Below are 144,179 nucleotides of genomic sequence, written 5' to 3'. Positions count from 1 at the left end.
GGACACGAGGAAGCCCAAAAGCTTGCCCGTGGGGACTCCAAGCACACACTTCTCCGGGTTGAGCCGTAGGTCCACTTCGTTGAGGCTCGCAAAGGTCTCCTCCAAGTCCTGTATCAGGGTTTTTGCCTCCCGAGACTTCACCACAATGTCATAACGTAAGCCCCTGCATTCCTCCCGAGCTGCCGACCCATGGCGATGTGCATCGGCCGCTGAAAGGTCGCGCCTGCGTTGCGCAGCCCAAAGGGCATGCATGTGTAGTAGTACACCCCACACGGGGTTAGGAAGGCCGTTTTCTCCACGTCTTCTACCGCCATCTTGATTTGGTGATACCCAGAAAAGGCATCCAGGAAGCATAACAGGTCGCACTCGGCGGTGAAGTCGATGATCTGGTCGATACGAGGGAATGGATCCTGTGGGCAGGCCTTGTTGAGGTTGGTGAAGTCGACGCACATGCGTTCCTTTGCCCCCCTTCTTTGGCACGACAACTGGGTTAGCCAACCAATCTGGGTAGCGGACTTCACGAATGACCCATGCCGCCTCCGGCTTGCGGGTCTCTTGGACGATGAAAGCCTGCTTCTCAGTGGACTGCCGTCTTGCTTTATGCTTCACGGGGCGCACGTTGGGGCATACATTGACGTGATGCTCGATTATGCCCCTCGGAACCCATGCCAGCTGATCAAGTTCCCACGCGAACACATTCTTGTTCGCGCATAGGAACTTTACCAAGGCCTCCTCCTGCTCGGGCTCAAGGTTGGCGCCTTTGGTGTAGGTGGCATTAGTGGATCCATCCTCATCGACCAGTATCTGCTTGGTTTCCGCCTTGTCTTGGGTGAATAGCTGCTTCTTCTTAGTTGGTGCGGCTCTCTTAGGCTCAGGGACATCTGAGCCGGCGGGCTACGCCACCACTGCTGTCTTGAAAATGAGCTTGAGCGGCCGCAACACATCCCCGGTGTCTCCAGGTATGGTGAGGACGCCGCTGCTCCCGGGCATCTTCATGAGGTTGTACGCCGGGTGAGTTGCGGCCATGAATCGGGCTAGCGCCGGGTAGCCGAGGATGGCATTGTATGGGAGGCCGATGGGGGAAATGTCGAAGTCGATGAGCTCATTGCGGAAGTTGTTGTAGGTGCCGAAGGTCACTGGAAGACGGATCCGCCCCAGGGAGCCGGTGGAACCGCCTCCGACGCCCAAGAAGGGCCTGCTGGGTTGAAGCCGTTCTGGCGGTACGTGGAGGAGGCTAAAGGCTTCAACCGAGAGCACGCTGAGGCCAGCTCCGCCATCGATGAGGGTCCTGGTGACGGCCACCTGGCAGATGGTGGGGGTGCACAACATTAGGAGTGCTCCCGAGCAGGCTGAGTTGGACGGGTGATCATCCGAGCTGAAGGCCAGATCAACCTTAGGCACCGCCTAGCCCGGAGGGGCCCCACGCTGCGCGGAAGCAACGCTAATCTGATGGGCGAATGGCTTGATGTGGCGGCCTGAAGGTGGCGCCTTCGAACCACCTAGGAGAGCGGCGATGACTGGGGGCACTGGCACGGCGTACTGGGCGAGGAAAAGGCCACACAGCTCCCCCCAAGAAGCCACGGAGGCCGCGGGCTGGTGGAGCAGCCACATGCGCGGTGCACCGACGAGGGCCATGGGAAACCAGTTAGCCATGACCCTTTCTTCGCCCCCGGCCTCGAGGACGGCCTCCTCGTACGCCAGCAGGAAGACCAGCGGATCGGTCGTGCCGTTGTAGCGCGGCGGCATCTCCGGCTTGAACTTGTTTGGCCACCGCACCTACCGTAGGGCGGGGGCCAAGGCTCGAAGCCCCCTGGCCCCTACGCTGGTGCTGGTGACAAGAGCGGGCGGCGCGTTGCCCATCATGAGGGCGAGTCACGGTGTTGGCGGAGAGCGGGTTGGTGGAAGGGAAAGCTCCGGTGCAACCATACCTGGCGCGCCAAATGTCGGATTTCGGGTTCCGACAGACCCTCTAGGTTGGAACTCTGGGGTGCACGCGGAGATCGCACCTCCTACCTACCTGCGTCCCGTAACCTCGAGAGGATCTAAACTACACGAAGAACAACACAAGGGACACGAGGTTTATACTAGTTCGGGCCACCATTGTGGTGTAATACCCTACTCTAGTTTGTGGCATGGTGGATTGCCTTAGGGGCGGATGATGAACAATACAAGGTAGAACTGCCTCGCGAGGGGTGTTCTTGTGTTGGTGGTTCTGGCTAGGCTTCTACCGCTCGATCTCTCTGATCGATCTCCAGATGCCTGTACCCTGGGGGTGGCTAGTCCTATTTATAGGCGGAGGCCCTGGGCCTCTTCCGAAATATTGAGCGGGAAGGGCGCCAACAATTGGCCATTTTGAAGGGGAACATCTAGTACACTTATCCTGACTAAAGTTGGTCCTCGCCTGCCAAAGACTCTCGTGGTGACGCCGGCTTGGGCTCCACGATGACCTCCATCCTGCCACTCTGCTGGTCTTGGTCTTGTTGCACCGAAATGGTTGCCTTTGCTTGATACTCTTGCCTGTGCTTGCTCCCTTTGCACCAAAGAGGAAACAAGGACTCTGCGCAGGCCGGCGCCCGCCTGGCGTCCACCTGGATTTGGTCATCATGGCTTGCATCATGGGCACCTCGTGAGGTACCCCGCCTTGATCTCTCCGCCTCCTCGCGAGCCAGCCTGATGAGACCGTGCCTGAGGAAGCTTCATGTCGTCCGCCCTGCGAGGCTTGGCCCCTCGCGAGGGTCTTGAGCTCATGTTGATGAAGATGGGCCGTACTGGGCCACCCTTTGAGCCATGTTGCAGGCCGCAGGCAGGCAAGTCTGGGTACCCCCGTTCCCAGAACACCGACAGCGCGTCTGCATCAACTACCCAGGGCTCAATCGAGTCCCGTCTCCGGAGCACTTTTGGCCTTCGCACGTGGGGCGTTGCGAGGGTCCACCTCACAGCTACGTTCGCATGCCCTTCGGCCTGCCGAACCCGGCTGCTGCTCACCAGCGTCTGATGAGGAGCATTATGGAGGCTCAGGTGGCCAAACACCGCGCATTCCTGGAGGAGATGGAGATGGACCTTCCCGAGCCCCCCGGACTTCCAGAGCCTCCCGAGGCTCGGAGTTCTGAAGGCTCGTGAGGATTGGCTTCTTCGCCACACACCGTCAGCTACTCCAACACTCGCTCTGCAATGGTATCAGGTGACATCTCTCAAGTTTCATTTCAGCTGGGTGTGCCCTCTAGGCTGCATCAATCCCATGCCACGTGGGTCTGTCTCCGCGGCATATATCCATTTTGCTTATGTCTTTAGCCTACTTTGTTGGGGGCACCCCTCGGGCTACATCATCCCCAAGCCGCTTGGGCCTGACCCAGTGGCATGTGACTTTCCCTGCAACTATCTAAGTTGGATTGCCTTTCCATGCTTAACCTGCCTATGATTACCGTCTGCCGCCTACCACGGGCCTCTTCTCCCTCATGCAAATGGCTTGCACATTAAAAGGGGGGCGCCTGAGCATCGCGACTCAGGAGCTCTTACTGGCTCTCCAGCCCTCACCCCATGGCCTTGTCCATGGCATCGCAACCTGGCATACCAGCGGCGGCTGAGCTCGCTCAAGGGCCGGGACCTGAGGACGTAGAGCGTTTGCATTTAACCATCTTGCAGGAACGTACCACCGTCAAATGCCCAGATCTAGGCGCAACCTGCCTTGAGGTAGGGCCTTGTGAGTCCCGCGCTGGATCACAGGTGCCCAGATACACCTCCTCTAGCCCTACCGTGCCGGCCACGTGTTAGGGCGGGGCTGTACATGCCCCCGGGGGCTCCTCCCGGAGGGGAGTGTTGGAAATATGCCCTAGAGGCAATAATAAAAGAATTATTATTAATTTCCTTGTTCATGATAATTGTCTTTTATTCATGCTATAATTGTATTATCCGGAAATTGTAATACACGTGTGAATACATAGACGACAATACGTCCCTAGTAAGCCTCTAGTTGACTAGCTCATTGGTCAACAGATAGTCATGGTTTCCTGACTATGGACATTAGATGTCGTTGACAACGGGATCACATCATTAGGAGAATGATGTGATGGACAAGACCCAATCCTAAGCATAGCATAAGATCGTGTAGTTCGTTTTGCTAGAGCTTTTCCAATGTCAAGTATCTCTTCCTTAGACCATGAGATCGTGTAACTCCCGGATACCGTAGGAGTGCTTTGGGTGTACCAAACGTCACAACGTAACTGGGTGACTATAAAGGTGCACTGCAGGTATCTCCGAAAGTGTCTGTTGGGTTGACACGGATTGAGACTGGGATTTGTCACTCCGTGTTACGGAGAGGTATCACTGGGCCCACTCGGTAGTGCATCATCATAATGAGCTCAAAGTGACCAAGTGTCTGGTCACGGGATCATGCATTACGGTACGAGTAAAGTGACTTGCTGGTAACGAGACTGAACGAGGTATTGGGATACCGACGATCGAGTCTCGGGCAAGTAACATACCGTCTGACAAAGGGAATAGTATACGGGGTTGCTTGAACCCTTGACATCGTGGTTCATCCGATGAGATCATCGAGGAGTATGTGGGAGCCAACATGGGTATCCAGATCCCGCTGTTGGTTATTGACCGGAGAGCCATCTCGGTTATGTCTGCATGTCTCCCAAACCCGTAGGGTCTACACACTTAAGGTTCGGTGACGCTAGGGTTGTATGAATATGAGTATGCAGCAAACCGAATGTTGTTTGGAGTCCCGGATGAGATCCCGGACGTCACGAGGAGTTCCGGAATGGTCCGTAGGTAAAGAAAACTATATAGGAAGTGTTGTTTCGGCCATCGGGAAAGTTTCGGGGTCACCCGGTATTGTACCGGGACCACCGGAAGGGTCCCGCGGGTCCACCGGGTGGGGCCACCTATCCCGGAGGGCCCCGTGGGCTGAAGTGGGAGGGGAACCAGCCCCTATTGGGCTGGTGTGCCCCCCTTGGGCCCCCCTGCGCCTAGGGTTGGAAACCGTAGGTGGGGGGGGGCGCACCACTTGCCTTGGGGGGCACTCCACCCCCCTGGCCACTGCCCCCTTGGGAGATTGCATCTCCCAGGGCCTGCGCCCCCCTGGGGGCCTATATAAAGGAGGGCAGGGGGGAGGGCAGCCGCACCCAAGTCTTGGCGCCTCCCTCCACCTGCTACACCTCGTCCTCCTCCCGCAGCAGCTTGGCGAAGCCCTGCCGGAGTTCTGCTGCATCCACCACCACGCCGTCGTGCTGCTGGATCATCATCAACCTCTCCTTCCCCCTTGCTGGATCAAGATGGAGGAGACGTCACGCTGACCGTACGTGTGTTGAACGCGGAGGTGCCGTCCGTTCGGCGCTAGGATCTCCGGTGATAGGATCACGACGAGAACGACTACTTCAACCCCGTTCTTTTGAACGCTTATGCTCGCGATCTACAAAGTGGTATGTAGATGCATCTCTCCTTTCACTCGTTGCTTAGATGAACTCATAGATGGATCTTGGTGAAACCGTATGAAATTTTTTATTTTCTGCAACTTTCCCCAACAGTGGCATCATGAGCTAGGTCTATGCGTAGTTCTCTATTGCACGAGTAGAACACAAATTTGTTGTGGGCATAGATCTTGTCAACTTGCTTGCCGCTACTAGTATTTTCTTGCTTCAGCGATATTGTGGGATGAAGCGGCCCGGACCGACCTTACACGTACGCTTACGTGAGACAGGTTCCACCGACTGACATGCACTAGGTGCATAAGGTGGCTAGTAGGTGTCTGTCTCTCCTACTTTAGTTGGAGTGGATTAGATGAAAAGGGTCCTTATGAAGGGTAAATAGAAGTTGACAAAATCATGTTTTGGTTATTCGTAGGTAATAAAACGTTCTTGCTAGAACCCAATTGCATCCACGTAGAAGATGCAACAACAATTAGAGGACGTCTAACTTGTTTTTGCAGCAATTGTCATGTGATGTGATATGGCCAAAAGTTGTGATGAATGATGATTGATATATTGTGATGTATGAGATCATGTTCTTGTAATAGGAATCACGACTTGCATGTCGATGAGTATGACAACCGGCAGGAACCATCGGAGTTGTCTTTATTTTTTGTATGACCTGCGTGTCATTGAAGAACGTCATGTAAATTACTTTACTTTATTTCTAAACGCGTTAGCCATAGAAGTAGAAGTAGTCATTGGCATGACAACTTCATGAAGACACAATGATGGAGATCATGATGATGGAGATCATGGTGTCATGCCGGTGACGAAGATGATCATGGAGCCCCGAAGATGGAGATCGAAGGAGCTATATGATATTGGCCATATCATGTCACTACTATATAATTGCATGTGATGTTTATTATGTTTATGCATCTTGTTTACTTAGAATGGCGGTAGTAAATAAGATGATCCCTTATAATAATTTCAAGAAAGTGTTCCCCCTAACTATGCACCGTTGCTAAAGTTCGTCGTTTCGAAGCACCACGTGATGATCGGGTGTGATAGATCCTTACGTTCACATACAACGGGTGTAAGATAGATTTACACATGCAGAACACTTAGGGTTAACTTGACGAGCCTAGCATGTACAGACATGGCCTTGGAACACAGAGACCGAAAGGTCGAACACGAGTCGTATGGAAGATACGATCAACATGGAGATGTTCACCGATGATGACTAGTCCGTCTCACGTGATGATCAGACACGGCCTAGTCGACTCGGATCGTGTAACACTTAGATGACTAGAGGGATGTCTAATCTGAGTGGGAGTTCATTAATAATTTGATTAGATGAACTTAATTATCATGAACTTAGTCTAAAACTTTTGCAAAATATGTCTTGTAGATCAAATGGCCAACGCTCATGTCAACATGAACTTCAACGCGTTCCTAGAGAAAACCAAGCTGAAAGATGATGGCAGCAACTATTCGGACTGGGTCCGGAACCTGAGGATCATCCTCATAGCAGCCAAGAAAGATTATGTCCTAGATGCACCGCTAGGTGAAGCACCCATCCCAGAGAACCAAGACGTTATGAATACTTGGCAATCACGTGCTGATGATTACTCCCTCGTTCAGTGCGGCATGCTTTACAGCTTAGAGCCGGGGCTCCAAAAGCGTTTTGAGAAACACGGAGCATATGAGATGTTCGAGGAGCTGAAAATGGTTTTCCAAGCTCATGCCCGGGTCGAGAGATATGAAGTCTCCGACAAGTTCTATAGTTGTAAGATGGAGGAAAACAGTTTTGTCAGTGAGCACATACTCAAAATGTCTGGGTTGCACAACCGCCTGTCCCAGCTGGAGATCAACCTCCCGGACGAGGCGGTCATTGACAGAATCCTTCAGTCGCTCCCACCAAGCTACAAGAGCTTTGTGTTGAACTACAATATGCAGGGGATGGTGAAGACCATTCCTGAAGTATTTTCAGTGCTGAAGTCAGCAGAGGTTGAAATCAAGAAAGAACATCAAGTGTTGATGGTCAATAAGACCACTAAGTTCAAGAAGGGCAAGGGTATGAAGAACTTCAAGAAGGACGGCAAAGATGTTGCCACGCCCGGTAAGCCAGTTGCCGGGAAGAAGTCCAAGAATGGACCCAAGCCTGAGACTGAGTGCTTTTATTGCAAGGGGAAGGGTCACTGGAAGCGGAACTGCCCCAAATACTTAGCGGACAAGAAGGCCAGCAACACTAAAGGTATATTTGATATACATGTAATTGATGTGTACCTTACCAGTACTCGTAGTAACTCCTGGGTATTTGATACCGGTGTCGTTGCTCACATTTGTAACTCACAGCAGGAGCTGCGGAATAAGCGAAGACTACCGAAGGACAAGGTGACGATGCGCGTCGGGAATGGTTCCAAGGTCGATGTGATCACCGTCGGCACCCTACCTCTACATTTACCTACAGGATTAGTTTTAAACCTCAATAATTGTTATTTAGTGCCAAGTTTGAGCATGAACATTGTATCTAGATCTCGTTTGATACGAGATGGCTACTCATTTAAATCCGAGAATAATGGTTGTTCTATTTATATGAGAGATATGTTTTATGGACATGCCCCGATGGTCAATGGTTTATTCTTAATGAATCTCGAACGTAATATTACACATATTCATAGTGTGAATACCAAAAGATGTAAAGTTGATAACGATAGTCCCACATACTTATGGCACTGTCGCCTTGGTCACATTGGTGTCAAGCGCATGAAGAAGCTCCATGCTGATGGACTTTTAGAGTCTCTCGATTATGAATCATTTGACACGTGCGAACCATGCCTCATGGGTAAAATGACCAAGACTCCGTTCTCCGGAACAATGGAGCGAGCAACCAACTTATTGGAAATCATACATACCGATGTGTGCGGTCCAATGAGCGTTGAGGCTCGCGGAGGATATCGTTATGTTCTCACTCTCACTGACGACTTGAGTAGATATGGGTATGTCTACTTGATGAAACACAAGTCTGAGACCTTTGAAAAGTTCAAGGAATTTCAGAATGAGGTAGAGAATCAACGTGACTGAAAGATAAAGTTCCTACGATCAGATCGTGGAGGAGAATAGTTAAGTCACGAATTTGGTACACACTTAAGGAAATGTGGAATCGTTTCACAACTCACGCCGCCTGGAACACCTCAGCGTAACAGTGTGTCTGAACGTTGTAATCGCACTCTATTGGATATGGTGCGATCTATGATGTCTCTTACCGATTTACCACTATCATTTTGGGGATACGCTCTAGAGACAGCTACATTCACTTTAAATAGGGCACCGTCTAAATCCGTTGAGACGACACCGTATGAATTATGGTTTGGAAAGAAACCTAAGCTGTCGTTTCTAAAAGTTTGGGGATGCGATGCTTATGTCAAGAAATTACAACCTGAAAAGCTCGAACCCAAGTCGGAAAAATGCGTCTTCATAGGATACCCTAAGGAAACCATTGGATATACCTTCTACCTTAGATCCGAAGGCAAGATCCTTGTTGCCAAGAATGGATCCTTTCCGGAAAAAGAGTTTCTCTCGAAAGGAGTAAGTGGTAGGAAAGTAGAACTCGATGAAGTACTACCTCCTAAATAGGAAAGTAGTGCAGCTCAGGAAAACGTTCCTGTGGTGCCTACACCGACTGGAGAGGAAATTAATGATGATGATCAAGGTACTTCTGATGAAGTTGCTACTGAACTTCGTAGGTCCACAAGGACACATTCCACACCAGAGTGGTATGGCAACCCTGTCCTGGAAATCATGTTGTTAGACAACGGTGAACCTTCGAACTATGAAGAAGCGATGGCGGGCCCAGATTCCAACAAATGGCTAGAAGACATGCAATCCGAGATAGAATCCATGTATGAAAACAAAGTATGGACTTTGACTGACTTGCCCGATGATCGGCGAGCGATAGAAAACAAATGGATCTTTAAGAAGAAGACGGACGCGGATGGTAATGTCACCATCTATAAAGCTCGACTTGTCGCTAAGGGTTATCGGCAAGTTCAAGGGATTGACTACGATGAGACTTTCTCTCTCGTAGCGAAGCTTAAGTCCGTCCGAATCATGTTAGCAATTGCCGCATACTATGATTATGAGATGTGGCAGATGGACGTCAAAACGGCATTCCTTAACGGTTATCTTAAGGAAGAGCTGTATATGATGTATCCGGAAGGTTTTGTCGATCCTAAGAATGCTAACAAAGTATGCAAGCTCCAGCGATCCATTTATGGGCTGGTGCAAGCATCTCGGAGTTGGAACATTCGCTTTGATGAGATGATCAAAGCGTTTGGGTTTATGCAGACTTATGGAGAAGCATGCGTTTACAAGAAAGTGAGTGGGAGCTCTGTAGCATTTCTCATATTATATGTAGATGACATACTTTTGATGGGAAATGATATAGAATTCTTGGACAGCATTAAGGCCTACTTGAATAAGTGTTTTTCAATGAAGGACCTTGGAGAAGCTGCTTACATATTAGGCATCAAGATCTATAGGGATAGATCGAGACGCCTCATAGGTCTTTCACAAAGCACATACCTTGATAAGATTTTGAAGAAGTTCAAAATGGATCAGTCCAAGAAAGGGTTCTTGCCTGTACTGCAAGGTGTGAGATTGAGCTCGGCTCAATGCCCGACCATGGCAAAAGATAAAGAAGAGATGAGCGTCATCCCCTATGCCTCAGCCATAGGATCTATTATGTATGCCATGTTGTGTACCAGACCTGATGTAAACCTTGCCGTAAGTTTGGTAGGAAGGTACCAAAGTAATCCCGGCAAGGAACACTGGACAGCGGTCAAGAATATCCCGAAGTACCTGAAAAGGACAAAGGACATGTTTCTCGTTTATGGAGGTGACAAAGAGCTCGTCGTAAAGGGTTACGTCGACGCTAGCTTCGACAGAGATCTGGATGACTCTAAGTCACAAACCGGATACGTGTATATGTTGAATGGTGGAGCAGTAAACTGGTGCAGCTGCAAGCAGAGCGTCGTGGCGGGATCTACATGTGAAGCGGATTACATGGCAGCCTCGGAGGCAGCGCATGAAGCTATTTGGGTGAAGGCCAGTTCATCACCGACCTAGGAGTCATACCCAATGCGTCGGGGCCGATCAAACTTTTCTGTGACATCACTAGAGCTATTGCCCTTGCCAAGGAGCCCAGGTTTCACAAGAAGACCAGGCACATCAAGCATCGTTTCAACTCCATTCGTGAAAATGTTCAAGATGGAGACATAGATATTAGCAAAGTGCATACAGATCTGAATGTCACAGATCCATTGACTAAACCTCTCTCGCGAGCAAAACATGATCAACACCAGAACTCTATGGGTGTTCGATTCATCACAATGTAACTAGATCAATGACTCTAGTGCAAGTGGGAGACTGTTGGAAATATTCCCTAGAGGCAATAATAAAAGAATTATTATTATATTTCCTTGTTCATGATAATTGTCTTTTATTCATGCTATAATTGTATTATCCGGAAATCGTAATACACGTGTGAATACATAGACCACAATACGTCCCTAGTAAGCCTCTAGTTGACTAGCTCGTTGGTCAACAGATAGTCATGGTTTCCTGACTATGGACATTAGATGTCGTTGACAACGGGATCACATCATTAGGAGAATGATGTGATGGACAAGACCCAACCCTAAGCATAGCATAAGATCGTGTAGTTCGTTTTGCTAGAGCTTTTCCAGTGTCAAGTATCTCTTCCTTAGACCAGGAGATCCTGTAACTCCCGGATACCGTAGGAGTGCTTTGGGTGTACCAAACGTCACAACGTAACTGGGTGACTATAAAGGTGCACTACAGGTATCTCCGAAAGTGTCTGTTGGGTTGACACGGATTAAGACTGGGATTTGTCACTCTGTGTTACGGAGAGGTATCACTGGGCCCACTCGGTAGTGCATCTTCATAATGAGCTCAAAGTGACCAAGTGTCTGGTCAGGGATCATGCATTACGGTACGAGTAAAGTGACTTGCCGGTAACGAGACCGAACGAGGTATTGGGATACCGACGATCGAGTCTCGGGCAAGTAACATACCGTCTAACAAAGGGAATAGTATACGGGGTTGCTTGAACCCTCGACATCGTGGTTCATCCAATGAGATCATCGAGGAGTATGTGGGAGACAACATGGGTATCTATATCCCGTTGTTGGTTATTGACCGGAGAGTCGTCTCGGTCATGTCTGCATGTCTCCCGAACCCGTAGGGTCTACACACTAAAGGTTCGGTGACGCTAGGGTTGTATGAATATGAGTATGCAGCAAACTGAATGTTGTTCGGAGTCCCGGATGAGATCCGTACGTCACGAGGAGTTCCAGAATGGTCCGGAGGTAAAGAAAACTATATAGGAAGTGCTGTTTCGGCCATCGGGAAAGTTTCGGGGTCACCCTGTATTGTACCGGGACCACCGAAAGGGTCCCGGGGTTCCATCGGGTGGGGCCACCTATCTCGGAGGGCCCCGTGGGCTGAAGTGGGAGGGGAACCAGCCCCTAGTGGGCTGGTGCGCCCCCCCCTTGGCCCCCCCTACGCCTAGGGTTGGAAACCCTAGGGGGCGGACCACTTGCCTTGGGGGCACTCCACCCCCCTGGCCGCCGCCCCCTTGGGAGATTGCATCTCCCAGGGCCGGCGCCCCCCTGGGGGCCTATATAAAGGAGGGCAGGGGGGATGGCATCCGCACCCAAGTCTTGGCGCCTCCCTCCCCCTGCTACACCTCGTCCTCCTCCCGCAGCAGCTTGGCGAAGCCCTGCCGGAGTTCTGCTGCATCCACCACCACGCCATCGTGCTGCTAGATAATCATCAACCTCTCGTTCCCCCTTGCTGGATCAAGACGGAGGAGACGTCATGCTGACCGTACGTGTGTTGAACACGGAGGTGCCTTCCGTTCGGCGCTAGGATCTCCGGCGTTAGGATCACGACGAGAACGACTACTTCAACCCCGTTCTTTTGAACGCTTCCGCTCGCGATCTACAAAGTGGTATGTAGATGCATCTCTCCTTTCACTCGTTGCTTAGATGAACTCATAGATGGATCTTGGTGAAACCGTAGGAAAAAATTTATTTTCTGCAACGTTCCCCAACAGGGAGCCCCCCTCCCACGTACCAGTGGAAGCACCAAGCTCCCGCTGGCTTACAACACTACCGAGGAGCGGCTATGCCCGTAGACATATGGAAGCGCTATGCTCCGCGCTGGTGATAAACAACTGAGGGTAGCCCACGAGTGTATCAACCTGAGGGAGCCCAGAGCTTAGTGTCTGGCGTCATCGCAATGCCTCCCCTCGGGAACGCCGCACGAGGGGGCTGGGCACGGGGGCTGCGCCCGCGTCACGCCCGAGCACATGCCACCCAGCCATGTCCCTCGGACCTGGTCATCGCGCGCCCCTCCCTCAGCGGAGCCAAGGTACGAAGACTCGTTTGAGCATCAAGGGGGACTCCTGAGCATCGTGACTCAGGAGTCTAACTGGTCATGTAGCCCCTCACTCCTTAGTTTCGAAAGGCTAATGGCGGTCGACGTATGCGCGGGGCCGGGCCCTGCCGATGTAGAATGACAGATCCTCTCTTACACCCCCTCCCTATTTGCTGTTTGCGCGTCAAGAGGGACTCCTAAGCATTGTGACTCAGGAGCCTAACTTGCCACGTAGCCTCTCACTACTTAGTCCCATCCTGGTGATCCAGTTGGGGCTAACAACGGCTGAGGTATGCGCGGGGTCGGGCCCTGCTGACATAGAACACAAGCAAATAGGAAGGAAACCGCAAAATCTAGCAAATTCCGAAGCAAATATTACAGACCATAAATTGTTCTCACAATACCAGACACAAGTATAAACGCCTCCACGAGGCATGGTGCATGTTGCAGGAACCGAAGCAAGAAAGAAGCCGCGAGAAGATCACCCCTGGGCCGCGCCGCCGCTTGTGGTGGAGTCGCGCTTGTTAGCTCCACCACCCAAGGCCACGGAGCCAACAACGCCTCGCTTGGGTGCGGTGTTAAAGGTGCAGAACTTCACCAGCAAGGCCTCCGCTCGACCCTTCACGGCCTTGGCAGCAGCGGCGGAGCGCTTGGCGTCCACGGGCTCCAGCAGGTCGTCAAGGTTGGCATCAGGGTTGCGGAGGTAGACATGGCTGAGGATCCGCATCAGCGCCGCCGAGGAAAGGATGCGAGCCTCAACTTTGTCCATGGGGCCAATGCCGGTCACGACCTCCTCAAGCGCCTCGACAAGGAAGGGAACCAGCTTGGCGGGGCCTTCCGTGGCTCCGTCCTGTGGTTTCTCCAGGCCCTCTTCATAAAGCGTCTTCAGCACCGTGCGAGCCCTCTCCTCATAACGCGTGAAGGCCGCGCGGTCCTCGGCCAAAACCTTCGCCTTGGCATCCAGCTCAACCCTCTCCGTTTTCAGCGCCTGCTCCAGCATCTTCAGTCGGCCGCAGTCAGCTGAGTGTTCGGCGTCGGGGTCCTTGACGGCAGCCTCTTGAGCCTTCATCTCCTCCTCCTTCGCCTGTCGGTCGCGAACCTCCTTGGTGAGCTCATCATGCAGCCCTTGCAGCTCACCCTCCAGCGTCTTGCAGTGGCCCTTAACAGTTGAAGCATCCTTTAATGCTGCGACGTGAGCGGCTATGGCCTGGGAGGTGACTTGCTTCTCCTACTCGGAAGCTGTCACAGCCTGGCCCAGCGCCGCTCGGACAGAGGTGTCAGAGCGAACCCAGACGGAGACCAACTCCAGGCGCCCAGCCACCAGGCGGGGGTTGGCGCCCCGGAGATCCTCTCGCAGCCGACTCAGCTCGTCGGCAGCATGGTCCAAGGCGATGGAGGAGGCAGAGGAGACGAGAGCCGACGGAGTCGGAGGAGAAGATGGCAGCGTGATCATAGCTTGGGAGGCAGGGACCTCCTGAGCGTTGGCAACTTCGATGACATCATCAAGCACAGGCGCCTCCAAAGTCAGCGGGGTCATGGGGGCTGACTCCCCGCCGGAGCATCCCTGCTGGCCTCGCGAGGATGATCGGGCAGGGGAAGTGCGGGCTCCGCTGCCTCCCTTCCTCGCGAGTGAAGACGTGGCCACATCCGGTGAGCCCGTCCCAAGCGGGGTCGGCGCGTCTCCCTTCAGCCTCTTCGCCGCAGGTGGCAGTCTACCCAAATAAGAGATATCAGGCCTCGACGGCAAAAACAGGGGCAAAGCAGAGTTCGAGTACTTGCTGGTCGGCTGCCGCGGGGTCCCACAGACTCCGGCCAAGCTTGAAGCCCGAGAGCCTCTTGCGGGGCTCAGCCTCGGGAGGTCCAACAGTGGGGGAAGGCGCACCAGGAGGGCCGGAGCTGGCTCCGGGCGGCACCAGGGCCAGAGTAGACCCTCGGGAGATCAGCCCCGACCTGTCCTTCTTCGAGATCAAGGGGTCCTCTCCCCCCCCCCCCGCCTGTCGCCAGCCTCATTTTCATCCGACATGGAACGGAGGGCGCTGGACCTACGTCAGTGGGAAGTCTCCCCCGTCCCTTCGATGGTCGCCTCCGAGTCACGCTCCTCCTCCTCTTCTTCATCTTCCTCCTCTCCCGCGCCGGAATCATCGGAGGACAAGTTCACCGTCGCCGTCGCCGCCTGGCCCTCAGGGGCCTCCGCCGGCACCAAACCGACCCCGTCCAAGGTGGGCATGGTGTCCACCACCTGCTCCCAGTCATCACGAAGGAACAAGGGGACCGAAGCGCTCTTCAGGCTAGCCATGTCCTCTCCGACCAGGAAGCGGAGGGCTGCGGTCAGATCCTCATCAGCCAGGGCATCCGAGCTCAGGCAGAGGACAACGTCCGCATCCTCGAGCCTCCACAGTGGGCGTGAGTGCGCTTGAAGAGGGGCCACCCGGTGCGACAGGAACTCCCTTAAAACTACAAGAAATATGTTATCTTGTGACCTGCACTGTTGGTCACTGAAAGGTCATAGTTTTTCATTTGTGACCTTTTTGTGACCAAAAACAGAAGGTCAAAAGCTGAGGGTCGTAAACTGACTATAGCGACCTTCTCTGTGAGAAGGTCATGGATGTTTATGACCAAAATATTCCTACTATGGCATTTTGATCACTAGTAGCCTCCCCAGTCCACGTAGGCATCCAGCGTGGCAAGCTGATGTGGCACAAGATTCAGCCCGGTCCAATTCGGTTTTCTACATGGGCCTAGCCCAACAATTCGGCCCTTTAATGTATTTTTTTCTTGTTAATTTTCGGTAGCTACATGGGCCAGGCCCAACATTTAAGCCATTTTATTTTTGGGCCGTAGCCTTTTTAGTCCATTGATTTTTCTACTTTCAGCCATTATACATTGGGGTACCACTAGTAAGCTAGCCCCACATGTCATGCTTATCTCAAAATATGTCCCACATGTCAAATTTTTTGAAATTTGTCAAACAACCATTATAACTTGGACCCTCTTGTCAGGTTTCCATTTCACGGGTATTCAAATCACATACACAATCATTGTTTTGAGCAGACTAGAGAGCAAATGAAATTTGTCCAAAACAAGACTACATTAGTCTATTACAATTCAGTATACTACAACCCAGATATGCGTACAATTACAACACATAATATGCTCCTCTTTGTTGATATGATTCATAGCTTTGGCCTTGGATTCACACTTCACCCGTGCAAAGAATAAGAATGAAAAATATAAGAATAAGAATGTGTTCATGGAGTGATCCAATAACTTATAAGCAAGAATTGACATCAAATGCCATGTAGATAAATAGTATGACTAACACTAACCAGTATGTGTTCATGGAGTGACAAATGTTCTCACTAGCTAGGATTTTTTTGGTATATAGTATACTGACATGTGCAACTCTAACTAAATTGATCATGGAAATGAGAAGAACTGTAAGCATGTTTTTTTGGGTATATAGTATACTGACATGTTCATTCAGAATCTAGGCAACAACAGATACACACCAGCAGATAAACAGCAGATACACATTCAGAATCCAGTCAAATTTTAAGCAACAACAGAACAGATCTAACAAACTAGATCTAACAAACAGATCTAACAAACTAGATATCCAGACCATAATCAGCATGCATCAGGATTTATGGTTCTAGCAAAAAAGTGGCTGACTAACAAACTAGATATGCTTCTGCAGACTAACAAAATGGCAGCAAACATACTAATCAGATTGATTCGTTCAATTAGGCAGGCACGCAGATAGTCAATGTGGCTAATTTATACCTAGTGCATTTACACCAAATTAGGTCATTGAGCTGACTTGGAATTATGACTCTGGAACCTTCAGAGCACTGAACATGTTATTACCTACAACATCAATCAAAGAAGCAGAAGTAAGGAACTTAAGTCCATATTGCAAATCTGTCAACGGAAGGCCTATGAATCAGAGGTGCGCATATTTGACATGAATGGCAATAGATCTCCAACCACCAGGAGTGCAAAATAACTAGCAGGAGAAGGAAAGCAAGGTTGCCTATGCACAACAAAAGCACTTAAGTGAATGTAATATGTCCCCCCGCTCCTTTTTTTCAAGACCAAACCAGGAAGAGTGTTGTCGTTTCACTAAAATCACAGGTGAACACACAAAGAAACAAACATTTGTGCTTCCTCCGTTCCTAAATATAAGTCTTTTTAGAGACTCCAGTATGAACTACATACGAAGCAAAATGAGTAAATCTAACTTTAAAATATGTCTATTACATTCGTATGTACTAGTTTGTAGTGGAATTTTCAACGAATGGAGTAGAACACATGGACGCTGAGATCCCGTGATTAGCGAAGCAGCAAAAGACCATGGGACACCACCAAGCAACATGATGGAGAACACCCTCAAGCAAACCAGATCGGTATATGCATATATGTAACCTATGCACCGAGGGCTCCAAGAGGAGCGCGATAGACGCAAACAATGAGAAAATGTGTACAGAAGTGTTGAATAGCCGTCACCATAATTGTAGAAAATATGTACTATAAATATTAGGAAAACTTAAGAGTATTTCAAGGCACAGTAGTGCAGCCCTGGCATCGCCACTGCAGCCCTGAGTTGTGAGTATGTAGAACCCATTATTCAGAATCACCTTTCTCTGAAATTGGAGCATCATCAACACTGCTACTGCAGGTTTTTTGAGTTCCCAAACCCATCTTTGTTGACTCTATCTGAACAAATGGAGTCACACGAACATTAACCTTGAGATACAGGGGGTATAAATGACTCATGTTACATATTTGCTTGGCTGTCGGCTACAAATTAGATGAAGTTTCAGCTAGCAAAGAGGAACAGAGTAATGTGCTTGCGCAGTTGTGCTACCTTGAGGCCATCCTGGGAGTAGAGCCGCTCCTGCATGAGCAGGAGGATCTTGGGCACCAAGTTGCCCCTGTCGTTGTAGCCGCACTGCATCGACTCCGGCGACACCCCGAACACGCTGGCACTGCAGGCCGAAAAGCACACACATTTCAAATCCGAACTGAATCCTCATCCTCGTGCGGGAGCACGCGCGGCTCGGCAGGCAAGCAGTAATCTAGAAGAAGGGACAGAGTCTGGCCGGTTGGTTTGAGGAGAAGAAGAGGAGGAAGCTACCTGGCGCTGGGGGCTGGGCAGGGGATCTGGAGCTCGAACTCGACGGGGAGGCCAAGGAAGCCCGGGAGGCGGTCGAAGGTGACATGCGCGACGTGGTGGACGTCGGTGGGCCAACCGATGTCCATCCCATAGCCCCCCGCGCCGGCGGCTGGGTCGTCGGCGTCCGCCATCTGGCACGGCAACGCCACCGACTTGCGCAGCACCGTGAGCAGCAGCTCCAGCACCTGCCCCTGCCGCTCCTCCTGGTCCGCCTTCCACTCCCCCACGCCCCCGCTTCCCCCGCAGCCATCGCCGGGGCGGGAGATGAGCACCACCTCGCCCATCGCTGCCTCCTCCTCCTCCTAGCCTCCTCCTCCTCCTCCTCCTAGCACCACCTCGCCGGGATGGATCAAGTGCTCCTCGGCTTGCTTTGGAGAAGCGAAGGAGACTGGCGGTGGCTCCGCCAGCGTGTAGCCCGCTGCTCCCAGTCGACCTCGAGGTAGGAGAGGGATGGATCTCGCAGCTCTGGATCTGCGAGGAGGAGAGGGGGAGGCCCTGCGGCGAGCTATGGTGGGAGGATGTGGTCTGAAGCAGCGAGAAGGGGGCGGGGGCGATGACAGCGGCGTGAATGGATCTGAATCAGGGAAAGGGGAGAGAGGAGTGGATATGCATCAGGGGAGAGGGGAGAGGATCTGAGGGGGGGGAAGAAAGAAAGAAAGAAAGGAGGCGGGGGGGTGGATGGAAGATGCCAGCTAGGGTTTCGCCTCAGGTCGGGTAGGTGGGGGAGGCGAGGAGTGACGGCTGCCTTTGGATCTGGGAGGGTCCAACGGTGTTTCGTGCATGATCCGTGTGCTTTGTCCACGGACCAATCAGAAGCAATACAATATTATGACCAATTAAATTGGTCGTGATAAATTTAAAAATAAGATGTTAGATCATCTCAGCTATTTACTTGACCTGGACAATTCAAAAAAAAATGAAACAAATGAAAAACCTTCTCATCATGTCATCAAATGTGACCTAGTTTTTAGAATAAAAAAATAACAAAATAGTAATAAGGAACTTTTCATTTTCTTTGCACGAAAATTCATTTTCCATTTTCCGAGTGCCCAAAATGAGTTTTTTTGTGATGGACATACCAAATATTTATTGCAAAATTGTATCAAATCATTTTTCTAAAATACTAGACCATATTTAATGCACAAATAACCAAATGGTTGGGTGTCAAAATTTTTGATCCACCTCTCATGAGAAAGACAAATTCCCGCTGATTCAGCTGGAAGCGGGTCAAATTTGAACTGCAGCTGCCTCATAGTTTGCTCTTTATTTTTTCCAAAAATCATTTCTAGGTAAATAAGTATCTATTTAATCAGAGAAACACCAAAAAAATTCCAAGATTCAACCACTAGCTAGGAACGGTCAAGCCCGGCGTTTTGACCGCATTTTGAAACACGCATAAAAAAATCAAAAAAAATGAAAAAATTGGAAAACCTCCGCATTGTGTCATTATATGTGACCTAGTTTCCAGAAAAAATAATAAACTTGTAATACGGTAATTATTTTAAAAAAGTGTTCTCGGAAATGAGCTATCATGTGTGAAGATTCACGGCTTTCAAGTCAAATGATCAATCTTATGGCCACATTCACGGCATAGTTTGTTCAAATGACCTCATATCGTGCACAAGGGTGCATCTTGGAATGACAAACAATGTTCCCTAAGGAACTTTTCATTTTCTTTGGACAAAAAATTCATTTTCCATTTTTTCGAGTGTCCAAAATGAGTTTTTTTGTGAAGGACCTACCATATATTTGTTGAAAAATTGGACCTAATCAATTTTATAAAATACTAGGCCATATATAATGCACAATTGACAAAATGGTTGGGTGTCAAAAGTTTTGATCCACCTCTGGTGAAAAAGACAAATTCCCGTCGATTCAGTTGGAAGCGGGTCAAATTTGAACTGCGGCTGCCTCATAGTTTGCGCTTTATTTTTTCCAAAAATCATTTCGAGGTAAATAAGTATCTATTTAATCAGAGAAACACCAAAAAAATTCTAAGATTCAACCACTAGCTAGGAACGGTCAAGCCCGACGTTTTGACTGCATTTTGAAACGGGCATAAAAAATTCAAAAAAACCAAAAAAATGGAAAACCTCTGCATTGTGTCATTATATGTGACCTAGTTTCCAGGAAAAATAACCAACTTGTAATACGGCAATTATTTTAAAAAAGTGTTCTCAGAAACGAGCTATCACGTGTGGAGATCAATGGCTTTCAAGCCAAATGATCAATCTTATGGCCACATTCATGGCATAGTTTGTTCAAATGATCTCATATTGTGCACAAGGGTGCATATTGGAATTGGAAACAATGTTGCCTAAGGAAGTTTTCATTTTCTTTGGACGAAAAAACCATTTTCCATTTTCCGAGTGCCCAAAAGGAGGTTTTTTTTGTGAAGGACCTCCCAAATAATTGTTGCAAAATTGGACCAAATCATTTTTCTAAAATACTAGGCCATATATAATGCACAATTGACCAAATGGTTGGGTGTAAAAAAATTTTATCCACCTCTGGTGAAAAAGACAAATTCCCGCCGATTCAGTTGGAAGCGGGTCAAATTTGAACTGCGGCTTCCTCATAGTTTGCTCTTTATTTTTTCCAAAAATAATTTCTAGGTACATAAGTATCTATTTAATCAGATAAACATCAAAAAATTTCCAAGATTCAACCACTAGCTAGGAACGGTCAAGCCCGTCATTTTGACCGCATTTTGAGACGGGCATAAAAAATTAAAAAAAATTAAAAAATTGGAAAACCTTCGCATTGTGTCATTATATGTGGCCAAGTTCCCAGGAAAAATAACAAACTTGTAATACGGCAATTATTTTTAAAAAGTGTTCTCAGAAACGAGCTATCACGTGTGAAGATTCATGGCTATCAAGCCAAATGATCAATCTTATGGCCACATTCTTGGCATAGTTCGTTCAAATGATCTCATATTGTGCACAAGGGTGCATATTGGACTGGAAAACAATGTTTCCTAAGGAAGTTTTCATTTTCTTTGGATGAAAAAACCATTTTCCATTTTTTGAGTGCCTGAAATGAGTTTTTTTTGTGAAGGACCTACCATATATTTGTTGCAAAATTGGACCTAATCAATTTGAAAAAATACTAGGCCATATATAATGCACAATTGAAAAAATGGTTGGGTGTCAGAAGTTTTGATCCACCTGTGGTGAAAAAGACAAATTCCCGCTGATTCAGGTGGAAGCGGGTCAAATTTGAACTGCAGGTGCCTCATAATTTGCTATTTATTTTTTTCCAAAAATCATTTCTAGGTAAATAAGTATCTATTTAGTCAGAAATACATGGTTTGATGGCGAGACATCGAGGTTTCGACGGTCGCTGAGGGCCCCAACTCTAGAGCGCGTAAGCTCGCATGCCCGCCGCGTGGTCACCGCGTGACCGTGGTGTTCCCATGCGTTCTGGGAGGCCTAGGCATGTCTAGTGGGTTGTTCACTCCCCAGGTAGATGCTAGGAAGAAAATTATAACATAAGATTCTCACGAGGAGACCGATCAATGCTCAAACATGAACAAGCAGCCAAGTGTTTGATTTGCGGTATGGGAAATGCACATGGCTAATGGGCATGAGTTTTGGCTGAGGATGGTTAGTTACTAAGAAGACCATCTTCACAAATTTTTAGGGAAATCAAGAATATATAAATAACAGTTCCTTCACAAAGTGCTGCTTTGAACAGAATAGGAAAATGAATATTGTTGAGTTATTTTTGAACTAGGCAAGGAAGGTTTTTGACATATTTGATGAAGATATGATCCAAACAATTTATGAGATTTTTTAGGAATTTTTGGAATGACAGAAATATAGGTTGTTTCACAAACTAGGGCAAAAACTGCCACATGGACATGACACATAGGCAAAACAGATGAGGTGGCGCCTAGTCATCACAACCAACCACAATCTACAAGGCTATGACCATCTATTTTGGTCGTTAACAACTAGAAATAAGGCAGCGGACCAGCCTTGTTTGCTTTGTGACCATTTGGTGTAAGGAAATTACGACCTTTCTGACAAAAATGGTCGCAATGGTTTAGGGTTTGGAGCCCCCCGAACAGCTTTTGACCAATTGGTCTCAAATGTTCATAGATCTATGACCAATTCTTCCAGGGTCACTGACAGAAGGTCATTAGTTGACATATTTCTTGTAGTGCAAGAGCATGGCCCCGGTCAGCTTAACCGCCCTCAGATTGCCCGGCCTCAGGTCAGTGCTCATCTTCTCCACCACAAGCTTCGCCCGCCGGTCGTCGAGCTTCACGCGAGACCATGCCTCAACGGCCTCGGGCTGTTCTGTGGACAACTCCTGCAGGGGGTTGTTGCATCTGGCGTCCACCATGACCCTCTTGCGCCGGAAGCCGTCGGCCCTCTTCCCGGCCTTCAAGATTGCGTTGGCTTTGGAGTACGCGACAAAGCTCGCGCACGCCGAGATATTGGTGCCACTGACCCAGAGGGAGAAGAAGTGGCACAGCAAGGCTATGGAGGGCATCACCCCGACGTGCGCCTCACCGTAGTGGGCAAAGATTGACAGGAGGAGAATGGAGTTGGGGTGAGATGCAGAGCATGCAACTGATATTGGCGAAGGACAACAAGGAAGAACTCAGAGAAAGGAGGCACCAGACCAGCGATGACAGCGCTCATGAAGAGGGGGTAGAAGGTGCTCCCTTTATCCTCCGGCTGGGCGTAGTCGAGCCAGAGCGCGGTCTCCCCCATCTCGTTGCTCTGCGCTGCCGCCATCTAGCGCGTGAGGGAGAGATTCTTCTATGTCATGTTTGGAGAATCTAGAGCCGGCGAGTACCCGGCTGGTGGAGCCCCAGTCGCGGTCTTGCGGGGCGCCATTGCTCGCCGGAGATGAAAGGCTAAGGCAGATCTCAAGATTTCGGAAGCAGGAGGGTGGAGAGCAAGAAAGGGGATCTAGAGCAAGGCAGATGCGAGTAATGAAAGTAAGCCTAACCCCGGGCTAGCCTTTTGTCAGTCGGGCAGTTGCCGAGGCAGCATGGGGAAGCGGAGACGCATACGTCCAATCAACCGCCACACGACGCCCAAGGTCGCAGGCTGTTGGGGCCCGTGGCGCTCCACACTTGCCCCTTCACTTCTCTGCTAAGCCCAGTCCGAGTGCGCCTTGGGCGCGGGGGCTACTGTCGGCATTCTAGGAACGGGGGTCCCTAGACTTGCCTGCCTGCGGCCTGCGGCGTGGCTCGAGTGGTGGCCCAGTACGACCCATCTTCATCAATGCAAACTCAAGACCCTCGCGAGGGGCCAAGCCTCGCGGGGCGGATGGTGCAAGGCTTCCTCAGGAGCGGCCTCGTCAGGCAGGCTCGCGAGGAGGCGGAGAGATCAAGGCAAGGGTACCTCACGAGGTGCTCGTGACACAAGCCGTGACGATCGGGACGAGGCAGGCGCCGGCCTGCGTAGTGTCCTTGTTTCCTCTTTGGTGCAAAGGGGGGCAACCACAGGCGTGGAGTACCGAGGCGTCAGGCAAAGGTTACCGTTTCAGTGCGACAAGACCAAGACCAGCAGAGCGGCAAGATGGAGGTCACCATGGAGCCCAAGACAGCGTCATCGCCCATGCCTTTGGTAGCTGAAGACCAACTTTAGTCAGGATAACTTGTACTAGATGTTCCCCTTCAAAATGGCAGTTGTTGGCGCCCTTCCCGCTCAATATTTGGGAAGAGGACCATGGCCTCTATATATAGAGCTAACCACCACTGTTGAGGGGGATCGAATCCTTCTAGCAAACCACCACCACAAGAACACCTCTCGCGAGGCTGTTCTTCCCCTTGTACTGTTCATATGAGCCCGTGAGGCAATCCACCACACGACACACTGGAGTATTACACCACAATGGTGGCCCAGACTAGTATAAATCTTGTGTTCCTCATGTTGTTCATTGTTTAGCTTAGATTCTCGCGAGGTGATTGGATGTGGATTGGTAGGGGAAGATCTTCACGCGCACCCCAGAGTTCGAACCTTAAGGGTCTGCCAGAACCCAACATCCGACAGGTTCCTCTCGTGCGGCCCCTAGTGCGTCGCTCCCACCGTGGGTGGAGCCACCACCCTGGGGTCTCCGACTGCTGACACGGTCTGGTTCACCTGCAACCCATGGTTAGTGTACGCTTGCTCCTGATATATTGCCTGTACCCTGCCGTCGTCGTCGCTGCAGGGGTTGGCAAAGCCTTCGGGCGACTCGTGGAAGGCCCCTGCTTCTGGCGTTCCGCTGATCCATCCTGGCTCGAGGAACGAGCTGGGGCCCTCCCCCAGCATGTACTCCAGGTTCGGCATGGAGGGCACGTAGGCGTCTGTGATCGCCCCGCCGGAGCCATCACCTAGGTACCCCGCGCCTTGAGCCATCTGCCGCGACGCCTGGCCCTAGAGGTCGCTGGGTGGCACTCCAGTGCGTCCTCATGGTGAATCGCCAGCGCTTGCTCCTCCCGATGATGGTGCTGTCGCGGCAGGACGGGCGGTGCCGGGGTCTACGTTGGTGCTGCCGGGCCCCCCTAGCGCTCAAGGCAACGCGCGAGCTCGCCGAGGCCACGATGAGCGCAGCCCGCATGTTCACCTGCTCCTGTCGAGGGCGCGATGCTATTGCCACAGCGTAGCTTGAAGATCGTGCGGCGGCACATGTGCGCCGTGGTGCAAGGGTGGAGGCTGCCGGTCCACGCCACCCATGTCCGGCAGTTTTAGGCGATGTGCGACCCTCCTGGAGCGCGGAGTTGAGGTCTTCTTGAGCGGACGATGCCGCTCGGGCGGGCCAGGTGGCCCATTAGTTGGCATGAGTCCTCTGATCGTCAGCGATCGGGACAACAAAGCGATGGCGAGCCAATCGACGGAAGAGAGGCTTCTGCGCACCCCTAACTGGCGCGCCAAATGTCAGATTGTAGGTTCCGGCAAACCCTTGTGAGGTCCAAACTCTGCGGTGCACACGAAGGACACTCTCTTCCTAGCTCGCTCTCTCAAAGATCCCACGACCTAGCTCGATGAACTCAAGTAACAAGAGACAGAAGGGGTTTATACTGGTTCGGGCCACTGTGTGGTGTAATACCCTACTCCAGTGTGTGGTGGTGGATTGCCTCTCATGGGTAGAGGATGAACTAGTACAGTGGATGAACAACCTCAGGAGGTGAGGTGTTCTTGGGCTCGATGAGCTGGTGAGGGTTCGGATGGAATGGATCCCCGCTCTATGGTTGTGGCTAAGTCCTATTTATAGTGGCCTTGGTCCTCTTCCCAAATCTAGGCAGGAAGGGATCCCACAACAGCCAAGTTTGAAGGGAGACAACTAGTACAACTTATCCTGACAAAAGTAGTCTTTGCCTGCCAAAGGCTCTAGTGGTGACGCTGCTGTGGGCTCCACGACGACCGCCGTCCTACCGTCCTGGCGGTCCTTGGTCTTGTTGCACCAATATGAAAACCTTTTCCTGATTCCTTGAGACTCCGCGCCTGCGCTTGCCCCCTTGGCACCAAAGGGTAAACTGATGTGCTGCGCCCGCTGGCGCCTGCCTAGCCTTGGTCGTCATGGCTCACGTCACACGAACCTAGCGAGGTGCACCTTGTATAGATATCTCCGCTCCTCGGGAGCCAGCCTAGCGAGGCTGCCCCTAGGGAGGTCTTACTGTCGTCCGCCTCGTGATGACAGGCCCCTCACGAGGGTCTTGAGCAGTTGTTGTAGATGTTGGGCCGTACCAGGCCACCGATGGAGCCATGTCACGGGCCGTAGGCAGGCAAATCTTGGTACCCCCGTTCGCAGGACGCCGACATCGTGTGAGGTGAATGCGGGCCTCCCCAGGCTCGAGGCAGCGCATCTTAAAGTGCAACTAATCCCTGGGTGGTTTTGGTAATTCTTATCAACATATAGTTCATTGAACTAATACTATTTGAAGATGATCATTTTAGAAAGTTCAATGATTGGCATGGCATGGACTAGAGATTTGGACCGCTCAAAATGCACAGGACATATATTAGCAACAAGCTTAAGACTCTACATTTTCATTTTAGTGATCCAAGATCACATTGAGTCCATAGGAAAGCCAATACTATTAAAAGGGGATGAGGTGTTGCTTAATGGATTAGTCGCTCAAAATGCTTAGTGATATGCTCGAAAACCGTCAATCACTTTATCATTTCCACATATGTCTTTAATCTAAACTCAAATTCGGCCCCACCAATTTGATCTATCCGGCGCCATCGAGTTTCATTTGACATAGCCACTGCCATAAACCCTAGTTACTTCGGTCTCATCGATAGGGATCTCGGTCTCACCGAGATGGGATTGCAAACTCTCTGTTTCCCTTTTGTAACATTTCGGTCTCACCGAAATGAGAAAATCGGTCCCACCGAGTCTGCATTACAAACTTCCTGTTTCCTTTTTGTAACACTTTGGTCCCCGAAGTGAGTGAAACGGTCCCACCGAGTTTGCCTGACCAACCCTCTGTGTACCTATTGCTAAAATTGGTCCAACCGAGTTTATGTGACTGGTCACAGCGAGATTACGGTATGCCCTAATCCTGGCATATCAGTCTCATCGAGATGACTATATCGGTCCGAACGAAAATCCTAATGTTCACATTTTTACCAGGATCGGTCTGACCGAGTTTGGTGATTTGGTCCCCCCGAGATTGGGAATCTGTGTGTAACAGTTAGATTTTGTGTGGAGGCTATATATATACCCCGCCACCCACTCTTCATTCATGAGGACAGCCATCAGAACGTACCTACACTTTCACTACTCATTTTCTGAGAGGGAACCACCTATTCATGTGTTGAGACCAAGATACTCCAAGCCTACCATATGAATCTTGATCTCTAGCCTTCCCCAGGTTGCTTTCCACTCAAATCATTTTTCCACCATAGCCAAATCTGTGAGAGAGAGTTGAGTGTTTAGGAGACTATCATTTGAATCCCAAGAGCAATGAGTTCATCAACAACACACTATCTATTACCTTTTGGAGAGTGGTGTCTCCTAGATTGGTTAGGTGTCACTTGGGAGCCTCTGTCAAGATTGTGGAGTTGAATCAAGGAGTTTGTAAGGGCAAGGAGATCGCCTACTTTGTGAAGATCTACCCTAGTGAGGCACGTCCTTCATGGGCGATGGCCATGATGGGATAGACAAGGTTGCTTCTTCGTGGACCCTTCGTGGGTGGAGTCCTTCATGGACTCGTGCAGCCGTTACCCTCCGTGGGTTGAAGTCTCCATCAACGTGGATGTACGATAGCACCACCTATCGAAACCACGCCAAAAATCTCCATGTCAACATTGCGTTTGCTCCCTTCAAACTCCCCCCATTTACTTTCTTGCAAGTTGCATGCTTTACTTTCCGCTGCCCATATACTCTTTGCATGCTTGCTTGAATTGTATTGAGATTGCTTGACTTGTGCTAAGTTGCTAAAATTTGCCAAGAACTAAAATTGGGAAAAGGTTAAGTTTTATTTGGTCAAGTAGTCTAATCACCCCCCTCTAGACATACTTTTGATCCTACAAGTGGTATCAGAGTTTTGGTCTCCATTTGCCTTGATTTCCATAGCTTTGGTTATCATAGCCTTGGTTTCACAACCTAGGAGAGTAGTATGGCGTCTAGCGAGGGAAATTACCACCGTAGAGGTCCTTACTTTGATGGTACTAATTTTGCTAGTTGGAAACATAAGATGAAAATGCATATTCTTGGACATAACCCCATTGTTTGGGCTATTGTGTGTATTGGCTTGCAAAGGTGAATTCTTTGATGGGAGAGAACCCAACCGTGAAGCTACCGCCGAAGAATTAAAGATGTTGCAATACAATGCTCAAGCTTGCGATGTCCTCTTCAATGGATTGTTCCCCGAATAATTCAACAAAATCAGCCGTCTTGAGAATGCAAAGGAAATTTGGGATACTTTGATTGATATGCATGAAGGTACCGACTCCGTTAAGGAATCCAAGTTGGATGTGCTCCAAAGTCAACTTGACAAGTTAGTGAAGGATGGTGAAGGTGTCGATGAAATGTACTCTAGGCTTGCTCTCATCACAAATGAGATTGACGTCTTAGGAAGTGAAGAGATGACCGACAAATTCATCATCAAGAAGATCTTGAGAGCCTTGGATGGAAAATATGATACCGTGTGCACATTGATCCAAATGATGCCAAATTACAAAGATCTCAAGCTAACCGAAGTCATTGGAAGAATTGTTGCTCATGAGATGTCACCCAAGGACAAAGAAGAGCTTCACAACAAGTCTAGTGGTGCTTACAAAGCCTCATGTGATGCTCCTTCAATTAAGAATTGAGATTAATGGTGAAGAACTTCAACAAATTCTACAAGAGTAGAAGTAAGGAAAGAAGTTCCAAGTCAAGGTCCTACAGTGACAAAAGATCTTCTAGTCGTGAGCAAAACTGCTACAATTGTGGAAGACCCGGACACTACTCCAATGAGTGTACGACTCCCTACAAAAGAAGAGAAGACTCACCTAAAAGAAGAAGCAAAAGGGTAGAATCACCTCCAAGAGAGAGAAGGAGTAAAGATGATCGCTATGAACGAAGAACCTCTTGAAGAAGCAAGGATTTGGAAAGGAAGGACAAGTCATCGAGGAGCTACACAAAACGAAGACATCAAGCTCATGTTTGTGAATGGGTATCCGCCTTCGACTCTGACCACCACTCCGAGAGAAGTTATCAGTCCAACTCCGAATATACTCAAGATGAAGGTGTTGCCGGTCTAGCGCTTGTGGAAACCATCTCCTATGACATATTTGATTCACCAAATGAAGTAATTGGGAGATTCTTCATGGCTAAAGGCCCCAAGGTAACACACCCCGAGTATGTTCATTTCGATAGTGATGAAGATGACTTGCTAGGTGATGATGATTTACTTGTTGACAACTCTAGTGATGAATACTATGTTGAAACGTCAATTAATCATGCTAATCAAGATAAAACGAATGAAAATGATAAGAAGGAGATTGAGCGTCTAACTAAAGAACTAAACACTCTTCAGTTAGCTCATGAAACTAATTTAGAAGAGCATCGAGAACTTTTAAAAACTCATGAGAAGTTACGCTTCGAAAAGCTCAATCTTGAGCAAGAGCATGAGTTCTTAAAGGCTATCAATGATGATCTTCGAAAAAAAAGTTCTTCTGACATTGCCAAGCGTTTACTCTTGTCTACTTACATGCCACAAGTAAAATCTAGCAACAAGAACAAGAAATATTCTTCTTCTAGTAGTAACAATAATCATGCTAAATCCAATATTGTTGCTTCTAGTAGTTCTCTTGATTCCACTAATGATTCTCTTAGCCAAGTTACACTTGAGCAAGAAACTAGCTTATTGAAGGGAATTATAGAGAAAGGTGTTTACAAAAGCCTTGCCGGGAGTAAGCAATTTGAGGAAATTGTACGCAAGCAAGGAAGGCACCGGAAGAATCAAGGTGTTGGTTTTGAACGAAAGTTCAATGCCAATGGAGTTGAGTGGGAAGAAGATCAATACCCCAAGACGAAGTTTGTTCCTCAACAAGAGAGTATGACCCTACTTCCTTCAAGGGGACGCAAGCTCAAGATGATTTTCCACCACAAGACCACAAGCTATAAGGCAAGGGCAAGCTTCAAGAAGAGATTGATGCATTTGAAGATGCTCCAAAGGCCTTGGTCAAGTGGGTTCCCAAGCCTACATCAAGTTCTACTTCATCAAGTACATCTACAACTCCAAGGATTCCCATCAAGACGATGTGGATCCCGAGGAAGAAGAACTAGAGAGTTCTTGAGGGTGACTGTACCAACATACTTCACTCATATTTATTTTGGCAAGGACAAGTGCAAACAACTTCCACATCTTGCACTAGTTCAAGGAGTCACAAACCCTCTTGTTGGTAAGACAAGGGACAAGGTAACCTAATGCTTTCATCATGTGTGTGCTTCACTCTATGTCTATGGATATCCTTGTTTGTTCCTTGTGGGACTAACCCATGTAGGTATTGAAAGTGCAACTCAGTCCAATGGATTGCTTCAAATGATCTACATCAACAATGAGCATCCACATCTTTGATATCTACATGAAGTCATCTTCGAAAAAATCCAAGGTTAGTTGATCCCTCTTAAGGTGGGATATAACATCTAGGGGGAGCTTTACTCTAAGAATTGAGCTAAAGCAACTCTAATGGTGTGAACACAACAATGCTTTATGTAAAAGTGGTAACCCCATTTGTGCTTAAAGGATGAGTATGACCTATGACCAAATGTTCTCATTGGACTCCTAAGTCAATATACTCCTATATATTTGACCTAGTCATCGCCAATTGCCACATATTTCATTTGCTATTTTATTGTGTGAGCATGTTGGTTGCATACTTTTCTCATTCGAGGACATCCATTTGTTGCTTTCATTGTTTGGAGTTTCTTCTTTTTTCCAAATGGATGGACAAGAATGCCTAAGAAATCCCTCTAGCTATCTATGCTTTTCTATTCTCAAATTCTATTCATGCTACATCACAAAGTTTGATCTAAGTCAAATGCAAACCCTCTGTGTGAGGAGCACTCGAAGTCCAATTTTGTAATAGACTTAAAACTTCCAAAACCTCTCTGTGTATTTCAGTCTGACCGACTCCTCCATTTCGGTCACACCGAGTTCACTGGGTTGATCAAGTTTTCAATATCGGTCCAAAAGATTAGAACATTTCAGTCTCACTGAGTTGCAGTAATCGCTTGCGATTCTGCGTCTCGGTGCCACCGAGTTGTTCCACTCGATAACACCAACAGTGTCAGGATATATATACTGACGGGCCAGATTTTGGAAATCACTTCAAAACTTCTTCGTCAGCGCGTGTCCTACTCCGCCTCTTGGGTCTCTGGATCATCACCTCATCGCTAGCGACCTCCCGCCGCTGGTCTTCGCTGCTGTGAATGGATTTCAACACCGCCATTGCCGCCGTAGCGAACTCACCGCCAAACTAGGGTATGAGTTCGAACCCTTGTGCATTCTTTTTACCTCTGATTCTAAGCACAAGGTCAATGCCATGTTCTTTACCACGTATGAGATCAATCCATCCACAAAGAACTTCCATTAGACTAGATTTGATTTGAAAATTTAGGGTTAGGTTTCCGCCAGACTCATCTCGGACCGACCGAGTTGTAGGAATCGGTTCCACTGATTTGGCTTAGGCCAAAGCACAAGTGATTTTCGGTCTGACTAGAAGTTGGAAATCGGTGTGAACAATACCAGGACTTTTTGAAACCCTAGCAAACTCGGAGTCACCAAACTATGTCTTGGTCTGACCGATTCCACATGTTTAGACTCCAAAGTTGCTTCGGCGTCATCGAGTTTTACGAATCAGTAGCTCCGAAATGTTTCCTATAGAAAAACTAAAACTAAGTTTTTGACTCATTCTTTTTGCAAAAACTCCGCAATTTGCAATGCTCATCTACTCTACCTCATCTATATCTATTCACAGGGTCTGATGTCAGTTTGCTTTGCCAGAATGTCTGACCAGAGTGATAGCCAGAACAAATCAGAAGGGCAAGTGAACATGACTGAGGGCACTAGTCCCTCTAGCAGCTCTGATGATGGCAGCAGGAGCACTCCAAGCAATTTGCCCAAGGCAGCTACAAGGACAAGGAAGAAGAGAACCTCAGACTCAGAGGATGAGGACTATGTGGCTGCTGAGGAGGAAGTAAGCTCCAAGAAGAAAGTTGTTGGGGATATGACTCAGAGGATGAGGACTATGTGGCCAGTGCACGGTGGTTCGAGTTCTTGAAGGACATCTTCGAAGGAATCAAGGGATATGTTGTGGGCCGGATGCCCACACCCTGTCCACCAGGGTGGGGGCGCGCCCCCTCCCCCTGGGCGCGCCCCCTGTCTCGTGGTCCCCCTGATGCTCCACCGACCTCAACTCCAACTCTATATATTCTGTTTCGTGGAGAAAAAAATCAGAGAAAAAGTTTCATCACGTTTTACGATACGGAGCCGCCACCAAGCCCTAATCTCTCTCGGGAGGGCTGATCTGGAGTTTGTTCGGGGCTCCGGAGAGGGGGATTCGTCGCCGTCGTCATCATCAACCATCCTCCATAACCAATTTCATGATGCTCACCGCTGTGCGTGAGTAACTCCATCGTAGGCTTGCTGGACGGTGATGGGTTGGATGAGATTTACCATGTAATCAAGTTAGTTTTGTTAGGGTTTGATCCCTAGTATCCACTATGTTTTGAGATTGATGTTGCTATGACTTTGCTATGCTTAATGCTTGTCACTAGGGCCCGAGTGCCATGATTTCAGATCTGAACCTATTATGTTTTCATGAATATATGTGAGTTCTTATCCTATCTTGCAAGTCTATATTCACCTATTATGTGTTATGATCCGACAACCTTGAAGTGACAATAATCAGGATACTTCTCGGTGATGACCGTAGTTTGAGGAGTTCATGTATTCACTATGTGTTAATGCTTTGGTCTGGTACTCTATTAAAAGGAGGCCTTAATATCCCTTAGTTTCCACTAGGACCCCGCTGCCACGGAAGGGTAGGACAAAAGATGTCATGCAAGTTCTTTTCCATAAGCACGTATGACTATATTTGGAATACATGCCTACATTACATTGATGAACTGGAGCTAGTTCAGTGTCACCCTATGTTATAACTTGTAACAGCCTGGATTTTGGCCCTTTTCTTTTTCTTCTAATTTATTTGGTTTTTGCTCTGTTTTTCTTTTTGGAGTGGTTCTATTGCCTTGCCACCTGGGAAATCATCCTCATTCCTCCTCCAGAGTGGCTCATCATTCTCAAAACCTTGCCAAAGATCATGTCACTTCACTCCTTGACCAAACCCTAAAATCTTTTTCCAGGGAAAATCCCTTTTTCATTAAAGGAATAACCCTATCTGCCCTAGGTTGTGAAGCAACCTATATTTATGTCCATCCAAAAATCCCCAAATAATTCTCATAATTCCTTTGGGTCATATATAGCTAAAATATGCCCAAACATTGCCTTGGCCAGTTCAAAAATAATTCCACGATATTCTTTTTTCTATTCTGCCCTAGATGGCACTTTGTGAAGGAAGTGTCATTTATATTTTTCCTAGTGGCTCCCAAACTTTTTGGGCATGATTATATGTCCAAATAATTTCCCCATGCACAAGTTCAAATTTATTTGCCTAGCCAATCTTCCTCAGTGAATTTTCAAAGTTTCTGGTAGATAGAAGGCTTTATGAAGGAAGTACTAGCTAGGAGTATCCAAATGAGTTGAACTTTTGCACACTCCTTAATGTGCTCAACCCCTCCACCCATTTTAAGCCCCATCCAATCATATATGTGACAATAGGAGCAAATCTTTGATTCTGGCCTTATTTTCAGGTTGTGAAGCAAGTGTATTTTATATTGCTTCAAAAATCCTGATAAATTACCAGATCATTCTTATACCCATAAAACATCTCTCCAACCAATTTGTCATCATTTCATTGAGCCATTTGATCACCAATATTATTCCAAGTTTCTGGTCAGCAGAGATGTTTGTGAAGGAAGTACCAGTTTGGCTTTGCCAAATGGTATGAGAATTTTTGAGCATCTTCATAAGACCAAATGACCCTGCCTTGCCCAATCTTAGCCCAAGTTTACACTCCATGTGAGTGCACCATCATGATCTAGTTTCTGGACCATTTTTGTCCAAATCTCCTCAAACTTACTAGGATGAAAGTCCTTCTTTACCTCAACCTAGCAGACAACTCCATTGCTCCCAAAACCCTTCCTGTTCATCACCAGTGCTCATCCAAGTTTACTGCCGTAAACTTCAGAGGGTGATTTCTTTTTGACCAGAGCCTGTTTAACCAAATTACCACCGTAGTTGAGACCTCCCCTGGATGGACTATGCCCTAGACAACATTTGCCAGCTGTTTGACTCCCACACATGCCAGTATTGGTGGTGACCACCGTTTTGGCATGCCCTGAGCGCGCCCAGAATGGCTTCTTGCTCGGGCCCCTCCTCCTCTCGTTGTCTTCGCGCTCGTGAGCATGTCCAGTGGCTTCCCACGTCGTCGCCATTCCCCTGGACCCCTCTCCCCCTCCGGAAGCTTGCTCACGATGCACACCGTCGTGTTCCCACGGGCGTACAGTGGCATTTGGCTCGGTTCGTCGCGTTGTCTTCCTCCTTGCGTCCCTCGACCTCTTCTGCCCCATGAGCTCCGCCCTGCGCCTCCCCGTCGTCTTCCCCGAGCTCATGCGCAAGCACACGCGTCCGCTGCGCCGTCCACGCGTCCGCGGTGGTGAAAGCGCGACAGCTCCTTCCCGCGGCTATTTAAGCACTTCCCCGAGTCCTTCGAGCTCACCAGCAGCCTCACTCCTCTCCCCTAGTCCTCCCGAGCCCCTCCCCCGAGCCTCTGGAGCCCTCCCTGCTCGCCATCGCCGCCATGGTCGCCACGGCCATCTTCTCCAAATCGCCCGGAGTTGTCCCCCTCCTTGCCTTATTCCACCAACACAGACCCACCTAGTCCCCCGCGAACCTCCCTGCCCTCTTATCCCGTCGTCGGAGCCTCTGTTGCCGTCGTCCCCAAGATCGGCCGCCGCCGCCCCTGTTTCTCTGTTGCCGCGAGTCGTCGTCGCCCTGGACCTTTCCCCAGAACTGATGCGGTGCTGGGTGGGCGCAGTGCTCCTCGCGGAGGCTTCCGGTGGCCTCGCCTCGGCCAATGGTGGTCGGAGCCGGCTGGACCACCACAACCCTGCCTGCCTCTGTCTTCTTAAGTGGCCACCCATCGCCGTTCCTCCATCCCTCCTTAGTGCTCGTGCGGTGGCCAGTGGGGTGCGGCATCCCGTTCTGATCCCACCGGTGGCGGGAGCGTCGCCAAAGTGGCCGGTGGCGTTGGGATGGCACCAGCCTCGCTGCTGCCTCCTCTGCTCTGCTGGCGCCGTCGGGAGAAGGAGAGAGGAACAAGAGAAGAGAGGACAGAGAGAGGTGGATAAGGTGGGACCCTCCTGTCAGCCACACAGGAGCCGGCCCCTCGTTGACCAGTCCATGCTGACGTGGATAAGTGGAAACGTATTCTGCGGAATACGTTTTCGCTGACCGAAAGCGTGTTTCTATTTTGTGCCTCTGCCTTATCCACTTAGGGACCCATCTGTGAATATATTTTTTATAGAAAAGTCCCTGAACTTCTATCATCCACAACTTTTCAACCGTAGCTCCAAATCAGGTGAAACCAATGCTCACTTCTTTGTTTCGTCGAGCCCTTTCTGTTGGTTTCCCTTTCACCATGTTTTGACATTGTGAAAATGACCATTTTGCCCCTGCCCTTAGTCAGCCCCCTCAGAGAGAGAACGATTTCCGGTGATTCTTTCCGCGAGCTTCTCGCACTTTCTCCCGGTGATTTCTTCCATCCCAGGCAAGCCACACCCTCCATTTGCATCACTGTAATGCAATGACATGGTTTAATTCATTTTGAACTTGTTTAAAATCTTGCTTTAGCTACATGACTCTGTGCATGGCATTTTCTCGGAGTATTATTTTGATCTTGTTGATGCCATTGTTTGGCTTACTAGGAGTTATGTGTGTCGTTGATGAGTATCATGTTGCCATTGGAGTATTAGTGGCTGATATTATGATTGTTTCATGATGATATCTGTTAGTATGTTTTGGAGTATTACTTTGTATATCATGCTACCTTTGGATTATTAGTGGTTAGTATGATTATTTTCATGATGCTAGTTGATGTTCTGTTGCTTGGAGTATTATTTTTGGAGATGATGGTTACATGTGGATCTTAGCTGGCTAGCTGTATTCTTGTTATTAGACCAGTAGGATTATTGTTTCGGATTCATCATGATAGTAGTGTTATGCTATCCTCGAAGTATTTTGAGATGATGATATTATGCTTGGATTATTTGTTGGATATTGCTATGACTTGGATTATAGTTTGATGGTTGACATCGGAGTATCAGTTATCATGGGTATATTTTTGGGGATAAATTATGTCAGTAAGTTGGTCAGGTGCCGCTGAATCAAACTTTTCCAGTGCAACCACATTTGCCGGTATGGGACGGCCCTAATGCGGTCTATTGTCGTGCCTCTCGCCGGTGCCTCTAATGAGGGAAGGTTATGGGAGCGCGCTACCCTGATCAGGTAGGCGGACATAAGCCTTGTGTGCCCGTTGTTTGAGTTTTTGGATCCATGTCCCCATGTGGGAAGGGCCACGACAGTGGTCGATGTGTCTTGAGGTAGACACAGGGCCACCCATGACTTAGCCCAGTGGGGAGTGAGTCAGAGTGGCCGAGAGAGTGTCATGGCAGCAGATCGGTTTTGTCGGAACACCGTTGGTCCACCCGAATGGGAGTGCGAGGCTACGGGTTCTCTGGTGTGGGTAAAGTGCGCTACCTCTGCAGAGTGTGTGTTTAATCTATCGGTAGCCATGTCCTCGGTCATGGGCATGGGTTCGTACAAGGGTACACCGTTCGATCAACACTCGCATGACAGAATGACTTATAGGTGATGGATATGTGGATATTTGGAGCAGTACAGATTGGCCAAGTATTGGTCGGGTTGTGATCGCCGTAAGGATCACGGGCCATTTATTGGTCGGGTTGTGATCGCCGTAAGGATCACGGGCCAAGTATTGGTCGGGTTGTGATCGCCGTAAGGATCACGAGCCATTTATTGGTCGGGTTGTGGTCACCGTAAGGATCACGGGGCATTTATTGGTCGGTTGTGATCGCCGTAAGGGTCATGGTTACCGTTTGGTTTTGATCACGTAGTGATCGAGATGGTATATTACTTGGCCGGTTAGCCAAGAGAGATATGGTTATGGAGATCGAAGATGGTGATTTATCAGTATTGTAGTAGTTTCATATTATGCTTAGGAGTTGTTGTTATATTATGGTAACTGTTAATTTAATTAACCTGCTTAATGCTATGTTGTTGTCTTGCCTTGATGTTTTTGGTTGTTGTGAGCTTGCAAGTACATTCAATGTACTGACTTGGCGTATCATGCCAGATTGCAGGAGATGACGTGATTGCTTGATTGCTTGTCGTGGTTTCTGTTCGTGCGAGCTAGATCGTGTCCCAGCCAGAGTCCCTGCGGAGTGGAGTTCACAACCTTCGTCGTTGTTCCGCAGCTAGAAGATTTCCGCTGCTACGAGTTGTTCTGCTGCTAGCATAGAGCAAGTGTAGTACCGCAGGCGTAGTGTCGCCGTGCTGATGTGAACCTTTGTAACATCAGACCTTTGTATTTATTCTTGTAATAAGAGCTGATTTGTTCTATGTCAAGCAGTGTCGTATTCCAGAGACTTCTCCTCGATCTCTGGGCTGGAATATGGGGCGTTCCGGTTTCTCTGAGCCGGGGTGCCACATAACTATTACATGAGGAATCGCATCCAACATAATTTTCCATCACTGATCCAATGCCTATGAGCTTTTCACATATTGTGCTTCGCTTGTTTACTTTTCCGTTGCTACTATTACAACTACTACAAAACTGCTATCTTTACTTTTGCCACTGTCACCATTACTATCATACTACTTTGCTACTAAATACATTGCTGCAGATACTAAGTTATCCAGGTGTGGTTGAATTGACAACTCAATTGCTAATACTTGAGAATATTCTTTGGCTCCCCTTGTGTCGAATCAAAAAATTTGGGTTGAATACTCTACCCTGGAAAACTGTTGCGATCCCCTATACTTGTGGGTCATCAAGACTATTTTCTGGCGCCGTTGCCGGGGAGCATAGCTCTATTCTTTGAGTCACTTGGGATTTATATCTTCTAATCACTATGAAGAACTTGAAAGACGAAAGAACTAAGACTTTTCCCTCAACTACGAGGGGTGGTAAGGAACTTCCATCTAGCTCTACACTAGATTCTCCTTCTATTTTGAGTAAGCTTGCGACACCTAAACCTGCTACTGCTATGAATTCTGATATGTCGCATGTTATTGATGATGCCACCTCTGCTATGCATGATACTTATGATGAAACTACTTTTGTGCTTGATACTACTGTGCCATTAGGTGAATTGCTAGATGAACAACTTGCTAGGGTTAGAGAGAACGAAATTATTGATGATGAAATTATTGATTATAGTGATGATGAAGGTTCTCCCCCTAAGTATGAATTGCGTGTTGTTCCTGAGGGTTATGTCATGGATGAAGAAACTGCTAGATATCTTTTTGCTTGCAATGATAGATCTGATCTTAAGAAGTTACTAGCTAAACTTAAATAGAAAACTCTGAATGCTAGAATGAAATATGACCCTACTTTTTCTACTTCACCTATCTTTGTTACTGATAAGGATTATGAATTCTCTATTGATCCTGAGATAATTACTTTGGTTGAATCTGATCCTTTTTATGGCAATGAATCTAAAACTGTTGTGGCACATCTTACCAAGTTAAATGATATAGCCACTCTGTTTACTAATGATGAGAAGTCTCGCTATTATTATATCCTTAAGATATTTCCATTCTCATTAAAGGGTGATGCTAAAACTTGGTTTAATTCTCTTGATCCTCGTTGTGTGTGTAGTCCCCAGGATATGATTTATTACTTCTCTGCTAAATATTTCCCTGCTCATAAGAAACAAGCTGCCTTGCGGGAAATATATAATTTTGTGCAAATCGAAGAAGAGAGTCTCCCACAAGCTTGGGGGAGGCTTCTCCGATTACTTAATGCTTTGCCTGATCATCCTCTTGAGAAAAATGAAATACTTGATATCTTTTATAATGGACTAACCAATGCTTCCAAGGACTACTTGGATAGTTGTGCTGGTTGTGTTTTCAGGGAAAGAACAGTCGACCAAGCTGAATTGTTATTGAATAATATGTTGACTAATGAAAATAATTGGACTCTCCCTGAGCCAATTCCTGAGCCAATTGAGCCAACTCCCGACCCTATTCCTAAACCAACTCCGATGAAGAGGGGTGTTCTATTTCTCAGTCCTGAAGATATGCAAGAGGCAAAGAAATCAATGAAAGAAAAAGGTATTAAAGCTGAAGATGTTAAGAATTTACCTCATGTTGAAGAAATACATGGTCTTAATCTACCTATTGAAGAAACACATTGTCTTGATAACCCGACACAGGTAGTAAAGGTGAATTCTCTCTATAGATATGATAAAGTTGAAATCCCGTCTACTAAATTTCATAGCCAATGCTTAGATGAATTTGATGACTTTATGGCTAGACAAGAAAGTTTTAATTCTTATGTTGGTAGAGAACTAAAGAGTAATGCTTTCATGATAGGACACTTGAGTGATTATATGGCTAGAGTTAAAGGTGAACTTAAACTCATTAGCAAATATGCTTCTATGGTTACCACTCAAGCTGAACAAGTACTTAAATCTCAAAGTGATTTGCTTGATGAATTAAATAATAAACATGACTTTGCTATTAGAGTGGCTACTAGAACTGGTAGAATGACTCATGAACCTTTGTATCCTGAAGGCCACCCTAAGAGAATCGAGCAAGATTCTCAGAGAAATAATTTAGAGGCACCTAGTCCTTCTAAGAATAAGAAAAAGAAAAATGATAGGACTTTGCATGCTTCTAGTGAACCTGTTGTAGACACACCTGAGAATCCCAGTAATATTTCTATTTCTGATGCTGAAATACAATCAGGTGATGAACATGAACCTAGTGATAATGTTAATGATAATGTTCATGTTGATGCTCAACCTAGCAATAATAATGATGTAGAGATTGAACCTGCTGTTGATCTTGATAACCCACAATCAAAGAATCAACGTTATGAGAAGAGAGATTTTGTTGCTGGGAAGCACGGTAAAGAAAGAGAACCTTGGGTTCAGAAACCCATGCGTTTTCGTCCTAAACCATCCAAGACAAAGGATGATGAGGATTTTGAGCGCTTTGCTGAAATGATTAGGCCTATTATTTTATGTATGCGCTTAACTGATATGCTTAAAGTAAATCCTTATGCTAAATATATGAAGGATATCATTACAAATAAAAGAAAGATACCAGAAGCTGAAATTTCCACCATGCTTGCTAATTATACTTTTAAGGGTGGAATACCAAAGAAACTTGGAGATCTAGGAGTACCGACCATACCATGCTCCATTAAAAGAAACTATGTTAAAACTGCTTTATGTGATCTTGGAGCCGGTGTTAGTGTTATGCCTCTCTCTTTATATCATAGACTTGAATTGAATAAGTTGACACCTACTGAAATATCTTTGCAAATGGCTGATAAATCAACTGCTATACCTATCGGTATTTGTGAGGATGTGCCTGTTGTGGTTGCAAATGTCACTATCTTAATGGACTTTGTTATTCTTGATATTCCCGAGGACGATAGTATGTCGATTATCCTTGGTAGACCCTTTTTGAATACTGCAGGGGCTGTTATTGATTGCAACAAAGGCAATGTCACTTTTCATGTTAATGGTAATGAGCATACGGTACACTTTCCAAGGAAACAACCTCAAGTTCATAGCATCAATTCTATTGGAAAAGTTCCAACTATCATTATTGGAGGTTTTGAATTTCCTCTTCCTACTGTCAAGAAAAAATATGATATTCTTATTGTTTGGGATGTTCATATCCCCGTTGAGGCAACCTAGTGTTATTTGAAATTTCTCCAGTTCCATGTTATTCAGAATGAGTTTGTTAACAAGACATGATCAACCTTGTTAGTGGATTCCTTTTGATGATCATGAGATGGATGAAATTAGAAGGCACAACCTTCTGTATCCTCTTTTTACTTTCTGTTATTTATAATAAATAAAGCAAAAATAGTATTAGCTGTGTGTTTTCTGAATTATCCATGCAATAAAAAATATCCCGAAAATAAAAGTGCTCCAAATGCCCTGTAAATTTAGTATGATTTTTATGGAATATTTGAGGATTTTAGGCTCTGAGAACACAGCAGGGGGGGGGGGAAGCACCTGGCCCAAGGGTGGAGGGCGCGCCCACTCCCGCTGGGCGCGCCCCCTGTCTCATGGGCCCATGGTGGCCCCCCTCCACTTATTCCTGCACCCACGCACTCAATCTTCCTCCCAAAAAAATCCCCATCCAGCTCAAGCACGAGTTCTAGCTCATTTTGCTGCATTTTTCGATCTCCTTGCTCAAAGCTCCATTCACAAAACTGCTTTGGGAGATTGTTCCTTGGTATGTGACTCCTCCAATGGTCCAATTAGTTTTTGTTCTAGTGCTTTATTCATTGCAAATTTTTGCTGCCTAGGTGACCCTGTTCTTGAGCTTGCATGTCAAATTTATGAGGTCCCAAGTAATTCTAATGCATGATATAGGCTCTAGGCACTTGTGGAGTAGTTGCTATCAATCTTGTTCAGTTTGATTCACTTTTATTTTGAAGTTGCTAAAAATTTCAGAAATTTTTCAGAGGAAGAATTTATCCAGGAAATTGTACCAAGGTGGGACCTAAACAAAGAGAGATCCTAGGCGTGCTATGCATGAGAAATACGATGAACCACCAGGGGAAGCTGAGGTGCGGTCTTGTGAATGGCCGTTATAAGAGTTTATGGTCAATGCAGACATCAAGGATGAATTTGACCCATATGTGTGTAATGACGATCTCGAGGACATCATACAAGATAAGTGTCCTCAGTACTACCAATTGACTAATTCATTCGTGAGAAGATTTAACTATACATCTTCGCGTAATTCTCAAAATGTCCTGTTTGATTTTTATGATCAATCTTATACCATGGACCTTGAAGATTTCACAACTTCTTGCAAACTCCCATAGTGGGGCAATGTTAATGAACCCCACAAATCTGAATATAAAGAATTTCTTGCTAGTATCATTGTGGTAGAATCTAGGGATATAGCACAAGCTACCATAGGGAGCATTCATTTTCCTGCTATACATTATTTTGCTCTCTTCATTGGTAGATGCATTCACATGTGTGTCCTTGATCTTTGTGTCCTCAAGAGTGCTGTATTAAGTAATAAATATTACAACTTGGGGGCAATAGTTGCACGTAGGTTGCATAATAATGGTATATCTGGAGATTTATTTGGAGGAATTTATGCGACCCGCCTTGCTAATTATCTTGGTATATCCCCACGTGAGGGTGACATAGAGTTGCCTGCCACTTATTTAGATTTTGACGCTATGGTCAGGCACCATTTTCTTGTGAGGAATGAACAATTCCTCCAGTATCAACTAATCTTTGACAGACGTCACGCTGTCCATGTTACTTTCCCTGCTCCTTCCCTTTTTGATTACCAGGCAAAACGAAGATATGTTGTCACCAGGGAGGAGGCAGCCGAACACGAGAGGAGAGCGGAGGCAGCTTGCCAACATGCCGCAGCTCAGGAGGCATTGGCTGCTGCATCTCAGTACGACCCCGGTTATAACTTCGGATATCAGCCAGGCTATCCTTGGCATTAGACCAACTTAGGCAAAAAGCCTAAGCTTGGGGGAGTACGTATTTCTCACCGACTTTACATTCATGTTCACACATTTATGCTAGTTGTCATTGCTCATACTCTTTCATTGTATTATCCATGCTGGTTTAATTTATTTTTCTAGCGTTCTTCTTGTGTGTTTGATAAACCTTAGAAAAACCAAAAAATTAGTTAGTCTACTTTCCATGCTTGTAGTAGTAATTAAAATGAAAACCAAAAAAGATTTCTCATTCTTCTTTTACTTGTTGGGAGCTTTCCCATTTAAATAGTTTTATTTCTTTTCTTTCCTTTGGGGGTCGAGAGGACAAGACCATAATGGAAATGTTTAGTGGCTCTCATTTGCATGATTGCGATTTAACTTAGAGCCCATATTACTTTGTCTTCTCTCTTGAATTGAATGCTTGCAGATTCCAGCTTAGTCCAATGCACGTGCACTATTATTATTATACACACTATTCGGTCGTGCAAGTCAAAGGCAATAATGACAATATATGATGGACTGATTGAGATAAGAAAAGCTGGTATGAACTCGAGCTCTCTTGTTTTTGTAAATATGATGAGTTCATCGTTCTTGATTCAGCCTATTATGAATAAACATGTTTGCAATGACAATTAGAGATTATAGTTGCTTATACCATGCTTAATTAGCTAGGAGCTTATAATGGTTTACCTTGCGTGCCAACATGCTATTAAAATGGTTGTGATGTGGTATGATAGGATGGTATCCTCCTTTGAATGATTTGAGTGACTTGACTTGGCACACATTCACGCATGTAGTTGAAAAAAAAATCAACATAGCCTTCATGATATTTATGTTCATGGTGGATTATATCCTACTCATGCTTGCACTCAATGTTGATTAACTTTAATGCATGGACATGACTGTTGTCGCTCTCTCAGTTGGTCGCTTCCCAGTCTTTTGCTAGCCTTCACCTGTACTAAGCGGGAATACTTCTTGTGCATCCAAACTCCATAAACCCCAAAGTTATTCCATATGAGTACACCATACCTTCCTATATGCGGTATTTACCGGCTGTTCCAAGTAAATTTTATGTGCCAAACTGTAAACCTTCAAATGAAATTCTATTTTGTATGCTCGAGCAGCTCATGTTACAACTAGGGTTGTCTCTATCTTCCATGCTAGGTGGGTTATTCTCAAGAGGAGTGGACTCCGCTCCTCATTCACGAGAAAATGGCTGGTAACCAGGATACCCAGTCCCATGATCAAAAATATCAAAGCAAATCAAAATAATTAAAACAAAACTCCCCCAGGACTGTTGTTGGTATGGACGGTACCCCATTGTTTTGGATGGCCGTGGAGTGTGCTTGTTGGTGGTGGGGGAGTATAAACTTTACCATTCTGTTTGGGAACCGCCTATAATGTATGTAGCATGGAAGATATCGAGATCTCATAGTTGTTGCGTTGACAGTGAAAGTATACCGCTCAAAATGCTATTCATCTCTATTTTAAAATCGAGCTCTGGCACCTCTACAAATCCCTGCTTCCCTCTACGAAGGGCCTATCTATTTACTTTTATGTTGAGTCATCACCTTCTTATTACAAAGCACCCGCCGGAGAGCACTCTGTCATTTTCATGGATTACTATTAATTTATATTGGGTATGACTTGACTAGATCTCTTTTACCATGAATTACAATGTTTAGTCAGTCCTTGATCTTTAAAGGTGCTCTGCATTTCTGTTTTGCGGTCTCAGAAAAGGCTAGCGAGATACCATCTTGTTATATCATATTATGATTGTTTTGAGGAAGTGTTGTCATCCAAGTTTTATTATTATTGCTCGCTAGTTGATTATGCCATTGATATGAGTAAACATGATACCTAAGTGTTATTGTTAATATGGTTAGTTCATAATCTTTATTGAAAACTTGAATGCTGGCTTTACATATTTACAACAACAAGAGCAAACAGAGTTTGTAAAAGTTTTTCTTTATCACTTTCAGTTTATCAACTGAATTGCTTGAGGACAAGCAAAGGTTTAAGCTTGGGGGAGTTGATACGTCTCGAACGTATCTACTGTTCCAAACACTTTTGCCCTTGTTTTGGACTCTAACTTGCATGATTTAAATGAAACTAACCTGGATTGACGCTGTTTTCAGTAGAACTGCCATGGTGTTATTTATTGTGCAGAAAACAAAAGTTCTCAGAATGACCAGAAAATCCACGGAGATAACTTTTGGAAAATATAAAAAATACTGGCAAAAGAATCAAGGCCAGGGGCCCCACACCCTATCCACCAAGGTGGGGGCGCGCCCCCTCCCCCTGGGCGCGCCCCCCTGTCTCGTGGTCCCCCTAATGCTCCACCGACCTCAACTCCAACTCTATATATTCTGTTTCATGGAGAAAAAACCTAGAGAAAAAGTTTCATCGCGTTTTACGATACGGAGCCGCCGCCAAGCCCTAATCTCTCTCGGGAGGGCTGATCTGGAGTTTGTTCGGGGCTCCGAAGAGGGGGATTCGTCGCCGTTGTCGTCATCAACCATCCTCCATCACCAATTTCATGATGCTCACCACCGTGCATGAGTAATTCCATCGTAGGCTTGCTGGACGGTGATGGGTTGGATGAGATTTACCATGTAATCAAATTAGTTTGGTTAGGGTTTGATCCCTAGTATCCACTATGTTTTGAGATTGATGTTGCTATGACTTTGCTATGCTTAATGCTTGTGACTAGGGCCTGAGTGCCATGATTTCAGATCTGATCCTATTATGCCTTCATGAATATATGTGAGTTGTTGATCCTATCTTGCAAGTCTATAGTCACCTATTATGTGTTATGATCCGACAACCTCGAAGTGACAATAATCGGGATACTTCTCCGTGATGACCGTAGTTTGAGGAGTTCATGTATTCGCTATGTGTTAATGCTTTGGTCCGCTACTCTATTAAAAGGAGGCCTTAATATCCCTTAGTTTCCACTAGGACCCCGTTGCCACGGGAGGGTAGGACAAAAGATGTCATGCAAGTTCTTTTCCATAAGCACGTATGACTATATTCGGAATACATGCCTACATTACGTTGATGAACTGGAGCTAGTTCTGTGTCACCCTATGTTATAACTATTACATGAGGAATCGCATCCGACATAATTATCCATCATTGATCCAATGCCTACGAGCTTTTCACATATTGTTCTTCGCTTATTTACTTTTCCGTTGCTACTGTTACAACTACTACAAAACTGCTATGTTTACTTCTTCCACTGTTATCATTACTATCATACTACTTTGCTACTAAATACTTTGCTGCAGATACTAAGTTATCTAGGTGTGGTTGAATTGACAACTCAACTGCTAATACTTGGGAATATTGTTTGGCTCCCCTTGTGTCGTATCAATAAATTTGGGTTGAATACTCTACCCTCGAAAACTGTTGCGATCCCCTATACTTGTGGGTCATCAGACATCAATGATCTCCGGGTCAGCAACGACAATGCCAGCTGGGGTAGGAGGCCCTGTGCGCCCGCCGGCTCTGGTTTTGATCGACTTATTGGATAATCTGGCAACATTGTTAACAACGGAGGTTAACCCGACATATCAAGTTCAGCACAATGCGGAGGTTGCAAAGTTTCATGATGAGATAGCACATGCCAAGCAGGAGTTAAATGTAGAGAATCATAGGATGGCCACGGAGTGGGCTGCTTTAGATGCTCAGGCACAGCAGATTCAGTCACAGGCTTTCCGGCTTACGATGGATCAAAACGCTTCAAATGAAGTCATCAGGAGCAGTCATAAGTCTCGTCTACCTTCAGTTTACGAGGCAAGAAACCTCTTTGGCATGCTTGGAGCAGGGACAAGTATCCAACAAGAGACAAACTTGGTTGAAGTGCCTGGGGCTGGAGCGCCAGCTCAGCCGCGCACAACGGAGCCGCCCTGTCTGGATACTACTCCGCCTCAGTATGTAATGACACCACCGAGTCATTTTTCTAATCCTTTGGATAACTTGATCATTGCGGTGACACGGCTAGCGGATCTACCGGTTGAAGGCGAATCACCGGTAGTGATGGAAATACGATGAGCCTGGGAGCTGCTCCAGACGGCTGTGGCTCAACAAGCGGCTTATTCATACAGTTGGGACCGTATCCATTCCATGCCACATCCAAGCAAAAGTTATAGCAGGCATATTGATGAGCCGTCCTTGTCAAGCAGTGGACGAAACCGCGACCCGCCCCGTGGGCATGACCTGACGCGTGGTGGAGGTAATACTCAGAATGTTGTGGATCAGGGTAGACCACGTCGGGAGGCCGAGCTGGCGGCTCAATATGCGGCTCGTTAGCATTCTCCGGCTCATCCGACAAATTCGTTGGAGACAGGACTGACCTTCAGAACTTTGGGTGTGCCATGTTTAGTGTCGGCTCTACGTAATGAGTGTTTGCCTAAGGATTTCAAGGGTCCTCGCAAGGTGCGTAACTACACCGCTGATTTACTCCCGGAAGCTTGGGTTGAGAGTTACGAGATGGCCATGGAACTGCTGGATGTTAGCGATGCTGCATGTGCTAAGTATTTCACCATGATGTTGGATGGGATGGCCCGCACTTGGTTGAAAGGGCTTCCTGCCAACTCCATTGGGTCATGGGCCGAGTTAAAAGCCTGGTTTATTCAGAATTTTAAAGATATGTGCAAGCAGCCTATCATAATTGTGGATTTGGATGCCTGTGTCCAGGAAGAGTGTGAGGCAACAACCCATTGGGTGCACCGGGTTTCACTATCCTGCACTCATCAGATCGCATCAATGCCGGCTCAGCAGTATTGATGTTAGAGAAGAATTGCTGCTTTTTGCCCCTTAAATAGAAGCTAGGGAGGCTCAAGTGCCACTGCAGCGACATGGAGGAGCCGACGGCGGCTCTGGTTAAGTATGTCGGCTCTGATGGTACCAAGGACCCCGAGTCTGCTGATGAAAAGCCAGGAAAGGGAAAGAAGAGTGGCAACACCAAGAGCCAGCATTATCACCCGGTGAATCAGGGGGGGGCAATGGTAAGCGCAAGGCTGATAATAGTTTGGATTTTCTGGCTAATACCAACACGCGAAATAATGGTCATCATCATAAGGGAAAGCCACCTCCCCGGTTTGGAGGGTCAAGTTTCAATCTTGAGCAGATGCTGGATCAGCCTTGCCCGAAGCATAGTACACGGGAAAGGCCATCCGCTCACCTCTGGAAGGATTGCTTCATCATGAAAGAGTATAAAAATTCCGATCTTTTTCAGACTAATCATGGGTTGGGTGGCGGCTCAGGTTCCGGTTCTCATGGTCCGGGTCACGGTGGTGGCGGTTCTAATTCTGGTTTCCAAGGCCAGGGCAATCGAGGTAGTCAGGGTGGTCATAATCAACAGCCTGGACAGGGGGCACAGCAGCAGCAGCAGTCGGGTAATCAGAGTAATACAAAGCAGTTGAATAGTGGGCAGTATCACGTCTTCACCAGAAGTCTATGCAAGTGGGATCAAAAGCTCCATAAAAGGTTGTGAACGCCGTTGAGCCGGCGATTCCCCATTACTTACGATGGTCTGAGCAGCCCATTGTGTGGAGTCGAGAGGATCACCCGCCCTGGGTTGATAATCCGGGTCATTTGGCTTTGGTGGTGGCCCCTCAGGTTGGAGGGTACAAGTTCACTAAGGTACTCATGGATGGAGGTAGCAGCATTAATATCCTTTACTATGATACTTCCCGTCGTATGGGGTTAACTGATAAAAACCTTAAGCCATCCAATATTGTCTTCCATGGAGTGGTACATGGTAAGTCGGCATATCTTGTAGGCAAGATTGATTTGGATGTAGGCTTTGGGGATGAACATGATTCCAGGGCCGAGAGACTAACCTTTGAAGTGGTCAAGATCAAAAGCCCGTATCACGCTCTATTTGGACGACCGGCTTATGCCAAGTTCATGGCACGGCCTTGTTATGTTTATCTGCAGCTCAAGATGCCGGGTTACAAGGGGACCATCATAGTGCATGGAAACCGGGAAATAGCTTTGGAGTTTGAAGAAGGTGACACTGCTTATGTTGAATCTGTTTGCGCAATAGAGGAATTGAAGTTCTACAAAGACAATGTAGACCCAACGAATATGACATATTTGAAAAAGCCAACTACAAAGCATGATCTGGTATTGAAGTTTAAGTCGGCAGATGACACTAAGCTAGTTGACTGCGTTCCTGGCGATTCATCCAAGCAGTTCAGTATCAGTGCTAACCTGGATCCAAAATAGGAAAGCGCGCTCATCGAGTTCATCCGAGAGAACCGGGACATCTTTGCATGGAAACCTTCTGATATGCCAAGTGTACCGAGGGAACTCGCTGAGCACACTCTTAATATTGATCCAAAGTTTAAGCTGATCAAGCCATTTCTTCACCGCTTCAATGAGGAGAGGCGTAACGCAAAGAAGTGGCCTGGCTCTTGGTGGCCGGGTTCATTGTTGAAGTCTTTCATCCTGAGTGGTTGGCTAACCCGGTGCTGGTACTTAAAAAGAATGGCACTTGGCGTATGTGTGGACTACACGGACTTAAACAAGGCATGTCCGGCTGATCCTTTTGCTCTTCCTCGTATTGATCAAATCATAGATGCTATGGCGGGTTGTGAGCATTTATGTTTTTTGGATGCTTATTCTGGTTATCATCAGATCAAGATGGCAGTTAAGGACCAGGAGAATACGGCTTTCATCACTCCTTTTGGAGCCTTCTGCTATGTGTCTATGCCTTTCGGGCTCAAGAGTGCCCAGGTGACTTACCAGTGTTGTGTGCAGAATTGTTTTCATGATTAGATTGGGCGCAATGTTCATGCTTATGTGGATGATATTGTGGTGAAATCTAGAAAGAAGGAAACTTTGATAGATGATTTGAAGGAGACCTTTGACAATCTCCAGGTCTATAAGATGATGCTTAACTGAACCAAGTGTGTTTTTGGTGTGCCAGCAGGAAAGCTTTTGGGCTTTCTGGTTTCTCAACGGGGTATTGAAGCTAACCCGGAAAAAATTAAGGCTATTACTTCCTTGTCTAAGCCAGCGTGTGTCAATTATGTTCAGCGTCTGGCGGGTCGTATTGCGGCTTTAAGCCGGTTCGTAAGCCAACTGGGAGAGAAGGCTATACCTCAGTATCAGATGATGAAAAAGACAGATAATTATGTCTAGAATGTTGCTGCAAATGAAGCGTTTGAAGCCTTGAAGAAACAACTGGCCGAGCCGCCGGTCCTTGCTGCTCCTATTGATAAAGAGTCATTGTTGTTATACGTGGTTGCTGATGTCCGGGCTGTCAGCATAGCTATTGTGGTGGAACGGAAGGAAGCATGCATGGAGTATCTGGTTCACAGGCCGGTTTACTACATCAACGAAGTGCTTATTGAGTCCAAGTAGAGATATCCGCATTGGCAGAAGCTTGTCTATGGGGTGTTCATGGCTAGTCGAAAGCTCAAGTAGTATTTCTTCGGTCATCCTATCACTATGGTTAGTTCTGCTACTTTAGGGCATATTATTCAAAATAGAGAAGCCATAGGTAGAGTAGCCAAGTGGGCTATTGAGCTTGGACCTCATGGTTTCAAATATATGCCTCACACGACCATCAAATCCCAAGCACTTGTGGGTTTCACCAATGACTGGACAGAGCTGCAGATGCATGAGGACAAGCCGTACAACACATATTGGACTATTCATTTTGATGGGTCCAGGCAATTGGAGGGCTCAGGGGCTGGAGTTGTCTTGACTTCCCCACGAGGTGATAAATTCTGTTATGTCTTAAGGTTGATGTTCCCTTGTACTAACAATGCAGCTGAGTACGAAGCCTTGCTCCATGGTCTTCGGATGGCTAAGGAGATGAATTTAAGCTGGGTGAGATGTTTCGGCGACTCAGATTTGGTGGCGCAGCAAGTTTCAGGGAAATGGGATTCTAAAGATCCGCTCATGGCAGCTTATCATTGTGAGGTTGATGTTATTGCTGGTCATTTCAAAGATTATCAAGTTGAACATATTGATCGCAAGAAGAATGAGGCGGCTGATGCTTGAGCCGGTTAGGGTCCCAGTGTAAGCCGGTGCCACCAAACCCTTCAGTCAAATTGCTTACAGAAGAAGAACTTGTTGTTCCTGACCTGGAGGCGCAATTGGTGGCAGCTCTTGATGCTATTCCTGATTGGACAGTTCCATATTTGGCTTATATGACCCGGGGGAGTTACCTGAGGATGAAACCTTGGCCAGACAAATAACCCGACGGTCTAAGTCGATGACAATTGTCAACGGAGAGTTGACCATTCAAGTGTTACTGGGGCGTTTCAACATTGCGTTTCTCCTGAAGAGGGTCATGAAATTCTTCGCGAGATCCATGAAGGAGATTGTGGTCATCATGCCGGTTCTAAGTCTCTCGTGGCTAAAGCTTTTTGTCGTGGATTTTATTGGCTGATGGCTCATGCTGATGTAGAGGATTTGGTCAGTAAATGTGATGGTTGTCAGATATTTTCATGACGAGCTCATGTGCCGGCTCAAGAGTTGAGGATGATTCCAATTACTTGGCCGTTTGCAGTTTGGGGGCTTGATATGGTTGGGCCTTTCAAAAGGTCGAAGGATTAAAAGACCCACCTTTTGGTGGCAGTTGACAAATTCACAAAGTGGGTCGAAGTAGAGCCGGTTAGTAAGTGTGATGCGGCAACAACGGTTCAGTTCATTAAGAAGGTGATTTTCTGCTTTGGCTTTCCCTACAGCATTATAACTGATAGTGGCACTAATCTGTCAAAGGGAGCTATGAAAGAGTTTTGTCAACGTGAGCATATTCGACTTGGTGTATCATCAATGGTTCACCCCCAATCCAACGGTCAAGCTGAGAGAGCCAATCAAGAAATTTTCAGAGGCATCAAGCCCCGGCTTATGGTTCCTTTGCAGAGAACGCCGGGTTGTTGGGTGGAGGAGTTACTGTCCGTGTTATGGACTATCAATACTACCCCCAACAGATCTACGGGTTACACGCATTTCTTCATGGTTTATGGAGCAGAGGCGGTTCTCCCTAGTGACATCCGTCATTACTCGCCCCGTGTGGCGGCTTATGTTGAAGCTGACAATGAAAAAGCACATCAAGATGCACTTGATCTGTTAGATGAGGAGCGTGACCTCGCGGCGGCTCATTCGGTGATTTACCAGCAATATTTACGCCGTTATCACAGCCAGCGGGTTAAAACCAGAACCTTTCAAGAAGGCGACTTGGTGCTCTGGCTTATCCAGGATCAATCTGATATGCACAAGTTATCCCCACCTTAGGAAGGGCCCTTTGTGGTCAGCAAGAATCTGAACAATGGGTCATACTACCTAATCGATGTTTGAGGCCACAAGGACTCACACACGTCGGAGGTGGAGACCCGCCAGCCATGGAATATTGCTCATCTTCGGCCTTATTACACCTGAGCCACCGGCTCTTGTGATGTACATATTTTGTACAATGTATATAGTATGATGAATATAATAAAGCCGATATCCCTAATAAAGCAAGGCCTCTGTCGTTTCCTTTCTAATAATAATGAGTCTCTATTGACGCTTCATATGGTCACATGGGGGCTTCCTGTTCATTGAACGAAGCTATGATTACCCTTTAATCCGGCTTAGACGCCATGCTTACAAAACACTTGGGGGCTTGCTATCCAAGATAAAGGCACCATAGAGAGTCTGTTGCAAAGCACAACTCAAACATAGCTACCCCTGCTTTGAGATCATTTGAGGGCGACCTACTTAATGAGCAGAGCCTTGATTACTCTCTTGAACCGATTTAATAAAATCTTACTTGGGGGGATCTTTGTTCAACGGACAAGAGTTTTATGACCCTTGTAATAGGCTTAAAATCCAGGCTTGGAAGCCAGGTGTGTTCACCTAAAAACCCGAGTTATCCTGCCTTTTTAAGTCTGCCACTCTGCCTAGACTGAGAATGACCCATTGTACTTTTGACAGTCAATCTTATATAAGACCCTGAACTTGTCAAAGTTAAAACGACGATTGGTCATGTGAGGCCTGACTTACAAGGTTTGAATGAAGGTTTTACTCAGTGGCTGTGCAGCCCTTTGAACGCACTTGAGATTTCGGCTGGGCGGCCTATGAAAGCCTTGTTTTTTCTTTGTTATTTTTTTCTATTCGAACTTTTTGGGTTCATCTTTGTACCACATTGACATATGGTTTAAAAACCGATTCAAGCCCTGTAGCCTTAATTTCTATCGCTCGTCCTTGAGTATATCTATGGTTTTTGATAACCTGGCCTGGCTTTGGACTATAAGTCGCCAGTATATGATGATATTATATACTTGGAAGCATTGTGCTATAAGTTTTGGGATATTATCCCTTGCTGCAAACGGTGTTGTAAGCCGATAGTATATAACGATTAAACATGGCATTATATGCTCAATATTCTGGGTTGTTACCCGTACTGCACTGGTATGATAAGCCGGCAGTGTGATTACATATCATAGGTCTGATATTTTTTGGTATGATTATATATGGTTATGTTTAAACCGGCCCTGGTCATGAACAATTTTAGTCACCAGTGGTTTATATGGGATATTATGAGCCGCCCTACGGTAAACCGCCAGTGCACTTGTGATCTGTTTGTGTGCAGGATAATGCTAATCTCTCTGACGCTATCATAAGCATAAAGTGGTGGTTTTTCAACTGGCGGATCAGCAGTGTTGTGCAAAACAAAACGTGCATGATGGCACGGCAGCTCAAAGTCTCACTAGCCTATTACATGACTCAGTGAGCCAAAATGATCAAGTGTTTTCAGAAGATCAAATATATGAACCGCCTAGCAGATCAATTTTCTTGGCCTTGACGGCTTGAAGCTTCTGGATCATCTTTCTCTGGTTCTTTGTCCTCCTCTACTGCCTGGAAGTTTGGTGATGACCAATCGATGCCACACAAGGCTTGCAATTCAGCTTCATCATCTATAAGTTCAGGCAGATCAACTTTAGGGGCGAAAGTATGCTTACAGTCTGGGGGGATCAAATCCATCACTTTGTAAGCCAGCGTGGGTATCTTCTAATTCTCCATATCATAAGCTGGTTGATATTTTGAAATATTCGTCTCGTTAGCAATCAGACGGGCCAAGGGACGCATTTCTTTCACACAGGCAGTGAAATATTTTTTGTCAAATGGCATGCCGTCTTCTTTTAAACTTGGATACCCAATAGCTAGATCGGTTGGGTATATCTCCAGTTGCCATGCTTTAGCCCGGCTTAAAGCTGTCACAGCATCGGCTCTGCAGATGACCGTTTTATCTCTTTAATCCTAGCAGACAGAACAGAAAGTTGTTTCAAGACATCACTCAACAGAGTGGGTGCTTGGTTAGTTGGAGAAATCATGGGCAGCGTGTGCTGAGTTCCAGTATATAGCTGTTCAACGAGCGTATATACGGCTTTGAGCTTCACAAGCATCTCTTGACCAAGATTGTTACTTCTAGGACCTGTGTACCAATGGCCGATTGATCAGAGGCAGTTTATGACATGAAAGATAAGACTCGGTTATGATGCTTACCAAAGATAGCAAAAACCATCTGGGATATACGTCATTTTAAACCGGTAAGCTCAGTGGTCACCTCTTGAAGAGCATCTTCCGCTTTTTCAGCCCATTGCGTCAGAGCAATTTTCTCTTCAGCCTAGGCGGTTCTTTCGGCATCAAAACTGGTCTTTAGTTTGTCCGTTTCATCCAGACTAAATTTTAATTTTGAGTCGGCTTTCCGTGTCTCAGATTCTTGGTGTTCTAGCCGGGTTTTCACATCAGCCAATTGCGATTGAAGTTGAGCAGTGGTGTTCTGTATATGCATCGGTTTAAAATCATGTTCATATTTGGGTTACAGAAATAAAAGTCCCAAGCCTTTTGCAAGCAACAACGCTTGACACTTGGGGGCTAATGGGTATAGAAAAATTCTTCATAGAAAGGTACATATAAACAAGACCCAAGCACTTTGCAAGCAAGAGCACTTGGCACTTGGGGGCTAATGCATATTGCTCGCATTTCATTACTATTTTATGATGACCCGGTTGTGCTGTAAACAACCACAGCTGGCTCATGGGGGCTACACAAGGAAGCTTCCATTTATAAACAATGGTGAACAGTACCGGTTCATTCATGCTGATTAAACCAGCCATTGGGGGATACAGATACAATGTTAACTGTTATAAACCCAGTTTAATTCGGATGGTACAAACCAGATTTTGAAGGACTCTACCAAGGATGCTATTTATATTCACGGTTATTCTAAGTCTACAGCATATTCAATCCTATCATACACAGTAGACTTGGGGGATGACAGGATACGCATAACTTATTAAAGCAGAAATTCGTACCTCATATTTTTTCTGCATCTACTTCACCATATCAACTTCAAGGTTGCAGCTGGTATGCACTTGATTGAGATAACCAAAGAGTACTTCACAATTGCTCAATTGAGAATAGTTGGCGACGTCAAATCTCACTTTTCGCTTTTCAATAACTTCTTTGGCCAAGACAGTAGGGTTTCCCGGCTCTTTGAAGCCGGTGCTAGTAATCATAACATCATCGGCATGTGTTCCTGTCAGTTTAATTGGGCTTGATGATTCAGTGTTGAATGGATTGATGTTTGTTAGGTCACCGGAAAGGTCAGGAATTTCTGGCAGAACATCATGAACATGCTCTTCTGGTTGTGGCACGGAGGCATCAGACGCTGGAATTGGCTGCTCCGGTTCATGGACTTTGGGGTCTTCAGCCGGCTTGATCACCTTTGCCATCTTACTAGTTTTTTCCTTTCCACTGCATGGGTTATGAGAGCTCATTATAAATATAAGAGCCCAAGGGGGAAGAAAATAATAAGTAATTGTTCTTACCCAGGGGTAGTTTTGAAAGTCGGCAGCTGGGTCTGTGATGAGTCGCCAAAAGAAGAGCGAGAAGCTTCCTGATAGTTTGAATCAGAAGAATTAAGTGGATGGAGAATGAGACTCGCCACAGGATAAAAAGAGTTTAAATTTGGAAGGACCTCGTTTCGATGTTTTCGTGGAGCTGGAGTATTTCATAAGACGGACAATAACTCTTCACCTCCGCTGGTTCGAGTCTGTCGCCAGTTCTCATGCTGCTGTTGCTTCAAAAGAAACTGAGGATCCAAATGAGCCAAGGGGTGTGAAAATCTTACTTTCGGGGTTACCCGTTGAATTTTCTGTCTTGGCAAAGGCGCTGAGTCAGAGGAAATAATAGTTACCTCTTCTTTGACCGCTTGACTGGCCCCTGTGTCATCCTGATGATAATCAGTGTCAATAAGATGGTTGAAAAACGAGCCAAGGGAATCCAGAGCTACCTCCGACTCAGAGTTGTCGTCCAGTTCAAACATCTCCGAAGCGCTTACTTTATTCTTAATCTTCTTGGCGGTTCTCTTGATGGCTTTCGTTTCTGCCCTAGCTTTCTTGGCAGCTTCATGGTCATATTCTTTATTCCGAAAATTAGATTTAGCCTGTGAAAATCATCAAAGGTTTAGTTAATAGAACATTTGAATGATAAGGTAAAATAAGAGACTCATATCTGGTGGCGGGTTAAGTTCACAGAAAGGGTTCAATCCCACTTTGCTGTAGTCTTCCAGGCTCTCATTCAGAAGGGTCTTTGTCATTTCATTGACTACATTATCAGTTAAGCATACAGAGCTATGGCGCAGTGGATCTTTTGCATCACCCGTATAAGTGTGCATTAAGCTGGATCGGCGGCTCAAGGGTATGATTCGCAAGGAAACCCAGCACCGAACCAAGTCAACTCCGGTTAACCCATTCCCCAGCAGGTCTTTGACCTTTGCGATAGTGGGTGCAAGTTTGGCACATTCAGTAGTGGTAAGATTTTCAAGAAGATGATGTTTTGGATCGAGTCGTTGGACACGATAACCCAGTAGTGGATTCTCGTCAGCCGGAGAGGTGTCTTTACAATAAAACCATGTCTGGTTCCAATCTTTGGGGTGGCTCGGCAGGTGAGCATAGGGGAAGATAGAATCTCTTCTCTGTTGAATTGAGACCCCACCAAGTTCTAAGCTGGGGCCATAGATAAATTCGTTCTGCCGGTTCAGATAAAAATATTCCCTGAAGATTTCAACACTGGGCTCCTCTTGAAGGTATACTTCACAGAATACTTGAAAATTACAGATGTTTGACACGGAGTTGGGTCCGATATCTTGAGGATGCAGTTGAAAGAAGTGCAGAACATCTCCAAAAAACATGGATCCAGACGGTGAGAAGCCCCGGTTCATATGATCAGTAGAAAGAATGATCTCACCATCCTGTGATTGAGGTTTTTTTTCATTTGGCTTGGGAGCGCACCAATGCAGGACATCTTTTGCTAGCAAATAGCCGATTTTGACAAAGTCCTCAAGCGTATTTTTGGTGACAATGGAAGGAACCCAATTGCATGAGGTAACTGTCTTCGGCATCATAAGGGAAAAGCCTAAATGAAATATGGCCGGTTTAAGTTGATTTGCTAAGTCGGAGATAAAAGTCACAATATATATTGGCGGCTTAAATGGGGCCTAATGACATATGACTATTCATAACTGGTGATGTAAGCCGCCACGACAATACTGATATTTAAGATCTATCAAGAGAAAAATTCCGCTAAGTGTTGGATAAACGGGTTTTATAGATTGATACAGTCAGTTTTGGATCTGACGTTGTTCGGAAAATAAAATAAAATCAAAGCCTAGTATTGCAGCCGCGGAAGAGCTAGTATGTTGGCAAGATTTCTGCATCTGGGAAGCATATTCAGTGATTAAGAGAAGGTATAGAAACAGATTCTGCGTATTCTAAAGGCCATCTTTGGATCCAAGTAAGGATTAAGTAGAGGTATAATGAAGAACAATGAAGAACTTCAGAAACCGTAATGGAGATTTATGGTGGGGAAGTTAAGATGCTTACTGGGTCCGCTGAGCAACGGAGAGGCGCCTCGTTTCTCTGGTCTCGTTCAGGTTGATGCAGCGGCCGGAGTCGAGGAAGTTGGCGAGGTCAGCGGCGGCGGTGTTCAGATGTGCAGATGCGTCATGAGGTTGAAGACGAGAAGGTAGAGGGAGGAGTGAAAAGGATACCCTTGGCCCTATTTATAAGGCTAGAAAGATAAGTGACATGCACGTGAATCGTGGAGATCAAAAATGGATATGTGACGGCGCAGACGCCTTGATTTTTGGAGCTTCGTTAAAAGAGAAGATTTATTAAGATTTAGGCTTTGTGTAATATTAATGACAGGTGACATCATGGTGGGTTACCACAATCACAGGAGGTGACGTCATGGCGGGTTATGAGATCTCGCAAGAATAAAGGAAGAAGGATTTTTCTAAAGTGTTGAAGATTGACATGAACAAGTTCAAATAAATCCGGGGCCTGATGTTGGGGATATGACTATTTGGTATGACCCGCCCAGGAGGGACTGGGTTATACAAATGGCGGTTCATCAATACAAATCCCATGAAGATGGTGGTTCATGAAGCAGACTTGCTAAGGGCCCAAATCCGAAAGGCGATTTAAGGCCCATAGGGGTAAACCGACATATGTGTATGAGTTATATTGTAAGGCAAGTATACTTAGTCACCGAGCCGGAAACATTGTTTATGAGACAGCCGGGACTCCATGAGCTACTGGGCGTCAGCCTATGTATATAAAGGGATGACCCGGCAGCAGTTTAGGGTAAGAAACAAGAGATCAAAAGCTAGGTCAAGCGGATTCGCTCCCTGGTAATCGAGACATAAGCAATACCACCTCAAACTGGATTAGGCCTTTACCTTCACCGCAAGGGGCCGAACCAGTATAAGCTCCCTGTGTCCTTTGTCCCGTTTAACCCCTTTAAGCTAACCTAGTTGCGATGGCTCCATGACTAAGTCCTCACACTAGGACATCTGCCGTGACAATTCCACGACAAAAGTGCTGAAAAAGGAATATGGAACTACTGCTGCAACAAAACCTGGTATGCACAAGAAGGCACCTGCCAAGAGAGTTCCCATGCCAAAGGCCAGAACCTCCACTCAGGAAACTATGGTATTCACTCTTGAGCCAAGATCAGGTGAAGAAGGTAAGAAGAGGGTCAGAAAAAGTACAACTAGAGTGATTGGAAATCCATCTACGAGGAAGGATTCTACAAGTGAGTAGGAAAAGGAAGAAGAAGTTGCTGCTCAAGCACCTCCTACTAAGCCACAGCTCCTTCAAAGCCCAAGACAGCCCCCAAAGCTCTAGCTCAAGCTCCAAACAGAAGCACGAGGAACATACCTACAACAGAGAAGAACAAGGCCCCAGTGCCTGAAGCTGCAGAAGAAGCTAAAGCCCAAGTGCTTAGGAAGCTCAAACCCAAGATTCCAGACCACAATGACAGTCACCCAGTTGCTGAAAATATGAAGGAAAGAAAGGAGGCTGGTCTCCAAAAATGGAGACAAGCAGATCCATATGCTGTGAGGAGGAGGACTGAAGTGGACTACAGGTTCCACACCAAAGAGCAACAGGATTTTTATGAGATAGTGTTGCTGGATAAGAAACCCATAGTTAGTGATATGAGATGGGTGGACTGGAAATACATTGATGCAAATGCTGACCATTTCCCATGAGTGCATGAAAGCTTCAAAGCAAATGGCGTTGATGACTTTGTTGGTCAGAAGCTCACCAAGTGGAATGATGAGCTAATAATGCAATTCTACTCAACAGCTCACTTCTATCCAGATGGAGGATTGTGTGGATGACAGAAGGTCAGAGGCACCAATCAACACTTGATGAGTGGGCTAGGCTCATACATGCCCCTGAAGAAGAAGAAAATGTCATAGATGTGTATGCTGAGAAGAAGAAAGATCATAACACCATGGCCAATATGTATAAGGAAATTCCAGATAAGGCCTTGGAGACCCATAAGTTAGGACCAGTCTACTTCTTGTTATTTGGTTTGGCCACCATAAACACCATCTTGAGGCACACTCTATTGACCAAATCTAGAGATCATAGGATGATCAGGGGCAATTCCATCAACTTGCTACAGTTGTTTGATGTTGTGTCATAGAAGTTCAAGGTCATGAGCTTGATTGTTGAGACAATCAAAAGGACAACAACTGACCAGAAGAGATCTTGTGGGTATGCTCCACACATGCAAGAGCTAATCAATTCCAAGATGAAGCAAGGAGTGTATCTTTTGGACAAAGAACATATTCCATTGCTTCCTGACTCTGAGGACAACACAGTTGTCATGGATGCTGAAGATCCATCTTCAGTTGCAGCTCATGAGAAGAAGGAGAAATCCAGAGTAGAAAAAGCAGTAAAGATGCCAAGTGCAGCAGAAGCTTCAGTAGTATTTCTCAAGTCAAAGCAAGACCAGCTTGGATTTCTGATTCAAGCAACCCTTACGATTGAGAAAGGACTAGCTACCCAGACTCAAAACCAGGAGAGCTTGGAGAGGATAATTGAGAAAAGATTCTATGATCTAGACTTGAAGGTGACTGAGATATAGACAACTATTGAAGAACTCCATGAAGAAGCACAGGAGAGGAAGGGCAAAGCTACTACACAGGTGTTCCACAGAGTGCCTAGGGCACAGAGGTCTGCAGCATTGCCAGTGACACACACTATAGCTGCAACTTCAGCACCTGCAGCCATAGCTCCCACAGCTCCTGTTGCCCCTCCAGTGGCAACCCCTCCAGCTCCAACATCATCTACAGATGCATTCATCCTTGGAGTCATCTCAACACCTCCTTTCGAAGATCAAGCCTAGAGAGTAGCATAGCACTATGCATTTCGAGCTTTTTGGTAAGTTGTTGCCAAAGGGGGAGAAAGTGTATAGATCATAGGCTTCGGAGAGAGAGAGATTTGTCTATTTTTGCTACTTATTCGCTTTGTTTGCTTTGTTTTCTTGTGAGATACATTATGTTTGTGTGTGTGAGATACTTTTTATGATCATGTGCTTGATCATATCACACTTTATGCTTATGCTTGACTGATGACATTATCTCCCTCTTGCATGATCATTCACTTTGCCTTGGTGATGAGTGCATGTTCTTATTTATTATCATTTTGAGTTCTCCACCAAGATGTATGTGACATGGAAAAGTAACCCATGATCCTAACAGATTGTGCATTTGCAGTCCAAAGAAAATTTTAAACAATGAACAAATGTAGAGGGAGCTCTTGCTTATCACATACTTCTCAAAGAGACAATGTACTTCATTCTTATTATCATTTGTCGAATATTTGATCTATATGTTGTCATCAATTACCAAAAGGGGGAGATTGAAAGTGCAACTAATCCCTGGGTGGTTTTGGTAATTCTTAACAACATATAATTAATTGAATAATGCTATTTGAAGATGATCATTTCAGAAAGTTCAATGATTCGCATGGCATGGACTAGAGATGTGGACCCCTCAAAATGCAAAGGACATATATTGGCAATAAGCTTAAGACTCTATATTTTCATTTTAGTGATCCAAGATCACATTGAGTCCATAGGAAAGCCAATACTATTAAAAAGGGTGATGTGTTGCTTAATGGTTTACTTGCTCAAAATGCTTAGTGATATGCTCCAAAACCCTCAATCACTTTATCATTTCCACATATGTCCTAAACCTAAAGTTAAATTCGGCCCTACCAATTTGATCTATCCGGCGCCACTGACTTTCATTTGACATAGCCACTGCCACAAACCCTAGTTACTTCGGTCTCACCAATAGGGATCTCGGTCTCATCGAGATGGGATTTTAAACTCTCTGTTTCCCTTTTAACATTTCGGTCTCACCGAAATGAGCAAGTCAGTCCCATCGAGTCTGCATTGCAAACTTCCCGTTTCCTTTTCGTAACACTTCGGTCCCACCAAAGTGAGCGAATCGTTCCCACCGAGTTTGCCTAACCAACCCTCTGTGTACCTATTGCTGAAATCGGTCCAACCGAGTTTATGCGATCGGTCACACCGACATTATGTTATGCCCTAATCCTAGCACATCGGTCTCACCTAGATGACTATATCGGTCCCGCCAAAAATCCTAATGTTCACATTTTTACCTGGATCGGTCTGACCGAGTTTGATGATTCGATCCCACCGAGTTTGGGAATCTGTGTGTAACGGTTAGATTTTGTGTGGAGGCTATATATACCCCTCCACCCACTCTTCATTCGTGAGGAGAGCCATCAGAATGTACCTACACTTTCACTACTCATTTTCTGAGAGAGAACCACCTACTCATGTGTTGAGACCAAGATACTCTAATCCTACCATATGAATCTTGATCTCTAGCCTTCCCCAAGTTGCTTTCCACTCAAATCATCTTTCCACCATAGCCAAATCTGTGAGAGAGAGTTGAGTGTTGGGGAGACTATCATTTGAAGCACAAGAGCAAGGAGTTCATCAACAACATACCATCTATTACCTTTTCGAGAGTGGTGTCTCCTAGATTGGTTAGGTGTCACTTGGGAGCCTTCGTCAAGATTGTGGAGTTGAACCAAGGAGTTTGTAAGGACAAGGAGATCACCTACTTCGTGATGATCTACCCTAGTGAGGCAAGTCCTTCGTGGGCGATGGCCATGATGGGATAGACAAGGTTGCTTCTTCATGGACCCTTTGTGAGTGGAGCCCTCCATGGACTCGCGTAGCCGTTACCCTCCGTGGGTTGAAGTCTCCATCAACGTGGATGTACAATAGCACCACGTATCGGAACCACGCCAAAAATCTCCGTGTCAACATTGCGTTTGCTCCCTTCAAACTCCCCCCATTTACTTTCTTGCAAGTTGAATGCTTTACTTTCCGTGCCCATATATTCTTTGCATGATTGCTTGAATTGTATTAAGATTGCTTGACTTGTGCTAAGTTGCTAAAATCTGCCAAGAACTAAAATTGGGAAAAGGTTAAGTCTTATTTGGTCAAGTAGTCTAATCACCTCCCTCTAGACATACTTTCGATCCTACAACGTCCTCTCAAATGGTTCAAGTGCACCATCACCTTCAGCTCGTCCAACCAGCTCAAGTGCGCGGCAACCGCCGGTGCCCTCCCATTGCTCTACTCTCCCGTCATTAGCAATGTCATCATCACTAAGACCCTCGTCGATGACGGAGCATGGCTCAATGTTCTCTCTGTCGAAACATTTGACCTCCTCCAAGTGCCCTACGACCAGTTGCAGCCCACCAAGCCTTTTTCAGGAGTGACCGACGGCTCCACCACCCCGATGGGACAATCCGCCTCCCTGTCACCTTCGTCCAGCGCGACAACTACCACACTGAGCTCATCGACTTCGATGTCGTCTACATCTGGCTTCCTTACAACGCCATCCTCGGGTATCTGGCCTTGGCCAAGTTCATGGCAGCAACGCACCATGGCTACAACGTCCTCAAGCTGCCAGGTATTGGCGGCGTCATCACGGTTGCCTGCGATGAAAAGGACACGGTGTGCTCTCTCGAGCGCGCCTACCAAGCTGCCGCGGTTAAGGACCCAGACAAAAAAGGCATCACCTACCCTCCCAAGGCCGTCCCCAAGAAGAAGAAGAAGAAGAAAAAGCTGCTCAGTCGAGGGCCTCAGGAGAATGGGGCGGCAGGTGGCCCGTCCTCAGGATCCACGCTCACCGACGGTGCGCCCTCTCTCCTTGCATAGGGAGGCGTGCCCGACGCCACTCTCCTACTAGGCTCGGGGGCTCTCCTCTGGAGGGCCTCTGACCTAGCCGACCTCACGAGGGAGGCGCTCGGGTACCACATGGAGTCGTGCTTTAGCGCGCGCTTCCGCTAGGAGCGCGCACAACACAAGGCGTCGGGCGCCCGGGACTTCATCGCCTAGGAAATAAAGGAACTTGAAGAAGCTCAAGCCATGTGCGACGAACGACGTCCCGCACCTCCCAGTGCAGCTGCTGCCTCTAACGTGGCCATCGAGCTACGCGTCTGTGTCAACATCCCAGGACTCAACAGGGCCACTTCCCAGGAGTGCCTCTGGACATCGCGCATCGGCCGCTGCGAAGGACCGCCACACAGCTACTTTCGCATGCCTCTCGGCCTGCCGAACGTGGCTACTACCTTCCAGCACCACCTGTGGAGCATGCTAGCGGCTCAGGAGGCCAGGCACCAGGCTGTCCTGGTGGAGATGGTGGTGGTTCTTCGCGAGCCTCCTGGGCCCCCACAGCCTCCCGAGGTTCAGGACCAGGGTGGCTAGTGAGGAGCGACTTCTTTAGCACGCATCTTCAACTACTCCAACACCTCTTCAGCAACGGTACCAGGTGACATTTTCCGGTTTATTCTGTTGGGGGAGCCCCTCGGGCCGCATTATCCCCAGATCACATGGGCCTGTCCCTGCGACGTGTATCCTTTTCCACCTTTAATTTGCTCTGTTGGCACCGCCCCTCGGGGTGCATCATCCCCCGGCCATGTAGGTCAGTCCCTGTGGCATGTATCTTTTTTGCATCTAACAGAACTAGCTTTACCTTATCCATGAGTTGATTATATGCCTGCCCGGTGCTTCGCCACCATGAACGTCGTACGCACTTGCAAGCCCGCTCGCGACCACCTCTTGATTAAGGACTGGCACGGCGTCTGTGCTCGGGTCCGTCCCTGCAGTGTCGCTAAACCCAAGTGGCCGAGCTCTGGCTCGCGGGCCAGCTCGTATGCACGTCACCTCCCATGGTCCTTGGTGCCTTGTTCTCGCATGAGCTAATCGGGGGTAGGTAAGTTAGGGCGCACGACATGGTGCCTCGTCACCACGGGAGCCGCGCACCGACTGTCTTTCTTCAGGACATTCACATGAGAAGACTAGGCACAATGTTTGTGCTCGGGTCCGTCCCTGCAACGTAGACAAACCCAATGGCTGAGCTCTATCTGACGGGTCGGCCCCATGCACGTCACCTCCTGGGGTCATTGGTGTTTTGCCTTCTCATGTGATAGCCTTAGGAGATTCATTCGGCGAAGGTTGTCTAACCATCTCGCAGGGTCATCACAAGTGTTCCAAATCAATTCAAGCGCAACCCGCCTTGAGGTAGGGCCTCGCGAGTCCCGCGCTGGCTCACGAGTGCCCACGTATACCTCCGCTAGCCCTGCCATGCAAGCCACGTGTCAGGGCGGGGTTGTACTTGCCCCGGAGGCCGCCCTCCGAGGGAACTCCTACCCACGCACTAGTGGAAGCACCATGCACCGTGCTGGTAGTCAACACGGTCGAGGAGAAGCTATGCATGTGCAAGAGCGGAAGCAACATGCTCCGCGCTGGTAATAAACAACTGGGGGTGGCCTCACAGCTGCATTAACCTCAGGGAGCCGTCAGGCTTAGTGTTCAGCTTCATCGCAACACTTTCCCTTCGGGAGAGTCGCGCGAGGGGGTTGCGCACGGGGACTACGCATAGGTCACGCCTAGCATACGCCACCTTACCAGGTCCCTCAGGCCTGGTCTTCGCGCAGGTAATGAAGGTCTGTTCGTACGTCAAGCGGGATTATTGAGCATCGTGACTCAGGAGCCTAACTGGTCATGTAGCCCCTCACCCCTTGGTCTTGTCCTAGCGATCTAGACGACCCAACGGCGGCTGAGGTATGTGCGGGGCCGGGCCCTGCTAACGCAGAACGCTTAGGCCTACTCTCGCATCTCCTTCCCAAGGGATGTTCGTACGTCAAGGGGCACTCCTGAGCATCATGATTTAGGAGCCTAACTGTTCATGTAGCCCCTCACCCCTTGGTCTCGTCTTGGTGATCCGGACGACCGAACGGCAGCTGAGGTATGCGTGGGGCCAGGCCTTGCCGACGCAGAACACTAAAGCAAACGGGAAGGAAATCGCAGAATCCTAGCAAATTATTATAAGAAATATTGTTTCTCCAAGTACCAAACATAAGTTCTTACGCCTCGGCGAGGCATGATTCATACCGCAAGAAATAAAAAGAAGAGCGATAGTGTCACCATCAAGCTTCTCCTTCAGCCCAGGGCGTTGTCATCGCCCGCAAGAAGAGCCCCATCATCGACATCGTCGCCGTCGCCAGTGCTGTCAGTCGTGGCCATAGGGTCGGTGGCGCCATCAGCCGAGGCCACGAGGTTGATGGCGAGGAACTTCCCTAGTAGGGCCTCCACCTGGTCCTTCACGGCTTTGGCAGCGGCACAGTGCTCCTCGTCCACAGGCTCAAGCAGGGCACAGAAGCCGAAGCCAGAGTCCCGGAGATAGAGGTGGCTGAAGACGTGCATTGTAGCAGAAGCAGAAAGCGCATGGGGCTTCCCTTCTACCACGGGGCCTACTCCGACGAAGACACCCTCAAGCGTCGTGACAAGCTTGGGGAGGAGGACGGCGGGGCCTTCCTCTGGATTTGGCATCGGCTCCTTGTACTCACCTTCGAAGAGATCCTGCAGCGCCTTGTGGGACCCCTTCTCGAGGGAGTGGAAGGCGGCGCGTCCCACAACGGCTGTCTCCTCAGCTTCGGCAAGGGATTTCTCTTGGACCTTCAGCTGGGCCTTCTCCGCCTCTACCTCCTTTTTCAACTTCTCTAGGCGATCATGCTCTGTGGCCTGGTACCACGACGCCTGCTCAAGCTCGGCATCGTGATCAGTAACTGCAGCTTCCCGGGCCTTCAGCTTCTACTCTTGCGCCGTGAGCTAGCAGGCCCGGGCGGCCTGCGTGTCGCAGAGGGCCTTCAGCTCAGCCTACACCATTCGACAGCGCTCCTCGGTGGCCTCCAATGCCGTGTCACGGGTGGCCGCGACTAGGCCAGCCACCTTCTCGCCCTCTTCCACAGCTGGGTCAGCCTGCGCCCAGACTGCCCTGAAGGACGAGTCTGCTTGGAGCCACCCCGAAACCAGCTCCATACGCCCCAATGCTCGATGTTGTTCAGGGCCTCGATGTTCATCCCGGAGATGATCCAGTGCGGAGAGGGCCTGCTCCAGAGTGTTGGGCGCGGTAGAAGGACCATGGATCAGCGGCGCGATGGACGGGGAAGGAGACGGCGCCGGTACCAGGACCAGCAAGGCAGCAGTGGCAGAAGAGGCCGAGGGCTCTGAGGCCTTTGGAACCTTAGCAGGCAAGCTAAGGACGGGCGCCTTCGGAGTCGGCTCGGCCGCGGAGGTCGTCCCCTCATGGGGTTGGGCCTCCAAGCCTCGGGAGGACGACCCAGCCCCAGGAGTGCGCGGGGCGGCCCCATACTTCTGCGTCGGGGGTGGCGCAATCGCGACAGTCTGGTTGATTTCGGTGGCTCCGCCCCCCCCCCTCTTCTTCTTCGCCACCGATGTCACATTAGATGCAGAGGAGACATAAACATCAAGACATTACGAGAAAACCAAGTAACCAAGGCAAGATGGCACACTTACTGGTCCACGACTGCGTAATCCCTTGCCCTCTTCTGCAGCACTAGGCCCGTAGGCCTCGCAGGCATGGGCGCTGGCGCGCGAACCTCAGGAGCAGGCAAGGGCGCGGCGCCCGGGTCCACAACAGTGGTGGCTGGCCACGAGGTGGAGGTGCCACCTCGGGAGATCAGCGCCGACCGGCCGTTCTTCGAAACCCCCAGCTTCGGCTTCTTCGGAGGGGTGCCCTTGGATCTCATGGTGACCCCGGTGGAGCGCGACGACTCCCGGACCGGGTGCTCGCCAGCGGTGTCGTTGTTAGAAAGGCCACGAAGGAGATCAATCTGGCATGGGGGCGAGGTCTCCCACGCCCTTTCCCTGGTCGCCTCTGAGTCTGCCTCCTCCTTTTCCTCAGACCCGCCGGTGGACACCGGCACCGGAGAACTCGGGGGCTGGGAAGGCTGCAGCGGTACCAACCCCTGCTCGTTGAAGACCGGCATGGCCCTGGCGACCTTCTCCACATCCGGGCAGTGGTACAACGGGAGATGGGAGTCTAGGGGGCAGTCCTGATCCTTCCCAAGCAGGGCGCGCATAACCTTGTCCAGCTCCTCCCTGGACAGGTTGCCCGAGCGCAATCAAATGTCATCCCCCACACCCTTGAACATCCACAGGGGGTGCGAATGCGACTAGAGCGGAGCTAGGCACTACATCAGGAATTCCTTAACGATCATGGCCCCCGTCAGCTTCTCAGCCTTCAAGTCTGTCGCCATCCTCTCTAGAAGAAATTCCTCCCTGGGATCAATGAGCTTCTCGTGGGACCGTCCCTCTAGGGGAATTGTCTATGAAGTCGGCATCCTCAGCCGAGGGTGGAAGCACTTGGCGTCCATGAAGATCCACTTGTTCCTGAAGTCCTCCACCTTCTTCCCGACCCGCGAGATGGCATTGGAGCCGTTAGCCGCGATGAAGGTGGCACACCCCAAGCACTGGGCGCCATTAACCCAAAGGTAAAATAAGTGGCGGAGCAGCGCCATGGAGGGCATCACCCCCAGAAATGCCTCGCAGTAAAAACAAAGATCGATAGGAGGAGGAGAGAGTTTGGGTGAATATGAAGAGCGTGGAGCTTGTAGTGGCAAAGAACGGCGTAGAAGAAGTCAGAGAAAGGGGGAATCAGCCCTGCAAAGACGTTGTGCTGGAAAAAGGGGTAGAAGGTGTCACCCAAGGTTTCCGGCTTGGTGGAACCAGCCCGGAGCATCATCTCCCCCCTCTCGTTGCTGTAGTCGGGCACTAGTTGGAGCACAGTGGAGAGGTGCTTCTCTTTGGCGATGGTGGACGCACTTAGGGCCGGCTCGAACAAGGAAGCCTGGTGCCCGGCCGCGGCAGAGGATTTCACCTTTTCGGCGGCCATCGGCTATGGATTTGGGTGAGTTTCGGTGGATCTGGAGGTTGTCTCTGGATGAAAGTAGAACGGGATCTGGAGCAAGACGAAAGAAGGGCAATGAAGGCTTTGCAGCAAGCGCCAACCTTTTTGTTAGCTAGGAGCGGTTGCCAAGGTGGTGTGGGGAAGCAAAGCGCCCATGTCCCATCAAGTCGCCGTGCCCCGACCGAGGCCGCAGGCTGTTGGGGCTCGCGGCGCTCCGCACATGCCATTTGGTTTCCCCTTGAAGCCAAGTTCGAGCGCGCCTTGGGCTCGAGGGCTACTGTCGGTGTCCTCGGAATGGGGGTACCCAGACTTGCCTGCCTGTGGCCCATGGTATGGATCCAGCAGCGGCCTTGTACGGCCCAGCAACTACTTCAACAACTCAAGACCTTGTACGGGGTCAAGCCTCACGAGGCGGACAACGTCAAGTCCTCCTCAAGGGACGACCTCTTCAGGCTGTCTCCCGAGGAGCGGAGATATCTATGCAAGTAGCACCTCGCGAGGTTCACATGATGTGAGCCATGACGACCAAGGCTAGGCGGGCGCCATCAGGCGCAGTGTACCAGTTTCCTCTTCGGTGCTAAGGCGGCAAGCACGGGCACGGAGTCCCGAGGAATCAAGCAAATGTTTCCATATTGATGCAACGAGAGAAAGACTACCAGGATGACAGGATGGAGGTCATCACGGAGCCCACTGTGGCTTCACCACCAAAGGCTTTTGCAGGCGAAGACTACTTTTGTCATGATAACTTGTACTAGTTGTTCCCCTTCAAACTTGGCTGTTGTGGGATCCCTTCCCACCTAAGTTTGGGAAGAGGACCAAGGCCACTATAAATAGGAGTTAGCCACCACCATAGAGAGGATCAGATGCATTCCACCCTGACCATCTCACCAGCTCATCGAGCACTAGAAAACCTCACTTCCCGAGGTTGCTCCACCATCGTACTTGTTCATCCTCAGCCCCACGAGGAAATCCACCACAAATCTGGAGTAGGGTATTACACCGCAAGGTGGTCTGAACCAGGATAAATCCATGTGTCCCTTGCTTGCTTGAGTTCATCTAGTTAGTTCACGAGCCCTTTGGATCGATCGGTGCGGAAGACAAGTTCTTCGCACGCATCCCAGTGTTTGAACTTCACTAGGGTCTACGGAGCCCTGAATTCGACAACATGGACCTTCAAGATTATGCACAATTTAACCCCAGTGAGTTGCACGCAGACTACGTGAGCCGCCTGCATACAAATCGTGATATGGAAGCCGGCCTGGTCAACCTGATGAGGCAGAAGCGCGAGGTACAAATTAAACCTTTGTGCATCAATTCCTCTATGCATCAATTCATCTATGCATAGCCATATAGCCCCCAAGAGCCGGCTTATCCTATCAAGGATGAGTCGGGTCTTAAAGGCTTGTATTTCAAACAAAGCTAGATGTAGCCCTCCAGGGCCGACTTATCCTGTTAAGTATGTGCCAGGTCTTCAAATCAATGACCTTGAACAAAGCTAGATGTAGCCCTCTAGCGCCGGCTTATCCTGACACGGATGAGCCGGGTCTTTAAGCTTGAAAATGACCCACATTAGCACCCAAGTGCCAAGTATATTGCCTGGAATGTGCTCGGGACTTAGGAAATTATTACGTTGATCCATCATCTCCAAACCTTCTATAGGAAGCTTTGAGTCTGAAGGAGTCAGAACTAGGCGAACTGGCGAACAAGATGAAGCATCAAGAAGCTAAGACTGTGAAGGCTGAATCCAAGTTCCAGTTTTCTTTGAAAGAAAACAAATGTCTTAAAGCTAAATTTGCCACGGAGAGAGCCGCCTTATTAAAACGCGCTGAAGGTGCTGAGGCTCAGCTTAAACCGGTTACTGACGGGCTTGCCAGGTTGAAACAACAAATAACCCATATGACAGCCGCCATCTTTGGTTAGATTCTTATGTCATTCATTACTTGTCTTGATACTTCTTCAACCCGCCTAGTCATGCTTAATATACAAATTTTAACTTGCTTGCCACCTCTTCTGCAAATTTTAAAAGGCTCCAGAAGTGCTAGTCTTGGCCAGAATATGCTGCTGAAGTTGCAGGTTGTGTACTCATTGACAAAGTAGTTATATACTAGAACATTACACAGCCTTGTTGCTTTATTAGGTGGCAAAGAACCGCCCTCTCACATCAAGCCTGTTTTGGACCAACTCTCAACGGCGCCGACTCAAGTTGGAGAATATAAATTATCAGCCTCCCGCATTGGAGAAATTGTTGCTCTAAGCCGGGCCAAGGCGTGGCAGTCGGTACTTGACCTAGTGGAAATAGCCACTGGATGTCCAGAACTCAAGGATGACGGGTCTGCCTTTGAGGAACAGGCCTTCAACAACTGCGTCAGGGAATTGCGGCCCATAGCATGCAAGCTTGTTAAGTCATTATACGCTGGCTTACGACTAGAACAATAACAAAATCAAGCCGCCCCCCATGACGTGAAGAACCTTGTTCCTTTGAGGCGTAATCACATCTTCGCTCAAGACCTTTACCCATCTATTATTATCAATGATGAAGCCACCTTCGAAGCCTTAACTGACATCGACTGGAAATTGGATGACCTTTAGATGGCCGAAGATGAAGAGCCGGCGCAGGATGATCTGGGGCCTTCGAGGCATCAAGAAGAGAACTAAGCAGTACCAATATGATCCAAGTGGCTCTTAGACCGATTTAAAGCAGTGCAGCTCCAAAAACATTTGAATGAAAATCTTGTTAGCCCAATCAAAGATCCTTGTAATAGGGTAGTTGGAAAACAATGATCCGTCCTACCATGCCATCGCGCATGTTTATCTCACAAATTTAATGCAGTAGTTGTACTTTTGCCACCTGCCTGATGTTACCATATATGAATTGTACAATGTTCCTCATCAAGTCTTATATACTTTGCAAAGACCCATCATCATGTGCATAGGCGGTTTTTAGATGCAAGAACATGTTACGGGTCACAAAATCCCTCAAAGGCTCCACACCTCATATAAATCATGTTGGCGGGTCATCAGCAGCGATGGGTCATCAAACCCCCAAATTTGTAGCCTTGTAGCAAGGGCTATCTAAGTCAAAACAACCTGGCGACTTAAAGTTCAAGACCAGGGCGGGTTATCAAAACTCGATGTCTCATAAGCTTATTCAAAGCTGAAAACATCATCAATATTGCCGCAGAGCCAAAATGAATAGGTTGGCGGCTTAAAAATCAGAAAACCACGACAGAAAACAACTAAAAAATGCTCAAACATAAGTAGCATAGCTCGGAGCCTTATGACCTGGTGATCTCTTAAGTTGCATATAAAGCACCAACAAAGGTAGTTAAAAAACCAAAGACAAAAAATATGCAAATCTCAAATTTTAAGCTGGATGTCAGGGCATGACTCAAAAGGTTGGCTCACAGGCCACAAAATTGCTATCAAGGTCACAAAGCCGTGGTTCATCCTAGCTTACTATAAATCGGTTCTCTCGTGACACAAAACTATCATTTTAACCTTGACAAGTTTAGGTCTATGAGCATATTTACTTGTCAAGAGTTCGGCGGGTCACCTGGCGGAGTAGCAAGTTGCAAACCGGCAGGATGAACGCATAATTTTGTAACTCGGGCCGGGTCAAGAGGATATGAAAGCTAAACCCGGTGGGTTGGAAGCCCCCAAGTGACCTTATGATCAACTAATAAAGACTCAGATACACCGAAATGAAACAACAGAGGCCCTAAATTTTCCAGGGATGCTGATTTTATTATATTGATCATAAAAAAGGTATATACATCAGCAGAAATATGTACGATAATAAGAGCCAGCGGCTCAGGTGTAATAATGCTGAAGATGAGAAATGTTCCACGCCGGCGGGTCTCCTCTTCAGACTTGCTGGAATCCTTGTGCTCTCGCACATCAATGAGGTAATAAGACCCATTGTTGAGATTTCTGTCGACCACAAAAGCCCCTCCCAAGGGGGGGGGGAGTTTATGCATGCCTGTCTGGTCTTGAATTAAATGGACCACTAAGTCGTCTTCTTGAAAGGTTCGGCTACGAACTCTACAACTATGATAGTGACGTAGGTCCTTCTAATATATTGCTGAACGAGCCGCCGTAAGGTCACGCTCTTCATCCAAAATATCAAGGGTGTTATGTCGTGTCGTCTCATTATCATCTTCCCCATAAGCCGCTTCCCTAGGCGAGTCATGAGACATATCACTTGGGAGAACGACCTCTGCACCATAAACCGTAAAGAAAGATGTATAACCTGTTGACCTGTTGGGGGTAGAATTGATACTCCAAAGTACCGACAGCAGCTCCTCAACCCAACAACTCGACGTTCGCTTTAAAGGAACCATGAGCCGAGGCTTGATGCCTCTTAGTATCTCCTGATTAGCACACCCTGCCTGTCCATTAGACTGCAGATGAGCCACTGAATTAACATCAAGAAGAATATGCTCTTTCTCATAGAATTTTTTCATGGCACCCTTAGAGAGGTTAGCACCGTTATCAGTAATGATACTGTGAGCATAACCAAAGCGAAAGATTGACCTTTTTAAAAACTGAACAACAGTAGCAGCTTCACAATTACTAACAGGCTCTGCTCCAACCCACTTGGTAAACTTGTCAACCGCCACCAAAAGGTGGGTATTTTTGTCTTTAGACCTCTTGAAAGTCCTAACCATATCCAGCCCTCAAACTGCAAACGGCTAGGTTATTGGGATCATCCGCAATTCCTGAGCCGACACATGAGCTTGTCGTGCAAACTTTTGACATCCATCACACTTTCTAATGATGTCCTCTGCGTCAACATGAGCCATCAACTAGTAAAAACCATGACGAAAAGCTTTAGCCACCAAAGATTTAGAGCCAGCATGGTGATCACAATCACCTTCATGTATCTCTCGCAATATCTCACGACCCTCTTCAGGAGAGACACAATGCTGGAATATGCCTGTCGCACTTCATCGGTGTAACTCGCCGTTAACAATAGTCATAGACTTAGATCTCCTGCTTATCTGACTTGACAAAGTTTCATCATCTGGCAACTTGCCTCAGGTCATATAGGCCAAGTAAGCAAGCATTCAATCAGGAATAGCATGAAGAGCCGCCACAAGCTGCGCCTCTGGGTCAGGAACGACAAGATCTTCCTCAGATGGCAACTTGACCGAAGGATTATGCAACACATCAAGAAACACATTAGGAGGCACTACCTTACGTTGAGACCCAAGCCAGCTTAAGGCATTAGTCACCTCGTTCTTCCGTTGATCAAGGCGATCCACCTGGTAACCCTTGAAGTGACCAGCAATGTTGTTAGCTGCCCAACGATAAGCCACCATGAGTGGGTCCTTGGAATCCCACTTGCCTGAAACTTGCTGAGCCACATGGTCTGAGTCACCCAGACTCCTGACCCGACTTAAATTCATCTCTTTGGCCATACGAAGACCATGGAGTAAAGCGTCATATTTAGCTGCATTGTTAGTACAAGGAAACATTAACATTAAAACATAACAAAATTGGTCACCTCGTGGGGAAGTTAAAATAACTCCAGCCCCCGATCCCTCCAACTGCCTGGACCCATCAAAGTGAATTGTCCAATATGTGTTGTCAGGTTTTCCTCAGGTGTCTGCAACTCAGTCCAGTCATTTATGAAATCTACCAAAGCTTGAGATTTGATAGCTGTTCTTGGCACATACTTCAAACCATGGGGACCAAGCTCAACTGCCCACTTAGCAACGCAGCCCGTGTCTTCTCTATTTTGAATAATGTCTCATAAATGAGCAGAACTAACCACAGTAATAGGATGACCAAGAAAATAATGCTTCAGCTTGCAACTCGCCATGAACACTCCATATACCAGTTTCTACCAATGTTGATATCATTGCTTGGACTCAATCAACACCTCACTGATATAATAAACTGGCCGTTGAACTGGGTATTCCTTACCCGCCACCCTGCGCTCCACAACAACTACTACACTGACAACCTTACTATTAGCCGCCACATATAGGAGCAAGGGCTCTTTCTCAATGGGAGCGACAAGGACGGGCAGCTCATCCAACTACCTCTTAAGATTCTCAAACGCTTGATCAGTAGCATCACTCCAGACAAAATTATCTATTTCCTTCATCATCTGATATAAGGGAATCGCCTTCTCTCTGAAGCGGCTTATGAACCGGCTCAAAGCCACAATGCGACCCGCTAGATGCTGGACGTAATTGACACACGCCGGCTTAGAAAGTGAAGTGATAGCCTTTATGTTCTTTGGGTTAGCTTCAATAACCCGCTCTAAGACCAGGAAACCCGGAACTTTACCTGCAGGAATGCCAAATACACACTTGGCGGGTTAAGAATCATTTTATAAACTCGGGCGTTGTCAAAAGTTTCTTTCAAGTCCACTAGGAGGGTCTCCTTCTTTCTGGACTTGACGACAATATCATCCACATAAGCATGTACATTACGCCCAATTTAACTGTGAAGGCAATTCTGAACACATCACTGGTAAGTCGCCTGGGCACTCTTGAGCCCTAAAGGCATTGAAACATAGCAGAAAGATCCAAAAGGGGGTGATGAAGGATGTCTTCTCTTGTCCTTTAACCGCCATCTTGATCTCATGATAAACAGAATAAGCATCCAAGAAACATAGATTCACATAACCCGGCGTTACATCAATAATCTGGTCAATGCGAGGGAGAGCAAGCGGATCATTTGGACATGACTTATTAAGATCAGTACAATCAACACACATACTCCATGTGCCCTTTTTCTTAAGTACTAGCACTGGGTTAGCCGGCCACTCAGGGTGAAAAACTTCAATGATAAATCTAGCTGCTAAGAGCCGGGCTACCTCTTATCCAATAGCTTTTTGTGTCTCCTCATTGAAATGACGAAGGAACTACTTGACCAACTTAAATTTAGGATCCACATTAAGAGTGTGCTCAGGGAATTATCTTGGTACACCCACATGTCAGATGGTTTCCATGCAAAGATGTCCCGATTCTCATGAATGAACTCAGTAAGCGTGCTTTCCTATTAAGGATCCATGTTCGCTCCTATCATGAACTGATGAGATGAGCCGCCAGGGAAAAAATCAACATGGTTGGTATCATCAACTTTAAACTTGAACAGAGGGTCCTGCTCTATGGTGGGCTTCTTGAGGGGGGTCATATCTGTCGGGTCAACATTGTCTTTGTAAAACTTGAGCTCCTTTGTGGCACATGCCGACTCAGCATAAGCAACATCTCCTTCCTCACACTCCAAGGCAACTTTCCGATCCCCATGAACGGTAATCGTTCCCTTTCGCCCTGCCATCTTCAGTTGCAAATAAACTTAACAAGGTCGAGCCATGAATTTGGCATAAGCCGGCAGTCCAAACAAAGCATGGCAAGGGATCTTGATCTTGACTACCTAAACCATAACATCTCTGACATGTAGTCATAGTCATTGCCAGAGGATACCTCCAAAGAAATTTTTCCCACTGGATATGCCGACTTACCAGGCACCACTCCATGAAAGACCATGGAAGATGGCTTAAGGTCCTTGTCTGTTAAATTCATTCGTCGAAACATGTCGTAACACAAGATGTTGATGTTGTTGCCTCCGTCCATGAGAACCTTTGCAATTTTTTAACCACCCACTTGAGGGGATACGACCAACGCCAGATGACCCAGATTGTCAACCCAGGGTGGGTGAACCTCCCGGCTCCATGTGATCATAAATTCTGACCATCGTAAATATTGTGGCATTGTCGGCTCAACAGTTTCAAGTGTCCGTTTAAGAACTTTTTGGTCACACTTGCAAAGACTTGTGGTATACACATGGTAGTGGCCACCATTGAGCTGCTTCGGGTTACTCTGATCACTACAAAAAAGACACATCCGTGACCTTTTGGATCGAACGGACTTTTTTTGTCATTCTTATGAAACTTCTATGATGATAACTGTGACAAAACCCGATATCATCATAGATGTGGTGGGCTCCTACTTCTATGACAAAAAATCATGACCGAAAATGGGCTTTTAATTTTGGGCGGGCCGGAGACGCACCTGCATGACATTCTTTGGGTCGTCCATGACGGAAAAAATTGTGGTAGAAGCGAGGGCGAGGAAAATTTTGGTGGTCAGGGCCGAGCGATGCATGGAGGTTTGCACGTTTCTCTCGTACACGTACGCGCGTGTGTGCGAGGCGTTGCGCTCTAACTGAACCCGAGCGAGGCATTGGGATCTAACTGAACCCGAGCGATTTACTAGCTACGTTACGGAACCCCGATCGATCCCTTGCTGTTAACTGAACCCGAGCGATTCCTTCGCTACTACTGCTAACTGAAGCCGATCGAAGCTGCCTCTTGATGAATAGTTCCCAGTTGGGGTTGGATGAATAGTTCCCGGTGGGGGCTGGATGAACAGGATCGCGTGGTAGTAGGGGCCCTTGCCGCTGGATGAACATGGCCCCGATGGAGGAGGTGGGGTGGATGAACAGTAGCCGGTGGAGGGACCCCGTGGAGGGCTGGTTGAACAGGACCCCGTGGAGGGCTGGTTGAACAGGAGCCGATGGAGGCTGGATGAATAGGACCCCGTGGACGGATGGATGAACAGTAGCCGGTGGGGGCTGGATGAAGAGGACCCCGTGGATGAACAGTAGCTGGTGGAGGCTGGAGGAAGTCGACGGTAGATGAACAGTAGCAGGTGGAGGCTAGAGGAAGTCAACGGTGGATGAACAGTAGCCCGTGGAGTCCCGTTTTGTGGTATGCCACATCCCTCCGGATAAACAGGACCTTGTTTTGACCATAGGCGCTCAAACACAAGTCCGTGTCCTCCGTTTTGCGGTATGACGCACCCCTCCCAATCAACAGGACCCCATTTCGACCGTACGCGGTCGAACACAAGTTCGTTTCCTCCGTTTTGTGGTACGCCAGACCCTTCCCGATGAACATGACCCCATTTTGACCGTACGCGGTCGAACAGAAGGCCCGTTTCTTTTGTTCTGAAGTACGCCAGACCTCGTCTCGGTTCTTCCGTCCAAGGCGGTTGGCTCCCGATGAACACGAAGTATTCCTTTGCCTACGGATGAACACGGCGCATTCCGTTGCCTCCTCATGAACACATTGCAGTTTCTCCATTCCGGCCTAGTCGGTTGGCTTCCGATGAACAGGATTAGTCGTTGTACACATTAGAGACCCCGCCCGTATGTACGTACGTAGCCGTATTTACTATCTTGTAGTGTGGATGTACATACGTGTACACGATAGAGACGGGACTGCATGACATGCTACGTCGGTGCCTCTACTTCAACACATGCCGCTCCTTACTCGGCCACGGTACGTTGCTATAGAGACACCGATCGATCGCTATGTACGTACACATTCGCGGCCCGACAGATAACGCTACCTTCGCTTCAACCTGTTGGGTCCCAGCTGTCAGGGGGTAAGAAGGCAGTTCCTTCCATGCGAAGATAAAGCCGGTGGGTCCCAGCTGTCAGGGGGAATGTTTTCTCGTGAAATACAGAGGCCCTTCCGGTAGGTCCGAGGTGTCATGTGGAGGAATCATTATGTTGTGCGTAATAAGGAGGCACTTCCTTGCATGCGGCCATGGACCTAGCTGTCAGCCTCTCCATTTACAGTCCTCTTCTGATGGCTATCGTTCATTGACTGCATTGATGCTGCCATACCACCCGAGAGCACCAAGGTGGTGGACGAGGACGCGACCTAGGTAAGGAACGACCTAGTGCCGGGGAATACGCAGCAGTGGATGCCCACGTGGAGGGGAGTATGAGGGTTGACTGCTTCGACTATGGTTTGAGGCCACCGTCTCCAGAGAATAACAAGGGGTGTGGGTGAGTAGAGGGAAGGCCTGGACAGCGATGGGAGTAGGGTGGGGCGGTGAGGCCCGCGTGGCAGCAGAGCCGGCCATGGGAGACAGGAGCAGGCGGCACGGCTGGCGCTGGTTTAAGCGGCAGGAGCAAGAAGACCAGAGGTTGAAGAAGCACGACGACCGTTGGATGGACATTGTACAGTCACCACAGCTAGAATCGTTTATATTCACTAAGTTGACAAAGCCCTGCATCCATGTCAACTTAGTAGGCCCACAAGTCAGCCTCCAAATATGGTGGGACCGACCTAGCAGCGGGGCTATTCATTATTTTTGTGCATAATAGCTGGTGGATCCGAGCTGTCAGCGGGGGAATGTTTTTTCGCAAAATACAGAGGCCCTTCCAATGGGTTCCAGCTGTCAGGAGTAGGAATCATTATTTTGCGCGTAATAAGGAGGCACTTCCTACACGCAAAAAAAGGATCCATTTCGTTGCGTGCGGCCATGGACCCCGCTGTCAGCGTCTCCATGTACAGTCCTCTTCTGATGTATGTCATTCATTGACCACGCCGTGACGAGAGCACCAAGGCGGTGGACGGCGGCAAGGCCAAGTAAAGGAACGATCCGGAGCCGAGGAAGACTCGGCAATTGTTTCCCACGCGGAGTGGGTATGAGGGTTTACTTGTTAGGCCGTAGTGTGAGGCTGCCGTCGCCAGAGAATAACAGGAGGTGTGGGTGAGTAGAGGGATAGCCTGGCTTGGGATGCGAGTATGGTGGGGCCATGAGGCCTGCCCGGCAGCACAGCCGTCCATGGGAGGCGGGAGTAGGCAGTCCCGCCGGCGCTGGTTTGGGCGGCTGGAGCAGGAAGATCACAGACTAAAGAAGCACTATTGCCATTAGATTGACATCTAACGGTGTGATGCTAGTAGAGTCGATTGTTGACTAAGTTTATTTTTTTGAAAAACCTGTGTACACATGAACTTAGTAGGCCTACAAGTCAGCCTCCAAATCAGTGGCAGACAACATAGAGCCCATTTGCTATTTTTTTAATAATTTGCAGCCCATTTGGTAACTCTTAAGGAATTTATTACATTCCATTTTCTACCCAAGACGGCAGTCAAAAAGTTCAACCTTATTTTGCATATTTCGGTGGAGTCCGAACTGTTTTAATCCAGAAATGATAAACATTTATTTTTAAGAACTTATTGATTTGCAAGAAAATCATTTTGTTTTTGTAAGAAAATAAGACCTGGGACAATTGAGTTGGTTTAAGGGAAAACCAGTGGTAAAAAATCAGCACCGGGAGGGGGAAAATAAATAAGGATGTAAATATGAAAATGGAACTTTATGTATTTTCAATATAATAATACGTGTATATGAACTAGTAAAAACTATATGTAGAGGTGAGAATACGGAAGTAGGACATGGCGTTTCAAGGGGAAAATAGAACTGGGCTATGTGTTTGATTTAGTAAAAAAACTGCCTGCAGATGTTCTAAGACAAAATATAACTAACGCTGGCGGGCAAGAGGCCAGTAGATACCTGCTGGATCTTTGTGCCCTATTGTCGTCATGGGCAGGGCCTGTTAGAAACAAAACCAAGCCTGGGCAGTCTACAGCCCAGTTGAAACTTGCTCGACCTGAAAAAAAATTATACCTGTTGGATCCTAATTATCAGTGTGTACTTGCAGAATTCTCTCGTTTATTGACTACATTGAAGACTTCTCAGACGTCAACATTACTTTTCCATCGTGATAATAAGTGCATGCACTTGCTTGCGTACAGCCATGGACCTGCTGGTTCCGTATGGTTAGGCTCTATATGGACAGCCGTATTGTGGTTCCACGAACGAATTTCATGCAAATCAGATGGTTTTCAGTGAAAGCAGACTAAATTCATTGCATTATACATATTTATTTTCATTATGGAATATTTTACATATTTCAACTAATAATAACGGACTAGACCTTTCTTAGTCCATGAGAGGCGCTTCACGATTGAGGTCGTGACACCTAATTGTTCTGGGAGGCCCAAATCCATCGCTCCTCTCTTTTAACAATTTACAGCTGGGCTTGGCATGCCACATCCTAGTTCCGACGTGCTGCGTCCAACTATCAGCCTGTGAAACCGGATGGATTCCCTACGTACTTCGAAGATGTAAAAATTTTGGAGAACTGGTAATTCGAGCGGCAGGTGCTTATGCTACCCATCAAATAAAAATCAGGTGCCTAAAAATTTGTTTCGAAACAAATGATTCAGCTTTATATCCATGTCGACCCTTGACATGATGGTTGGAAGCAAATGCCAAGTTCACACCGAAAGATCGTTAACAACAATACAAACTTGCAGACGACCAGGCAGTACAAGTACCAATACAAAACTAACTTATAATCTTTTTAGTCCTGGCCCTTGTAATAGCCTGGATTTTGGTCCTTTTCTTTTCTTTTCATTTATTTGGTTTTTGCTCTGTCTTTTTCTTTTTGGAGTAGTTTCGTGGCCTTGCCACCTGGGAAATCATCCTCATTCCCCCTCCCAAGTGGCTCATCATTATCAAAACCTTGCCAAGATCATGTCACTTCACTCCTTGAGCAAACCCTAAAATTCTTTTCTAGGGAATATTCCTTTTTCATTAAAGGAATAACCCTATCTGCCCTAGGTTGTGAAGCAACCTATATTTCTATCCATCCAAAAATCCTCAAATAATTCTCATAATTCTTTTGGGTCATATATAGCTCAAATATGCCCAAACATTTCCTTGGCTAATTCAAAAATAATTCCCCAATATTCCTTTTTTTATTCTACCCTGAATGGCACTTTGTGAAGGAAGTGTCATTTATATTTTTCCTAGTAGCTCCCAACCTTTTTGGGCATGATTATATGTCCAGATAATTGCCTCATGCACAAGTTCAACTTTATTTTCCTAGCCAACCTTCCTCAGGGAATTTTCAAAGTTTCTGTCAGACAGAAGGCATTGTGAAGGAAGTACTAGCTAGGAGTATCAAAATGAGTTGAAATTTTGCACACTCCTTAATGTACTCATATTAACCCCCTTCACCCATTTGCAGCCCCATCCAATCATCTATGTGAGCAAAGAAGAAAATCTTTGATTCTGACAATATTTTCAGGTTGTGAAGCAAGTGTATTTTATATTGCTTCAAAAATTCTGATAAATTACCAGATCATTCGTCTACCCATAAAACATCTCTCCACCCAATTTGGCATCATTTCAATAAGCCATTTGATCACCAAAATTATTCCAAGTTTCTGGACAGAAATGATGTTTGTGAAGCAAGTGCCATTTTGGCTTGTCCATTTGGCATGAGCTTTTTACAGCATCATAATATGTCCAAATAATCAAGCCTTACCCAATTTGAGCTTAAGTTGACACTGCATGTGAGTGCACCTTCATGATTTTGATTCTGGACTAAATATGCAGTTGTGAAGCAACTATGATTTATCTTAGTCCAAATCTTCTCAATGTTACCACGATGAAAGTCCTTCTTTACCTCAACCTCGCAGACATCTTCATTGCTCCAAAAATCCTTCCCGTTGATCACCAGTGCTCACCCAAGTTTACTGCAGTAACCTTTAGAGGTGGATTACCGTTTAACCAGAGCTGTTTTCATCGATCTACCCCTGTATTTGAGACCTACCCTGGAGGAACTTACCACTAGACAACATTTGCCAGCCGCTTTGGCGTGCAATGGTCGCGCCCAGAGCGTCTTCTTGCTCGGGACCCTCCTGTGCTCGGCGTCTCAGCAAGCACGGGCCTGTCCAATAGCTTCACCGCGTCGTCACCATTCTCCTAGAGCCCTCTTCCCCTCCGTCAGCCCCTCCGTTAGCACTCGTTGCCGCGCGCCCACGTGAAACCTGTAGCCGACCGTCTCTGTTCGCGCCATGGTTTCTTCCTCCTCGTGTCCTCGAGCGCTGCTTGTCTCTATGACCTTTGCAGCTCGTCTGCACCCCCCCCCCTTGTCGTGTTCCCGCGCCTCCCCGTGATCGATGACCGTCGGTAGTGCCTTGGGCGGGCGTGCACGGCGGCAACCGGCTCGGCCTCCCTCGCCCTGCCTATATATAGGCCTACCCCGAGCCTTTCGAGCTCACCACTCGCCTCCCCTCACTCCTCTGGTCCCTCCTAGCTACTCACCCGAGCCGGAGAAGCTCTCTTGCCCTCCCTCTGCCGCCATGGCCGCCACCTCGGCTCGACTAGATTAGCCCGAAGCCGAGCTTCTCCCTCCTCTTCTCTATCACCAGTAGCCTCCCCAAGCGCCCTGGAGCCACCCCAACGCTTCTCCTCCTCCTCTGGTGGCTGTTGGATGCGAGCCCCGTCTGTGCCCATCGCCACCGTCTGCCATGTCCTCGCTCCCTCTCGCCTCGGTCCTCCCCAGAGCCCATGCTCTCCATAGACGGGTGCGGCTACTCCTGGTGAGCTCACCCATATGTCGAGCGAGGCGGGGGATGGCCAGAGCCGGCCGGATGAGCCACCGCGTCGGCGACCTCCCTCTGCTCCGCGGGCGCATCGGGAGAGAAGAAGGAGAGGCCAGGAGGAGGGCGTTGACCTCGCGTGGGTCCCGCGGGCCCCGTGCGTTAGCCGCACACCCGTTGACCAGCCCCGGCCATGCCTTGCCAGCTCAGCATAAGTGGAAACGTAGTTTCCAAAATACGCTTTCAGTTTTTCTATCTAGGCCCCGGTTTGAAAATATTTTTCTTGCAAATAGGTCCCTAGAAGGAAACACCTCATAAGTTTTTAACCGTAGCTCCAAATCAGGTGATTCCAGAGCCCACTTCTTTGTTTCGTCGAGCCCGTTCAATTTGTTCCATTTCCACAATGGTTTGACACTGTGAAAATGACCTTTTGGACTTTGGACGTAAACAGCCCCCTCCGGGAGAGAACTGTTTCCGGCAAATCGTTCCGCGAGTTTCTCGCACTTTCTCCCGGTGATATCTTCTACCCCAGGAAGGCCACAATACCCACTTGCATGATAGTCATGCAGTAGCCATGGTTTTCAACTTGAATATTTAATAAATTTTTGATTGTTTAAAACATGGTCGTCGTGGTTCCGGCGATGTTTAGATTTGCATGTTCACTTTTGTGCTATGTTGTCTTGTACTCTGTTATCATGTTCTACCTGCTAGTATTTCCTTTCATATGTTTATTCTTGCTAGTAGTACATGTTGATTTTGGTGATGGTCTTTGGTGCATGACTGCCGTCTGTCCCGAGTACCGTTCTTATGCATGTTCCATTGCATCTAGCTGGTTAAATGCTTGCATGATGGCATTGTTGATATGTTCTTGCATGACATTTCTTGTTGATACTAGTGGTCATGCTATGTTTCGGAGAAGTATGTACTAGTGATGTTCATGCTAGTCAGTACGCCATGCTCAGTGGATATGATTCATTGTTGATATGGTGGATAGTTATGTGATACCTTCATGATTATGTTGATATCTTGTTCATGCATTGTAATTTGCATCATGTTATTTTATCATGGCTTAGCATATTTGCATTCAAGTTTAACTGGATTAAATTGAACTTGAACAACTGTTGGTTGAGTCATGGTGCCGCTAAATCGAGCTGACCAGTGCAACCACGCTTGCCATTATGGGACGACCCTAACTGGGACTATTGTCATGCCTCCCGCTGGTGCCTCCAACGAGGGAAGGTTATGGGCACGCGCTATCCTGATCAGGAAGGAGGACATAAGCCTTGTGTGCCCGTTGTTGTTATATGGATTCGGGTCCCCGTGTGAGATCGTTTATGTTTTGGCCACGACGGTGGTTGTTGTTTCTTTGGTAGACATGGGGCCACCCAGGACTTAGCCAAAAGGGGAGTTGGTCTGAGTGGCCGGGAGGGTGTCATGGCAGTAGGACGGTTTTGTCGGAATACCATTGGTCCACCTGAATGGGAGTGTGAGGCCATGGGTTCCGTAGTGTGGCTACAGTGTAGTAACCTCTGCAGAGTGTATATGAAATCTATCGATAGGCGCGCTCGCGGACAAGGGCCCAGTTCGTGTCGGTCACACTGTGAGTCAACAATATTAATATTAACTTGATTAATGACAATCCTGATTCGATGATGAGATAAGTTGGTTGTGATCGCCGTAAGGATCACGGTTTGAGACCAAGTGTTGGTCGTGGTTGTGATCGTTATAAGGATCACAGTTTGAGACCAAGTGTTGGTCGTGGTTGTGATCGCCGTAAGGATCACGGTTTGAGACCAAGTATTTGTCGTGGTTGTGATCGCCGTAAGGATTACGATTTGAGACCAAGTGTTGGTAGTGGTTGTGATCGCCAGAAACATCACCGTGGTATCGAGGATACCGAGTTGTTGGATATTCATGATGTTGTGCGAGAGTTGTGGGTAAAGATCAAGCTCCTTGTGGTCATTTAATGATTACTACGGTATTGTTTATACCAAGCTTGATTTGATCCTGAGATGATCGTGTCATGTCCGAGGTTGGTAAGTGATGTATGTGTTGGTTACGAGGTAGCCCGAGCAGAATAAGTGGTGCATATAGTGTCATCATGTTGCATGCTAGTATTGTCATATTCATATGTTCATGCCATGCTCATATTCTTCTAGCTGTATCATGTTTATGTTGGTCATGCCATGTTATTCTGATGATCTCATGTTAATTCCTATTTAACCTGTAATTGCCATGCTGAGGTCTGTCTTGAATGCTTCTGGTTATTGTGAGCTTGCAAGTATATCCAATGTACTGACCTGGCGTGTCATGCCAGTTTGCAGGTCATGCCAGATTTGATTGCTTGCTTGTCGTGGTTTCTGTTCGTGGGAGCTAGGATAATGGTTCTAGCCAGAGTCCCTACGGAGCAGAGTTCACCACCTTCTTCGTTGTTCTGCTGCTAGAAGATTTCCGTTGCTTCGAGTTGTTCTGCTGCTGCATAGAGCAACAGTGGCAGGCGTAGTGTCGTTGTGCCAATGTCATTCCCTCTTATATCGGAAACCCTTGTACACTAATAGATTGTAATAAGAGCTGATTTGTTCTATGCTAAGCAGTGCCGTATTCCAGAAGTCTTCATCTCAATCTCTGGGATGGAATACGGGGCGTTCCAGTTTTCTCTGAGCCAGGGTGCCACAACGCTTGGTATCAGAGCAGGTCAGGCTATAGGACGCCCTAGTCAGCGTGAGCGGTAGAAACCGATAGAAATCGGTAGTATAGAGTCTGGCTTGATGATTGCATTTGGTTGTTGCATTTGTTTGTGCATAGCATGCATATAGCCATAGTATTTGTGACAACGGTTCATCTAGTGTGTGTAGCTGGCATCGGTTCGGATCCACTACAGCTCAACCTTTGCATTTCTCCAGTTCCTTTTTCTTTCGGTGTTTGGTGTCAATTCTGTCCCAGCAGAGTGATGCCAAGTGATCCCGACACTATTTACAAAAATGGTGCTCAGTTATCGCATCGATGTCTTTCTTTCAGTCCCATCTATCGTTTCGATGATGGACATGCTTCTATCCCGGATCGTTCTTTTATTTTGTTGTGTTGGCAACCCTTAATGATCTTAATTATCAAGAAAGGGCAATGTCACTAGCCTCAGTTTTTCCCTGCTATCCTATTTCTTGAACGAGTACGGATCTTTTTCCGTCTCCTTGATAATAATGTGGTTGCGAACTTCGTGTCCCACTGCATGATTACCGAGTACGTCCTCACCTCCGAGCTAGTCCAGGTTGCTATCTGGCTAAGCTAGCATTTGGTGTAGCGCTGTTTACACCAATTCCTCCACACATTTATTCGTCCTCGTGCACATCGTCACAGCATGCTAGATCGTAGAACCGGAGATCCCGTGAGATTTGTGTGCTTAAGTAGGCATGCATATTGTGTGACTAGCAGTAATATGTGACATTGATTGTTGTTGTGTGGTTTTGGTTAGTTGAGTTTTCTTTTGCTTCTTTCTTTTGGGCCCAGGTGTTACATTATTTTTCCCCTATAAAGAGTTGCTCATCCACCGACACCAGACTCAAAGAAGTAATACGGATTTCAAATTGTTGGAAGAAGCTCAGCTAAACATTATGGTCTACCTAGTTAACTGCATTATGGCATTAATATCTACTCAGAATACCAATGGTGTATTGGATTGATTATCAGCATCGAGTCCCCGTCAGTGCAAAATCCTCACAGCAGTTATGATCCAGCCGGCAGAAGACTAGTCAGGTACAAGATCAACGGTATATTTTCAGACAGAGGTATGGATCATAAACAAAGTTTTGGCTCAGCATTGCATGATGCTTGAAATATGTTACCATCCGAAATAAAGCCAGAATGTGATATGCTCAAGGAAGACAGCCAAACCATATTTCCCATGCAAATAATCCGCATCAGAATATTATGGGCGTGTGTATGGATTTCAGTCTGCATATCAGTATGAAGTTTTGGATATAAGAAACTCTGTATTCTTCCACACGATATCGGGAGAAATTTATGATACAAGGCTCCTCAATTTTCCTCAGCATGATATGTGAACGATTTCCGGCCCATGATACCCGGTCTTTCTCAGCAAGACACCTCGGTAAAAGCTTCTGACAAACGGAAATAAATTTTTCTCAACAAGCAAACCTGGGGAGAAGCTTCTCAAGTATGAAACTCAGGCTTCTCCAGCACATTAATCAAAGCAAGCTTCGTGTGTAAGCTATAGGGCCTTCTTTTGCACGATACTCGGACAAAATATTTGAGCAGAACATTACAAGTCTTCCTCAGCAAGCTACTCGGATGGCTTCTCCCGTAAGCCACTCAATCTGCGTCAGTACCCCAATATTGCACCATCCTCAGAAGTTTTATGAAGAATTGCCAATGTATGGCAGTACTGCTCAAGAACCAGACTTGCAGTAATTTTTGTCGGAAGCACAAATTAGTTACAACATATGCCTACCGCAAGGATCGAGTGATCGGTGGCATATCCTTCTTATATATGGTGAGCATGTATCCCCAGTCATATCAGTCACTCATACGAGATACGGAAAGGATCCAACAGATATAGCTAAGGAAAGTAAGGATCCCACAACCTCGTGAGCCGGGCAAAGGAGAATAAAGATGAGCAGAAATACATATCATGAATTACAAGGATCAACAAGATTTGGGGATGACAACGCCAAATCAACAGTCTTGACAATGGTCATCAAGGTCATCATTCCCGCAACTGACAAGGTGATATCATGAAATCTTGTCACCTTCTTGTATGATTGGCCTCAGCAATGAGCTCCGTATAGCTACAAATCCCGGATATATGTCATACGTGTGCAGACACAGGTCAAAAAAACAAGCACAAGGAATAATGTCAAAAAAATATTAATCACATCCATGGTCATACAAAGAATCAAGGACATGTGTCGCCAAGTTATTTCAGTAAGGTATCCTGACAAAGAAAATCATGACCATTAAAGGATGTGACTGATAGCAAAGGTATGATGATTTTTGTGTGACCATCAGGGTCCGGATACCCAAGTCAGTTGAAAGCCATAATTCCATATGGATCCACAATGGCATACTCTCCGCGGCCTACTCTATTTACAAGGATTTTCATATCCCGCTAACCCGTTTGACATGGGTAGTGTGGAATATCCAAGTCTATTCTGTCAGAACCAAGATTCATGTGCAACCTCAGCAGTTTGACCTCAGCAGAAGTATTAAAGCATATCACCGCCTATTACCACAGAGGGGTATATCAACCACCTGAGAAAAATCAAAAGCCGAACAATTAGCTCAGACCCGGTATACTCACCGACAGAATCAAGTACATGGTCAGTCTGTCAGGAAAAGCATTTGTCCGTCAGCCCCTGCCGGGCCAGTCTCAAGATGTAAATATTTGAGATATGACACAGCTATAAATCCCTATTTCATTATATTGCTCACGATAGAAGGCGGTCAAATCTTTGGTACATATCTCATGCTCAAGCTAAAGAAATAAATCAAGATAAATCAGTGCCACCTGTGAGCAGTCAGATCCCGTCAGAAGATGGCCATGATAATTCTCAGCATTTATTGAAACCAGAAGGCATGCATTTATTTGAAGCAACCCCATGACAGAAGTAAAAAGGTTTTCATGATCAAAAGAAAATTTATGCTCAGATCCAGTAGACATCACCGTAGATATGAGAAAATTCACATCAGTAAAAGGATTTGGAATGTGAGCAAAAACCCGTCGGAATTTGGGGAAAGGTGAAGCAAGACCACTCCACAGCAAGGTAAGTGGATGTTATGGATTTCTTGGGGGAACAATAAATAAAGGAACAAGGATACCCGAGATGGAAACGGTGTCCTCAAGTCATACTTGTTCCCTGATCAATCAAATCTCGAGGACGAGATTTCTTTAAGGAGGTAAGAGTTGTAACAGCCTGGATTTTGGCCCTTTTCTTTTCTTTTTATTTATTTGGTTTTACTCTGTTTTTTCTTTTTGGAGTGGTTCCGTGGCCTTGCCACCTGGGAAATCATCCTCATTCCCCCTCCCAAGTGTCTCATCATTCTCAAAACCTTGCCAAGATCTTGTCACTTCACTCCTTGACCAAACCGTAAAATTCTTTTCTAGGGAATATTCCTTTTTCATTAAAGGAATAACCCTATCTGCCCTAGGTTGTGAAGCAACCTATATTTCTGTCCATCAAAAAATCCCCAAATAATTCTCATAATTCCTTTGGGTAATATATAGCTCAAATATGCCCAAGCATTTCCTTGGCCAGTTCAAAAATAATTCCCCAATATTCCTTTTTCTATTCTGCCCTGAATGGAACTTTGTGAAGGAAGTGTCATTTATATTTTTCCTAGTGGCTCCCAACCTTTTTGGGCATGATTATATGTCTAGATAATTGCCTCATGCACAAGTTCAACTTTATTTTCCTAGCCAACCTTCCTCAAGGAATTTTCAAAGTTTCTGTCAGACAGAAGGCGTTGTGAAGGAAGTACTAGCAAGGAGTATCAAAATGAGTTGAAATTTTGCACACTCCTTAATGTACTCATATTAACCCCCTTCACCCATTTGCAGCCCCATCCAATCATCTATGTGAGCAAAGAAGAAAATCTTTGATTCTGACAATATTTTCAGGTTGTGAAGCAAGTGTATTTTATATTGCTTCAAAAATTCTGATAAATTACCAGATCATTCGTCTACCCATAAAACATCTCTCCACCCAATTTGGCATCATTTCAATAAGCCATTTGATCACCAAAATTATTCCAAGTTTCTGGACAGAAATGATGTTTGTGAAGCAAGTGCCATTTTGGCTTGTCCATTGGGCATGAGCTTTTTACAGCATCATAATATGTCCAAATAATCAAGCCTTACCCAATTTGAGCTTAAGTTGACACTGCATGTGAGTGCACCTTCATGATTTTGATTCTGGACTAAATATGCAGTTGTGAAGCAACTATGATTTATCTTAGTCCAAATCTTCTCAATGTTACCACGATGAAAGTCCTTCTTTACCTCAACCTCGCAGACATCTTCATTGCTCCAAAAATCCTTCCTGTTGATCACCAATGCTCACCCAAGTTTACTGTAGTAAGCTTCAGAGGTGGATTACCGTTTATCCAGAGCTGTTTTCATCGATCTACCCCCGTAGTTGAGACCTACCCTGGAGGAACCTACCACTAGACAACATTTGCCAGCCATTTGGCCCTTCTTGATGCCGGTCTGCATCGTGACCACCGCTTTGGCGTGCAATGGCCGCGCCCAGAGGGTCTTCTTACTCGGGCCCGTCCTCTGCTCAGTGTCTTAGTGAGCACTGGCCTGTCCAATAGCTTCACCGCGTCGTCACCGTTCTCCTGGAGCCCTCTTCCCCTCTGTCAGCACTCGTCGACGCGCGCCCACGAGAAACTTGTAGCCGTCCGTCTCTGTTCGCGCCATGGTTTCTTCTCCTCGTGTCCTCGAGCGCTGCTCGTCTTCGTGACCTCGGCGGCTCGTCTGTACCCCCCCCCCCTCGTCGCGTTCTCGTGCCTCCCCATGATCGATGAGCGTCGCCAATGCTTTGGCCGGGCGTGCACGGCGGTAACCGGATCGGCCTCCCTCGCCCCGCCTATATATAGGCCTCCCCCGGGCCTTTCAAGCTCACCACTCGCCTCCCCTCACTCCTCTGGTCCCTCCTAGCTACTCACCCGAGCCGGAGAAGCACTCTTGCCCTTCCTCTGCCGCCATGGCTGCCGCCTCGACTCGGCTAGATTAGCCCGAAGCCGAGCTTCCCCCTCCTCTTCTCCACCACCAGTAGCCTCCCCAAGCCCCCTGGAGCCTCCCCAACGCTTCTCCTCCTCCTCTGGTGGCTATTGGCCGCGAGCCCCGTTGGTGCCCATCACCACCGTCCGCCATGTCCTCGCTCCCTCTTGCCTCGGTCCTCCCAGAGCCCGTTCTCTCCGTAGACGGGTGCGGCTACTCCTGGTGAGCTTGCCCATAGGTCAAGCAAGGCGGGGGCTGGACGGAGCCAGCCGGATGAGCCCCCGCGCCGGCGACCTCCCTCTGCTCTGCGGGCGCATCGGGAGAGAAGAAGGAGAGGCTAGGAGGAGGGCGTTGACCTCGCGTGGGTCCCGCGGGCCCCGCGCGTCAGCCGCACACCCGTTGACCCCCGGCCCTGCCTTGCCAGCTCAACGTAAGTGGAAGCGTAGTTTCCAAAATACGCTTTCAGTTTTTCTGTCCAGGCCCCTGTTTGAAAATATTTTTCTTGCAAATAGATCCCTGGAAGGAAACACCTCATAACTTTTTAACCGTAGCTCCAAATCAGGTGATTCCAAAGCCCACTTCTTTGTTTCGTCGAGCCCGTTCAGTTGGTTCCATTTTCACTATGGTTTGACACTGTGAAAATGACCTTTTTGCCTTTCGACGTAAACAGCCCCCTTCGGGAGAGAACTGTTTCCGGCAAATCGTTCCGCGAGTTTCTCGCCTTTCTCCCGGTGATTTCTTCTACCCCAGGAAGGCCACAATACCCACTTGCATGATAGTCATGCAATAGCCATGGTTTTCAACTTGAATATTTAATAAATGTTTGATTGTTTAAAACATGGTCGTCGTGGTTCCGGCGATGTTTAGATTTGAATGTTAACTTTTGTGCTATGTTGTCTTGTACTCTGTTATCATGTTCTACCTGCTAGTATTTCCTTTCATATGTTTATGCGTGCTAGTAGTACATCTTGATGTAGGTGATGGTCTTCGGTGCATGACTGCCGTCTGTCCCGAGTACCGTTCTTATGCATGTTCCATTGCATCTAGCTGGTTAAACGCTTGCATGATGGCATTGCTGATATGTTCTTGCATGACATTTATTGTTGATACTAGTGGTCATGCTATGTTTCGTAGAAGTATGTACTGGTGATGTTCATGCTAGTCAGTACGCCATGCTCAGTGGATATGATTCATTGTTGACATGGTGGATAGTTATGTGATACCTTCATGATTATGTTGATATCTTGTTCATGCATTGTAATTTGCATCATGTTATTTTATCATGGCTTAGCATATTTGCATTCAAGTTTAACCGGATTAAATTGAACTTGAACAACTGTTGGTTGAGTCATGGTGCCGCTGAATCGAGCTGACCAGTGCAACCACGCTTGCCGTTATGGGACGGCCCTAACAGGGACTATTGGCATGCCTCTCGCTGGTGCCTCCAACGAGGGAAGGTTATGGGCGCGCGCTACCCTGATCAGGTAGGCGGACATAAGCCTTGTGTGCCCGTTGTTTTTATATGGATCCGGGTCCCTGTGTGAGATTGTTTATGTTTTGGCCATGACGGTGGTTGTTGTGTCTTTGGTAGACACAGGGCCACCCAGGACTTAGCCAAAAGGGGAGTTGGTCTGAGTGGCAGGGAGGGTGTCACGGCAGTAGGACGGTTTTGTCGGAATGCCGTTGGTCCACCTGAATGGGAGTGCGTGGCCATGGGTTCCGTAGTGTGGGTACAGTGTAGTAACCTCTGCAGAGTTTATATTTAATCTACCGATAGTCGTGCCCGCGGACAAGGACCCAGTTCGTGTCGATCACGCCGTGAGTCAACAGTATTAATAATAACTTGATTAATGACAATCCCGGTTCGAAGATGAGATAAGTTAGTTGTGATCGCCGTAAGGATCATGGTTTGAGAGCAAATGTTGGTCGTGGTTGTGATCGCTATAAGGATCACGGTTTGAGACCAAGTGTTGGTCATGGTTGTGATCGCTGTAAGGATCATGGTTTGAGACCAAGTGTTGGTCATGGTTGTGATCGCCGTAAGGATTATGATTTGAGACCAAGTGTTGGTAGTGGTTGTGATCGCCGGAAAGATCACCGTGGTATCGAGGATACCGAGTTGTTGGATATTCATGATGTTGTGCGAGAATCGTGGGTAAAGATCAAGCTCTTGTGGTCATTTAATGATTACTACGATATTGTTTATACCAAGCTTGATTTGATCCTGAGATGATCGTGTGATCTCCGAGGTTGGTAAGTGATGCATGTCTTGGTTACGAGGTAGCCTGAGCAGAATACGTGGTGCATATAGTGTCATCATGTTGCATGCTAGTATTGTCAGATTCATATGTTCATGCCATGCTCATATTGTTCTAGCTGTATCATGTTTATGTTGGTCATGCCATGTTATTCTGATGATCTCATGTTAATTCATGTTTATCCTGTAAGTGCCATGCTGATGTCTGTCTTGAATGATTCTGGTTATTGTGAGCTTTCAAGTACATTCAATGTACTAACCTAGCATGTCATGCCAGTTTGCAGGTCATGCCGGATGTGATTGCTTGCTTGTCGTGGTTTCCGTTCGTGCGAGCTAGTTTAAGCGTTTCAGCCAGAGTCCCTGTGGAGTGGAGTTCACCACCTTCGTCGTTGTTCCGCAGCTAGAAGATTTCCGCTGCTTCGAGTTGTTCTGCTGCTTGCATAGAGCAACAGTGGCAGGCGTAGTGTCGTTGTGCCGATGTCATTCCCTCTTATATCGGAAACCCCTGTACCCAAATAGATTGCAATAAAGAGCTGATTTGTTTTATGCTAAGCAGTGCCAAATTCCAGAAGACTTCATCTCGATCTTTGGGCTGGAATACGGGGCGTTCCAGTTTTCTCTGAGCCGGGGTGCTACAGCCCTACTGTTCATCTAGTAGAAAATCTTATAGAGGACCAGCTCCTGCTCCTTCTCTTGCTCAAGGTCCCCAAGGTGGTTCTGGTGCATCACCTAGTTTCTCCTTTGCTGGTCGAAGTTCTTATTGGTGTGCAGCACTAGAACCTTTTTGTTGCCCGTCTGCCAGCCATTGACCATCACCGGCAAGGTCTTGCCGGTCTTGTGCCACATCACGTGCATGCCGCACTCCAACTGTATCTTGCGACGTGTCCACGTGCCCCTTGTGAATGCCCTAGAGTTGCGCTTGAAGAAATGCTTGCTTAGGCCACTCAGTGTGATACCTGCAGTATTGTCGAATACAAGTTTTAATGTGCGTAGTTTGCATTTTCATAACATCTTTGGCATGTTGCAGTCACTTGTTTCACTTTTTATTAACTGTCAGATTGTAATTGCTTCATTAGGTCTGCACAACATCTCCATCATCATTATCAGTACATCCTATGCAGGTGAGTTAGGATGCACTTGATTCTTGAAAGGTATCTATCCTTCAAGCTAACAACAATACATAATATCCAACAAAATAGGGTCATGCTACAGTAGTAGGATACATTGCTCAGTCTAGATATCAGTACAAATCAAGTTGTGCGTATTTGCTGTTGGCCTGAACCACATTGCCGCATGTCAGGTTTACAAAAGCCATTCATCGCATGGAAGCTTGATGCCTTTCACACACTGAAGATTATCTGCCAACAAGTTGTGTCGACGAATCTCTGGATATGGTGATTCATGAAACCCATGGTATGATGTGTAAATACAGTCCCGCCTAGCGAATGGAAGTTGCATAGAACGGTAATCATCACCGGTGATATGATCGATGATTTGTTGGATGATCGGATAATTGAGCCCGACGAACATGGATTGGTTGCCGAGGCTGTAAACCCGCCTCCAGTTGAATACGCCTGGCCCAACGAAGCAGGGATCTTTCTCGAAAATGAAGCAACCATAGCCATCACAGTCAGGAAAGCCCCAGGCAGTGTACTTCATGTGGTTTGATGAAATGGTTTGGTCAATTTGGTACGTGCAAATGAGCATCAAATGGCCACCGTCAGTTGAACGAGCGATAAACCTCCACCCATTGACTAGTATTATTCCTGGTCCTAGAATCATGAAGGCCAGCCCATTTGGGTCTGCTGCGACAAATCAAATAGGAGACCAAAAGGACAAAAATATACAATCATGTTCAGAGTATGTGTGGAGTTAAGATTATTATAAGTGACTCATATCATAGACAGAGAGTTGCAACGCCGTGGTCATAATCATGCCCCAAGTTAAAAAAATAAGCCAATGGCTTTAATATTCTAGCAATATGTCATGGTTCAAATTTCATGTAACAATGAGAGGAAAACAACTATGACAGGGCCTACTCATATTCTACCATAACACTTACTCCTGTTCTCATATCAACTCTAATCAATAACATGCGTTGTTATAAAAATGTTGGAAATGAGAGTAACATATAGCAATCATGAGGTTATACTCATAATATCTATTATAACAATCATTAGATGCCAATTGTTCTCATAGCAACTCTAACAATAACATGTATGGTCATAAAAACCTAGAAAATGAGAGGAACATATAGCAATGATGTGGTTATAGAAATACTATCTATTCTAAATTTGTAACAATCAACAGGCACTCATATTCATAAGGTAAAGATGAGATGAGATAGAACAAGGTAGAACAATTACATGACGATAGATTACACCAGTATAGGCAGCCAATCTATGCGTCATCCGCCTAAACGATGCCATCATGCACTATAGCATCAGACAGAAATCGAGGCCCAACAGGATTGATGATGAGCCATAACCATGTATGGCGATAGGATTCCAGATAGACCAATCCCGTATTGAACAAGGCAATGAGCTTGTAATCCATGTAGTCTTCTGATGGTGTGGGCACTTTGCAGATTACGACCTTCAGCAAACAGAGGTCGAGCAAAAAACTCGACGCGTCTCGTGCGTAGTAGGCAGGAGTGTCCGACGGGCCGCGAGGCTCGATGGCAGCGGTATCCAATGATGGAATGGTGATCTCTCGCTGGGTGTAGATATCCACGAGATGCATCGGACTACCGGATTGGTGGATGAGGATGATCCAGTTGGCCATCATGCCTTCCCAGTAGTGGCCGCACATGAAGGACAGGTGGACGGGTAGTGGTAGCATGTCAAGGGGCACCACGACAACCTCCGTAGGATCGTCAAGTCCGTGTCTGGGCCACCTACGAGGATCGGGCATCAGCAAGCAGGGTGTCTTGAAAAGGGTCGGCTGGTTCTAGACGAGTAGACGGTAAAAAGACACCGAGCATGCGGCCAGACGGACGGTGTTGAGCAGGTCCATACGATTACATATCTGCTCCAAGAGAACATCGAGGAGGGAATTCTAATCGCAGCTTTGTGTGTCAGTCGGTTCTGCCATAGGTTTTTTAGGGCGCTAAGTGATTTGGGTTTTCGGTGCCTGCGAGCAAGCGGGGAAGTGGATTCGGGCAGACGAGCAAAGAAGATGGCGTGTGTGGCAGAGCAGTGAGCGGGAGGATATGGTATGCGTGAGCTACCAAGGAAGATGGCACGGGAGGGCGAGTAGTGAGCGTGGGGGGGGGGGAAATGGTGTGCTGCCGACGACAGGGAAGAGAGGAGGAAGAAGAAGAGAAGAGGAAGAAGAGGGAAAGACGGGCAACAAAGCACAATAAATCTCAATTCTACTAGTACTACTACCAGGATATACCATCCTTGGGAGTGTAAAGAGTTAAGCCGATGACATGTGGGTCTACCTCAAGAGGGCCCATATATCAGTTAATGGAAGAGAGAGGTGCGTAGGCGTATTTGTGGAAGCGTGCTCCACTGGAAAACATGATGGCAGTACCTGGTAAGGCTTATTTAGTAACACCAACACGCTGGTTCAGCTTATTAATTAAGTGTCCCATTTGCTGCGGCGTGTATTGTCACTTCCCTGTGAAGACTAGTTGAATAGTTCTCTCTGACCGAGATGGGGAATAATGGATCACCAAGACTTCCTATCTACGTATCCCTATGGCTCTACACTCATGTTGTCCAACAAGATGAAACATTGGCCAAGGCACCCGACGCCAATAATGTAGGAGTGCTAGTAGTATTTTGTGTCAAACTTTGACCATCTATTTAACTAATAAAATGTTAATGCATTTCACCAAAAATCATATCACTGGATTCGTATTTGAACATAGTTTTTAATGGTATAGCTTTTTATGACATGCATTGACACTTTGTTAGTTAAATTTATGGTTAAAATTTCACACTAAGTATGAAGGAGACCATTAAACTAGGATGGAGGTTTATATACAGGTCAATAAAAAAATCATCAACCTAGGTAGTAGTAAATGATGAGTGCCCGAAGAATATATTATCGAAAGTACTCCATAATGGGCTCGTTTTCCTCAAGAAAATTTTGTTTACGAACGTCTTAATTGGAATGCATGCATGAGGAACAAATGATCAGAACTTTTACACGCATTGGTGAGTTATCTCTTAATTCTTGCATGCAACATTTAATGAAGCTTGAAATATAAACATGTCAATGGGAGGGAGTAAAAGCCTCATGCATGCAAGCATGCATGCAACATGCAACACTCACACGTGCACATGCACGCACGCAACACTCATGCATCCATGTGGCACACAACACATGACGCAACACACACGCTCATGCTCAAGTGCTCAACCTAATCCCTACGTCCATGAGAGACTATACATACAGAGATTTACACATTTTCCAAGAGGAACCGAAACTTCATGGCATAATTAACGCCCAAAAGTAGCAGACTTATGTGTGCATGCGAAAATTGAGAGAAGAAGATTAAATGAAGGTTGTTGCATGCTGTAATTAAGAATAGACATATAGCCTATAGCTAGAGCACAAGTTGGTGCATTAGTCAATCAATATCGATTAGGTTAAAGGCTAAATGCATTGGAAGTGTAGATCTACATTCTTTGTTGGAAGACCGAGGGAGCACATGTGCATGCACTCACATACACAACTAGTGTTGTTCGCGCGCAAGGGTTGGACTCCTGTCGCGCCTGCATAAAGTTTTGTTTAACTGATTTCTTTGCTCTACCAATTGACAGGTGGGACCCAGAAACCAGGTGTCAATTTAACCAATCAACAAAGTGCCACATCAACTATGTGGCCGGTCAGTAGGGTGCAATACGGTGCTCTACGATGAGCTAGTGACCATATAATCAGCGCAAAAATATATAGTGACTGTAATGAGCGTATTGTTACATACGTTGACCGCCAGTGTATTTTCTCGTTTCGAATTAAGCCATATTAACTGGAAAGGACGCAATATTGACTAGCACTGCTTTCATGTGTCCCATCAACTCGCCGAACAAGGAGAAGCTTGCTTACTACGCCCTCTCACTCGCCCACTCGTGGTGGCTCATAGGACGAGAAGAAGCTTGCTTACTACATACGCCTACGCCCTCTCCCTCACCCACGCATGAAAAATGGACCAGCTCCATATCAACGAATCTTCTTCGTTCTTATTTTGACCTGTTGTATTATTTCCTAGGAGGAATACAATGCTCGTAGGGCGAGGAGATGGTTTTGACTGCAGTGCCCTCTCCCTCTTCCTTGCCCTCGTGGTGGACGTGGAGTAGTTCAATCGGTGTCAGATTGCTAGAAGCATATTGTACTGTAGTATCGTCATTGTTGGACCTTCCGAAGAAGCAAAGAGCCAAGTGCAAGGTTCACACTAGTACGAACTGTTGAACCTCCTGAGGAGGCAAAGAGCCAAGTGGAAGGTTTTATAGGAGTTGTCATCCTAGTAGGAGTACTACACAACTATAGCGAACGATGCTACTGTATGATGCCGCCACATCACCTATATCCAAAGTTGTGCCACCTTTTTTTTTCTCAAAGAGCAAGTTGAGCCCGTGCAACAACCTCACAAGTTACACATACACATTACACATTTACTAGTAATAAATTCTAAAGGACAAATGCTAGTATGCCATACAAGTTCATCTCCACTTCATGTGATAAATTTGTGCATGACTAGTCTATATATATTCACATGGCTACCGTTCACAATTTACCATACTCCACTTACATGTTATAGATGGGCTCCATGTCCTCCTCCAGGTTACAATCCCAGGTGTTCTTTATGGATGGCATGATCCATAGCGGTGGGCAACAGGAATCATTATTGCATCTTTCTAGTCCAGTTCCACACGATGGACACTCATCCAAGCTGAAGCGGCATAAATCAGGGATAGCGTGTCCCAGCCTGTCGTTCATCCGGCAGTGTGCACTGAACACACGACCATGCTTCATTAATGGCATGCCTTCAGTGTCGTGCACGGAAGGTGGCATCCGCTTAACAATGGGGTAGATTCCCCCAATGAAAAGCGAGTACTCTCCAAGAGTTTTACTTGGCACCCACGTAGCACCACTGGGGTCAAACTTGGCGCCGTTCATCTAGTACATGCGGTATCTCAGATCTGGACACATGGTGATGTACATAGTCAAGGTCCATGCATAATAATGTTGTGCTCAAATATGGCAGTCAGTAATACTGTGTAGCAAATAGTACTACTCTGGTATAGAGGAAGTAAAATAACCGGCTTATTATATGTAGACACTCTTGGCTACAGGGATGAGACAGTAAGACATGGAAAAACAAAAATGGTGGGAGATAGTGGGTTCAAGTCTTCAAGGGCCTAGCTAGCTATATGCGTCCTCTAAGGTAAAAAGTATTCCTACTAGTACTAGTAAGTACTAGTACAACAATGAAAGAGAAGGCAAGAGGGTTAAATAAATATAATACTAAATCGTACTACTAGTACAGTAAACATGTCCCAGTCAAGAAATGAAAATAACTAACAAGTACTACTCTACTACTCTTACACACATCAATGAGAAAATGGAATACCTGGGTAGATGGTGACAGTCCGATCGTGGTATATTGTGTGACCATGTTGCACATTAGTGGTACCATGGGTAATGAATGCTAAGATAGTTGATCCCAATATGCCAAAGTCAGCTACAAGGTGCCAGGTTAGACCGAATCGTGGATGCAAGTGCACATCCAGGATTGGTGATCTTATTTTGATTGGGGGATGACTGGTCCCTGCAAAATAATGGACTGCCGTTAGGGATGCAAATGATGGTTTGTGCATTCCATTTGTAATCTCTCGTACCGTAGGATGGCAACCAGATGAAACAAGTCCCCTGGCTTGTCACCGCGAACATGCTGCCTACATGGCGCAAAACGTCTTCGAACGTGTAGGGGGTACAATCTGCCGCGGCCAACATGTGTCAGCCTCTGCCATTACTGTCTCTTGTATTGATGGAAATCCTTATGTCAAACACCGCAATGAGATAGTAATCATCGTAGCCGCGTCGCTTTGTCAGCGGGTCTGCAATTGCTATCTTCTTCAATCCCATGTAGGCATCATCATATGTATTCAAGCCCAGCCAGTCCGGAGGGCCGATCCCAATGGTGGAGAAGGGGTCTACAGGAACGGCTGCACTGCTATGGATGTTGTGCAAAATAATGGTGGTATCTGGCCGGAGATATGCGAGCCAATCTTCATTGGCACCAAACCAGACCTATATATAAGACAGTGGGCAGCGGAGAAATTACGGGATGGAATAACTAAGTACTACATGATCAAACTCCATGACTGACCTGCTCATCGGACAAAATCTGACTACCTCTCAATGTCGGCAACTCTAACAGAGTCAATGTGCAACCATTGTTGGTGTCAAAACCGGCGGATCTCGAATAGGGGGTCCCGAACTGTGCGTCTAAGACTAATGGTAACAGGAGGCGGGGGACACCATGTTTACCCAGGTTTGGGCCCTCTCTATGGAGGTAATACCCTACTTCCTGCTTGATTGATCTTGATGATATGAGTATTACAAGAGTTGATCTACCACGAGATCGTAGAGGATAAACCCTAGAAGCTAGCCTATGATTATGATTGTTGTTGTCCTACAGACTAAACCCTCCATTTTATATAGACACCGGGGGGTCCTAGGGTTACACAAAGTCGGTTACAGAGAAGGAAATCTACATATCCGAATTGCCAAGCGTGCCTTCCACGCAAAGGAGAGTCCCATTCGGACAGGGGACAAAGTCTTCAATCTTGTTTCTTCATAGTCCAACAGTCTGGCACAAGTACATAGTTTGGCTGTCCGAGGACCCCCTAATCCAGGACTCCCTCAGTAGCCCCTGATCCAGGCTTCAATGACGACGAGTCTGGCGCGCAGATTGTCTTCGGCATTACAAGGCGGGTTCTTCTCCAAATCCCAAAGTACCTGTTGTAACGAGTAGTGTCCGGCTTCCCATTAATGCTGCACTCCTCGGCTTCTGTATTTTAATAATGGCAGTCTCCACGTGTCGAGTGAATGCGAGAAGTCGGGGCATTTTCACATTTGCCACCCTGACCATGTTAGTAAATCATCTATTAAAGAGACAGGGATCCTCAGATCCAAATTATGCCATCTTCCCCAAGCGAGGATTCATCAGAGTGCACCCGAAAAAACCATCCCATCATGGACGGCCGCCGCAACTCCTCTTCCCGCTCCCACAGCGCTAAGCCAGGTGATTGGGTGAAGTGCACCGTATCCCACGGCCGATTGGTGGAGTTGCAGACCCAGGGATTTCTCCCGCCTGCATACCTTGTCCCCGTCAGAGCCGGACTAGCCACTTACGATGGCGGGGAGAAAACAGAGAGTTTCCCCAACCCATCCAGGGGGAGCGAGTATGCCTTGTCCCTTATTTGCTGAGGGGCCTCAGATTTCCAATCCATCCATTCCTTCGTGGGCTCCTTTGGTATTACGTCCTCCAGCTGCATAACTTTACTCCTGCCTCCACACTACACATCGCAGGTTATGTCTCCCTTTGTGAGATATTTCTGGGCTGCGAAGCTCATTTCGAGCTATGGAAGAGGGTATTCTGCCTCGTCCCTCGCAATCCGGAAGGATCAATATATCAAGTGGGAGGAGCCGAAATATGGCGCATCACCGGGACCGGATACCTGTCCGGCACTCCGAAGAAGACATCCGAAGACTGGCCTTCATAGTGGTTTTATATAGAGGACGTCCAACTTCCGGACCCTACCGGATAGGCCTTCCTGAGTTTAACAATGCCCCACTGAAGAAACGTTGCAGCTGGTGTCCCCAGAGCCCTAGGAGGAAGATAACAAAGAGGTCCTTTATCTGATGGGCAGGATAAAAACACTGGCCAAATTTGGATTGACAATAATCAAGATTATGTCAATATGCATAATGCGGGGAGTGCAGCCACTGCACTATGAGGGGCGTCCCATGTGGCACTTTAATGGAGAAGACGATGCCACCCGCTGAGGTCGGAAAGGTCCGGAATCGGCCATCGCCCTGGCGAAAATATTGTCCGATTTGCATAAAGGAGAAGAAGAGGAGTTTACCCGCATTAAGCCTCGGGATGGATTTTCTATGTACAACCCCCCTAGCTGGGTGAGCTGCTCTCTTTTACTCAACTCTACTCATTCCCGCATTCTTTCATCACAAATATTTACCTTGCTAATTCATAGCAGGAACTGCGAAAAGCTGTGAGGGAGGTCCACAACCCGTCTCCACAGCCAGAGGACCACAACCGGGCCCTCGACCCCGGACTTGAAGAAGATCCGGACATATTTGTGGAGCTCGTCGACAGGATGTTTTACCAGGCAAGCTGTGACGGTGCCTTGGTGGCAATCATAGCTGACTATCCTGGCCTACTCCCTGCATCATATGTAAGTAAAACCAGAGCCCTAACTTCGGAGAAGGATCCCTTCTTTATGCCTAACTCACTACACATGTATTGCACTTTATAGGGAAGGCCATCGGGGGCGACTCATCAACAAGGGGTGCCCAAGCCGGGTAGGTTTAAAAGGAAGGCGGTGAGCACTGAGACACCGTTGCAGAGGTATTATTTAAAACCTGCTCCATGATTATCGTCTTTGAAATATAACAATATCCATTGTGCCCTGGCAGAAAGAGTACTCGCTGGACTGTGTCCGGAGATCCTGTCGGCCACGCCACCACCAGCCGAACTCTAGAACCGGCCTCAAGGGTGGAGGCTAACGTGGGGACAACGCCGGACGATCCTCCTATAGAGGATGCAGATAGAATATCCGCTACGAATTCCGAAGTGGAAAGCGCTATAAATCACCGTCATCGACAGGCCGTACTCCGTGACCCTAATTTCTCCGAAGAGGCGCTCAATGCCTTCAACTCGGGAGACGCGTACATCCGAGCTGCTCAAGATGGGCTTGCTAGAGCCATAGACCAGTATTTAAAGGATATACGGGTAAGAAAAATATGATAATTATGTATATCAGTAGCCCCTGAGACTTGAAACAGTTGGCACAACTGATTTAAGGATCATTGTATGAATAGGTTCTTACAGAGAAGAACACCCATTTGTCTCAAGAGCTGGAGGAGTGCAAAGCCCAGCTAAGGGCCGCAGTTGCCGGAATGGAGGAATCCAAGAAGGCCTCATCTGGTAATCCTTTTCTCGATCAAAAAGAATGTAATTACGTGTACTAGTTAGTATTCGGCATGCTTGCAAGTCTAACAATAGATTCTGCAGACAATCCAGGAGTGGATCCGAAGATCTTACAAGAGGATGAGCAACAAGCTCAACGATAGCTAGAGGCTGGCGAGCGCGTGCTTACACGGGTTAGGCGAGAGAGAAACGATCTCCAGGATGCCAATAAACGGCTGGGCGTTGAATTAGAAGATGTTCAGGCCCAGCTTGCTAACTCCGTGAAGGAGAATAAGAGGCTTCAGCGCGGCATTTTTAGTATGTGCTCAAATGAACCTTTATGCAGTTCGGTGAAGAAAAAGGCTAGCAGTGTTATGTCTGCAAGTATGCTGACAGGTCATCCAAAAGAGGATATGCCCGGATCCGTAGGTGATCTTCTGCAAGAGCTTTCACAACTGCACGAACAAGTTTGGAAGGTGATGTAGGGTATTGCCCAGGCCTTGTGGCCGTCCTCCCCCCTGCCAGGAAGCATGGGTGAGCTTGTAGAGATGCTCAAGGGAGCACGGCGGCGCTTCCAATTATGGAAGATATCGGTCTGCCGACAAGGTGCGAGGGAAGCCTGGGCCATGGTGAAAACTCGGTACACCAAGGTTGATCCAAACCACATGGCCCTGGTCGGACCTGTAGGGTCAGATGGGAAAGAAATTCCCATTAGTCTGGTATATGACCAGGTAGGATTAGCCACAAAGTATTCCCAACAGGATTGTAGGCTAGACAGTCTGTTGGATGGTATAGAAGAAGAATTTAGCCAGTCTAAGTGACTATGTACTTCAATTGACATATTTTTTCTCTAGCCAGATTTTAAATCATTTGTCATGGCGAACCTTTTCGCTTCAACCTCCAAACCCGACAGTTCAGAGTGTATCCGAATACCCGCTCAGTTATGTAAACCGGGGTACGCGTGGAAACCAGGCGTTGGGGTCATAAGTGCTTGAACAGACAAGTACCCAACTGGCTATGTTATATTACATCGATAGTAAGAAACATCTTCCAGAGAGAATAGTTCCGTTAAGGGTTCCTTTCCCTGGGTACGCATGCATTAATGTGCAAGTCCGAACTGCGAACAGAGACACAGGATATAAAACATCTGGGGGTTTATATTGTAATAGGTAATAAACATCTTTTTTTCACTGACCGAATATTCCCTTAAGAATGCTAGCTTTCGGCTTCACCCAGTCTGAGGTACACATCCGGCGGACCTGGCAGTAACAATCACAGAGGTGCTCCCCTTATGCCCTAGCCGAACTAACGGGAACGTAGGGCATAAACACAGGAGCCAGGCAACCAAGATTGGCCAAAACTTAAGTCATATCGATGCATATAATGGCGAAGAAAAGGTACATATGAAAAAGTGGCACATATGTAGTGGGCATGAAGCCTGGAGGATAATTATATTAAGCTTCTGTATAAGAAACCCCCAGGTATAGTGAGCGCGCATAGCGCGTCAAGATTTTATAGTCGAGTCACACTTTGGAGTCTGGCCACGTTCCATGGGTTCGGCTCGAGTCGATTATCTCATGCATCACGCAGGCGGTACGCTCCATCGGTGAAACTTTATCAATGATGAAGGGACCCTCCCACTTGGGCTTGAGCTTGTCCTTTTTCTTCTCCAGTACGTGTAGAACGAGCTCGCCAACATTATAAGTTTTGGCCCGTACTTCTCTGCTTTGATACCTTCGAGCTTGTTGCTGATAGAATGCGGAACGGGCTTTTGCGATGTCGCGCTCCTCCTCCAGGGCATCTAGACTGTCCTGCCGATCAAGCTCGGCTTCTCTCTCTTCATACATGCGCACTCGAGGTGAGTCATGAATGATATCGTAGGGCAATACCGCCTCTGCGCCGTACACCATGAAGAATGGTGTGTATCCGGTAGTGCGATTTGTCGTGGTCCGTAGTCCCCATAGTACGGAGTCAAGCTCCTCGACCCAGTGTGTATCTGATTCCTTCAAGGACCACACTAGTCTGGGTTTCATGCCGCTCATAATAAAACCATTTGCTCATTCGACTTGACCATTGTTTGGCGGTGATAGACGGAGGCGTAATCGAGCTTAATGCCCATGTTGCCTCACCAAGTTTTCACCTCATCGGTTGTGAAGTTGGAGCCATTATCAGTGATGATGCTGTGGGGGACACCGTAACGGTGTACAACCCCTGATATGAAGTCTATCACTGGTCCGGATTCGGCTGTTTTAACTTGTTTGGCCTCTATCCATTTGTGAATTTATCCACCATGACCAATAGGTATTTTTTCTTATGGCTTCCTCCTTTAAGGGGTCCGACCATATCGAGCCCCCAGACCGCAAAGGGCCAAGTAATGGGGATTGTTTGGAGAGCGGTAGGTGGCATATGGCTTTGGTTTGCGAAAAGTTGGCAACCGACACAATGTTGGACGAGGTCCTGTGCATCTGCTCGGGCTGTCGGCCAGTAGAAACCTGTACGGAAGGCCTTGCTTACAAGGGCCCTAGTTGCGGCGTGGTGGCCGTCGAGTCCAGCATGAATTTCGGCCAATAGCTGCTGCCCTTCCTCTTTGGAGATGCATCTTTGGAGTACTCCTGTAGCGCTTTTCTTATAAAGCTCTCCCTCGTGGACCTTGTAGGCTTTAGAGCGCCATACAATGCAACGTGCCTCATTTTGGTCCTCGGGGAGTTCTTGCCTATTTAGGTAGGCTAAGAAGGGTTCTCTCCACGGGGTGATGGCAGCCATGATTACATGGGCCGAAGGTGTTATTTCGGTGGCGGAGCCTCCGATTATGTCAGTGTGTTTGGGATCTGGGGTTGTGGTCGGATCCATACTAGTACTATCGGTCTCCTCCTGCCACACCACGGATGGCTGAACAGCCTTTCCAAGAAGATATTAGATGGGACGGGGTCGCGCTTGGCGCCGATGCGGGCGAGGATATTCGCCGCTTGGTTGTTTTCTCGGACCACATGATGGAAATCGAGCCCCTCGAACCGAGCTGACATCTTGAGGACGGCATTGCGGTAAACCGCCATTTTCGGGTCCTTGGTGTCAAAGTTTCCATTTATTTGAGATATTGCGAGGTTCGAATCCCCACACATTTCTAGGCATTGAATGCCCATGGAGACTGCTATCCAAAGACCATGCAACAGAGCCTCGTATTTGGCTGCATTGTTGGAGTCTGTGTATAGTATTTGGAGTACGTATTGGACTGTATCTCCAGTGGGGGATGCCAAGACAACGCCCACTCCTAGACTAGCTAGCATCTTAGAGCCGTCTAAGTGCATGATCCAATTGGAGTATGCACCGTACTCCTTAGGGAGCTCGACTTCTGTCCATTCAGCGACAAAGTCAGCTAGTACTTGTGACTTAATGGCTCACCGTGGTTTATATATGATGTCGAACGGTAGGAGCTCGACGGCCCACTTAGCAATCCGGCCTGTGGCATCGCGATTATTTATTATATCATTGAGTGGTACTTCGGAGGCCACCATAATTGAGCACTCTTGAAAGTAGTGTCGTAGCTTCCGAGATGCCATGAAGACCGTGTATGTTATCTTTTGATAATGTGGGTACCGTGACTTGCATGGTGTGGGGACGGTGGATACGTAGTATACCGGTTTTTGAAGCGGGAACTTCTGTCGGTCCTCTCGTTCGATGACGAGCACTGCGCTCACAAGTTGGTGTGTTGCCGCTATATATAACAGCATGGGTTCGCCAATGTTTGGCGCGGCCAGGATTGGGTTGCTGGCCAAGAGGGCCCTTATTTCTTCTAGTCCGACCGTAGCCGCATTCGTCCACTCGAAGTGTTCGATGCGTTGAAGAAGGCAATAGAGAGGTAGTGCCTTTTATCCCAATCGGGAGATAAAGCGGCTTAAGGCAGCCATGCATCCAGTTAATTTCTGGATTTGCTTGAGGTCTGTTGGGGTAGCCAACTGTAACATTAGCCGGATTTGCTTCAATTCCTCTATTGGAAACGACGAAACCCAGGAGTTTTCCGGCAGGAACGCCGAAAGCGCATTTTTCCGGATTGATCTTGATGTCATATGTTTAGAGATTGTCGAACGTAAGCCTTAGGTCGTATATTAAAGATTCGACGTGTCTGGTCTTGATGACCACGTCGTCTACGTATGCCTTGACTATTTTGCTGATTTGTTTTTCAAGGCATATCTGAATCATGCGTTGATAGGTTGCACCGGCGTTTTGAGCCCGAAAGGCATGGTGTTGAAACAGAAGGGGCCGTATGGATTGATGAATGTCGTTGCACCTTGATTGGACTCCGCCATCTTGATTTGATGGTATCCGGAGTATGCATCGAGGAAGCACAATGAGTCATGTCTTGTGGTAGCGTTGATGATTTGATCGATGCGGGGGAGAGGGAAGGAATCCTTGGGGCAAGCCTTATTGAGGTCCTTGAAATCAACGCATAGGCGCCAGGATTTGTCCTTCTTTGGTACCATCACTAGGTTTGCTAGCCATTTCGGGTGTTTTATTTCTCTGATGAATCCGACTTCGAGTATGTTGATGGGAAACAACACTTGTGGGATCACAAGAATCCCTACTACGGTTGTGGGGCGGGGGGTTGTGAAAAGAGCAGGATTAGTAATTGGCACAAGGATCGTTTACCCAGGTTCGGGCCGCGAGGATGCATAAAACCCTAGTCCTACTTGGTGGATGTATTGAGTGTTCTTGAGCTCTTGAACTAGTTGTGGGTGATGTGTGGTCCAAAAGTGCCGAATCCTTTTCCCGTATGCCATGGGCCTCCTTTTATAGGCAAAACAGGCTGCCACAGTGGCTTACAAGAGGTGCAAAGCCTACAATGATGCGAGCTTATTGCTCATTATTACAGGACAAGATGCATTTAATGCGTGGCTTAGGTGTCCCTTCACTTTATCGGGGACGGGGGCGAGGCCCGTCCCGTCCGTCGCCGCTCTTCCTTTCTTCGACACGCGCCATGGCCAGCGATGGATGCGGTGCCATGTAGGCAGGCAAGCAGCTGAGGTGGCGCGGTGGTGGAGCCTCCACGAAGATCTGCATGCTGCCACGCAGGTGTGTGTGCTGAGTTGGCCTGGAAGCTGCATGTTGCCACGCAGGTGCCTGCCCAGCTGGTTGGGCTGGCAGGTGCATGTGAAAGGCAGTGGGGATTTGGTTGCTGCGGCCCTGGCAGCGGCCCTGCTATCGCCTCTGGCAAGGGTCTTGTCGGGTGGCCCAGAAAGGGTCTTGCCGTGGAGCGCTGGGGGTCTGGTGGGTTTCTTTGGCGAGAATCTTGGTGAGGATTGTTGCCTCTCAATCCCCATCTGATCTTGAGTATTCTTTCTTCAGAAAGATCTGCATGCCACCATGGAGGTGCCTCCCAAGCCCTAGCCCAACATGGGTGTTAGTGTTGGAGACCGTGGGCTTGAGGGTAGCTCGCTCCGCTGGTGTGGGCGAGCTGCCCCGGCAAGGGGCTTGCCGGGGCTGCTGAGGCTGCCCCAGCAAGGGTCTTGCTGGGGAAACCAGCTTCGTCCATCCGATCTTTGTAGCCTTGGTCCTTGGTGTTGCCTTGTTCGTCTCGAGCCTTCAGCTTCCTTCCGGCTTCCCTCCTTTGCCCTGCTATGTCCGACCATGGAGAGTGGCTCCGACTGCCCGTGCACAAGTAAAGGGGTCAAAAGGAGATCCCCTAGTTTTGTACACCGATAGGAGCCCCTGGGCCTGGGCCACACATAAGCGTGACACGTTGTTGGGCCAGGCCCAGAACGGTGTGCGGGCAGGCGGGGCGGATTTTACCGTGGTAACTGTTTCGTCCGCTGCACTTCCCCACGACCTGTGTTGAACGCGTGACGTGGAGGTCGCGCGTGCGTGCGTGACCGAAGCACGCTGGCGTCATCTTGTGGTGGACAGTAAAGAGGCAGCTTGCATGTCCTTTCCAGACCATAGGGCTGCTGCTCATTTACTGCCCTTACTCGGGAACCGTCACTCCATGCGTCTCGTTGCGCCCGTCCTTCGCGCCATGTTCGCTGCATGCATGATGCAGAGTGAATGACATGCGCGTGGGATATGGGAAGTCGCGTGCGTGCGGGCCGATTCCCATGTGCCTTCAATTGAGCGGGGAGGGCGGTCGACGGCCCCGCCTATTAACACTTCAACGGGCCTGATTGGCTGAGAGGGGCGGCCGAGCCTCGCCCCCGCCCCTTTATAAAGAGGGGAGTGGGAGGAATGGCACCCCTCAATCCCTCGTCATCTGCTTCTCCCCATTCTTGCTCCCTCCTTCTTCTATCATGGCGAGGGGGCGTGGTGATGCTTCATCGGTGGCGGCGAGGGTCTTGGCTAGGCAACGCATCACTCCTCCCCAAGAGCTCATAGTGGCGGAGCCAGCCGTTACAGGGAGTTGGAGGGGGCGAGGTCGAGGCCGTCGCAGTGGTCGAGGGAGAGGAGGACGGGGCGGCAGATCGGCTTCGCCTCCGCCAGCGGCACCTCCCCCGGTGGAGGGCCATGTCGGGGACAACCCTTACGAGTTCTTCATCAGGCTGCGCCAGCCACCGCACCGTCGCCTTCGCCTTCCGACTCCATTTGCGCGGGAGATGGAGCTGGATCTGCCGCAGGCGTTGCGGCTGCATATGAGGGGTTGTGGGAACAACAGCGTATGGGCCGACGTCGAGTTCCCCGCCCCTCACGTCATGTATCTTCACCGAGGGTGGAAAACTTTTGCCCGCATCCACAGCTTGACAGAGGGACTCACTCTCCATTTCAAATTAATGGAGAGTGGCCTCCTCTCCGTCAAGATCTTCGGGCACTTTGGGACCCGTGTGAGGTACTGCGTGGAGAGCTCTTCTGACGATGGAGATTCCTCCTCGAGCGAGAGTGGCGAGGAGGACAGCGGCAGCGACAACGAGGGTAGCGGGCGGCGGGATGACAGGTCCGACTAAGCATCGGGCCCCGCTCCGGGTGGCACCGGCGACCCAATCATCCATGTCGCCGGCTCCTTGAACTTCTCGGGGTCGTCTCCTTGGGCGGCTGGCGTTGGGAGGCTGTGAAAGAGGAAGAGGGCGGGCGGCAAGGCCGTCAATCAGAGTACGTGGGCACCGACGCCTTCATCGCGTATTGACGTCCTGCCGTCTCGTCTTCGAGATCTTCCCTCGACGCCGTCATCACAAGCCATCCTTCGGACGGCCACCGAGATGTCCTCTTGGTGCTTTCTACCGCTCGTAGCTCGCCTAGGCGCTTCTTTTGCCCTTTTTCGCTTTGTTGACCTACCTCCTGGGGAGAGGGACAAGAAAGGGATTATGGGCATCTTATCTCTTTTTAGTCTTGTAAGCCTTTGGGCCTTCTTTAAATTTAGAACTTGTGATCCCCTTGCTCATGTTTTTCATTCCATATGAACTGTACCTGTATGGGCTGTTTTAAATGAAAAATGGATGTTTGCCGGGGTTTTCGTTCGCGGGTGAAACCCGCGACAAGGAACGAATCCTTGTTAATTTTTTAAGATAAACGTTTTTCGCCCGGCAACAGGCCTTGCCGTCCCCCCACTTTGCTCGACCTCCCTCATGCCCTTGGCGGAGGCAGGGATGAGGTGGGCTTAGGCTCCTCATTCCATTTCCTTGCTTCCACGACTACAACCAAATTCGGGCCCATGAGATAATCCTTGGGTATGGAAAGAGGGGAGCACGGTAGCCCAGAAATAAAATGAGGTTTCACATATCCCAGTCCATAACAAAACGCATGATAAAGGACAAAAGACTTATCTGGATCTGCAGCCCCCGGCGACATTGGCTTGACGTGGTTGGATCCTTGTACTTGCAGCCCCCGGCAACTTTGGCTTGACGGGGTCGGGATGCCGGTCCGTTCCTTTCTTCCAAACAGCTCAGAGAAATGCTTATGTGCCTTGCGAACCAAAGAGGACAGGAAAGAACAGAGAGACGCGCACTCGACCTCTAATCTAGGGGTTAGACGCCGCTAAGCACTATCAACCCTAACCGAGGAGGAGACATGACCTAGCATGCATGCTATAACTTAGGGCGCCAGCACTTTGTTTATTTATGCTCAGGGTCTGCGCCTGGCTTTGTACAAAGGGTTACATGCCTTGCCGGCAAGGCATGTACAAAAGGTGGCTTGCTGGGAGACCCGGCAGCCGTGCCTTATGGGTAAAACTTGCGAAGATGCTCGATGTTCCAGGAATTGCTCACTGGAATGGCATCTTCAGTCTCCAGGTGGAGTGCACCGGGCCTGGTGACTCGTGTTACCTGATAAGGCCCTTCCCACTTTGGCGTAAACTTGTTGGAATTCTTGGCCGACTGAACGTGCCGAAGAACAAGGTCGCCTTCCTCGAAGCTCCGGGCATGAACCTTGCACTATGGTAGCGGCGCAAGGCTTGCTAGTAGCGTGCTGCTCTCACAGCCGCCCGGAGACGATCTTCCTCAAGGAGCGTTGCGTTGTATTGCCGCAATCGGTCTTTCTCAAGATCATCATAAGCGAGCACTCGAGGTGACCCGTATATGAGTTCCGTGGGGAGAACTGCTTCTGCCCCGTAGACCAGGGCAAAGGGTGTCTGGTCGGTGGCTCGATTTGGCATCATTCTGATCGACCAAAGAACCGCCGGCAACTCGTCAATCCAGCGCCTTCCGCTCTTGTGCAGCCTGTCAAAATTCTTCGTTCTCAAGCCTCGCAGAACTTCAACATTTGCTCTCTCCTCTTTGCCATTGCTCCGTGTATGTGCCACGGAAGCAAAACAGACCTTGCTGCCAAGGTCCTCAATATATTGCATGAAGGCATGGCTTGTGAACTGTGTGCCGTTTTCGGTGATGATCCTGTTGGGTACCCCAAAACGGCATACTAGTCCCTTGAAGAACTTGATGGCTGACTGCACTGTCACCTTCCTCACTACTTCCACTTCTGGCCACTTTGTGAACTTGTCGATTGCGACGTACAAGTAGTCAAAGCCCCTGAAGGCACGAGGGAAAGGGCCCAATATGTCGAGCCCCCAGACCGAGAAGGGCCAAGTGAGAGGGATGGTTTGAAGGGCTTGAGCTGGTTGATGAAGCTTCTTTGAATGGAACTGGCACGCTTCACACTTGGTTACTAGTGCCATCGCATCTTGGAGGGCGGTGGGCCAGAAGAAGTATAAAGATCGGCCACATCCCTGACCTTGTTCATCGTCAGCTCTTCGCGCATCTTACGATTGCGCACATTCTGATGGAATGCACTGATCACAGCGGCAGGATGAACGTCAGGGATGTTGTACTGCACTCGGCTAAACCTTTGGATGTACTTGCGCAAGTTTTCTCCTTCCTTCTGGGGAATGATATGCAAATCACTCGCCTGGCCGTGAGCTTGGTGGCCTCCCGTAAAGGCGCCAACAAACTCATGACACAGATCCGCCCAAGAAGAAATGGAGTCCATCGGCAAGTGCATTAACCAAGACATAACATTGGGCTTGAGTGCCAACGGGAAGTAATTCGCAAGCACCTTATCGTCGCGGGCCCCACCAGCTTGCATCGCGATGGTGTAGATGCTGAGGAACTCCGACAGGTGAGTCTTGCTGTTGTATTTCTCGCCAACGTCGGGCATAAACGTGTGGTGGGAGGGCCACTGGAACTGCCGCAGCTCACAGGTGAAGGTCGGACAACCCACCTCGTAAGGTAGGCCACCGTAGCCTCCCGGTGCTGGGTGGTCCGTGGTGGGCCCTGCCCGCCTGTCCGACTGGTGGCGCGCGTCACGCCGGCGCTCGATGGTGGTTCGAGCATATTCATGAACTCTCTCCCAAAGAACCTGGCGTTGGTCGTGGTGGGTTCGCGCGTTGGACGATGCTATGGAGATATAATCACGAGCGTCGTCGCGACGGACCAACACCCGCGGTTGCCGGGATGGAGGAGGGGGTGCACCGTGGCCGCAACACCTCCGGCCCGGCCTCCGCTGGCATGCAGTGGCTCGACGGAGCGACGGCCTACGGGTCCTGCCGGCCGCAACTCATCGTTGTTGGCGATGCCGACGAGGCTCCGGACGGTAGCCCTCCATTCGTGAAGCTTCTCCACAGCGGGAGGAAAATCAAGGAGCAGTTGCGCGCGTGCTAGGGCTTCTGCTGGCGTGGGCGGAGGCGAAAGCTGTGTGGACCGCGATGCGCCTCGACTTCTAACCGTGTTAGAAGGAGCCCCATCACGGCTCCGGAGCCGTTCGCCACCTCCGTTATCACCTCGGTGCGCATGCTGGCCCTCCTCATCACGTGAAGGGCGCATGGGACTCTTCCCAGGGCGCAACCAGGGTCACCAGCAGGGCGGCGCTGCTCATCGAGCACGACCTGAGAAGAGCGCGCCATGAGCGCCGGTGTTGGCGTCTTGGAGGACACTGCGTCGCCGTCTGGCGGCATGATGGTGCCCCTGGAGGGCCCCGCGCCGCCTGCGGGGGGTCCGACTCCGTCTCTGGAGCCCGCGACGCATGTCTCGTCGCCTGGCGTATGAACAATGCCGCTCACCATGCCTGGACTGCCAGGGTGATGTGGATTTTCACGGGCGGCGCCACGGGTTCTCTCCGTGACTGGCCCGCTACTGGTCTATACCGGTACTGGCACTCCGGTCCCATACGAACCGATCGCCGCAGTCATCTTCTTCTTAGGAACCATGGCGATGAAGAACAGCTAGGCAACTACTAGACCAGATTCTCACAATTGTGTCCGCTATCTGGCATGCCAAAGATGTCGATGGGAAACGACACCTATGGGATCACAAGAATCCCTACTACGGTTGCGGGGCGCGGGGTTGTGAAAAGAGCAGGATTAGTAATTGGCACAAGGATCGTTTACCTAGGTTCGGGCCACGAGGATGCGTAAAACCCTAGTCCTGCTTGGTGGATGTATTGAGTGTTCTTGAGCTCTTGAACTAGTTATGGGTGTTGTGTGGTTCGAAAGAGCCGAATCCTTTTCCCATACGCCATGGGCCTTCTTTTATAGGTGAAAGGGGCTGCCACAGTGGCACATAGGAGGTGGAAACCCTATAGTGCTGCGAGCTTATCGCTTGTTATTACATGACAAGATGCATTTAATGCGTGGCTTAGGTGTCCCTTCACTTTATTGGGGACGAGGCGAGGCTTGTCCCGTCCGTCGCCGATCTTCCTTGCTTCGACACGCACCCTGGCCGGCGATGAATGTGGTGCCATGTAGGCAGGCAAGCAGCTGAGGTGGCTTGGTGGTGGATCCTCCACGAAGATCTGCATGCTGCCATGCAGGTGTGTGCTGAGTTGGCCTGGAAGCTTCATGTCTCCATGCAGGTGCCTGCCCAGCTGGTTGGGCTGGTAGCTGCATGCGAACGGCGGTGGGGATTTGGTTGGTGTGGGCCTGGCAGCGGCCCTGTTGTCGCCTCTGGCAAGGGTCTTGTCGTGTGGCCTGACAAGGGTCTTGCCGGGTGGCCCGGTAAGGGTCTTGCTGTGGTGCGTTGGCGTCCCCGGCAAGAATCTTGCTGGGGGTCTTGTGGGTTTATTTGGAGAGAATCTTGGTGAGGATTGTTTCCTCTCAATCCCCATCTGATCTTGAGTATTCATTGTATTCAGAAAGATCTGCATGCCACCATGGAGGTGCCTCCCGAGCCCTGGCCCAACGTGGGTGTTGGCGTTGGAGACCGTGGGCTTGAGGGTGGCTCGCTTCGCTGGTGTGGGCGAGCTGCCCCAGCAAGGGGCTTGCCGAAACCTGCTTCGTCCATCCGATCTCTGTGGCCTTGGTCCTTGGTGTTGCCTTGTTTGTCTCGAGCCTTCGGCTTCCTTCCAGCTTCCCTCCTTTTCCCTTCTATGTGCGTCCATGGCGCGTGGCTTCGACATCCCGTGCACAAGTAAAGGGGTGAAAAGGAGAGCCCCTACTTTTGTACACTGACAGAGCAACTTGGCTATCTCCTCTCCCATGGCTCATCATTTAGGTTCTGAAAAGTGCCGAAGAGTCTGCTTGATCGTCTTGTATCCCTTCAGTATGTTTAGGCTATGCTCGGCCAGCCTACGTGGGATACCTGGCATGTCTGAAGGGTGCCAGGCGAATATTTCTCAATTCTCGCGCAAGAACGCCCGCAGTACGATGTCTATTGTGGGGTTCAGTTGTGCCCCGATGGATGATGTTTTTGTAGAGTCCGTTGGGTGGCTTGGAATTTTACTATTTCATCCGCTGGTTTGAAAGAGGTGGACTTGGATTGTTTGTCGAGTATCACGTCGTCCCTATCCACTGTGGAGCGCAGCACAGTTAGTTCTTCGGTCGCGAGGGCTTTGGATAATGCCTCAAGGGCCAGGGCGGCGGTTTTATTTTCGGCGCGGAGTGCTACGTCCGGATCATTGGCTAGAGTAATGATTCCATTGGGCCCGGGCATCTTGAGATTCATGTACCCGTAATGGAGTATAGCTTGGAAGCTCGTGAATGCATCCCGCCCTAGAAGGGCGTGGTATCCACTACTGAACAGGGCCACTTGGAATGTTATTTCCTTGGACCTGTAATTCTCCGGCGTGCCGAATACCACATCGAGTGTGATTTTTCCCGCACATCGTGCCTCCCGACTAGGGATAATTCCTCTGAAGGTCGTGCTGCTTTGCTCATTGCCGCTATTATCTATTTCCATTTTGGTGAGAGTTTCCTCATAGATGAGGTTTAATCCGCTGCCACTGTCCATGAGCACTTGAGTAAGCTAGAAGCCATCCACAATTGGACTAAGGACCAAAGCGGCTGGTGCTCGGACTGTTCAGAATTAAGGTTCATCACTAGTGTTGAAGGTTATGGCCGTGTCGTTCCATGGATTTGTTGCTGCTCCGTGGTAGACTTCGACGAGGCTGTGGAGTGCTCTCTTGCACCTGTTATTTGAGGCGAAAGTCTCGAAGACTATCAATACTGTATTGTTGTTTTCTGTGGGATGATGTTCTGCGGTATCATTAATGAGGAGATCCTCGCCGCTCTTGGCCACCTGCCGAAGTATCCAACATGCTCTAAGGCTGTGCGTTGGTATGGTATCCGGTGTGGTGTGAATTTTGCATGGCCCATTGAGCCATCCCTCCAATACAGTTCCACGCCCTATAGTGTGATTTGGTTTCTTCGTAGTTGGATCGGGTGACTTGTGAGAGTGCACCCTTTTAGTTTGGACGGGGGGTTTAGTGAGAGCCGGAGGATCCCAGAATTTTGCTTGTGTTTTCCAGGCGCTTTTCATCGCACAGTACTTCTGTACTATGGCCGCCAAGTCAGCAAAGTGTGGTATGTCACGTCGACTTATGGCGTTGAGGATTCCCTTGTCCGTGCAATTTTTGCAAAAGAATGAGATCGCGTCTTCCTCACGACAATCCTTGACCTTGCTCATTACAAGGAGGAATCTGGCCCCAAAGTGATGTACTGTCTCTTGGGATTGTTGTCTAATGTGGGAAAGATCGCTTGTATCTGGGTGGGTGGGTGGATTTAAGTCCGAACCCTGACCCGATCTGAGACCCAGGGGCAGAGGGACCTCCAAACTTGGTAGTTCGGGTTCCGGGATGTTGCCCAATTTTTCTGGCCCGCTGTCCGATTCTAAGTTCGGAGCTTGGGCCATGTCCTCCCGCAGACGAGTATCCGACTCGGAGAGTTCGGGAATCTAGACATAGTTCGTCCTCAGAATAGAGGAAGAATCACTGCATTGCTCCTTCACCACCGCTATCTGATGGGTGACTGAGAGAGAGTTAATCTCTCTTTGATCGAGTTTAAGCCCAATGCGATCATAGTCCGTAGCGACCCCCAAGGCAGTGATGCGATCCAAGAGCTCGTTCAAGACGAGAGCTCCATTGGATCCATCTGCTCAGCGTATTCCGAGCTGGCGTGGAGGCTGTTTTTGATGACCCGAGAAGTCACCGTCGGCGCAGTAGCCGAACGGGCGGTCATGACGAAGCCGCCTAGTCGGAGGGTTTGGCCTAAAGCCAGGGCTCCCCCAGAGGTGATGTTGTCCTTGATAACAAGGCGAGCCATCAACCCTTTTTCGACGTCACAGTGGAACACTCAATGAAAGCACCAATGTCGGTTTCAAAACCGACGGATCTCGGGTATGGGGTCCCAAACTATGCATCTAAGGCTAATGGTAACAGGAGGCGGGGGACACAATGTTTACCCAGGTTCCGTCCCTCTCTATGGAGGTAATACCCTACTTCCTGCTTGATTGATCTTGATGATATGAGTATTACAAGAGTTCATCTACAACTAGATCGTAGAGGCTAAACCCTAGAAGCTAGCCTATGATTATGATTGTTTTTGTCCTACGGACTAAACCCTCCGGTTTATATAGACACCGGAGGGGGCTAGGGTTACATAGAGTCGATTACAGAGAAGGAAATCTACATATCTGAATCGCCAAGCTTGCCTTCCACGCAAAGGAGAGTCCCATCCGGACACGGGACGAAGTCTTCAATCTTGTATCTTCATAGTTCAATAGTCTGGCACAAGTACATAGTCCGGTTGTCCAGGGACCCCCTAATCTAGGACTCCCTCAACCCTGGCCAGGGAGCGGTGGACTATTCGAAGGATTGTCCCATAGAATAACATTCTCCTCGAGGACGCATGGAAGACCAACAAGCATGGCCTTTTCCCAAGCCTGTTTAAGCACCGTCTTAAAAAAGTTGGTGTAGGAAGCACCGAGTCTTGCGGCAGTGAGCACGTCAGAGTGGCATGTGATTTCTCCCATAGGATCGTCATCCAAGGTCTCCCAGCCCCGACGAGGAGGATAACCGCCTGGCGAATCCATGGGAGCAGCAACGAACTGCCTTCTCTTCGGGGGATGGGAACTGGCGAGGAGGAGATAAGAGCGTAGTAACCGCAGGGCCTCATCCCTTCGCTAAGAGCAAGTACAATAAGGTGACATAAGCAGGCTATAAGGAATAGAATATTACATTTCTGCTTAGTTGGAGGAGAGATAAGAGGACAGAGAAGAGAAGCGGGCTCTTCATTAGTAGCCTGGTGCAACACGAGATCCAATACACTTGTGACGATGTAAGGTGGGCCAACTAGTAATAAATTAGTACACATTTAAAACTCACTATTGTACATGCCGGCTATAAGCTTGGCTCTAGATGACATGGCAACTCCTTATAGCCGACCTTGACTGTATTATTAACCATGCTCTAAGGAAATTATGCGGGTACGCATAGTGGTAGTGCCTCGTGCCCCGCGATGGTGAGGCTATTATTTACTACGTACTCGTACTGTAGCAGTACTAGTACTACTTTCTCAACTAGTAGTGCAATGTACTGTACTTCTATAATGCACCAGTTTTGAACTCTGGAATCTCAGGGCAAGGAGCTACAGTTGGAAGCGGAGGGTAATACTGTTCTCTAGAACCATCGTTGTACTATCAATGCAGGGAAAGTACACCTATGTAGTGGGTACTCTCTGTGCTCTATTCAATCATGTAGTTAGCCTACTCAGCCGCTCCTCTCACGCACATACTAGCAGCCTGTTAATTAGCGACGGTTGCTACGGGGGCGTTTGACTTATTTGATACAGCAAGACTAGGCTTTTCGCTTCCATTTGTGGAGGTGTAATGGATCTCGTCAAACTGTGTTAGTAGTAGTTCCTTCTTTATGAATGAGATGAGGCAAAGCTTTTGCCTCTATTTCAAAAAAAAATCATGCCAAGAGGAATTTATTTTATAGAGCCGATAATGGAGTGAAGTCCATGCCTGCAACACCGCAAGCTACAAAGTAGTAGAGTACTAGCACTTATGTACAGAGCCATATTACACAGTTCCCAATGTCACACGAGGCTTTTTCAGCTCCTCGGGCTTAATTGGGAGGCACTAGTCCAAATATGCTAGCTGATGAGAAACTGCAAGTGAGGTGCGGCTAGGGCGAGCACGCAGGCGAGAAACTTTGCATGGTGTGAATTGATATATAGGAGTACTACTCTAGTACGCGAGCCACGAGATGATGGGAGGGAAAATCCGTTCACGTGGCTGGGCTATCCAGTGCACCCATACTGTGGTGCGACACGTATGTTCGACTTCAAAAGTGAAACTACCAGTGTACAATATTGGCTCGCAGTGAAGTTACTATTTTAAAAAAAGGCCGCCGTGTGTTCGGCCGGGATCGAACTCACAAAATGAGCTATACACTCCCGTGACCACTAGCAGTACTCGCTGGAGTACAACGCAACCTAAAATCGCCTTTTGTTGCTAGTACATTGTTCCTTACAAGAAACCACTAATAATGCCAAGAAACTACTACCACTTGCATATGTGGCAGACTTAAGATAAGACTACCTTATCAACCATTGTACATGCCCTTACCAACTAGCCCTACCAAGAAACGACTACTCTAGAATCGTTATAGGCACGTTTCAACTCATGTCATCAACGCCTTCTATTCGACCGCAAAGTTAGGCGTTATGACTTGTGGGACCTACATGTCAGTCTGGACAAAAATCCCCGAGTGACCTCCTACCTCCGGCACGTACACCTAGTCATCTTCGGCCATGGGATGCAGCTACCGCCACCGTCCGGCGCTCATGGACGCCAGCTAGCCAAGATAGCACACACCCTACTGGATGCATCTAGCTGCTTGTCTCCAATGTTTTCTAGCTAGGTTGGCACGGTGGTGCAGCTGCTTGCTCGTGCGCGCTGTGCTAAGGCCAGCCATCTGGCTCGAGCGAAGGCCAGCGCGGCGGCTAGCTCACGTCTGAGTCACATTCGGGCCAGCCAGCCAACCCGTGTGGAAGCCAGCGCGGTGTCCGGCCCGTCCGGCGGAGCAGCGGACAACTCGCTCATCACCAGCGCCACCAACGAACACGCATCAGTACTGTTTGAAGTAATGTTCAGAAAAAATAATGATTTGAGGAGGAAGAACGGGATAGAAGGTCAGATGTGGGTCCCTCGTGTTAACGGTCAAACAAAATGTGTTGGTTTAAGCCGCCTCATCAGCACAAACGTGTGAGCTAACCTTGTCATAAATGGGTTTAAATGAGCCTATCGGCACTATGTAGTAGTTTTTTGGCGCGGATTAAGAAATTTTGGTTATGTTTTTGCTATTTTTTGTACAATAATTTCTACCTAGGGCTGGTTGAAAGTGGTAGTTTTTTGTTAAATACTCTACATACTCTAAGTAGGTGTGAAAGTTAAGCTTTGGAAGACAATAAGCACGGCTAGTTACATAGTGCCTATGTGTACGTAATTAAAACTAAATATCAACCATGAGTGACTAATATCTTGATGGGAAACTTCAAACTATGGAAATACTAGCATTTTTTGCATGGTTGGAAATACTAGCAATGTTCACGTGCGTTGCAATGGATCATAATTAGAATAATACTTATTCACAAACTTGATAGAAAACTCTCTAATTTTGATATACATATATCACTAGAGATATATTATGTTTCAATCAGAATATATTCCTTGGGCTGTTTTGGTGAGGTGAGGGAGGGATGTGGTTGGTTTTAAGATACTAATTAAGGGGTTTTCTGCAAATTCGTAGAGGAGTGGGATGTTGTTGAGAAAAGGAAACAACTTACCTCACAATCGTTAGTATGTAGATCTAATGGTCATAAACGACGGATGGTAGACACACCATCATCACCAACTAAGTCTTATGTAGGAGTACTAGCAAGATGTCCGTGCATTGCACAGAACATCAAGATGCATTTTTTATAAAACACCTGTTGTGATTTACCCATATGGGAGTAATCCCATGTGTAAAAACTAATGATATATCAAGAAAAAGGAGAGATAAGGTGAAGAGGAGTGGGGTGTGGTGGTGATTGGTGGTCGGACTAAGCGGAGGCATGGGGATGGACGCCGACGGCAGCAACCACCATGCTAGTTTGTTCCAGAGGCTTCCTTTTTTAATTGCTCAACAATGAGGTTGTTGGAGATAAGGATGAACGAGGGAAGGCCTTGTCTTCAAATGTGGAGAGAGGTGCGGGTATCTTTTAGTTTAATATCTATCCATCGGAAATAGATCGGACGGTCTATATTGCAAGATGGCCGGCATACCATCATCACCAACTCGGTTTTTTTATAAGAGAAGAAATATAAGTATGGAGATACAAACGTATTATCGATACTTGTTTCCGTAAACTTGGATCTACATTATATTCGACGGCTCAACATGCGGGGCCTTAGCACAATGACTTCTCGACTGTGTAAAACAAAGGTTTTCCCCTTGCTGATAAGGAGGAGGTGACGGTGGCGCGCTTTCGGCTTGCTCTAGTCCTAGTAGTCATATTAGGTGGTCTACGCACGTATGGATTCATTCTTTTTCATGTCTCGTGTTCGCCGTACTGCCACGACTGTTGATGAATAGAGGTAAGTTATTCATAGGAAAACCTTTGTTGAGCGTGTGTGTGTGAGAGAGACAGTGTGCGTGTGTGATATGTGTAGAGACTGAGGCAATGATAAGAGATTATTTGTGTCTCTGTGTGTGGAGGATAGAGAGTGACATGTGCATGGGGCTTTGTGTTGTGTAATGTGGAGACACTTAGACATAATCAGAGAGTGAGTGTGTGAGATACACATGCAGACATGGGCAGAGATGTGTGAGTTAGAGAGATGGAGAATTTTGGTGTGCATCTAAGCTAAAGAGGGGGGGGGTATATACATACCTAGAGCTGGAGAGAATATGCAAGGGTGTGTGTCTTAAAAAAAGGATCTAGATAGGTGGGTGTGTATGTGTGTCTGTTTGTGTTTGTGCGCGTGTGTCTATGTGAGAGGGAGTGCGTGTATGTGGAGAAGAGAGACCACTAATGATGTAAACCTAGTATAGGCAAGGGGGAATGGTGTGACATCTGTGTCAAAGAGAGACAAAGGCATGTGTAGTAGCAAGATAGCATGGGTGCGGGCGGGGAGCAGACTATTTGGAAGAGACATCAAGTGTGTGTGGGAGAGGGGTGTGAGAGCGAGCGAGAGAGAGAGACAGAGAGAGAGAGAGAGAGAGAGAGAGCTAGTGATGGAGAGAGAGAGGAAAATAGGGGGAGAGAGAGGGGTCGTTTGTGTGCAGAAGTGGCATATAGATAGGGAGACAATTTTGATGTTGTTCGAAAGTGCCCTATATACGGAGATGCAAGGGAAGCGAGTCATCGTGTGTGTGATAGGTGAGGGAGTCCGGGATTAAGGGATCCTCGGGCAGCCGGACTATGTACTTTGGCTGGACTGTTGGACTATGAAGATACAAGATTGAAGACTTCGTCCCGTGTCCGGATGGGACTCTCCTTTGTGTGGAATGCAAGGTTGGCAATTCGGATATGTAGATCGACTTCTCTGTAACCGACTATGTGTAACCCTAGCCCCCTTCGGTGTCTATATAAACCGGAGGGTTTAGTTCGTAGGACAACAACAATCATAATCATAGGCTAGCTTCTAGGGTTCAGCCTCTACAATCTCGTGGTAGATCAACTCTTGTAATACTCATATCATCAAGATCAATCAAGAAGGAAGTAGGGTATTACCTCCATCGAGAGGGCCTGAACCTGGGTAAACATCGTGTCCCCTTCCTCCTGCTACCAATAGCCTTAGATGCACAGTTCGGGACCCCCTACCCGAGATCCGCCGGTTTTGACACTGACATTGGTGCTCTCATTGAGAGTTCCACTATGTCGTCCTGATAAGGCTTGATGGCTCGCCTTGTTGTCAAGGACAACATCACCTCTGGAGGAACCCTGGCTGTAGGCCAGACTCTCCGGCTGGGCGGCTTCGTTATGGCCACCCGTTCCGCCGCCACGCCGATGATGACTTCTCAGGTCATCGAGAACAGCCTCCACGTCAGCTCGGAATTCACCGAGCAGATGGATCCAATGATGCTCTCCTCCCTGAACGAGCTCTTGGATCGCATCGCCGCCCTGGGAGTCGCTACGGACTATGATCGGATCGGGCTTAAACCCGACCAAAGGGAGATGAACTCTCCGTCGGTCACCCATCAGATAGTGGTGGTGGAGGAACAAAATAGCGATTCTCCCTCTATTTTGAGGATGAACTATGTCTGGATTCCTGAGCTCTCCGAGCCGGATACCCATCTACGGGAGGACATGGCCCAGGCTCCGAACTTAGAATCGGGCAACGGGCCACAAATATTGGGCAACATCCTGGAGCCCGAGCTGCCAAGATCGGGAGACCCTGTGCCCCTAGGTCTCAGATCGGATCAGGATTTGAACTTAAGTGTACCCACCCACCCAGACACAAGTGATCTTTCCCACATTAGACAAGAGCCCCAAGAGACAGTACATCACTTCTGGGCCAGATTCCTCCTTGTAATGAGCAAGGTTAAGGACTGTCACGAGGAAGACGCAATCTCATTCTTTTGCACAAATTGCACGGACAAGGGAATTCTCAAAGCCATAAGTCACCATGACATAGCACACTTCGCCGACTTGGCGGCCATAGTACAGAAGTACTGTGCGATGGAAAGCGCCTGGAAAACCCAAACAAAATTTTGGGATCCTCCAGCTCTCACTAAACCCCTCGTATGAACTAAAAGGGTGCGCTCTCGCAAGTCACCCAATCCAATTACAAAGAAGCCAAAGCCCTCTACAGGGCGTAGAACCGTACTAGAGGGATGGCTCAACAGGCCATGAAAAATTCACAGCACACTGGGCATCATACCAAAACACAGCCTTAGAGCATGTTGGATACTCCTGCAGGTGGCCAAGAGCGGCGAGGATCTTCTCATCAACAATACTGCAGAGCACCATCCCGCGGAGAATAACAATACAGTACTGACAGTCTTCGAGACTTTCACCTCAAACAATAGGCGCAAGCGAGCACTCTGCAACCTCGCCGAAGTCTGCCACATTGCAGCAATAAATCCGTGGAACGACACGGCCATAACCTTCAATTCCAGTGACGAACCTCAATGCCGAACAGTCCGAGCACCAGCCGCTTTGGTCCTTAGTCCAATTGTGGACGGCTTCCGGCTCACTAAAGTGCTCATGGACGGTGGCGGCGGATTAAACCTCATCTATGAGGAAACTCTTAACAAAATGGAAATAGAAAAGAGCCGCATTGAGCAAATCAGCATGACCTTCAGACGAATCATCCCTAGTCGGGAGGCACGATGCGCGGGAAAAATTATGCTGGATATGGTATTCGGCATGTTGGAGAATTATAGGTCCGAAGAAATCACATTCCAAGTGGCCCCGTTCAGTAGTGGATACCACGCCCTTTTAGGGTGGGATGCATTCACAAGCTTCCAAGCTATACCCCATTATGGTTACGTGAAGCTCAAGATGCCTGGGCCCAATGGAATCATCACTCTAGCTAGTGACCCGAACATAGCACTCCATGACGAAAATAAAACCGCCGCACTAGCCCTGGAGGCATTATCCGAAGCCCTCGCGGCCGAAGAGTTAACTGCTCTGCGCTCCACAGTGGACAGGGACGACGTGGTACTCGACAAATGACCCAAGTCCACCTCTTTTAAATCAGCTGACGAAATAGTCAAATTCCAGGTCCACCCAACGGACCCTACGAAAACATCATCAATTGGGGCACAGCTGAACCCCACAATAGACGCTGCACTATGAGGATTCTTGTGCGAGAATTGGGACATCTTTGCCTGGCATCCTTCAGACATGCCAGGTATCCCACGCAGGCTGGCCGAGCATAGCCTAAACATACTAAAGGGATACAAGCCGGTCAAGCAGACTCTTCAGCGCTTTTCAGAACCCAAGCGACAAGCCATGGGAGAAGAGCTAGCCAAGCTACTCAAGGCTGGATTAATCAGAGGAATAAAACATACGGACTGGCTAGCAAACCTGGTGATGGTACCAAAGAAGGACAAATCCTGGCGCCTATGCGTCGATTAGGACATCAATAAAGATTGCCCTAAGGATCCCTTCCCCCTCACCCGCATCGAACAAATCATCGACGCTACCGCAGGACACGATTCATTGTGTTTCCTCGATGCATACTCCGGATACCATCAAATCAAGATGGCGGATCCCGATCAAGCCGCAACGGCATTCATCACTCCATACGGCCCCATCTGTTTTAACACCATGCCTTTCGGGCTCAAAAATGCCGGTGCAACCTATCAACACATGATTCAGACATGCCTGGAAACACAAATCGGCAAAACAGTGGAGGCATACGTAGACGATGTGGTCATAAAAACCAGACATGTCGAATCTTTAATAGACGACTTGAGGCTTACGTTCGACAATCTCCGAACATACGACATCAAGCTCAATCTGAAAAAATGTGTTTTCGGCGTACCTGCCGGAAAGCTCTTGGGCTTTATCATTTCCAATAGAGGAATTGAAGCAAATTCGGCTAAAATCCGAGCTCTGTCATAGTTGGCTACCCCAACAGACCTCAAGCAAATCCAGAAATTAACTGGATGTGTGGCTGCCTTAAGCCGCTTTATCTCCCGATTAGGAGAAAAGGCACTACCCCTTTATCGCCTTCTTCGACGCACCGAACACTTTGAGTGGACGGATGCGGCTACGGCCGGACTAGAGGAAATAAAAGCCCTCTTGACCACCAATCCAATCCTGGTCGCACCAAATATCGGCGAACCCATGCTGTTATATATAGCTGCAACACACCAGGTTGTACGCACAGTGCTCGTTGCCGAATGAGAGACAGACGGACATAAGTTCCCGCTTCAAAAGCCGGTATACTATGTATCCACTGTCCTCACTCCATGCAAGTCACGGTACCCACATTATCAAAAGATAGCATACGCGGTCTTCATGGCATCCCGAAAACTACGACACTACTTTCAAGATTGTTCAATCACGGTGGCCTTCGAGGTACCACTCAATGACATAATAAACAACCGCGATGCCACGGGCCGGATTGCTAAATGGGCTATCGAGATCCTCCCGTTCGGCATAACATACAAACCACGGCGAGCCATTGAGTCGCAAGTACTGGCTGACTTCGTCGCCAAATGAACAGAAGCCGAACTTCCTAAAGAGTACTACACGTACAACAATTGGATCATGCACTTTGACGCTCTAAGATGCTGGCTGGTCTAGGGACTGGCATTGTCCTGACATCCCCCACCGGAGATACAGTCCAATACGTACTCCAAATACTATACACAGATTCCAACAATGCAGCCGAATATGAGGCCCTGTTGCATGGTCTTCAGATGGCAGTCTCCATGGGCATTCGACGCCTAGAAGTGTGTGGGGATTCAAACCTTGCAATATCTCAAATAAATGGAGACTTTGACGCCAAGGACCCAAAAATGGCGGCCTACCGCAATGTCGTCCTCTAAATGTCAGCTCGGTTCGAGGGGCTCGAATTCCACCATGTGGTCCGAGAAAACAACCAAGCGGTGGATATCCTCGCCCGCATCGGCACTAAGCGCGACCCCGTCCCACCTAATATCTTATTGGAAAGGCTGTTCAAGCCATCCGAGGTATGGGAAGGGGAGACTGGCAATACCAGTCTGGATCCGAACACAACCCCAGATCCCAAACAATCTAACGTAATCGGAGGCTCCGCCACCGAAATAACACCTTCAGCCCACGCGATTATGGCTGTCATCACCCCGTGGACAGAACCCTTCTTAGCCTACTTAAATAGGCAAGAACTCCCTGAGGACCAAAATGAGGCACGTTGCATTGTGCGGCACTCCAAAGCCTACAAAGTCCACGAGGGAGAGCTTTATAAGAAAAGTGCGACTAGAGTGCTCCAAAGGTGCATCTCCGAAGAGGAAGGGCGGCAGCTCTTGGACGAAATTCATGCCGGACTCGGCGGCCATCATGCCGCAGCTCAGGCGCTCATAAGCAAGGCCTTCCGTACAGGTTTCTACTAGCCTACAGCCCGGGCAGACGCACAGGACCTTGTCCAACATTGCGTCGGTTGCCAGCCTTTTGCAAATCAAAGCCATATGCCACCTACCGCTCTCCAAACAATCCCCATAACTTGGCCCTTTGCGGTCTAGGGGCTCGATATGGTTGGACCCCTTAAATGAGGAAGCCATAAGAAGAAATACTTGTTGGTCATGGTTGATAAATTCACCAAATGGATAGAAGCCAAACCAGTTAAAACGGCCGAGTCCGGACCAGTGATAGACTTCATATCCGGGGTCGTACACCATTACGGTGTCCCCCACAGCATCATCACCGATAACGGCTCAAACTTCACAGCCGACGAGGTGAAAACTTGGTGCGGCAAAATGGGCATAAAGCTCGATTATGCATCTGTCTATCACCCCCAAACAAACGGTCAAGTCTAACAAGCGAATGGTCTTATTATGAGTGGCATTAAACCCAGACTAGTGCGATCCTTGAAGGAATCAGATAAGCACTGGTTCTAGGAGCTCGACTCCGTACTACGGGGGCTGCGGACCATGCAAAATCGCACAACCGGATGCACACCATTTTTTATGGTGTACAGCGCAGAGGCAGTGCTACCCTGCGATATCATCCATGACTCACCTCGAGTGCACATGTACGAAGAGAGAGAAGCCGAGATGGTTCGGCAGGACAACTTAGATGCCCTGGAGGAGGACCGTGACGTTGCAAAGGCTCGTTCCACATTTTATCAACAGCAGGCTCGAAGGTATCAAAGCAGAGAAGTACGGGCCAAAACTTATAACACCGGCGAACTCGTTCTACGCCTACGATGAGAAGAAAAAGGACAAGCTCAAGCCCAAGTGGGAGGGTCCCTTCATCATTGATAAAGTTCTCACTGGAGGAGCGTACCGGCTGCGTGATGCATCAGATAATCGACTCGAGCCGAACCCATGGAACGAGGCCAGACTCCGAAGATTCTATGCCTAGTGCCGAACTCTGAGTTTGTCTCCTTACCTCCGTCTTCCTTTCTAAATTATATCCTCTCTCTCTCCTTTTTATATATATAGCCTTAAAATCTTCAAGTATGCTTTGACCAGACACTCCTGCCACGCTATGCGCGCTCAATATACCTGGGGGCTTCTTATACAGAAGCTTAATATAATTATCTTCTGGGCTTTATCCCCACCACATATGCATCATTTCTCCATATGTGCCTTTTTTCACCACTATATGCATCGATATAACTTAAGTTTTGGCCCAGCTGGGTTGCTTGGCTCTTGTGTTTATGCCCTATGTTCCTGTTAATTCGGCTAGGGCATAAGGGGAGCACCTCTGCGATTGTTACTGTCGGGTCAGCCGGATGTGTACGTCAGACTGGGTGAAGCCGAAAGCTAGCGTTCTTAAGAGAATATTCAGTCGGTGAACAAAAATGTCCTTTACTTATTGCAAAACATGACCCCAGATGCTTATATCCTGCGTCATTTTTTGTAGTTCGGCCATGCACATTAATGCATGCACACCCAAGGAAAGGAACCCTTAACGGAACTATTCTCCCTGGAAGATGTTTCTTACTACCCATGTAAGATAACATAGCTATTTGGGTACTTGTCTGTTCAAGCACTTATGACCCCTATGCCTGGTTTCCACGCGTGCCCTGGTTTTCTCATAACTGAGCGAGTATTCGGATACACTCCGGACTGTCGGTCCAGAGGTTGAAGCAAAAAGGTCTACCACAACAAATGATTTACAATATGGCTAGGGACAAAATATGTCCTTTGAAGTACAAAGTCACTTAGACTGGCTAAACTCTTCTTCTATACCATCCAACAGGCTGTCTAGCCTACAATCCTGTTGGGAATACTTCGCGGCTAAAGCTACCTAGTCATATACCAGACTAATGGGGATCTCTTTCCCATTTGGCCCTACAGGCCCGACCTCGGCCATGTGGTTTGGGTCAGTTTTGGTGTATCGTGTCTTCACCATGGCCCAGGCCTCCCTTGCACCTTGTCGGCAGGCCGATATCTTCGATAATCGAAAGCGCTGCCGCACCCCATTGAGCATCTCCACAAGCTCTCCCATGCCATCGGGCAGGGATGCGGGTGGCCACAAGGCCTGGGCAATACCCTGCATCACCTACCGAATTTGTCCGTGCAGCTGTGAGAGCTCTTGCAGAAGATCGCCTGCAGATCCGGGCATCTCCTCTTCGGGATGACCTGTCAGCATACCTATAGACATAATTCTGTTAGCCCGTTTCTTCGCCAAACTTTATAAAGGTTCGTTCAAGCACTTACTAAAAATGCTGCATTGAAGCCTCCTATTCACCTTCACGGAGTCAGCAAGCTGGGCCCGAACATCCTTTAATTCAACGTCCAGCCGGGTCTTCACATCCTAGAGATCATTCTTCTCCCGTATAACTTTTGTAAGAACGCGCTTGCCAGCCTTTAGCTGTCGTTGAGCATGTTGTTCATCCTCCGATACGATCTCCGGATTACCTCCGGGATTGTCTGCAGAATCTATTGTTAGATTTGCATGCATGCCGAATACTAACTGGTATATGTCAATACATTCTTTTTGATCAAGATAAGTATTACTAGATGAGGCCTTCTTGGACTCCTCCATTCCGGCGACAATGGCCCGTAGCTGGGCTTTGCACTCCTCCAGCTCTTTAGACAGCTGGGTATTCTTCTCTGTAAGAACCTATGCATATAATTAATCCTTAAATCAGTTGTGCCAACTGTTTCAAGTCTCACGGGATACTGATATACATACTTATCAAAAAATTTTACATGTATATCCTTTACATCCTGGTCCGTGGCTCTAGCGAGGCCATCTTGAGCAGCTCGGATGCACGCATCCCCTGAGTTGAAGGCGTTGAACACCTCTTCAGAGAAAGTAGGGTTGCGTAGTGTGGCTCGCCGGTGCCTATGATTCATGGCGCTCTCCACTTCTGAGTTTGTAGTAGAGAATCTATCCGCATCCTCTGTAGGAGGATCGTCCGGCATTGTCCCCGTGTAGACCTCCGCCCTTGAGTCCGGCCTCGGAGTCTGGCTGGTGGAGGCATGGCCGGCAGGCTCTCCGGATATAGTTCGGCGAGCGCTTTTTCTGCCTGGAAACAGTGGACATTGTCATATTTTAACGACAATAATTACGTAGCAGGTTTTTAATCATACCTTTGCAATGGCATCTCAGTCATGACTGCCTTCCTTTTAAGCCTACCCGGCTTAAGGTGCCCGATGTTGACGAGTCACCGCGGGTTCGGCATGGCGTCCCGATGGCCTTCCCTGTAAAATGCAAAACATATGCGATGGGTAAGGCGCAAAAAAAGGGAGTCCTTCTTGGAAGTTGGGACTCCGATTTTACTTACATGTGATATAGGGAGTAGGCCAGGATAACCAGCTATGATGGCCACCAAGGCACCATTGCAGCTTAACTGATAAAATGTCCTGTTGACGAGATCCACAAATATGCCCGGAATTCTTTGAGTCCAGGGTCGAGGGCCTGGTTGGGGTCCTCTGGCTGTGGAGACGGGCTGGGAACCTCCCTCATAGCTTTGTGCAGTTCCTTCTATGAATTAACAAGGTAAATGTCTATGCTAAAGAATCCAGGAACGACTGGAATAAAAGATAGCAGCTCACCCAGCTTGGGGGGTTGTACAGGGAGAATCCATCCCGTGGCTTAATACGGATGAACTCCTCTTCTTCTCCTTTGAAAAATTGGACAATATTTTCACCAGAGCGGCGGCAGAGTCCGGACCTTTATGGCTGCAGCGGGTGGCGTCGTTTTCTCCATTGTAGTGCCACATGGGTTTCCCCCGATATTGAAGTGGTTGTACTCCCCGCATTATACATATGGACATAACCTCAATTATTGTCAGTCCTGATTTGGCCAGTGTCTTTATCCTGTCCATCAGGAAAAGGATCTCTCTATTATCTTCCTCCTGGGGGCTCCAGGGCGCCAGCTCTAGCGTTTCTTCAACGGGGCATTTGCAAACCCGGGAAGGCCCAACCGAATAGGGTCCAGAAGAGGGACGTCCTCCATATAAAACCACTCCGAAGGCCAGTCTTTGGATGTCTTCTCTGGAGTACCAGACAAGTATCTGGTCCCGATGATGCGCCATATCTCAGCTCCGCCCACTTGATATATCGACCCCTCCTGAGTACGGGGTACAAGGCAGAATAGCCTCTTCCATAGCTCGAAATGAGCTTCACAGCCCAGAAATAGCTTGCAGAAGGCGACATAACCCGCGATATGCAGTATGGAGGCTGGAGTAAAGTTGTGTAGCTGGAGACCGTAGAACTCCAGGAGCCCGCGGAGGAATGGATGGATTGGATATCCAAGTCCCCTCAGCAAATAGGGGACGAAGCATACCCGCTCCCCCTTGGATGGGTTGGTAGAACTCTCCGCTTGCTCCCCGCCATTATAAGTGGCTAGTCCGGCTTGGACGGGGACCATGTAGGTAGGCGGGAGAAACCCCTGGGTCTACAACTCTACCAATCGGCTATGAGGAACGAAACACTTCTCCCAATCGCCTGGCTTGGTGCTACGAGAGCAAGAGGAGGAGTCGCGACGGCCGGCCATGATGGGATGGATTTTTCTGGGCGCGCTCTGATGGATACTCGCCGGGAGGAGATGGTGTGATTTGGATCTAAGGATCCTCGACTCTTTAAATAGGCGATTTACTTGCATGGTCAGGGTGGCAAATGAAAAACTGCCCCAACTTCTCACATCCGCTCGACACGTGTAGATAGCCATTATTAAAGCACAGAAGTCGAGGAGTGCAACATTAATGGGAAGCCGGACACTGCTCGTTACGACAGGTACTCTAGAGAATTTGGAGAAGAACCCGCCTTGCAATGCCGAAGATAATCTGTGAGCCGGACTCATCATCATTGAAGCCTGGTTTGAAGGCTACTGAGGGAGTCCGGGATTAAGGGGTCCTCGGGCAGCCGGACTGTTGGACTATGAAGATACAAGATTGAAGACTTCGTCTCGTGTCTGGATGGGACTCTCCTTTGCATGGAAGGCAAGCTTGGCAATTCGGATATGTAGATCTCCTTCTCTGTAACCGACTCTGTGTAACCCTAGCCCCCTCTGGTGTCTATATAAACCGGAGGGTTTAGTCCGTAGGACAACAACAATCATAATCATAGGCTAGCTTCTAGGGTTTAGCCTCTACGATCTCGTGGTAGATCACCTCTTGTAATACTCATATCATCAAGATCAATCAAGCAGGAAGTAGGGTATTACCTCCATCGAGAGGGCCCGAACCTGGGTAAACATCGTGTCCCCTGCCTCCTGTTACCATTAGCCTTAGACGTTCAGTTAGGGACCCCCTACCCGAGATCCGCCGGTTTTGACACCGACAATAGGGACTTCATGAGAGATCTAGAATAGATGGTGTAGAGAACAACGTGCGAGATTGAGAATGATGATACATTAGGGAGCTATGGAAAGAGTCACGACATATATGTATATACAGGGAAGGAGTTGGGGCGGGTCAGCATGTGAGAGAGACAGAAAGAGGAGAGTGTTGCACAACGAGACGAAGTGTTCTTGTTTGAAGTGGGGGTGGCGCGTGAGGTGAGTGTGCGAGAACCACATAACTAGGGAGATAGACGTTTGGTGGCGACGTTTTGTGTGTATTGGAAAGATACACTCTGTATAGTGCGTGTGCTTGGGAGAGAGAGATGTCGGGAGACCTAGAGAGTGGGGGAAGAGATGTGTGCATGCCCGAGAGACAAAGTGATAGAGACCTATATTGGGGTCCGGACTTTAGAAGAGAGGAGGGGTGTTAATGTGCTCGTGTGTTTGTGTCCGGGGGAGAGGACGGCTTATGTGTGTGGGGGTGGCTTTAGTTAAAGAGTGGGGTGTCTATATTTGAGGGACTTTAGCATAACTGAGATATATATGGTCAGTAGTGTGTGCACTCATGGTTGGTCATTTTGTTTCATAGTTTGGACAATGAAATAACAATACTTTTGAACATGCGTGATATACCTTGAAGTACCAAAATTACAAACCTAAGATTGGAATTTTGGAATTCGACTCCATCATTAGCTTTTGTAATTCATTTAAATGAAGGTACACTTTTTAAGCCGGGATTTGGTTATTTCAAATTCATATACCAAACCTAGAGATATACACATATGGGCATGTTCAAACTATATAATCATTGACTTTATTCATACACATACACATTTTTGCTTTTGTCATCATATTTAGGATAAATAAATTTGGAATTTCATTTGAATTGGACCGTATGATGGTATCTGCTTGCACTAGCTCAATGATCCATATTCGAGTTGGATACATTGATTTAACAAATAAATTCTCGTCCATGCTATCATAGTCGGACATACAAGAGCAGAACACTTAATTTAAGGCGCCAACAGCTTTCAAACTTCCCGCTCACATCGAAATATCTCATGCCCGAATGTTTAGCCCTGTGATATTCCTGTTTTACCCCTGACACATGAACGGAAAAGGGCTGCTTTGGTAATGTCGGGTGGTTGGTGCGACATATGCCAACGGGTGGCTTATCATTGTGGGAGCCAGTAAGATATCGTCGGTGCCTCGAAACAGGATAAGGCGAAGACATGCACGTCGGCGAATCTTACCCAAGTCCGGGGCTCTCCTAGGAGATAACACCCCTAATCCTGCTCTGCGGGGTCTCCGCATGATCACTAGATCGACAAGTGGCTACAAGAGGCTCCTTGAGCTGTTTAGCTAGAGGAAGAAGAAGGGCAAGGCTAGCTCTCCTCTTCTCTCTATGTGGTGTCTAAAACTCTAAGAGATCAACCCTGTGCATGGGTGCCCTTGGGGGTTTATATAGGCCTACCCCCCAGGGGTACAATGGTAATCCGGCAGGATGTGGGTCCAAGTAGTCAGTGTGTATAGTCGCCGGCCTCTCTGCCGGCCGCTGGGGCCTGCCGACTGGTGGGTCCCACCGGCTGCCGACCTCTTGGCCGACAGGCTAGGCCCACAGCCTAGGGGTCTTGTCAGCTGCTGGTTATTGTAGCCTTACTCTTGGTGATGATGGCGTTGTAGGGGAAAGCATGGCTATAGTGCGGCCACCTAGCGGGCATTCACTATAGCCCTACCCCATCTTATCTGCTTAATGGTGCACAAACTTCCAGGGTGGGGGCAGGCCGACTGCTGGGTGCCGGCCTCCCCCTAGGCCGACTGGTCAAGCTCGGCTGCCTTCTAGTATCTCTCTGATAGGAGGGGCCCGCCGCTTGCGGCCCGTACTGACAGCCTGTCGTGGGCAACGTCATGGTCAACATGGTAACAGTGTTGTGCCGGATGGGGAGTGGCCGCCCCGTATGGCGCATTGTGACTACGCTCGCTCCGGGATTCGGGGGTGGCAGGCTTTACTATAGCCACGCCCCGTCTTATCGCTGCTATGTGGGTGCAAACTTTGAGGGTATGAGCCAGGCCAGCTGCTAGGAGTCGGCCCTCTTTGAGAGAGCTCTTAGAGCCGTGCCGCCTTCCAGCAGCCGGCTGGTGGGACAGCCGGCCAAGAGAAGGCGGCCTTGCATCTTGGATGTTCGAGGGCCCAGTCGGCCCGATATTTTTTGAAGAACCAGGGGGAGGCGGTTGGGCTACCCGTGGTCATTTACTCCAACGGTAGTCCCCAAAGCTGGTCGGGCTTCGCGGCTGAAAGGGCAACGAGAAGGCCAAGCAGCTTCCTATCTTGAAGAGCCGACAGCTAGGAGTCGGCCACAATCACTCGCACCGTATGGAAAGTTTTGGAGTCTAAAGGCGGGAACCATGTGGCGTGCACGCCCGGCGCCGGGCCGGTCGCCCGCAGTCTGTGCGCCACGTGGTACCCATCGGCTGGACCAGCCTGCCAGCCCACGCGCGCGACGGGAGGTCGCTGCAGGCTGGGGCCCGCCACTACTACGCCTTGGCCCGCGCGTGGATCCCCTTGGCTGAGGCGGACGGTTAGCATTCTAGTGGCAGTTTCCGCATACCGTTAAGGCGTAATAATCGCGGGTCATGTGGGAGTGGGCGCAGTTAATCCCACGACCCACACGTCCTGCCCCCTCGGCTTCGTCGCACCTAAGCTATAAATAGGGGGAGGAGGGGGAGCGGCAGACGCTCGCGCGCTCGCCCCCCACTCCACCATCTTCCTCTTCTTCTTCCCCGTCGTCGTTGTTGTCTGCCGCCGTGCCGCGCCTCCGGCCATCTTGCTGCGCTGAAGCTCGTCACTGCGGGGTTGCACTCTCGCCGTTGCCGCGCTTTCTCCGTCAGCCTCTCGTCTTTATGGCGCACGCTGGAGCCTGGGACGGCTCCAACGTCCATGAAGACAATACATATTTCCTCCACAAGACGCGGCGGCTGCCTGGCAAGGACTACGTGAGGGTCCGCCTCGCACCGGAGCGGGAGATCTCGCCAGCTCCGGAGGAGGGCGAGCGCGTCATCTTCTGGTCGCATTGCCTGCGCGGCCTCGGCCTACCGGCGAGCGACTTCTTCCGGGCCTTCCTCGAATTCTACAACCTCCAGCCGCACCACCTCACTCCCAATACGGTGGTGCTACTGTCCGCCTTCGTCACCCTGTGCGAAGGCTTCCTCGGCGTCCTTCCCACCATCGAGCTTTGGGGCGAGTTCTTCTACTCGAATCTCGACACCGTCGTCAAGAGCGTGTCAGCGCAATGCGGCGCCTTCGTCACGGTGCGGAGGGCGGCGGCCGAGAATCCATTTCCTCCCATCACGCTGATCCAATCGGTGAAGATGTGGCAGCAGTCGTACTTCTACGTGAAGAGCATCTTCCCAAAGGGCGACTGGGTTAATCTGCCGGCTTACGTAGCTGGCCCGCCAACTAGGAAGTGGCCTAACTGGTCATATCAGGCCAGGTCGCTGTCGCCCTCTGGAGTCGCCGCCATAGCGCGGCTCCGGGTGCTGGTGAAGTCGGAGGGCCTGACCGGGCCCGACTTGCTGACCGCCTTCGTGGAGCGCCGGGTGCTCCCGCTCCAGGGCCGCCCTCACATGATATGCCAGATGAGCGGGCACCGAGACCCAAGCCAGTTGTGCACCAAGGAGAAGCCTCACGTGAAGGTAGATCACATGGTGAACTACCTTGCGAACTACAAGCTCATGGAGGAGTGGCGGTTCGGCAAGGAGCCGTATTCACGCGCCAATCCTCCACCTATGGTAACTTTTCTTTTTTTTCTTTTTTCTTCTGTTGTCGAGCTCTGCATGGCCGGCTTGGCCAATCGGCTTGCGGAATAGAGCTCCCTCCTCCTGCCGGCAGCCGGTGCCGCGGGGCTGGAGCGTCAATTTCTTGCCGACCAGGCGGAGAGCGATGTGGACGACCCCGACTTGGGGGCGGCCGCCTTGGACGACGACGTCGTGGGAGGAGGCAGCGAAGCAGGAGGCTCAGGTCTCGCAGCCGGCCTCGAGGACTAGCCGGACGACAACGAGGGAGAAGTCACCCCATGCCGCCAGCCGGCGCCCGACCAGCAGAGCACGAGCTCGTCTTCCGCGTCGGCTGCCCGAGGCGGCATGCAGAAACGCCGGGCCGCGCCGTCCATGATCGGCAGCCGGCCGAAGAATCCCAAGAGCTTGGTCGCAGCGACCAAGCGGGACGAAGTGGCCGCGAAGGCAACCCGCTTGCGCAAAGTGGTGAAGGAGCCGCAGATGGTTTCCGCGTAAGTGTTATTGACGCTCAAAAGTGGCACGTTTATAAAGAGTGGCTTCTAGCTATGTCAACATTAATTCAAACTTACTATTGAAAGTCACCATGAGATGGCTCTCTTCGAGAAGATCAAGATAAATATGAAGATGGTCTAAACCAGAGCTCGGATGTAAAAGATATGACAAGTTCAGAGATGCTCATGTCGACACCAAATTAAAGAATGGATGGAAACCCAATTAAGATGGCTTCATATGGAGAAAGTTTCAACATCAAAGTTGTGCGTCTCATTGAAACGATCGATTTTGTCATAAAGATCATCCCAATCCAAGGTTGTATGCAAAAGTTAAAACCTGCACAACACGACCCTCCAGTGAGCAAAATATGACGCCCGGAACCAGACAGATATGTGGGTATGTCTGATGAGCTGCTTGAATAATTAGCTTTTTTCCGCAAGCGATTTGACCCTCTAGATGACCTCTGATGAAAAAATCGTTCAACATGAAAGTTGTTCATCTCGTCGAACCGATCAAGATTTCTTTTGGACTCGTTTCCATCCGAGGTTGTTTACCACCACAAAAAAGACCCGGAAGGTGCAGCCAGTTTTAGACCGGACAGTTTTAGAAAGTTCGGATAAAACCAATCCGAATTTGGCTAGGGTTTTGGACGTGAATCCAAACTTTTTCCTTGCACGGGAAGTACAGCCGCCTCTTATATACCTATGGGTTGATGGCCGATTGAACAATAACCAATCGAACAAATCAATCTACTACTTTTTCGTGTTCATCTACTTTTTGTCTCTCCCTTGTCTCTTTCTTCTCGTTTTTCGCTAGTTCTTCATGCTGGAGGGCTGCGGATACACGAGGCTCTAGGGGCGAGCGAATCGACCTGGAGCAGCCCATAGCCTCCGCGAGCCCTGACGGGGTCCCTCCCGGGCAAGCGGGGCTTCGGGTCTACAAAATCGCCCGCCGACTGTCTTGCGTATCGCGCTGTCGGTCGGGTCTCCTTCGACGTGAGCTTCGGTGCATCACTCCCGACGTCAAGGATACACGGTGACGTGTTCGTGTGTCAACACACTTTTTGGCGACTCCACTTGGGACGAAGCTTTGAACAGTCTCCAGCCCGTTCTTGCTACGAAGAGATCATCATCAAGTTGCTGCAATCTACAAAGGTAATATGAATACCCAATTCCCCTTTGTAGATGCAAATAATCCATATGTTGTTGCTGGATCACCTAATGAGCATAATGTATCGGCTAGCCCTAGTTTTATCAATCATGCATCTAATTATGTGCAAGGGCCGATGCAAAACAATCTTCATGCTTCAAATTCTTATGATTTTAGCAATGTACAACATATGTATCCAAACTCTCATGCATCAGCAACCCCACAAATCCATATGTCGATGAACAACATGATGGGTTTAGCTAATAAATTTGAAACACCTCATGTTAAAATTTCCAATAGCATACAAGAAAGTGTTTCACCTTTTTATTCATCGGCAACTAATTTGCAATATGTGAATCCAACCTTGCAGATGGATGGGAGAATTCCCATGCTACTACTAGCTATTCGCTCAGTTACTCTCAACCATCATATGCTACAACTCATGTTAGTAATTTTTCAGCACCGTATGCAACTATAGATGTTCATAATTCGGCCCCGCATCTTCATGGTCATAGCCGAATAAGTAAAAAAATTACAGAAACACATGTGCCGTCATCAAATACTGTAGCATATAATGCATACTCTACGCAATTTAAGAATTTCAGCAACACTCACGAATCATTGCCGAAAGAATCTGAAAGTATTGTGGAGCAATCCCTTCCAGAAGTGGTTGTGGCTGCATTAAAAAAGAGCTTGGCACAAAACAAGAGGATTAGTGCTCTTTGCCTTGAACAATATGAAAAGGGGTTATTTCTTGATTATGCTGCAATATGGGCTAGAGTTTTGCAAGAAGATGAATCTTTGCCAATTGATAAAATTGGTGAGCAAAAATATGGTTCTACAACAATGCATGTGCCTTCACCTAGTACTACATCATATTATACAACCCATACACAATTGCAAAGTTTCGGCAACACCTATGTGCCATTGCCGAAAGAATCTAAATGCATTGGGGGGCAATCGTATCTGGAGTGGGCTAAAATTGAGCAAAAGATTACAGCCAATTTCGCCGCTCGCTGCCAAAACCAAAAAGAAACAGAATTGGCTCAAGTAAAAGAAGCATTGCCAATTGATATAACCGGTGAAAAGAATGATGATTCGGAAAATAAAAGTGCTTCGGTTGAAAAAGCCGAATCGAGTTGTATATATTCTGAATCCATCAAATGCAAAGAGGCAAGCATTATTGAGAAAGGGCATGGCAAGCATAGCAAAGCGATCGTACTTGATTTCTCTGAAGTTAACGGAACCTACTTCCTGCCCTATGATTTCTGTGTCGTAGAAATTGACAAGCCTCAAGGAAAAGAGAAAGTAATTGAACAAAGTTCGGCTGACAAGGATCATCAAAGTAATGATGCACATAATCAAGAAAAAGATGATGATAAGGCGTTGGGGAGCCATCCAAAGGCGGAGCAAGATATTGTTCAAGTCACACCACCATCATGCTCTCGCAACGTATTTGAAGAGGTATGCATAGCAAGTAATTTACCTATTTTCAGATTTGGTCGCAACTTCATTATTGATGCATCTATAAGAAATATTCTCATAAGTAATTTTGAAAGACCAATGAAGAAGGGTAATTTACTTGTTAGCAATAAAAATTTTATGCAACATATCGGTCAACCCATTGCGCCATTTATAAAGACCGATAATGACTTATTGTTACAGCCAAAGCTTTCCCCATTGCTTTATCTAAAGTTCATATCTAGTTGGGTAGATTTGCTTATTTCGTAATTGGCTTGCACTTGGTCTCAATTGAGACATGTGTGTTCTAACTATTTTCGTTTCAGAAATTTAAAGCCAAGGTTAAAATCTTCTGAGCAAACCGATGCCAGTATAGTTTCTTACCAAAGACATTGGAGATAGAGTGCAAATTACAATGCATAGCCGAATGGGGTGATGCAAAATCTGAACCATTCGTTTGCTTAACTCCAAAGCCGTTCTCACAACAAGATCGGCTAGAAAATAAAAAAATTACCTTCAATTCCAATATGTGTGATCAAATCTTAGATTTGTTGTTGATAAATAATTATATTAGAATTCTTTGATCACCATGTTGAGCCATCTATCCAGGGACGAATGTATTGTAAGTTGCATGATTCGTTCAAGCATAATTTTGAGGATTGCAACATGTTTCATCAAATAATTAAATCGGCTATTGATAAAGGACGATTGAAATTTGTTGAGACACCAAGAGATGACCAGTCTATTTCGATTGGTCCTGATGGCAGAAAGTTTTTGCATCGGCTGCTTCAAGCCGATCCACTTAAAGAGAAGGTAAAAACTGCAGGTGATGAGACCAAGCTTTCAAGTAAAGAAGTTGTTAAAGAGCATAATGAAGGTAATCTTGAGGGCGAGAGTTCCATCGAAGCTACAATGGAGGCACCAAGGACTGGGGGGCAGCAAGCAAATCCAATGATCAACGAAAGCAAACCAAAAGAAAACAAAGGCCGAAATAAGCGCAAGTGTAAGAGATCAAAAATCACCTTCGCTGAACTATTGGATAAATATCAAAATAAGAGTGAATAGAAGAATACTTATCGGCCAAATCATGCAAAGAAACCAAGATCACCCCCAAGGCGCAAATATGAGGATTGGTATTGGCAAAGAGAGAATTTTAATGCGACATATTCATATCCTTATTTTGGGCCGGCAATGCCAATGCCGTGGATGCCTCCCTATAGTCATATAGATCCATATCCATCATGGGACAGGTATGATACAAGGGCACGTTCTCCATCTTATATTAGACCATCTCACCAATATTATGCATCTTTGAGAAGATCAACATTTGAACAATCACATTTTAAAGACCGTTTCAATCATGAGGAATGGTCCAGAACTCATGGACGAAGAAAGAGGGGTCAAGCAAGTCTACCGCGTGAAAAGAGATGGTTGTAAGTGTGCTACTTCATATTTGATCTCAAATAATAAAGAGCCAATTAAAGTGTTGACATTGGCTACAAAAGGAAAAGAAGTGAGGCAATCAATTGATAAAAATCAGAGTGCCAAATCTGAAGAAAAGAAGTTGAAGGTGCACAAGGCCTAAAAAGAGTTGCCATTGGTTGAAACAAAATCACAGTCGATGTGCTCACTCGTCATATCATATTGGCAAAAGAAAGATCTACAAAAGCTTAGTTCACAAGAGCTAAGAATCAAGAACATGGCATGGGTTCCCAAGATGAACAGTCAAAATAAAAATGATGCATGTCCTTCTATTGCACCAAGTGTTACAAAAGTGAAGAAAGGGAAGGATGGAAGCAGAAAACAATTAAGCCGAAGGTGTACATCATCCCATGAAAATCTTTGCTTTGGACATCCATATTCGTCAAACAAGCCATTAATGTCGTTGCCATGGAATTCATCCCCAGGTATGATTGGTTACCCTCTGTGGGTCTATTTTGATCCATGGATGCAATATAATTTTTATGTCATGAAAGGGTATTACCAAATCATTATACATATGATTAGCTACAAGTTTGTTGATGATCCAGAGGGCCGAAATACTTGACTTGTTATTTCACTTGTTTATTTTCGGCTATACGTGCTTTGGTGGATGAGGTTTATGTGGACCTTATGTTAATAGCCGATACTTAACTATCGCCCTAAGAAATTATTTAATCATGGCCGATATGGAATTCTAACATCGTCCTTAGTTTGATTAAAGAGGGAGACAACTACTATGGAGTTTATGTTTTGATAGTTGAATTCATAACAATGGCCGCGGTGTTGGTGTTATTTATATATCTCCATGTAGTCTTATTATGTGAAGCCTCGTGTGCCTCTTAAAATATATATGCACAAAATTATCAAAGTCGAATATGCATTGTTATTCGGATTGGATCTTTTACTTGCTATAGGTACTATACATGTTGAGGCTTTCGGTGATGCGTTAAGAGTAGTGCAACAAATATCCAGGGGTTATCAATGTTTTGACGAATCACTTATAGTTTATCTTGGAGTATGTCTAGATGCAAAATTTACCTTGAGTTGCTTTAAAATTGTACATATATCTAGACATGACAATTGGAGAGAGTTGGCATAGCAAACATCCGGCTACTGTGACCGTCATGGTGCACATCTATCAATATCCGATGCTTATTCTTGCCAACATAGGTAAGGCCGAATTGGAGCTCACCACCTCGGCCACTAATGAAACTTTTATGCAGGCGAAGTAAGGATTGGAGAAAGTTCATTCTTGATTATCTGCAAAATCCTAGCGAAAGGGTGAACAATATAGTTCGGAGGATGGTTTTGATCTATGGAACCTTATCACTAGATTGTTACTGAAGTTGAGAAGTTTTCACCCAAGTTTGCATCAAGAAGTTCACACAAGACATGGCCGATATAGACTAATCGTCCTAAGAACATATAAATGGCCGATGGAGTGTTGACATCGTCCTTAGGACAAACATGGTACAAGTTATTTTTCGGCACGCTAGATTTGCCGAAAAACAGGGGGGCATGTGTTAACGCTCAAAAGTGGCACGTTTATAAAGAGTGTCTTGAAGCTATGTCAAGATTAATTCAAACTTACTATTGAAAGTCACCATGAGATGGCTCTCTTCGAGAAGATCAAGATAAATATGAAGATGGTCTAAAACAGAGCTCGGATGTAAAAGTTATGACAAGTTCAGAGGTTCTCATGTCGACACCAGATTAAAGAATGGCTGGAAACACAATTAAGATGGCTTGATATGGAGAAAGTTTCAACATGAAAGTTGTCCGTCTCGTCGAAACGATTGATTTTAAGATAAAGATCATCCTAATCCGAGGTTGTATGCAAAAGTTAGATCCTGCACAGTGTGACCCTCCAGTGAGCAAAATATGACGCCCGGAACCAGACACATATGTGGGTATGTCTGATGAGCTGCGTGAATAATTAGCTGTTTTGCGCGAGCAATTTGGCCCTCTAGATGACCTCTGATGAAAACTCATTCAACATGAAAGTTGTTTGCCTCATCGAAACGGTCAAGATTTCTTTTGGACTCGTTTCCATCCGAGGTTGTTTACCACCACAAAAAAGACCCGGAAGGTGCAGCCAGTTTAGAGCGAACAGTTTTGGAAAGTTCGGATAAAACCAATCTGAATTTGACTAGGGTTTTGGACGTGAATCCAAACATTTTCCTTGCACGGGAAGTCCAGTCGTCGCTTATATACCTAAGGGGTGACGGCCGATTGAACAACACACAATCGAACAAATCAATCTACTACTTTTTCGTATTCATCTACTTTTTGTCTCTCCCTTCTATCTTCTCGTTCTTCGCTAGTACTTCATGCTGGAGGGCTGCAGACCCACGAGGCTCTAGGGGCAAGTGAATCGACCTGGAGCAGCCCATAGCCGCCGCGAGCCCTCACGGGGTCCCTCCCAGGCAAGCGAGGCTTTGGGTCTACAAAAGTGTCCGCCGGCTGTCTTGCGTATCGCGTTGTCGGTCGGGTCTCCTTCGACGTGAGCTGCGGTGCATCACTCTCGGCATCGAGGATACACGGTCACGTATTCCTGTGTCAACAAGTACCGACTCCCTCACGCATTCTTTCTTCTGTCTTGCCAATATTCTTCTGATTTTTCTTTATCATGTTCGGAAACAGAGCTCCGCTCTCTCTTGAGCAGTCTGTCACCGCCTTCGTGGTTGGGGCAACGGGACGATCCACCAGCACCCACTACGTGGACCCTCACGCCGAGTCCAGGCGGTGACGGAGCGGAACGCGTGGGAGGCACAGGAGGAGCGGGAGGCGGAGCAGCAGAGGGCGGTTGCCGCCAAGGCAGCGCCGGAGGCGGCGGAGGAGACTGCGAGGGTGCAGGCCGACGCGGTGGCCAAGGCCCAGGCGGACGCTGCAGCCGCGGCGCAGGCGGAGGAAGCCTTGCGCAACCAGCCTCCGCACCTCGTCATCCGCCTCCGCTCCGTGGCACCTGAAACCCCGGTGGTGCCGCCAAAAGGAGCCGGCGGTGACCAGCCGGTCATGGAGAGGGAGGAAGGCGATGACATTGCCCCAGAGATGGGGGTGATTCGCCAGCACCGACTGTGGCGGACCAAGGCGACCAACCTAGCACGCCACCTGTGCCACCGGCTGGAGGCAAGCCGGCTGCGATGGCGGACATCGTGGTCTGATGTCCGGCATGCCAGTGTGCAGGGAAGGCGGCCTCGGCGCCGAACCCGCAGAAGGTCGAGGGCTCAAGCTCGTCGACCCAGAAGCTAGAGACGGCAAGCGTCAGCTCGCCGGGGTGGACGTCGGGTGGCGGGACGGCCGTGCTGAACGCGGCGGCGCAGGACGTCCGGACGCGGCTTCAGTCCCAGGCCACCGCCTTGAAGAACTACAACTAGGAGTTCCTGGCGACGCGGTTAGCCATCCGGGTAAGCCCTTCGCCTCTTGCTCTTGTATTCTTCCGTGGGGGCGCGTCAGCGCACCCACTAGGTGTAGTCCCCGAGTTCCGAGTCGGCTGCTGAGCAGGCGGCTTGGAACTTCCTAGTAGACTCTGGTGCTAACTTGATTTTATTTGTTTGTTTGTCGTTTTTGCAGGACTATCATAACCTCCGCGCGGCCGCCTTCAACACCCATGCCCGGGAGCTGACTCAAAAGACCGCTGACTTGTCCGAGAGCTGGAGTAAGTGCTCTATCTTCTATCTCTCATGGGGGAGCGTCAGAGCACCCACTGGGTGTACTCCCTGAGATTCGGGCCAACTGCTGAGCAGTTGGGCCGGATCTTTCTGGTGACCTCTTTCTCACTTTTTGTTTTTCTTTTGTCGTCTTTGCTGAGGCCAATGCGGACCTGCGGCAGCAACTGGGTGAGGCCCAGACTGTGCTGCGTGCCAAGGAGGGCGAGTGTAGCGCCACGGCTGAGGAGCCCGATCGCCTGGCCAAGAAGTTGGCCGGCCAGGAGGAGATCCATAAGGCGGCCCTGAAGGCGGTGAAGGACAGCGAGGCCTCCCTCCAAGCCGAGTACGAGACCGAGGCGGCGAACTGGGCTAAGTTGAAGCAGGCACTGAATGATGGCTACGGCCATATTGAAGAAATGCTTCACGGTAAGCCGCCTTCCTCTACGTCCCTTTGTTTGCCGCCTGCTGCTTGGTCTGACTTCTGACTGTGCATTTTTTTTCTTCGTGCAGAATACTTTCCCGGATACTCTATTGCCGCTAGCCAAGTCAGCGAGGCCCACCGCAACGTGCAGAGGTAGGCTGGTGCTGAGATTGCGACAGATGCTCGCCGGACGCTTGAGGGGCAGCTCTTGGCCATCCAGGCCCGTCTCCAGTCGGTTCACCACATGCTTCGCCGTCTTCAGTACATTGGAGCCCAGGTGCTTTCCACCCTCTGGCCTGGCGA

This window comes from Triticum aestivum, chromosome 3B (assembly GCF_018294505.1).
Source record: "Triticum aestivum cultivar Chinese Spring chromosome 3B, IWGSC CS RefSeq v2.1, whole genome shotgun sequence".
NCBI lineage: Eukaryota > Viridiplantae > Streptophyta > Magnoliopsida > Poales > Poaceae > Triticum > Triticum aestivum.
Note: the sequence above shows the minus strand (reverse complement) of the source record.